Source organism: Conger conger, chromosome 4 (genome assembly GCF_963514075.1).
Source record: "Conger conger chromosome 4, fConCon1.1, whole genome shotgun sequence".
NCBI lineage: Eukaryota > Metazoa > Chordata > Actinopteri > Anguilliformes > Congridae > Conger > Conger conger.
The window spans coordinates 33,250,208-33,394,386 of record NC_083763.1 but is presented as its reverse complement, the minus strand read 5'-3'; the positions used below and the strand labels follow the sequence as shown (position 1 = coordinate 33,394,386).

The following is a 144,179-nucleotide window of genomic DNA, read 5'->3' as shown; positions in this document are numbered from 1 at the left end:
ATGCAGAGAGAGAGAGAGGGAGAGAGGCAGAGGCAGAGGCAGAGGCAGCCCTGCATCGAATAGACAACAGACCGTCTACACCCTGCCGTACAGACCCTAGGAGCCGGTCCTGAAGGCGACCCCACCTTCCAAGACGGCAACCGCAAAAACCCGGAAGCAGACACCGGACACGTGAGCCCAACTTGAACTTACCCTGGAAGGAGGGAGGAGGCCCTGGAGCATACTTTTGTTGATTTTGCCAGAACGGCCCCTTTTCTTTCTCCTGTTTTACCCTATCCTTGCCCTGAGGGGGGGCGCTATCACAAATACCCCATGACAAAAAAAGAAGAAAGAACAGAAAAAAAAAAGATTAATTTTTTCTGCTAATTGCTGACTCACGTGACTGGTTTTCAGCTGTGCCTGCCCGCTGCACCTCAGAACTCACCCCTAGGTGATACAGTATATATAGGCAGTTTTATTTTTGGCCCAAAAAAAGTTTACATCTTTGTTGCACATCTTTTTGAATGTATCCATATGACCTTGACCTCTAACCTATATAGTTGTAATTTGAGAAATATGTGACCAGTGTCCAGCTTCAGCTACTTTGTTTGTTGCGGCTCTCACCCGTTGACTTATGCCTGATTAGGCTGATTTTAGAATGAAGACACACTGCAGGTTGTCTGGTAAGAGACTGTTAAATGTTTACTTTAATGAGACATCTTCATCACCATATGTTCACACACGCAAACTGTTATTTCCCAAAGTGGAATTATATGTGGTTCGTTTTTATGTACGCACAACATTTTGGATGTCTACAGCAGAACAGTTCCGTAGGAGAAAGCGCTTAAAGTTCAATTAACTTAGTTTTGCTTCTCCATGATCTGAATGGTGTTGAACCAGGTGATGAAAGGTGGGTCTTCTGTGCATCCCAGAAGTCTCTGCAAGGGCTGATTGATGGCTCAGTCAACGTGCTGGAAAACAATTTAAACTTTGAACACTGACGAATACGCTTGGCCTTTTTAACACCGCTCTATCGGACAAAAAGTAGGTTAAGGTCACAAAACAAATAGATGTTGCACAATTTCAGTAAATATACATATCTCTGGTGTACAGTTGTGTTCAAGAAAATAGCAGTACAACATCAGTAACCTGATGAACCATTGTTATTAGTAGTAGTGATATTTCTGCATGGCAAATACTTTACTTGTACAGATGTAGTAGTGTAATAGAAAAACAACAGACCCAACTGTCATGACAAGCACGCTGCTGGTTCTGAGTAATTGACTCATTCATTGAAAGGGGCGTGTTCAATAGCAGTGTGGAGTTTAATTAGAGAATTGTGAATGTGGTGTCATTAATTTTCCTTTATTAAGGAAAAAGGGAAGCAAATGTTTCACACATTGTTATAAAATATATTTCCTTCTGAATTGCTAAGTAAAATGGGCCAATCCAAACATTGTTTGGAGGAATAATGTAATTTGATGAAAAAATTGATTGGAGAGGGGAAAACATATAAAGAAGTGCAGCAAAATTATCTCAAATGCTTTAAAATGGCAACAAAAACCCGAAACAAGCGGAAGAAAACGAGCAACTTGAGACGGGTGCGTGGGGGTTGGACCCAAAATGCACGACTCAGAAACAATAGTTATATAAAGACCCCTCAGGGCTTTATTCGGGACGAATCCCAGGAGCGTAGTCAAAACAAGCAAAGTCCATACACGTAGATCCAGCCAAACAAATAGTAAACAAACAAAAAGCACGGTGCCGAGGGAAGAGGCAAACTCGTAGTCGGTAGACATGCAGGGAGGTCCGGTAGCAGGAGAGCTGTCAGCGGGGCAGATGAACAGGCGGACGGCAGGCAGAGGCGTAGTCGTGGGCGAAGCGGGAGTCGAAACCATGAAACAATCAGCGAAGCAAAAGTACAAAACGGTAGGCGAGGACGTGGTCAAAAACAAACAGTGGTCAACAAAACAGAAATCAATAGACAATGGTCGGTAACAGGCTTGGATCATAACGTGTAATCAAACAGTAAATAATGCTCAAGAGTTGCGTGGTAAACAGAGGCAGACAATTTCGTGAAGAACAGTTGCGCGACTGGGCTATAAATGCGGGTGTAGACAGGTGTAGACGATTAGTTAGAGTGTAGCAAGGAAATGAACAACAGGTTCGATGGATGACAAGTTTAACAAGGTGATTAGTAATCGTTAGTAATAAACCTATCCTGCCCTAGCATTAGTAAATTAGTAAATGACATGCACGAGAAACGTAAGGTAACATGAACACATGATTAGTTTGTTAGTTTTAGTAAATAGACAAATGGAAACAATCAGGGAGTGAATGACAGAAAGAGAGAGAGAGAAAAGGCGGAACGCAAGGTTTGCGGAAAGACATGTAAAAGTGTATGCATAAACAACGACCAGTTAACGTAACAATAAACATAAATCAAAACATAACACAAAGCGAAACTAAGACGATAACCACTCAACATAACAAGGTAATATAATCGTACGAAACATAACTAGACATGACACGAAAATAAATCGTAACGAAACATAACTAAACAACATGACGAACCTAGACTAACATAATACATGATAAGACACTACGTGACTAAGACAACATGAATAAACATAAAACATGGCAAGACAGACCTGAAACGTGACACAACTACTGTTAAAGCAGATCGAAGAATAGTCAGACTGGCAAAGATTCAGCCATTCATCAGCTCCAGAAAGATCAAAGATGATCTACAATTACCTGTAAGTGCTGTTACAGTCAGAAGACGTTTGATCAAAGCTAAGCTATCAGCAAGAATCCCCCGTAAAGCACCATGTGCAGAATCGCTTCAAATCTTAACATTCTGTGGACTGATGAGAGTAAAATTGTTCTTTTCGGGTCCAGTGGTCATCGACAGTACGTCAGACAACCCCCGGGTACTGAATTCAAGCCACAGTACACTGTGAAGACAGTGAAGCATGGTGGTGCAAAAATCATGGTATGGGGATGTTTTTCATACTACAGTGTAGGGTTCGTATGCCAGGGATCATGGATCAGTTTGAATACATCAAAATACTTGAAGAGATTATGCCATATGCCGAAAAGGAAATGCCTCTGAAATGGGAGTTTCAATAAGACAACGACCGCAAAAACACACAAATAAGCGAGCAACATCTTGGTTTGAGACAAAAAGGATTGAGGTAATGGAGTGGCCAGCTCAATCCCCTGACCTCAACCCCATTGAAAACCTGTGGGGTGACATTAAATATGCAGTTTCTGAAGCAAAACTAAAAATTCACAGGAACTGTGGAATGTAGTTTGTTCATCCTGGGCTGAAATACCTGTTTCTAGGTGCCAGAAGTTGGTTGACCCGATGCTACTCAGATGCACAGCTGTTATCAAAAACAATGGTTATGCAACTAAATATTATTTAAGTAATTTAAAGTGAAGTTAAATCTTGAAAATTTTCTTCAGTTTATACAGTTTGAAGAGAGTTTGATGAGAAAAATGTCGATACTGCCATTTTTTTAACAGATTAATATTCCTTTTCTTTGCTTCCTGTAAAAGAATAATGCAGACTTGATAAAATTTGCTAATGCTTTGATTTGGAATTGAATGTGTAATGTTTCCACTACATTTGAAATATTGAGCTAAAAAAATATTTTCTTTTTTTAATGCACTGCTATTCATTTGAACACAACTGTATGAGGACTAGTTCCAGGGCCTTGCTGTTTCTGAGACTCTGCCTCGACAAAATTTGAGTGCCAATTTGTTGCAATTTGTTCAATTGGCCGTATGACCTTGACCTTCATCTCTCCTGTATATATTTGAGAAAGATGTAATTTCAGTCAAGCTTGCTTTGTCCCGATCTGATATATAGTTCTCGACTTATCAGCAAAAATGTGTTTTTGTCCAAACAGTTCACAAAACAAATAGATGTTGCACAACTTTAGTAAACATACATCTCTGATGTACAAGGACGAGCTCCAGTGCCTTGCGGTTTCTGAGATTTTGGTGCAACAAAATTAACCGGCCAGAAGAAAAGAAATAGATATTTTGAGAGTGGTTTTGGACTAGTGGGTGGACATTAAGTCTGATGACATATAAGTCCTGTGGCAAAACAATGTAGAAAGAAACTCAACAACTGGGGGAAGTTTAATTAATGTAGTTAATTACACAGTTAACTAACCTCACCTGGATTGGGTCTTATACTGAGGCAAAAACAAAAACCAGCGTCGAAGACCAGGCGTGAGGGCCATTGCTGTAATGTAATCAAGCATAATAGAATGCAGTGGTGTGTATTGTCATGTATTTAGTGTTGGGCATAATATCAGTCAAAACTAAAGAATTTCATAAGTTCATTAAAAATTCAAATGTTTACAGTTGAATGTGTCCGTCTTAAAAGGGACCTTCAGAAATACATAGACGTCAGCCATTATAATTCCCTGACTTCAACTGGTAAATCCTTCAAATGTGAGTTAATACAGACAAGTTGCTGAAAATGGGTCCTTCCTCCCTATCTCCCATGTTGTTCAGTTTCAGAGCTCACCGTTCAATGATAACTGGCATTTGTTTTTTTCTGATAAATACTAAGTCAAACCTGGAAAGTTGCGAGTGTTGTTGTGTTCCTAGGCCTAAGGAATGCATTCGACCATGTGAAGCACATATGTCTTATGTCAAAGCTAACAAGCTTTCATTTCTCCTTTGATATAATTTATTGGAGTATAGCTCAATTCAACCTGGTAAATCATACATGACCCTTCTCAGCTCCTTCCCTGAAGATGGCACCCCACTGATCCTCCACGGAGACTTCAATATCCACCATGAAGCCTCCCAGGCTCCTGCCTACCACTACTCCACTCCTTCGACCTCTCCATGCAATACTCCCCCCCAACCCACAAGGCGGGCAACGTCCTAGGCCTTGCCTATGTGAGGTCACTGACTCTTCATCTGCCACACTGCTTTCTCCTCTACCTTTGTAAACCTCTGTGACGCCTCTGCGTGGTGATGGACAACAGACTGTCCCTCTCCGAGAACATTGCGATGGTGACCCAGTCATGCAGATTCCTCCTATACGATCTGCCCCTTTCTCACTCCCTACTCGACCCAGCTCCTGGTCCAAGCAATGGTGTTGACCTGCCTGGACTACTGCAACTCTCTCCTGGCTCTCTGCCATCAGACCCCTCCAACTCATCCAGAATGCAGCAGCTCGTCTGGTCTTCAACCTTCCCAAACACTCTCACGCCCTCCTACTTACTTCCTGCTGCTTGTCATAGCTTGCATCAAATTAAAAACATTGGTGCTAGCTTTCCAAACAGCTAAGGGGTCAGCCCGAGCTTACCTCCAAAAACTCATCAGATCGTACATGCCTGCCAGACCTCTTTGTTCAGCCACCACAGGATGCCTGGCAGAATCTCTTACCACCTTCAGGCGCAGACTGAAGACACACCTCTTCAAGCTGCATATCTCCCCACCCCTCCCCACCTCTGTGTAAACCTTAACTGTTGTTGTTGTCTTGTGTTATTACATTAGGATGATACCTTTGCTAGTTTTGTTTGGCTAGGTAAGCTGTTTATTGTTCAATATATTTGCATGTTGCAGTATTATTAAAAACTTTTTTAATAAAAATGAATTTAGGTGATCAAATGAGCCCTTGTCCTTATCTTTTTTGTACTGTTAGCAGTTGAAATTGTACCTCCCTCTCGGGTCTTTCAGCACACTTATCCCTGGTTATGGGTATGTACTTTACATTTTGTTGTGCGTCGCTCTGGATAAGAGCCATTAATGTAATGTAATGACCAGTGCTACTACCAAGCTCTATATGAAGCTATATTATATCTTATCGAAGTTATCCTGTCACAAGTTGGTCATAAGCAGGAACAACCACAATTAAGGCTTGTGGTTTCATGCAAAAAAATTGCCTTTGATGGTCTGTGCTACTACTATACTGTATTTGTTCCATGATATGTGATCTGTTATCTGTTTCAAACTGGTGTTACTATCCTGCAGTTATATATTATTTCTTTTACATGTTCTACTACTAATGAAAATACGCTTTTCAGCTAGGTCTGGCAATATTATATGTGTGTAACTGTTGATGTGTGAATTCTGCTGGTCACAAAAACGCAATAAAATGTCAGTTGGTATGGTCTGCGGCTTGGATGGCTGTGGTTTTTAGCTGCTGTTTCCCAACCTTTTCAAGAGGACTGAAGGGCAAGCTCTCATTGATATTCTGGTCATCCCTCCCCTTGCTGGATATATTAGACATTATGTAACTTGGGTAAAGTGCTGATAGCCCAATGCTGCGCTTTTCCTGAGACTACTGTTACATAAGCCTGCTCCGCCAACATGCAAAAAAAAAAAATCTTTTCAAATCTCTCACTGTACAAATGTACTGCTCATTTAGCTTGATATGACATGTTAACTAGAACAGCCCCTTTTTAGATACAAAAAGCAGCCCCGTGCCACATTATAATGATGATATATACAATGCAGACCCAACCCCCTCCATATAAGGCTCAAGCAGTACAGCAGGGAGCTCTCAATCTGCAACCTAAGGGTATCTGCTGCAGCGGAACACACAAACGACCAGAGGTGGTTAGATTAGTGAAAACCGGTATTCAAGTACGAGTACTGTTACTTTAAAATATGAATTACTCAAGTAAGAGTAAAAGTAGTCATCAAAAAACTACTTGAATAAGAGCAAGAAAGTGCCTACTGAAAAAAGTACTCAAGTACAATGTTACTTTAGGCTATACGATCTGATTTAATACTCAATAGAACAATAATATCACAGCCTGATATACAGTATAGTAGCGTCAAATTATGTGCTTCTGTTATGCTGATTAAATGGTGACACGAACAACATACTGAGTGAAACGCGTAATTTGTCCCATAATCATTGGCTGTGACATTATTCACTTTGATGCCATTTGGCAGACTCTTATTGTTCACAAGTCCTTAATGACGAGTCAGAGTCGAGTCTCAAGTCATTTTTGGAGGAGTCTGAGCCGAGTCTGGAGTCTGTGTGTGCGACTCGAGTCCCCATCCCTGAGTAGTGTACACACAGCAAGATCAACATAGCTAAAAAGCCAAAATATCGAGAAAATATTTAATAAAAAAATGCACGTCCAATATAATAGTAATAAACAAAATAGAGAATATGCTCATTAAAACAAGGCCTAAATCAAACATTATAATAAAACAATACACATCAATAAATTAAATCTTTATACAACATAAGCCACAAGAAACACTATCGTAGATCCCCAAACTTGTTCTTCAATAGATAACTTTGTAGTATCACTTTGGATCACTGTTTTTCCTAACATTTTCTAACTGTTTTGTAACAAATACCCAGTGGTCTTGTTTGGTACACAATTTTAGGAAAGAGCCAGCTTGAAGTGCCTGCAGCTAAAAGGTTGGTAGGTTTCATAAATGGCAGGTTTCATAAATGCTGCGATTATTCTTAGCATATTCTTTGTTCTTAATACACATCACAAAATATGTGAACTTGACTCATCAGCCATGCACAACCTATCCGTACAACTGCATGCGTTTCTCCCCAATAAATATTGTTTTTAAATCTCAAGTCAGCCATACTGATGATAATCCAGACTGTTGGTGCCAGACAGGGTGGTTTGAATATCTCAGAAACTGCTGATCTCCTGAGATTTTCACGCACAACTCTAGAGTTTGCAAAATGGTGTGAAAAACAAAAAAAGTGACCAGCAGTTCTGTGGGCAAAAATTCCTTGTTAATGAGAGAGGTCAGTGGAGAAGGGCCAAACTGTTCAAAGCTGACAGGAAGGTGACAGTGATGCAAATAATGACACATTACAACAGTGGTCTGTGGAAGAGCATCTCTGAACACACAACGCAGCATAACTCTAAGTGGATAGGCTACAGCAGTAGAGGTCTAAAAAATAAGTCTAATAGCTACCTAATAAAGTGTTCGGTAAACTCCAGAAAAGAGCTATTACAATAATAAATAGAGTTAGGAGTAAAAAAAAAGTTTGTATTCAACAATTTTTCAAATCAAGAGAAGAAAATTATAATTTAAGAGGGTTGTGCATCTTTGAAAAATTTAAAGTGAGAACCAATGTAAAATATAGATGTGTTTCAGTTTTTGGAATCAAAACTATGGAATGGTCTTAGAGACTGGTTGAAATTGTGTAGCTCTCTGTTGAGTTGAGCCTTAAAATATAAAATAATTAAGGACTACTATTTAGAGTAGGGCGGCATGGATGGTGCAGTGGGTAGCACTGCCACCTCACAGCAAGGAGGTCCTGGGTTCAAATCCCGGTTGGCCGGGGCCTCTCTGTGTGGAGTCTGCATGTTCTCCCTGTGTCTGCGTGGGTTTCCTCTGGGTACTCTGGTTTCCTCCCACAGTCCAAAGACATGCAGGTTTGGCTGATTGGAGAGTCTAAATTGCCCGTGGGTATGAGTGTGTGAGTGAATGGTGTGTGTGCTCTGTGATGGACTGGCGACCTGTCCAGGGTGTATTCCTGCCTTTCGCCTAATGTAGGATGGATGGATGGAATTTAGAGTATTTTTGTATTAGTGATATTATGGTTTATCTTATGGATTGTTTAGGATAGGCAGTAATACGCCTTTGGCTTCTATTCATTTTTCAGTCACTGATTGCATGAACTTTATTTTTGTTTATTTTATGTTTGAAATAGACTGGTGTCAGCATGTATGATGATGTTTTTGTATATCGTATGTTTGTTAAGTTTGTTCCTTATAAATTGTGACCAAAATAAACTATTCATTCATTCATTCATTCATTAACTATTCATTCATTCATTTATTCATTCATTCATATTCATTGAGATATGGCCTCACTTCCTGTAGGGCGGCTTTTTTAAGCAAACAGAGCACTCGAGGTGGAGAGATTAATCTTGGTTAAAACAATCATGGGACTGTCCCGAACAAGTGTGCCACATTTCAAAGCTTTTCCCATATGGTTCTAGGGGCTGCCATAGACATCCTAGCCAGAAGGAAAAGATGATTTTACACATTACATGTCATTTGGCTGACGCTTTTATCCAAAGCAACTTACAGTTAATGTAGACTAAGCAGGAGACAATCCTCGCCGGGAGCAATGCAGGGTTAAGGGCCTTGCTCAAGGGCCCAACGGCTGTGTGGCTCTTATTGTGGCTACAACAGGGCTTGATCTATGAACCTTCAGGGTCCCAGTTATGTTCCTTAGCCACGGGACTACAGGCCACCCCTCCATAGTTACTGTGGATAATGGGTGGATAATATTGTGTGTGTGTGTGTGTGTGTGTGTGTGTAGTTGCAGACGCTGATGATGAAGAAACGGGCCAGCCCACCGGGGATCGAACCACCGACCTTGCCGGTCCCAGTCATATACATTAGCCACTATGCTACAGGCCGCCGATGATGATGATGATGATGATGATAATGAAGAAAGCTTCGCTGCCTGGCCCTCAATAACTTCCCATGCAGTGTCATTATATGGTATTGTCAATTTGTACATGGAAATATTCTAAATGAATGAAAGTTATTGAAATGAAAATATTGCAAAACAATATAATTGACTAAGTAAACATTGCTAAAACTCATCACATACAGTGCAGTACATAACGCTACTAGGACAATGCAGCTGCACTCACAGTCTTTCAATACATCTATGGTTGTAATGGACTTCCCAAACACACACACTAGCAGCATAGCTCTGAGAATATAAACTGTGTTGTGCATAAGTATTTGGATAGTGACACATTTTTTGTTGTTTAAACAGTTAAATCAACTGCACTGTGTTTTCGTAAACTGCAACCTGGCCACTCCATTCTTGAGACTTTCCAAGGGTTTGCATGTGTTATGCTGGTGTAGTCTTCTCTTGATGGTTATATTTGACTCTTCTACACCTAGAGTAGTTTTATAATTAATATCTAAGTGAACAGAAGCGAACCTGACCTCTAAATGGTACAGTGTTAAATGTGACACATTTCTTCTCATTTTAAAGCAAGATTACATTTTATTTGAATTTTTTACAGTTTCAAAATAATACAAAAAGGAAAATGGCCCTGTGCAAAAGGTGAAAGTCTGCACTTTAACCACACAATGACTGTCTACTGCAAACTGTCCCTTTGCTGGAATACAGAGCGAAGACAACAAGAAATGTGTCACTGTCCAAATACCTATGGACTGCACTGTACTTTAGCCCTTGTTAGTTATCCCCAAGCATGCAGTATTTTTCATGCAATTTTAATTTGATGTATCGTGTTAATTACAATAATGAGTGAAATTATACATACATTTCCAAGTCAATTCATGTCATTGGAAGGTTTTATTTTGGTAATCAGACAATTAACTGAGAAGTTGAATGTACTGCAGTGGGATGCTATTTTCAAATCTTGGGAAGAAACTATTGTGACCTCATAGTACTGCGAGAAGAGAATAAAGGTTACAAAAGCATTCAGTAATAATCTTTTATATATGAATCATCACTAGCAACTATCTTTGTGCATGTACACACACACACACACAAGCCACACACAATAACAGAGAAAACCCCTCAGTGTGAAGGCTATGGATTAGGTTTCAGAGGCAGACTGAATGCAAGAATGTAATTAAGTCAAGAGGGGGAAAGAGAGAGCGAGGAGGGGGGAGAGGAGAGGTCTTGACATACTGTACACTTCTAAGCTTGAAGATGAAATGCTGTCACTCAGACTTTATCATGTTTATGATATACAGTTACTGAGCACTTTATTAGGACCTGTACACCTACTTATTCATGCTATTATCTAATTAGCCAATCGCATGGCAGCAGTGCAATGCATAAAATCTTTCAGATACAGATCAGGAGCTTCAGTTAATGTTCACATCAACCATCAGAATGGGGAGAAAATGTGATCTCAGTGATTTAGACTGTGGCATGATTGTTGTTTCCAGACAGGCTGGTTTGATTATTTCTGTAACTGCTGATCTCATGGGATTTTCACATACAACAGTCTCTAGAATGGTGCAGACATAACTTACAATTTAGCTATATGAAGGTGTTGGTGTCTGACATGAGCGTTGCCCAATACAATGCATTGTTGTATTAACTTATAGTAAATGTTATGTACAGTGGGGTGCAAATACTTGGGCCTGGTTTAAATGTCTGTTACAAATAAACATGAAACCTTTCTGCAAATTTTAAAGAAAGATTGCTTTTTATTTTCATTTTTCACTGTTTATAAATTATAAAAAAAGGAAAAGGGCCCTGTGCAAACATTTTGGAACCCTTTTGGATTATTCTTTGTTACTTTAAAAAAAAGATGATTACTAAGGCCCAGACCCAGGTGATTTACTCGTTAGAGCTTCAATGAGTCAGGTGAGTATAATTCCAGGGCTGAACTTATTCTGAAGTAACTCCATGCCTTCTAAAGTATCCAACTGTAGTGGCTGTTCTGTCTGGTGTTAACAGCCATGGGTTGCTCTAAGGGCGGCCTGTAGCGTTGTGGTTAAGGTACATGACTGGGCCCCCAAGGTGGTGGTTCTAATCCCGGTGTAGCCACAATAAGATCCGCACAGCCATTGGGCCTTTGAAGGGTTGGTTTCCTCTTGCTTAGTCTAATCAACTGTAAGTCACTCTGCCAAATACCATTAATGTAATGTAAACTGTCATCCAAGGATCTCAGAATGAAGATGGTTCATTTCCATCAAGAAGAAGAAGACTCTTTCAATGGTTTAACTTCATATTTCCACTGTCAGAAACATTATTATAAAATGGAAGGTAAATGAGCAGTTGAAGTCAAGGCAAGGTCTGAAAGACCAAGAAAGATTTCAGACAGAATGGCCTGAGAACTGGGGAGAAATGCTCAGAAGAACCCACACATTGCTGCAAAAAAGCAAACACCGGTCTAGCTGTTCACAGGACAATAATACAACATACTTTAAACAACAAAGACCTATATGGCAAAGTTGTGTTGAGTTGAAAGAACAACCTCAACCCAAAATTAAGCCTCTGTAGTATGCAAAAGAAAATATTGAGAAGCCTGAAGCCTTTTGGAACAACGTGCTTTGGACTGAAGAATCCATAATTGAACTATTTGGCCCCACCAAAGAAGGTATGTTTGGAGAAAAAGGGTAAAGCATTTGTAGAGAACACCTTGCTAACTGTGAAGCATAGAGGCCGATCCATTATGCTTTGGGGTTGTGTGGCACCTGCGGGAACAGGAAATGTGAGTGGAACGAAGAATGAATTCCACCAAATACCAAGAAATTCTAGAGGTTCAAAAGTCAATCCAGACATTGAAGTTTAGGAGAGGTTGTGTATTCCATCAAGACAATGATCCAAAGCTACCTCGAAATCAACCATGAAGTACCTCCAGGAAAGAAGGATGAAGGTTTTGGAATGGCCAGCACAGTCCCCAGATTTGAATATTGTAGAAAATCTGTGGAGAGATCTGCCTATGATTGGATATGCCGTATATGCAAACAGGGTTCCCAAACTTTTGCGTGGGACCTTTTTCCTGATTTTATTATTTTGAATCTGTAAAAATAGAATATAAAAAGTAATATTGCTATCAAATTTGAAGAAATGTGTCATGTTTAACATTGTACCATTTAGAGGTCAGGTTCACTTCTGTTCTTGTAGATATTAATTGTAAAAGGCTTTTTGATGTTGGAACCACAGGACCACATTTGCCAGGATTCCACAGCAAACCTCCGAGATGTCTACAACACTACCGTGGCATAACATCTAGTTATCGTTAAGCTAATACTGTACCCCCAGTTGGGATTTGAACTCAGGACCCTTGTTATAAAATATAACAAGTTTGGAATCTTTTATTTGGAACTGTTTCTTTCATTAATTTTCCGTAATGATGGAATTGAATTTTCCACAGAGCCACAGGGCCAGCTTGCAAGCTCCCTGATAAGCATGGTAAATGTCTTAGTTATGGTAGGCACCTAACTTGCAAATCATATCCATTTTAACATTTCAGTCTGTGCAAAGATGCTACTTAACTGGTCAAAACTGAAATATTGTGAGACACTGACATTAATATTGAGACAATCTGGTGCGTTCTGAAGCTTGTTGGATCGTATTTACCCTTCTTCTCACCCAAATTGTTCCTTCTATGTATCTCCTCATTCTCTGTTGTAATGTTTCTCTCCCCAGCCTGTCTCTCTATCCCTCCCCCTCTCTATCGCTTTCCTTTTCACTGTCTCTCCCTTATCATTGCCCTCTGTCTCAGGAGCCTGATAAGCTAAGGTATTTCAGGTATGTAGGGAAGGAAGCACAGCAAACACATCGCAGATTCACCAGTGTTTAATCCTACTCTGTGATTTTATACTAGTGACATAGTACAACCTAACATAGAAGTCTGACTTCAGCAACTATTAAACAGAGAACAGTTACACCTACTATATATGCATGCGGTGCATTGCTGTGAGGCTCATAATTATGTTTGTTGATCAGGACTAACACTGATGGAAACTATTAAATTGTTATGTTGTGAAAAAATGGGCTCCAGCCTTTCACATCAAACCTTATGGCTGGGTATTTCTTTTTGGTTGTCTTTTTTCTGCTTGGCCTACATTCATTTTGACACAGAAACAAAAATAGGAACTGGAACCCCTTTCTTTTGAAGGGAAGGCCCTGTAACAGTTTCAGACTCCCTGCTCCAGAGACCTACAATGCTCAGAAGAATGAAGCTTCCCTTGAACCCTCAGTCTCCAAACAGTTTATGGACCTTTTTGTCAGCTTTTCAGTCATTACATGTACACTGTGATACTGCCACAATGTATCCAATTTATCAAATTCTTAGTATGTTGGGGTGACCAGGGGTTTAAAGCTGTGCAGAAAGGGGTTTTGTTTTCCTTTATCCCACAATAGATTTTATGTAAGTGCATGAATTACAAATGCATTAATCTGTTTGTGATTAATCACATTCCGGTCATCTAATCATCCTCAGCATGCATTAGAATTTAGGAGATGGTGGGGGGGTATTGTTCTTCCATTTATGTCTATCTCTGGCATTTCTGGGGGGGTTTTCAAACCCCCTTGACTATGTCTGATAAAACCGCTAGGTCAGGGTGCTCCTCTCCCTGTGAGCCTCCTTGGTTATGGTTGATTGCTCTTCCCAGCTCTGGTAGCGTGTGTGTGCGATGGCTTGGGATGAAGTGCTGACCCAGTTAAAGTGTGAAGCAGGGGAATGCACATCAAAGCCAGAGAATCCCAAGCTTTGTTACTGCTGATGTGTGGGAACACATGCATGCCTGGTCACATGGCATGGTGCTCCATTCCACCAGAGGGCCCCGTCTGTGCTAGCACATTTTTTAGACTATACAATGAGCCTGCCTGCTGCTATGTAGCAATTTATCATTTATAATGTCAGAATGTGAAATAAAAAAACCAAACCAAACCTGACCACTGCTCCCCACTGCTGTTCTGACCATTACATTACATTATGTTACATTATTGGCATTTAGCAGACGCTCTCATCCAGAGTGACGTACAGTTGATTAGCAGGAGACAATCCTCCCCTGGAGCAATGCAGGGTTAAGGGCCTTGCTCAAGGGCCCAACGGCTGTGCAGAACTTATTGTAGCTACACCGGGAATCGAACCGCCGACCTTGCGTGTCCCAGTCATGTACCTTAACCACTACGCTACAGGCCGCCCAGCTGACCAGTGCCCCATACTGGTGCTCTGCCCACACTGCTGCTCTGAGCACTGCCCCATACTGCTGCTCTGCCCACAGTACTGCTCTGAGCACTGTTCCACTCTGCTGCTCTACACACACTGCTGTTCTGAGCACTGCTCCATACTGCTGCTCTGCCCACAGCACTGCTCTGAGCACTGCTCCATACTGCTGCTCTGACCACTGCTCCATACTGCTGCTCTGCCCACACTACTACTCTGAGCACTGTTCCCCTCTGCTGCTCTGATCACTGCTCCACAATGCTGCTGCTCTGCCTTCTACTCCACACACTACTGCTCTGACCACTGCACCATATTCCTGCCCTGACCATTAATTATACAAGTTATTTCCAACCTTGCCTGTGATTGGCTGAGAGACATTCCAGAGAGTGCCTTTATTTCACGATAAAGCACTCCTAACTTAGCAAAACCTGTTTTCGGTTGAGAGCCATTGTTCTGCTACCATTATACTATGTCATGTTACATAGCAAAGGTATGCTGTCAGGAACTATGTTTGTTGACCGAGCCATAATAAAAAAAAGTTTGGTTAGCCACAACACACAAAGTCGTACCGTGAGATATTGGCACTGCTGTTCTGTGTGTGCTGTATTGCAAGATTATGTGACCAACAGTGGAGGCTGGTGACTTCCAGAATTGAGGAGGCCATTTTTTTCCGCTTGCTCACTTCACTCGCGATGGAATGTTCCCTGTTCTCTTATCTGTCTTTGTGCTGGCCAAAGGCATACTATTTGGAGTGTAAGCTACAGTCAGAAAGTTCTGGCTGATGAAATTCATTGTGCAGAGCTTAGCCTTGCGCCTTCCTGAAGAAATGACATTGCTGTAAGTCTATGAGCCTGCCTGATAATTAAGCTGAGAAATGACATTTGGATGTAATATAAATGCCAAGTGAACATGTGTAAAAGGCAGGAATTTTAATTATGTAGTTAAAAACAATTTTGTTTAGCTTACATTTTTCATTCTTCTACAGCTTCAACATGTAATCACCAATTTAATCAAGTTTAGCATATAAAAAAGATAAGATAACACTTTCTTTATCATATGTAGTTTTATTCAATATATTTAATATAAAATATGTAAAAATATGGTTCCAGTTGGCTTTATCTAACGTTAACGTTATCCACTAGAGGGCAGCACTCTTCGTATTTAGAGTGAATTTCCTCACAGAGCAACAATTCAGTAATTTGATATGGAAGATTATTAAATTGACTTGTAATAAAACGAAATGGACTACATTAAAAATAAAACTGTTCAATAAATCCCAAATGGTGTCTAACATGACCTATTGAATGTCATTCTCACTCCCTAGTATCTGGAATCTGCATATCTCCAGCCCAAGATCTCAAATAGCGCCAGAATCTCGCCGACTTCCGAGGTAGTTTTAAGCAAAAGTGTTTGGCCAAATGAGCTATAAACTCCAGGGATGATAGCCAGGGGTGTTGTCTAAATTTCCTGAAAGGCACAAGTTGATGGGACACTCGTAGCCACTATGGCGAGTGTTTGTTTGACTGAAGTAACTAGCGAATTCTCAAAATGGCTTCTGTGTTGAATAGGAAAGGAAAGGACAGTTGATTCCAAATGAACCAGTAGCATGTGATTGGACGAACAAAATGTCAATCTTTCAGCCCTGGACACAATGCATGGTGAGGCCAGGCCTCCGTTGCCCACCCATTTTCAGTGATCTGGCCAATCACATATTGGCATGAAAAAAAATGCATTACATTGACTTCTATGAAAAGCGAATTTCCTAGGGGAGGCCTGGCCTCCCTTAATACAAACTGATAGGGAAATCTGGCCTGTTGCTTTACAATTGCAATATTGGGTTTTAGCCATGGGAAAATTTAGATTTATGAACAAAACTAAAATAATATGAATATAAAAAATAAAAAATATGTTTTTTGTTAAAATAAATAAAAAATATATATTTATTGTTTTTTTTAAATCTCTCTCTTCTCTCAAATTATTGGGGAGGCCAGGCCTCCTCCACCTCTATGGAGGAGCCTCCACTGGTGACCAAGTATTGTATTATTGGCTAAATATTTTGCATCAAGGTACCCTAGTTAACACTGCTAAGCACTATATAATTATAAGGGACCTTTATTATTATATTTATTATTCACTCAGTGTCAAGACCCCCTACCACTTAGTATCCCCAGTAACAACATTGAAATGCTGGATTATGGTATTTTTATGGTCTTGTGTATTTATTTTCAGTTAATGTGTCATTGATACAATCTGTATGTATTAGGTTTGCTGACTCTGATTTGAATGTCAAAAAGCTGTTGTAACCTGTTGTAACCTGTTTGCATCTATCTTGTTATGGTCAAAGATCCCCCAAATGTGTTCTCTAACCATATCTCACTTATAATTATAGGAAAAGACTCTTTGTCAGGGGTGTTTGCACAAAGTATACCAATTGTGAAGTACATTGTTTATTTGAAAAATGTAAGAATTTAGTTGATTCCATTGAATCATTAATAAAACACACTACTTTACACAAGCTTATGTCAATAACTATTATTTTTTTATTTTACAGTATATTTATCAAGGGTGCCAATAATTCAGGACTTGACTGTATGTGTTCAAATGTATTGAACCTAGGTATTGTCTGACAAACCTTGATAGACAATTGAATAATAAACAAATAAATAAATAAATAAATAAATAAATAAATAAATACATTAATTAATTAATTAATTAATTAAGAATAATTCCAGAATAATAATAATAATAATAATAATAATTTAAAAAATAATAATAACAAATTATTGGTATTGGTAGACACCGCATGTTCCATTCCTTACAGATAACGGCTGCCCCTTCAAGAATCTGGAGTTTCCATGGCAACCACCCCCTCATCCTGGGATCCCTCATCAGCTGGATTTGGGGTGCAGATGGTGCCCATCTCTATGGCAACATGGACAGGATCCTGAATGTGATGTGTGGTGGTGGCCGAGCATGTTTTTAACCCTATAAAGCATGAAGAATACTTTTTTTTCCAATGCTAGCAATTACTGCAATTTGAAATAAAATACAGACTTGCTGATCAATATGATCTGTACTGTGAGCTCTGAAATGTTTGGGACAAATAATTTATTTTTATTTGGCTGTGTATTCCACACAATTATAGATTTGTAATCAAACAATTCACATGTGGTTAAAGCTTTTATAAAAGGCAGTGGTTAAATTGGACTGGACCGATCCGAGCTGAGCTCCCCCGCCTATGATAAAAACCAGGCCGGATCTAAACTTCAGCACCTTTGATTATAGAATATTCCAAGTATTGTTAACCCCTTAAGTGTCATCCCCTTTTCTTAACACAAGCTGGAAAATGACATACCCAAAATAAAACGGTTAACCTGCCCAAATCCCTCGCAGACCGGCCAATCCATCGCGTCTCACTGGAACCGATTTGACCTCCGCACAGACCCAGCCCCAATGGGATCCTGCCCCAGGGTCTTCCCCAGGGTCGCCATCCGGTCCAGGAGCTCCCACCCCAGCTCCGCACACACCTCCTTCCACCACTCCTGTCCATGGCCAGTGCCGGGACCATAGGCGCCATAGATGGGTGCAAGTGAGAGATAAAGTTCCAGCTCCAGTTCCCGGACCTCCTGGCTCACCTTCAGGAAGGTGATGCCTCTGGTGGCGCCTCACCTGTCGCTGGAGCTCCTGTTTCATGGGCCCCCCCTGCAGGCCCAGGAGGAACTGATCTCTGCTTCCTCATCCCCCAGCTCTTGGGCCTGCTACCTCATGTGCAACCTCCCGTAGCCGCAGGAGGTATGTCTCCATGGACTCCTCTGAGCCTTGGTGACACTGGAACACTCAAACAGTTCCTCCAACAGGGCCCACACCAGGGCCACCATGTTCCGCCACCCAGCCAGCACCAGCCAAGTCTTTATTACAAGGCACAGCGCCAATTACCCCACTGTGGAGTGGGCAGCACAGGACACACTCATGCTTGCACATGGATCTGAGCATATTCTCCCTGGCTGTCCGAAGCCCCTAACTCTGCTCTTTCACCCCTACCCTCACATCAGGGGAAACCAGTGGCAGCTGTGCGAGTTCATCAACCAGGCGGAGCTGAACAGACCAATTACCCCATTCCATATTGACACTGGGTTCCCAATTCCCAATCAAGGAAAGTGCTCTCACCAAGCCGGCGGCTTGTCAGCCTCACCTCCTGTCATTAGTATTAGTCCCATGTTACTACAGAAAAGAAGTCATGATTCAATCAATGAAAATGAGATACACTTTCTCACAGGGCGGCCTGTAGTGTAGTGGTTAAGGTACATGACCAGCACACGCAAGGTTGGTGGTTCTAATCCGGTGTAGCCACAATAAGATCCACACAGCCGTTGGGCCCTTGAGCAAGGCCCTAAACCCTGCATTGCTCCAGGGGAGGATTGTCTCCTGCTTAGTCTAATCAACTGTATGTCGCTCTGGATAAGAGTGTCTGCCAAGTGCCAATAATATAATAATGTAATAATGTAATGAGAGTTGCTGCTCCAGGACGGTAGGTTTCTGAACCTTAAGGGGGCTGCACCCTGGCTCCTGTTGAGGAGCAGCCAATAGGCTTATTTTTAAGCCTCTCATTTCCTTCATTAGGAACTTGGGTCGTGTACTTCTCCTCTCTGATCCCATAGTGTCCCAGGCATCTGCTTCCTCTTTTGCTGGCCTGGTCATCTTCTGGGAATGGAATTCATTGCATCCACCATCGGTGCGGCTACTCGTGGCCTGCCATTCACCCGCCGCCACTACACTGTATATCACACCCCTGTTCCGGCTGAGGGTAGAAAAGGCCAACCAACTAACCAGTGGAAAAATACCCATTTCCAAAAATGATGGTCAGACCACAGCCATACATTGCAAACAGTGCAAAGGTGTTTATTATGTACCGTGCTGACCCACAACCAACCAAAATATATACATATATACAATAGCAATAGCAATTAGAATCATATACCCAGCAATGGCCCATCCAACCTACTTTTTGTTCCTGAGATGGTTCATCCTCAGGTGCTGAACTGGGCTCACTTGTCACCATGATCCTGTAATCCTGGGATAGCCCACGAGGGCTCTCCCGCAAATTCTGGTGGCCCTCTGTAAAAGAAAACGGAATTTTTTGCAGCTTGCATTCCCTGTGCCTGATGTAGAGCATCAAACCAGCGTCCTAGCAGTCTTCTCCGGCCCCTGGCAGTACGCCAATTTCTCTGGCCACACATTGATGTGAATGTTTTTACTGGTTTTCCGTCCTCGGAGGGGAACACAGTGGTTCTTACCATGGTCGATTGATTCTCTAAAGCCAACAAATTCAGCACGTTTCCTGCCTCCACGACCTCCTACTGGAGGTAGTATCTGATAGAGATCTGCAGGTTGACAGTATATTCTGGAAGGATTTCTGCACGCTGATTTGGAGCTACACCCTGCCTATCCTCCAGTGATGTTTGCGAACAAACAAATCTTTTCGAACGGATCTTTCAAATGAACGAACTGAGCCAAGGCTTCTCCATGAAAGATTCTTTGTTTCACTATCTCCCCAACTGCTGAGATCTGCCCGCCCCGCTTAGCCAAAGACAGTGATTTTAGTGACTTTCAGTGTCCAATGGCTACTTAACAGGACAACATTGTGTGATTAAGCTGATAGACTTACCTAAATGCCAATCAAACAACAACAAATGAACGACCGTACGTACTTACGTCAGCAAGCCATGGGGCCATACTGAGCCGGTGAACGAATGACCGAAAGGAGTGAACAAACGAAAGAGCCACTGAGTCGGTGAACTAGTTTGTGAACAAAGAGCCAAATGAGCCATTGAACGAGTGAGCCAATAGAACCACTGAACGAATAAACGAATGAGCTATGAACTGTTGAGCCGTAAGGCGTAACGTTAATGCCATCAGCAGACATTCCATGGACCAGCTGAATAGTTAGGATATATAACAGACAATATTTAGCTAAATCATGTTGTCTTTTAATTTTCTGTAATAGTCCGCTAGGCTATGCAATAAAAGTGATTAATAGTTTTTCAAAGACCACAACATACATCGTGTCATTTTATTTTTGTAGGTAGTATATTGAAACGTAGCTAGCTATGTGTGGGATGCAATAATATATTTCATGTGTTATCTTAATTGTTTAAAAGTTTTATTTAAGCGAATGTTACATACATTATATACAATGAAATTGTAGCCTATGTAATTTAACTTTAACATCAATGTCTCATAGCTTAAAATTCCTTAAGAACCCTGAAATGAAGCTTTGGAAGATAAAAACATTTATTAATGCTATTCATAGCATTTTCCTAGGATGAATAGGCTATGCTACAACAGGGCAACAAGTGGTGTCAACAAATACTGTCTAAAACTAGTCTGGGTGATATTCCAAGAGAGCCACACATGGGCAGCTTGTTTACGCTGTGAACCAATACAGTTCAATGCTGCGAATGAACCGAATAACATGAGACAAATGCTGGTACTTTCCAGAAGTACAAGTGAACTAACAAGTGAGCCGAACGAACAAATCTTTTGTACGAATGGAGCCAAAAGATCCGGCTCACCGAAATGAACAAACGTTCCCATCACTACTATCCTCTGACTTTCACCTGGAGACTGGAGTCAGAGGAGTCAGAGGACACCTTTCTCAGCTCCTTCCCTGAGGATGGCACCCCGCTGATTCTCTTTGGAGACTTCAACATCCACCTTGAAGCCACCCAGGCTGCTGCCTTCCTACCGCTACTCCACTCCTTCGGCCTCTCCCTGCAACACTCTCCTCCAACCCACAAGGCAGGCAATGTCCTAGACCTTGTCTTTGTGAGGAACTGCTCATGCTCTGATTTCACGGTTACCCCTCTGCATACATCTGATCACCACTTCATCTCATTCTCCCTCCCTCTTCCTCCCCATCCTCCTCCCCCTCCTCCCACCTACCCTTCCTCAGCCCGCCGTAACCTCCGCTCCCTCTCACCCTCTTTCTTTGCCACCACTGTCACTGCCTCACTCCCCCCTCTCGAATCCTTCTCCAAACTCCCCGCTGACTCTGCATCTGCCACCCTCCTTTCATCTCTCTCCTCCACCTTTGACTCCCTCTGTCCCCCTGTCTCAAAGCCGCCTCGCACATCCCCCCCGTCCCCTTGGATATCTGACACTCTCCGTACCTCCAGGGCCAGCCTCCGCGCAACGGAGAGGAAGTGGAGGAAATCCAGAGACGCTTCAGACCTCACGACTTACCAGTCTCTCCTGGCGGCATTCTCTTCCGCTGTCACTGCCGCCAAAGCAAAATACTATCAAACACAAATTCAGAACTCCGCTTCTAACCCCCGGAAACTTTTCTCAATTTTCTCCCCCCTCCTCAACGCACCGCCTCCTCCTCCTCAGTCCTCCTTTGCTGCTGATGACTTTGCTGATTTCTTCGATGAGAAGGTCACAGTCATCCGCAGATCCTTTAAAACCACTGCCCCCCTCACTGTGCCCTTCCCCCCCTCTAGGCCCATCCCTTCATTTTCCACTTTCTCCCCCCTTACAGGCTCTGATGTTTCTCAACTCCTGCTCTCCTACCGCCCTACAACCTGTGCCCTTGACCCTATCCCCTCTTCTCTTCTCCAAACTATCACACCTGACATTCTCCCAATTGTCACCTCCCTTGTTAACTCCTCCCTGTCTTCAGGCTGTTTTCCGGCATCCTCCAAGAGGGCCCACATCACTCCGCTGCTAAAAAAGCCTACTCTGGATCCCTCCATCATCCAGAACTACCGCCACTACTACTCAACTTTCTTCTTTCTTTTCTAACAACAACCTGGTAGACCCCCATCAGTCTGGCTTCAGATCGGGCCACTCGACAGAGACTGCGCTCCTCTCCGTCAGTGAGTCACTCCATGCCGTACGAGCAGCCTCCCTCTCCTCTGTCCTCATTCTTCTAGATCTCTCTGCTGCCTTTGACACTATGGATCACTCCATCCTCCTGTCTGCCCTGTCAGCAACGGGCATCTGTGGCACAGCCCTGGACGGGATTGAGTCCTACCTCTCTGGTCGCTCCTTCCAGGTTGCCTGGACTGGTTCGGTATCGACACCTCGGCCACAGGAGTTCCCTAGGGCTCAGTCCTAGGCCCGCTTCTTTTTTCTCTTTACACTCGCTCCCTTGGCCCTGTGATCACTGCACATGGGCTATCCTACCACTGCTACGCGGACGATACCCAACTCTTTGTCTCGTTCCCGCCGTCTGATACACAGGTTTCAGCCCGTATCTCTGCTTGCCTGAGGGACATCCAGAGCTGGATGGACAACCACCATCTAAAGCTCAACCCAGGCAAGACTGAAATCATACTCATCCCTGCTAATACCTCTCCTCATCTGGATCTCTCCATTTCCCTTGGGGATACCACACTCACGCCATCACCCAGTGCAAGAAACCTCGGCGTGGTGATGGACAACAGACTGTCCCTTTCCGATAACATTGCGGCGGTGACCCGGTCTTGCAGGTTCTTACATTTACATTTTTACATTTTAGTCATTTGGCAGACGCTTTTAATCCAAAGCGACTTACAAGTGCATAGGTTCTACCATAAGTCAGAGCATCACATCCAGAAACTAGCAAAATACACAGGAAATGCTGTTCTAAACATAGTTGTCATCAGAAGTGCCTTTTTTTTTTTTTTTTTTTTTTTTTTTTTTTTGGGGGGGGGTTAGACAAGGATAGGGATATCAGAAAGGAGGGGCAGGGGAAATCAGGAGGGAGGACTAAGGTAGAGTTTGAAAGGTGGGTTTTGAGTCTGCGTCGAAATAGGGGGAGGGATTCTGCTGTTCTGACAGTGGTAGGCAAGTCATTCCACCACTGAGGAACCAGAACGGAAAACAGGCGTGAACGTGCAGCTCGACCGCCAGGTGCACGTAGAGAGGGAACCGTAAGGCGACCAGAGCTGGCAGACCGGAGTGGTCTAGCTGGGGAGTAGGGAGTGATCAGGGATTGTATGTAAGGTGGGGCAGTCCCCTTAGCAGCCTGAAATGCCAACACTAGGGCCTTGAAACGGATGCGTGCGGCAATAGGAAGCCAGTGGAGGCCAATGAGAAGCGGGGTGACATGAGCCGACCTGGGCTGACTGGTGATCAGGCGGGCTGCAGCATTCCAGCTGGAGGGGCTTGATGGCACATGCTGGGAGACCGGCTAGGAGGGAGTTGCAGTAATCCAGGCGGGAAATGACGAGCGCCTGGACTAGGAGCTGGGTGGCTTTCTCAGTCAGGAGATGACGGATACGGCGTATATTATACAGAAAGAACCTGCAGGTTCTGGCAGTGGAGGATACTTGTGGAGCCAGGGTGAGGCAGTTATCAAGAGTCACCCCAAGATTCTTTGCCGTACGGGAGGAGGAAACTACAAAGTCCTCAACAGTCAATGAGAGGTCGATTGACGGAGAGGACTTAGCAGGGATGTAGAGAAGCTCAGTTTTGGCAAGGTTGAGCTTCAGGTGATGGGAAGTCATCCAAGCAGAGATATCAGCCAAGCAGGCAGAGATCCGTGTGGTGATTTGGGTGTTGTGGGGGAAGGAAATGAAGAGTTGGGTGTCATCAGCGTAGGAATGATAAGAAAAGCCGTGGGAAGAGATAACAGAACCAAGAGACATGGTGTATAGCGAGAAGAGGAGAGGCCCAAGAACGAGCCCTGCGGGACTCCAGTTCGTAGGGGTTGAGGGTCGGAGGGTCGGAGTTCTTCCTATACAACATACGGAGAATCCGCCCCTTTCTCACCCCCTACTCGACCCATCTCCTGGTCCAAGTGATGGTTCTATCCTGCCTGGACAACTGCAATTCCCTCTTGGCTGGTCTCCCAGCGTCCGCCATCAGACCCCTCCAACTTATCCAGAATGCAGCAGCTCGTCTGGTCTTCAACCTTCCCAAATACTCACACGTCACCCCCCTGCTTACTTCCCTCCACTGGCTGCCTGTCATGGCTCGCATCAAATTCAAAACATTGGTGCTAGCCTTCCAAGCAGTTAAGGAGTCTTCCCCAGCTTATCTACAAACAATCATCAGACCCTACACCCCTGCCAGACCTCTTCGTTCAGCCTCCACAGGCCGCTTGGCACCTCCCCCTCTCCGAACCTCCACCTCACGCTCACGACTACTGTCTGTTCTGGCTCCACGGTGGTGGAACGAACTCCCCGTTGAGGTCAGAACTGAAGAATCTCCCCCACCTTCAAGCGCAAGCTGAAGACACACCTCTTCAAGCAGCACCTCTCCCCATCCCTCCCTACCTCCCTGTGAATCTTAATTGTTGTCTCTGTGACTTGCTTTGTGTATCGGTATTTTTAGTTAGCTAGGTAAGCAGTGTTTGGATAGTGAACTTTGGTAACTTTTGCTCTGTTGTTTGTTTCTTTGTTCAAAAAAATAAAATAAAATAAAATTATGGGTATGCACTTTGTTGTACGTCGCTCTGGATAAGAGCGTCTTGTAACCCGGAGGTACCACCTTAAATATTTCTGGCTAATCTGGTGAGGCAAGGTCACATGGGTTCGGTGGCCAATTAGAGCCGCAGTATTACAAACGGGAAGTGGGTGCGCAGTTAATCAGGTGAATGGGGAGGCTTGAGCGGAGCGGCTGCAGATTACAAGTCCTACTATCCTGTGTGAAATCGTGAGAGGAACTCTGGTTGCATGAGTGCTTTTGTCGGAGGGAATAGGCCAGGTTTTTGACCACGAAGAGACTCGAGTATAAGGAATGCAGGATGGCGAGCTAATCAGAACCTAATCTTGACCAAGAAGAAAACCAGCAACCAGCCTTTCACCTACCAAGGCGGTAGGCCACGCTGCAGCCAAGCCCCATTCACCTCTTTTTCCTCCTTCACACACACACACTCTGGTATTTCCCTGGATCAGCACATTAACTCACTTTCATTGACTGACTATTGGACTAATTGACTTTTTACCCCCGTTTGGACTATGTTGAACACGGGCCAGAGTGAAAGCACCATTGTGTGAAGAGGAGAACTACTAATTCAAACATGTGATATTGAGTTGGGGTATTTTTGGTTGTGTTTTTGCATTTGGTTGGATGTTTTTTTGGTTTATTGAATTAGTGGGAAGATAGTAGTCAGAACCGGTATTTTGCATAATTTGATTTATTATAATTTTGGATGAAATCTATTTTTTTGTATGGCCACTTTTTTGTTGTTTAATTTGTTTATTTCTTTTTTCTATATTTCAATACATGGTACCTTTTTCAAAGTAGACTCATGTCTCCTGAGTCTTCCTTAATATTGGTATCATCGTAATCGCTCCTCCCTAGCCGAATCTGCAAATCTTCTGGTATCACTAGCCCACATGTTACTAGTTTACAATTGATTATTTATGACATATATACATCTATAGTAAACAAGTGCTACAGTCTGCCAAATGCCAATAATGTAATGTAATGTAATGTAATAACTAATCGCCAGACAGAGTGTCTGAATCAGGAATTGGCCAAAGGACTGCGTTTTTGGCAGAGAAGGTACCCACTACCTGGGCTCATATCCTTTCCTGGCTTGAGTATGCCCACAACTCCCTTCCTGTCTCGTCCACAGGTTTATACCAACCCCCATTATTACTTCCTGTCTCTTCACATCCATCCTGTGTGTCATGTCCCGTGTTAAACCTTATGTTGTTTACCGTATTGCATAGCTCTCCTGTCCATCCCCCACCTCCAACCCCCAACTCCAACGCATAGACGGTAGCCCTGCCTATGACGACCACTGCCTCCTGGACTTTCGGCGCTGGCGGCAATTGTTGGTTGAGGGGGGTGGGTATGGTCCCAGAGAGCGAGGTCTGTATTGACTTCTAGTTTCGTTCTGCGCACGCTTGGACATCCCCATTCCCGGCTTTGACCACTGCATGAACTTTGACTACGAGGTGCCTGCCATTGCTATTGCTGCTTTCTGTATACCAATGGTTTGCGATTGCTTCTGTTCTTCTCAGCGTGACAGACCACACTCCTAAGGGAAAAGTGACAGTGATGGAGAAGAAATTTAAGTGATTCAAGTTCAGAAAGTTTGATAAATTAACAGCAAATGTATAACATTAAGATATGCAACTCAAGACAGGCGTAGCTTGTATGTTGTTTTAACTTAGTTGAGCCGATTCATTGGCAAGTGTAACATGCAGACTGTGTCACATTAATGTTTGTTTGTTAAAGTTTCTTGGATACTTTAACATTACCATTGCATAAAACATAGTTCCATTACAAATATATTAATTTAAAGTTTCTTGTCTTTCTTTTGTGAAATTTTGAAAGATTGTACCAAACCATTGGTGAAGAACCGTTGTACCATAATGTGTCGTGCCTAACCACCCTGCTAGCTGTGCCAATATCCACAATATACCATGGGTTCTCATTCAATAACACTTAAGTACCACATTCACACAAAGCTACCAACTGTATGTTATGCACTGTGCCCTTGACCACCATTTACCACACAGAGCCTAAAAAATTAAAGGCCCACTCACTCCAGAATTTCAGAATGTTTGGTTGCTTTTCAATGAGAATCCTATGATACTAACTGAGCCTTTGCCATTCGATAATGGCTATGTGCCAATGTCAAGGACATGACGAAGCAGGGTCTATTTGGAAAAATATTAGCTAAATATTATTTTCAATATCACTGGAATTGTATAACACCGACTTAGAAAAGATATTCCAAAATTATTCATCTCTTTCTCCTACTCCTGACAAAACACCACTGCAGCACCTAGAGTCAGACTCCCTGAGCTGCACTCTGCCAATTAAGCCCCATCCAGAGAGATATAGGGACGGATGGATTAATCTCTTCTTTTTATAAATAAAGAAGAGAAATTGGTAGTCAGGCTTTAAGAAGCCTACTCATTAGTGAAATTCTCAGAGTATCTCCGCATCAGAACTTGCTTGCTCTGCTGTTTTGCTTTGTGGCTGAATGTGAACACTGTACCAACAGCAGGCAAAGAACAAAATAACATAGCAGGATTCTACTAACTCCGTGTGTCTGTACCATGGTGTCATCTCCTATCTCATATTATTTATAAAAATATCAAATTTATTTAATTTAAAAAACGTATTAAACACCCATGTGAAAATGTAATCGCCTCCTCAGTTACGCAATCAACCAACTGATAATTGACCTATTGATAATTAGATTCAGCTGATTAAACACAGCTAGGCGGGATTGCAGCCAACCCTGTTTATTCTAAACTTCACTCATATTAAACTTTACCATAGTCACCACAATATTTCTACAAGCAGACTATGCCATGATTATAGTTGTAAAGTTCCAGGAAAATTTAAATTTTTTAGGAATTTTGAGAAAATGTAAGGAATTTATAACTTTAACAATAGTTTTTCATAAATTATTTCTATACCTTTGGTTCTTCATGTACGGTATGTATTTGAAGAGTCACTAAAAATACTTTTCCCACATTGTTAGAGAGACAAGAACTGTCAAAAAAAACATTACTTTGGTTCAAAACCATGTGAACGCATTCTTGTCAATGCTTTATTTATAAAACGAAGTTCAACAAAACCATATTAAATAAGGAAACAAATGCAAAAATATACACTATTTTACAAGAACAGTAGCCTGTGTCACCTATATGTCTTTGCCGCTCTAACTACATGCAATCAGGGGAGAGACGTAGTTTATGTGAAACACCAGAAACATCCATCCATCCATCCATTATCTTAACCCACTTATCCTGAACAGGGTCGCAGGGGGGCTGGAGCCTATCCCAGCATACATTGGGCGAAAGGCAGGAATACACCCTGGACAGGTTGCCAGTCCATCACAGGGCACACACACCATTCACTCACACACTCATACCTATGGGCAATTTAGACTCTCCAATCAGCCTAACCTGCATGTCTTTGGACTGTGGTAGGAAACTGGAGTACCCAAAGGAAACCCATGCAGACACGGGGAGAACATGCACAGAGAGGCCCCGGCCGATGGGGATTTGAACCTAGGACCCCCTTGCTGTGAGGCAGCAGTGCTACCCACTGCACCATCCATGCCTTTGGAAAGTTGACAGTGTCAAACGTGACAGAGCCTGCCGTCTTTTCGTGTTCTAGTAAGAAAATGTTTGCCGAACAGGTGACTTTATGAAATGTTGACTTGGCTGCACAACACTATTTATATATTTTGTCTTTTTTAAGTTTTCACTTTAGCTAACAAACTATATTATAAGCAAGCAAGTTATTTGGCTATGTAACTAGCTGGCTATATAACTAAGATATGATAGTGGACCACAAACAATGCAACTGCAACTTATAGTTTGAGAATAAAGATGTAAGGGGGGGGAGCAGCCGGGGTGGACACGACACGACCAGGAACTAAACAAGACGAAAATCTCAAGGAAACTAAAAGAAACTCTAATGAAAATAGGTGAGAAAAGAGAGGTAGTACCAAAATAAAACAACCCAGCAACACTGGGCGAACTCGTAGTAAATGAGAAGGAGAGTATAATCTCTCCGCAGTGCCAAAATAAAGCAACCCCCTAAAACTGGGCGAATCATAGTGAATGAGGAGGAGAGAATAATCTCTCAGCAAATGCCAAAATAAAGCAACCCACTAAAACTGGCAAACTCGTAAGAAACGAGCAGAAGGAAAGTCAAAGACTTAGCTAAAGACCTCCGTTCCCACCAACTATAGTAGAAACAGAGGGAGCAGAACTATGGAACGCTTCCAGTAGCCACACTAAGGAGCTCAAAGGAAGCAAAAAATAACAAACGTAAAGGGGTACGACAATAACCTCAAGGATATTGTCAGGAGCACAATAGCGAGAGAGACCAAAAAGACACTCAAGCGCCGAGCTACAGCCATAGAGCGTATAAATAGCCCTCCAGTAATAAAACGCATGGTTCAACACATAAAGAGAATGAATGTGTAGCTGCCCAAATTACACTCTAGACAAGCGATCACTAGACAAGCAATCTTTTTATCTTGTATACCAGCAGTCCCCAAACTTTTTTGTGCTACAGACCGGTTTCATGAAAGACAATATTTTCACGGTCGGGCCTTCACGGGGTGGGGGATAAATACAACAAAATAAAATGGTACGACCGGCATAAAAACAAATATAAAGTGCATAAAAAATACAACTCACCATAACGCTAAATCAGTGGGAGCCCTGAGCTTGTTTCTTTGCAACGAGAAGGTCCCATCGAGGGGTAATGAAGGCCCGGGTTCAGTCTCTTCCAAAATCCCTGCTAATGTTTGAAACATGTCAAATAGTTTGATAGCCTGTCCCCACATATTATGCAGAGCGGGCTTGGCGTGTGAGAATCACCGGTCGCGATAAACCCGTATTTTAAGTAGGACTCCTGGTATTGTCTGTTAAATGCAGCTTTCTTTTTCTTGGTAGTCGTAGGCTCTTCTTCTGTCTCCTCGTTGGGCCTTTTCCCCTTTGCAAAGAAGCTCTCCAAAGACATTTGTTTTTTACTCATGTTAGCTAGCTTTTGGGTTTAATTTTGGGGGTATCACATGTACCGAGACAAACCTTGACAAGTCTTGACATGCGTAAAGCACGTAGGCAAAACGGATGTAATTGGAAGATAATCCGGTCGTTTTTCCAAAATAAAACATCTTTCAGACTGATCAATAAAATAAGGAAATAAAATAATAAATAAATAAAATAAAAATAACTGATAGGAAATAAAATAAGTTATTAATTCTTTCTGTGTTTATTTTTATCAGTAGCAAATGACCCGGTGGTTGGGGACCGCTGTTGTATACTATTGCTTATTATCCAAGCATTATACAATCAGAATAAGCCCCCACACCATTGGCTGTTGAAATTAGAACCATTTTTCAACCAATGAATTTGAATAATTGTACACCTGTGCAATGTTTTGGTATAGAGTGACGGCCCATCAACTGCATATTTTGAAACCAGAATGTAAGGACTATAAACACAAGCAGAGGGTGAGTCAACATGTCAGTGTGCCTTTTTCAACAATAGGAAGGGAATGGTCAACAACGTAAAAAAACAAAAATCTTACCTATTGTCCCTTTAACCTGCTCTAGTGGAACAGCCTGCTGTGATACCAACACACCTGGATGAAATAATGCCCTCACATAATGTGCTTACCAGATATACCAGCTCCCTGGCAATGCTCTTGGTGGTGGCGTTGCACAGTGCAGTCTGGGTAGCATGTGGCACAGTCCAGTATCACCAGAATATACTGGTGACCTCTCGCTGACCATGGCAGGGGCCCAACAAGATCCATACATATGCACTGAGTTATGCACAAGAGTTTTTTAATGATGGGAGCATATCTCTCCAGTGACGTCTTCTGACAGGTGCCGCAGCCCATTTCATAAAACGCTGGGCCACTTGTTTCAGGGTCTTGTGATATCCCAGGTGAGGAAGTGGGCATGTGCCAACTCCAGTACATAAGGAGACGGAATGACCAGCCACTCCTGGACCTAACCCCTCTGTCTCCCAGCATGGTAGAGTAGGCCATTTTTCACAAGAAATTGGGGGTAGAGGAGGGGGCCATCCCCCTGCTGGATGCCCTCTGCCACCTTTAACTGTCCCCTGGCATGGCAGCTGGGCTGTTCCAAAAAGGCCCTGTCACTGAATCTGGAATGAGAAATCAGATAGGGTTGAGGACTCATACCTTCAGTATCAGTCTCTACTGCCTCACCGCCCCTAGGTGCATGTCTCCCAAGAGGGCTCTGTCTGGGCTGTAACAGTTCCTGGATGCAGGACAGGGCTGCCTTCTCCATTTCTGATTTTGCAGACCCTTTGGGATTGCTGGAACTCCTGGCATTCAGCTCTTGCGGCCTGGTATATAGTATCAAACCCAGGGCAATTGCAGCCAACGAGAAGGGGCATCGGAAGTTCAGCCACGAACCCAGCTGTCACCTCCCAGCTACCCTGAGGGGTAGACACTCATAGTGCAGTGGTTGGTAACTCATCAACATCATCACCCGTGGTCATGTGACTTGTTACCTGCTGGGCAGAGTATTGCTGATTCACACTGGTGTCCAAGGCATGAAGGGGTTGCTCGCTTCAGTTGATCTTGCCTCCTTGTGGGCGCCGAGATTCCCAAGTACTGTAGTATGGTTTGGAGAGGGTCCATACTGTTGCAGGACAGCATAAGGAGGATAGAGGCAAACTGAAGTGAAAACCCCACAGGGTTGTTTTATTTCAAGTGTAGGGAAAAGGGGGTGAGGCCTGTAGGTGCAGCCCCCCCCCCCCCCCCCCCCCCAAAAAAAAAAAACTTATGATGACGACTATATGTTTAGAACAGCAGTCCAGGTGTATTTTCCTAGTTCTGGATGTGATGCTTTGACTTGTGGTAGAACCTATGCACTTGTAAGTCGCTTTGGATTAAAAGCGTCTGCCAAATGACTAAAATGTAAAATGTAAATGTAATGCTCAGGGTTTAGCTTAGTGAGGTGCAGAGAGAGTCAGAGTCCTTGTGGAGGTGCAGAGAGAGTCAGAAACATTCAGCTTTATTCTCCTTCTCACCTTTTGTCTCCTGACAGCCTCCCTACTGCAGCTCATCAGGGACAAAGGGTGGCTGCAGCTGTGAGCTGTAATTGATGTCAGGTTTGTCTTGCTGCATTCCTTCCTGGTCCTGGGGCACTGGGCTTTCCAACTTTGAGCTTTCCATGGTGCTACAGTTCCTCTGTTGGGACACTGGGGAAAAGAAAGGGGCCTTTACCAAGTGCCTCTCTGTACCACAATATATTGAAAATGTGTCTGTTATGATTTGTTTTGTTGTCTGCTCACAGCAATGCTGAAATCGGAATTGATGCATGAAGTGGGCTTACTATATTTAAAAAAAACCCCTAGTGATATTTAAAAATGCCCACCCTATCAATGCATTTTAGAACCATCCCGGTGTGATAGCTTCCCTCACCCGCCGCCTATGCAAATGGGTGTGACAGCCAAGCTCAAGCTCAGCCTAATTATTTGCCTTTGCACAAAGGACTTACAGGTATTTGTAAATCTTCACACGTACATCTGTGACTTCTAGGCCCAGGGGAAGTTGTTGCTATGCAAAAATGCTGACTTCATCAGCTCACAGGGAAATTTCCAGTGTTTGGAATGACCAGTGTGTACCACTCGGCAGAGTTATTTATTTTTTTTATTTTTTTATCCGATTTTTTCCCTTTTTCTCCCAATTTGGTAGCCAATTGGACACCGTCTGATTCAATTAGAGCTAGTATTAGATACATCGCCCACACCCCGTCCCTCGGCAGCCAACGGGAGAGCGACACGCCTTCTTCAAGCCGTCTCGCCTCCCAAGCTGTAACTGTGATTCCGAGGCGCCCGAGGTGCTTGTTTTTGTGCAGCTATCTACTAACCCTGCCAAGTCCCTCCCTCTGGAGCAGCGAGCCAATTATTGCTGCTCCACGTGAGCCGGCTTGCTTTTGCTTTTGGCAGGACCAAGAATTGAACCCCGGTCCCCGGTCCCCAGTGTGCAACTGCAGCAAACTGCAACCGCAAGTCTGCTGCGTCTTAGCCTGTTGCGCCACCGCAGCTCCCCCCACTCGGCAGAGTTAACCCAGAAGTGGTTCTGCATTAGCCCTTATTTTCAAAAGGTATCCTGGTCCTGGAGAGCCACAGGGTGTGCTGGTTTTTGTTTTTGTCTTCATATCAGCAACCAATTCAAACCCAAGTGGTGAGTTAACTGTGTAATTAACTGCTTTAATTGATCATCAATTCAGTGCTGAGTAACAACAAAAGCCAGCACACCCTGTGGCTCTCCAGGACCAGGAGTGAGGACCACAGCTCTATAGAATGACACTATAAAGTCATATGCTGTGTACTACTGTAACTCTGGTCACATGAATCATTCAATTTGCACTGTAGAAACAGTATTGTCACACAACCAAGTGCCAAAGCTTCTCTTACTCAGACAAAACACACAGACTAATTCAGACAAAACATACAGACTAACTCAGACACTCGTAATAAAATAAGCTTTAGCATGGTCAACTACAAAAAAACATATATTGTCTTTACAACAATTATCATCGTCTTGATTTCAGCCTCATAATATTGAGAAAATAGATATATTTCTGAGTACTGAAATATCAAATTCTGTGGGACTAGATAACATTTAGTTTTTCCCCTTTGTATAGCATGAAGAGGCGACACACACAGGCAGAAGGGCAGTGTGATAGTACTAAAGAGAGAAATGGAAAACCCTAAATGATATCACAAAGCCATGTACATAAGATATGTGTGACTTAGTGTAATGCAGCCTCCCGTTACCTAGCCTTTGATGGTGGATCCTGGGGTGGAGACCAGGCGCCCGCCCCAGTGTGCTTTCTATCCCTCTCATTGGCTCTCTAGCACAGAGCTTCTCTGGGCTCTATTTTCCACACTGAAACTGTTGCCTGGGTAACCCAGTTATAATTCTGTGCACGATGTCACTGCAGCCCATTAGATAGGAGGTTTCCACTATAACTAATGGTGTTCTCTGTCACTTTCTCTCTCAGCTCTGACCTGAATGTGTATTGAGTGGAGGGGGGGGGGGGGCACTCACTATACCCCACCCCAGCAGAGGAACCTCATTCATAAATACCACCATCTATAGCAGCAGCAAAAAGAAGGCTGGAGGGAGGGGAATGGCGGCAGACTGCCGCAAGGCACCAGCTCTCTGCCTCTCTCATTTCTCTCCTTCTCTCATACATACACTTTATCTCACTCTATCATGCACCACACACACAGACACAAAGACAATAAGCAACATGCCGTCTCCCTGGTTCTGGTTGCATCATTCAGTTAGTCCTTCCCTTACATCATTCATTCATGGACTTGTTCATTCATATTTCAGCTAGTGCAGTGAAACCATCGTCCCTCCCTCTCTCTTAGTCTCTCTTATCAGGCAGGTTGCCCAGTTTAAAGTCTTCATTCACACTCTGTGTGACTCAAACTATTATATAGTGGGCAACAATGATCTAAAATTGGTTCTACATTTAACCAATATTATCTAGAAAAAACATCCATGGTCAAATCCCAGGATTGTTGCCACCTCATTGACAAAAGGATCCAACTAGTTGCATCAAAATGTTTTTTATGTTTTCAGATGGCTTAGCCAATCAGTCTAGACAGAGCTGAACTATCATCAGGACTAGGTCAAGTTAATCCAAGACCAGGGTAATTCCACTTCAAGAGCTTAATAATAAAAAGTATACATATTTTAGCTGCTGTTTTTTTTTTTTTTTTTTCTGAAAACATAAATAGCTGACATTTTTTGTAAACAATTACACCCAAAGAACTACAAATATGAAAGCAAATGTTCAGATGTTCAGCACCATTGATTTACTGCATAACATTATATTTCTTTGGTCAGATACTTTGTAAATTGTTTATATGTATAATGTGTATTTGTTATATAAGAAGAATTTTGTGACCAAGAAACATTGCCATTGCATGTATGTGTGGAGATTGGCATATGCTCATGTGACGAACATAGGGATTGAATTTCACCCTTGCTCAGCTGCAATTTTCTATACATAACAAAATACTATTCCATGTATGAAAAAAAGCTTAGATTAAAAAGAGATTTCATGCCTGGCAGTATGCACATACCCTTTAGAGTGCAAATGGAGAGAGGCTGACATGTAGAGGCAGCACAATGAAGCAGGGAGCCAGATCGCTGCGGCACTACCCCATTAACAAGTAGAAAGTTCCTGTCGTTCCCCGACCCAAATCTCCAAAGCCCAAAAGTGCTGTTGTGCATGCAAAACTAACTACTGCAATGCTGTGGCTCAACACTGCCCTCTGGGGGGAACTGGGGGGAAAACTTACAGCACAACCCCCGGCTCCCTACAATCCACAGAGCAGAGAAATATATTGAGGTTTCCATCTTCCCCCTGCACTAGATTTACAAATTGCAGTGTTCATTCACAAATAACCCCAGTCCATTTTCACCATTTCTGTTCATGATTCTCTATGTTTGGAATATACTACCTTGGCATGTGTGCAGAGTGGGGACCAACAGACATAATCAACAGAATGTGTTCAGCAAAAAGGGCACTATACTTTCATGTATTTAGGGTGCATCAATATATTCAAACATATTATTTTATGTATAATAGTATTATCACACGCTGTAAAGAAAGACAGAAGAGCTAGACACAGGGAGATATGGAATTCCAGCTGCACCAGCATTTATTGAGAATTGTTTTCATGGGAAGAGATATAAAATAAATAAATAAATAAATAAATATTTGCCCTTCACCTGCACAGGATTCAGCAAAAAAATATTTAACTAAAATAAAAAAGGCAAAGAAAACAAACACCAAAGAGTTCCTCAGCTTCTTTTCCTTTGACGCTTAGTTCTCACTCGTCAGGCATGTAGTTTCCCTGTTCACACACTTTCAAGTCCTGTACTGATTGTCCTGGACTCCAGGCCATGCATTGTGTGCCTACTTGATCAGTAGGCTGGTCCTTCCTTCCTGCCACACACCTCCACCATCAGAATGCAACCAGGATGCAATTGGCTTGACTGACCCCACACCCTCCTGTGCACACCCTTTCCTCACACACCCAGCGATTACACAAACCACATACTTTAGATGCTCTGAAAAAGGGGAAGAAACGATTTATCATGATAAATGTAACATTTTCATTTACAAGGCAAGAAAAACTAAGAAAAGGGACACAAAGAGAGTATTCATGTACTGGATTACATTATTACATTACATTATTGGCATTTGGCAGGTGTTCTTATCCAGAGCGACGTACAGTTGATTAGACTAAGCAGGAGACAATCCTCCCCTGGAGCAATGCAGGGTTAAGGGCCTTGCTCAAGGGCCAAAAGGCTGTCCAGATCTTATTGTGGCTACACGGGGATTAGAACCGACCTTGCGTGTCCCAGTCATTTTCCCTAACCACTACGCTACAGGCCACCCCTACATGCTTGTATGATAGGACTATGGTACCAGGAGAACTGTTAAGTAGATGCTCCCCAAATGTAATGTCACAGTTCCCTTAGTTTTCCCATTTAAGGTTCTACCAGGCCAGCGGCCTCCCTACTGCCACCACCACAGGCCCCCCTGCTATAGGAATGGATCGGTTGCATGGAATTGACCTGGCCCCTTGTGCAGAGGTGCAGGAGAACTTGTAAGACAGCTGAGAGCAAAGAGGCTTTGTACAACTGGTGTGCTCTTCCAATTGACCTATCCCTTCTGTGTATATTGCATATTCACCTGTATCAGTCAAAGGTAATGGCCCCTCTAACTGTGATTCGACAGATAACCTTGCATTTCATAAAAGCTGAACATCCATAATGCACCAGCCACAGAATATACATGCTCGCATACCCATTTCCAAAACTCCACCCAGTACCATCCACACCAACCTTGTAATATACACTTTATTAGGTATTTATTACTTATTTTTTAGACTTCTACTGCTGTAGCCTATCCACTTTGAGTTATGATGCGTTGTGTGTTCAGATATGCTCTTCTGCATACCACTGATGTAATGTGTTGTTATTTGCGTTTCTGTCACCTTCCTGTCAGCTTTGACCAGTCTGGCCATTCTCCTTTGAGATCTAGCATTAAAGGTACACTAAGTAAAACATTTGTGTTTAAACATTGTTACAAGACCATTGTAAATACCTTCCTATTATTGAAAAATCACTGACATGTTGACTCACCAAGGCCTCTCCACCAAGGTTAAGGTGCCGATTCCTTGGAGAGGCACGTTAACATGGTGGAGGGGTTTGTGCATCCCGGTGATCCTGGGAGCTATGTTGTCGGGGGCACTAGCCTTAGCCCCAAGTAGGGTCTCCCAAGGCAAATTGGTCCCGGGGGAGGGGCCAGACTAAGAGCGATTCAAAGACTCCATGACACGGCCTGACAAGCACCAAGATACCTCACCCGGAAAAGGAAAACCGGTGCCCCCTTCTGGAGCCAGACCCGGGAGGGGAGCTCGTCGACGAGCGTCTGGTGGCCGGGCCTTATCCCATGGGGCCCGGCCGGGCACAGCCCGAATTGGTCACATGGGGTCGCCGCCCTGTAGGCTCACCACCTGCAGGGGTCCGCTTTGCCCAACGGGCAGTTGGCAAAGGCTGGGATCCGGGCACGCTGATCTCAGCATCACAGACTGGTTCTGGGGACGTGGAATGTCACTTCTCTGGTGGGGAAGGAACCGGAGCTAGTTCGGGAGGCGGAGCGATACCAACTAGATATAGTTGGGCAGGGTGAGAGGTGCCGGGCGCGTGTGGGGATACTCACAAGCCACCGGCTGAGCGCCACTGTGTTGGTGTTCCACCCGGGGAATGAGAGGGTTGCCTCTCTGCGACTACGTGTTGCTGGGGGGAAAGCTCTGACTGTCATTTGTGCTTATGCACCAAACGGCAGTTCAGAGTATCCGGCCTTCTTGGAGTCACTGGGCGGCATCCTGGAAATGGTGCTCACCACCTGGTGGTGAATTGGATCAAGTGGCCGGGGAGCCTAACCTGCATGTATTTGGACTGTGGGAGGAAACCGGAGTACCCGGAGGAAACCCACACAAACACGGGGAGAACATGCAAGCTCCGCACAGAGAGGCCCTGGCCGACGGGGATTTGATCCCAGGATCTCCTTGCTGTGAGGCAGCAGTGCTACCCACTGCACCATCCCTGCCGCCCAGGGATAAGACAACATCGCAATATTACATTACTCTTTCTGATTTATAATGGCTTAAAGATTAAAAGCAAAAATTATGCTCACTCATTTAAAAGGACATCCGGTGCAACTTCCCACCAAGCTCTACAGGTCCAAATGCCTTGCTCTGTCATTTTCAGTTGAAAGTATTGAAAACCCACTTAGTCTCTCCCATTCTGTTCCTTAAGCATTTCTTGATAAGTTTTTAGTTTTGAGAGTTTGGCTGTGGCGGCAGTCATATGGTGAAATTGAGAATTGTACACCTCGCCAATGGCAGTTGCTAGTTAAAAAAAACGGATCAACCTTTGGTAGTTTTGCTGCTTTTTCCAGTTCCTCCTTTTAACTTTTTTGTTATATAACTTGTGCTTGCTAGCTATCTTTTGCTGACATACAGTAAGGTAATTGTGACACATGATCAAGCCCAGTTCAAAGCAGGCCAATCAAAAACAAAAACAAATTGTTTCCCACAAACCTTTGCGAAGTGCAATTACAAAAATATAAATGTATAGATAATAGAAGCAACCATTTTTTTATTTTGTCCACCTCTTACAACATCAACGTGTCAGTCATTTGCTCTACTGCCAAACTAAAAAAATAGGAAAAACACTTTATGGGTTTGTAACCATGGGAGAGATATGGTATGCGAATCAAGGTATTTTTAGCTTGCATGAATATCATCTCCTGGTTCATCAATATAACTCAGCAGTCTTCTTGTCACCGATGCACAAACTCCTGACTCGTCCCCACCCAAAGAGGAACCCCAGATACCGTGCCTCAATCTGCCCAATTGCACACTTCCCAGGATTTTCAGTGAGCCCCACCCTTTGCAAATCTTCAGGACCGCGTGCATCTTCTGCATATGCCTCTGCCAATCATTACTATGGATGAAGATGTCATCCAGATAGGCAGCTGTATATGTAGCATGCAGTCTTAACAGCCTGTCCAGACTCTGTACGGTTGCCAGATCCTCATGAAATCCAAACAGGAGGGTGACAAATTGGTGTAATCCAATGGAATGGAGAGAGGTGGAATTTTTCCTTGGACACAGGAGAAAAGGGAATCTGGCAGTCAAAGAAATTGAGCAGTGCTCAATGTATGCTGACCCAGCAGCTTGTCCACCTAAGGCAGGATAGACTTAAAATTTCAAACAAACCCATCTGACTTGGGAACAAGCAGAATGGGGCTACACCAGCCACTGTGAGATTACTCCCATGGCCAGAATCTTGCCCCATTGCTCATGTACCTTTTTTCCTGTACTTATTTGTATGTTCAGGTAATCAATATGGGTCACTTCTAACTACCATGCATATTGAGGTATGTAGTATGTTGTGTTCTTTCTGGTAGGGGTGAGAACATGCCAGGAAAATCTTGCTGCAATTGAACCTCTGCCTGTTGCTTCGGAGTCAGATGACTGTCAAGTGGGGCCGCATAAGCTTTGTTCAAATTGGGAATTTCTGGTCCCAGCTGATCTGGTATAGCTAGCAAAGTCTACCACTTTCGTGCCCCTCCCCCATATCAGAACAAATTACTTCATAATCTACATCCCCTATATGCCATGTGACCTCAAAAGTACCTTGCCACTCGGCATGTCATTTGGAAGCTACTGTTGGGAGTTATAATAGGACTTAAATGTTCACAATTGTGCTCTCGTGTTGTATTGCCATCTGTGATGCTCTGGAAATGTTCACATGCAATTTGAACTTGTGAGTGCACCATCTTGTGAGCGCTCCATAAACCCATCAGTTTCATTGTGGTAAATGCTAGATTGAATTGACCTGACATCCAGAAATTTGTACAGTTCCTTTAGTGTCTGTGACATTGAACCTGAGGTGCCTTGAACTGTGAGAATTTCTTTCTGGATCCTCACACGGGAGAAAAAATGAAAGCAAATGATGCACTCCTCAATGGTTTTAGCCAATATATTGCAGACAGGCACTACCTCTATCATGTTGCATAATCCACTAGGGGTAACAGAAAGCAATAGCCATTTGAACTAATAGCCTAATAGTCCGACGAGGTCCATGGAAATTCTTTCTAAGGGGACCTTGTTTAAGGGGAGCTGATGTAAAGGCGTTCTGGAATGGCCGCAGAATTGACTTTTTGGCATTCGAGGTATTCCACCCACCTAGGAAAGCGGAAAATTCCAAAAACACCCAAATAGAGAATCACGCAGACAGGGAAGTGACTTGGGCTCAGAACTACATAAAGACACAGACATCACAGGGGAAGACGAGTGCAATGAAATATAATGTAAACAGAAAACCGGACAAGAATATGAAAAATTATGAATTCACAAAAATACAAGATAAACTAACTAAATACAAGATAGACAAAACTCAGGAACATTACAGTAAATAAAGATGTTTGTCGCACAAACTGCATTAGCTGACATTAGCTGATTGATAAACAAAATAGTGCAGGTAGCTAGCCATCACACAGTCGACCCCCCTGTGCCTGCCACATACACAGCCATTCCATTTAGTTTTAGTTGTATAATAATAATAACTCACAGAGCACTTCATTAGGAACATTACTTTCTTACACCTACTTATTCATGCGATTATCTAATCAGCCAATTGTGTGGCAGCAGTGCAATGCATACATTCATGTAGATACAGGTCAGGAGCTTCAGTTAATGTTCACATCAACCATCAGAATGTGGAAAAAATATGATCTAAGTGACTTTGACCATAGAAAGATTGTTGGTGGCAGACAGCGTGGTCTGATCTCCGGGGATTTTCATGCAAAGAGTGGTGCAAAAATTTAACAAAATTCCAGTGAGCAGCAGTTCTGAAGACAGAAACACCTTGTTAATGAGAGATGTCAGAGGAGAATGGCCAGATTGGTCAAAGCTGACAGGAAGGTGACAGCAACGCAAATAACCACACATTACTACAGTGGTATGCAGAAGAGCATCTCTGAACATACAATGCATCATAACTCTAAATGGATAGGCTACAGCAGTAGAAGTAAAAAAAATAAGTGTAATAAATACCTAATAAGTAGCTAATGTTACACGCAGTACAAAGCATTGTGTTTACCTTGTATAGGATGAAGGTGGCTGGTATCTGCTGATGTGGGGGCTGTTTGTCAGTTTTCCCACTAAAGGGTAAGTAGGTTATTATTATTATTATTTTTCATTATTATTATTATATTATTATTATTATTATTATTATTATTATTATTATTATTATTATTATGACAGCAATAGAACTATAGTATTATTACTATAATTATTATAGTCAACAACACTCATATCGAGGACAACCGTGCAAAGGCTAGTGTAATGCAACAGTCAAGTTTGAGAATGCAGAAACATGCACGCAGAAAAGAAACTCATGCTGCTTAACCATTGGAAATATTTTCTTATTCAGTGAGTGATTTGACTCAGTGTTTCATCCCGAGACTGTTCAAGGGCAAAGTCAGTCACTATAGAGAGTAGGGGAGGGCCAATAGCCTTTGCCCCCAAACCTGTTTCAGACATTTTTGCCTTACCAGGAACAGGGAAGGATCCACTAGACAGCCCTGCCATGACCACCCCACCCCAACTGTGGCAAAGGGACAATGAAAACAACTTGTTGGGCCCCTTCCTCGAGTCCCAGGCATGCTATTTGTCAAAACTGGCCAATCATCTTACATTACATTACATTAATGGCATTTCTAAGACGCTCTTATCCAGAGTGACAAATAGATGATTAGACTAAGCAGGAGACAATCCTCCCCTAGAGCAATGCAGGGTTAAGGGCCTTGCTCAAGGGCCTAACGGCTGTGCGGATCTTATTGTGCATATACCGGGGATCGAGCCACCGACCTTGCGGGTCCCAGTCATGTGCCTTAACCACTACGCTACAGGCCACCCTAATTTCCCAGAATTGTTGTGAGCCACTTGAAAATACCTTTTCTAGTGGCTTTTTGGAAATGAAAGTTGCATGCTGTCTGTGTTTGTATGGGGGTTGCAACTGATATACCTGGGTAGATCAGTGCCATCTGCTGGTTGAGTAGCCTACCATCAATTTGAATCACTTGACTCAGCATCTCATCCCGAGACTGTTCAAAGGCAAGAGTAAGGGAGGGCCAATAGCCTCTGCCCCTGAACCTGTGACAGACATTTCTACCTCACCAGGAACAAGGAAGTGTCCACTAGATGGCCCCTTCCCTGGACCGACATCATCCATGACCAACTCGCCCCCAACTGTGATAAAAGGATAATGAACACATCCCCTTGTTGGACCCCTTCCACCAGTCCCAGTATCACCATTTCTCAAAACCCCAGCCAAATCGATCAAGAATCAATGGCCTTCTTCCATGTGTCCTCTCTGATAGATAGGTGATTCTCTGCCAGCTGGATGGCCGCACACAGGGAGGTTAGTTGGTGGCACTGGAGCCAGTTGGAGGTCCCTTTCAGGAACCCCATCATAAAATCCTCCAGTGCCACCTGCTCCATGACTTCATTGGGAGTGCAGCATTTGTGTTGCAGCCAGTGTCGAGGAGTCGAGGAGCTGCTGACCATTAGCAAAGGGCTGACTGAGTGCTGCAAATAACTTGGTGGCCCTCCGGCTTCATTCCTACCCATTCCCAAATGGTAGCCTGGAGAGTTGAGTCATTAGTCAGGACACCAGTCGGTATATTATGCACAGCCAGTTGCGCCACCCCACCAAGAGAAACCCTCATCTGCCACTCCTTACCTCCCCATAATCCTTTCTGTATTGTTCCCCCATAATCCCCAGTCTCAGCAATCGCTGTGCCAGAAGACCAGAGGTCTCCTCAAACAACTAGGCAGGAGTGCTGGCATTGTGGGCAATCCAGCCACACCCATGAGGACTGCACCTTAATGGAAGTTGGGTGGCTGGTCTGCATCAATGGCTCACCAGCTCCCTCCCACCAGCCTGGAAGGGATGTACAAGATACTGATAAGGATCCAAGGGGCTTACACACCTGGCTTTGTGGGATTTGGGATGTAAACAAACCAGCTTGGTTTAGTCAGAGGCATTGGTGGAAGCATCATTGGTGTCAGTAAGGAGTGTTCAATGCCGATATACAAGATTTCCCAGTGGGAAATAACATAGAGCAAAGGCTGCAGTCAGCTTACACGTATGGTATGTCCCCTTTTATTGGGTACCTATTGACTGGGATATACTAGTGTCATGAAAGGTTATATGGGGAAACAAACTGTGTGATGTGCTCAGGGGTGCTCAGTTATGACGCAAGATTATCTCTTGCGAAAGCTCCTCTGACTTCCACCATAGAACTCCAGGAACTTTTTCCAGTCTTTTGGTGATATGCTATGCTTTGCTTTTGACCTAGTGATGGTTATTGGTGCCAGATGTGCCCCATGCTATTTTCCCCTATTTTGCTATAATAAAAGATAGGCTACACTGAGTGAGTTGTGACACTCAAAACTGAGAATAGCCCAATTGTTGGTACCAAAGAAACGCTGGGAAATGCTTTTCCCGGTGGCTTACTACAAACTGATGGCCGGTCACCGTCGGATAGATAAAACACTGAGTAGGCTAATGTCGAGGTGCAGAGACGGTGTGCATTTTGCCAATTTGTTAATCCCGACCGTGTCTAGAATATCAGCACATTCTAGAAGCAAATGTTGAGGAGTGGTTGGGTATTCCAGACAATGATCCAAATCATACCTCGAAATCAATCATGAAGTACCTCCAGGAAAGATGGATGAAGGTTTTGGAATGGCCACAACAGTCCCCAGACTTGAATATCATTGACAATTTGTGAAGAGATCTCAAACATGCCATACATGCAAGGAGGCCGAAGAATATATCTGAGCTAGAGGAAGAATGGGAAAAAGCAAGGATTGAAAGACTGGCTACAGGAAGCGTTGACAAACTGTTATGGTTGCCAGGAGGACTTACTAACTGACAGGATTTCCAAACTTTTGCACAGGGCCTTTTTCCTTTTTTTATTATTTTGAAACTGTATAAAATAAAAATAAAAAGTAATCTTGCGTTAAAATTTGAAGTCATGTTTAACGTTGTACCATTTTGAGGTCAGGGTCACTTCTGTACACTTAAATATTAATTGTAAAAGGCTTTTTGTCCAGGGAATTTTCTTTTGTACACCAAACAGGACGGGGTTAGCATGTGTGCTACTTGGGAGAAAGGTCAACATAGAGCCCTGGGGCCTCATGGATAGAATTGGCCTGGATGTCATCCTACATTTAACCATACTTGTGCATACACATGATTCATAAAATGGGCATATGGATGAAAATAATTTCGTTAAAAATACATATAGCATTTTGCCCCACCACTGTTTCAAACACGTTTCTTTCTTGGTCGCACAGTGTAGCTTTTCATATTTAGCTTTTTCCTGTTGCTTTAACACAATCAGTGTTAAGTGTTCGTAAGTGTCCAGGCAGAGGGTCAATACACCAGCAAACAGAGGTAGCAAGTATAATCCAAAACAAAGTCGTAGTCACAAATGAAGGGTCAATAACAAGCGGGCAGAACAAACAAAAACAAAAACAAAATCCAGAGACAGAAGTTGAAAAGCCAAGATGGGTCGATACACTGCAATTCAAAACAAGACAGAAGGATAAAGCGAGAGGCGGAAGTCGAAAACAAAACAAGTCATAACATCAATCAGAATATAACGCTGGAGAGTATGGTCAGGACACATAACAATCAGAGTTGAGCCAATGAGTTAGACAAACAGAGGGGTTTAAATACACTGGTAACAAGAGGTCAATCAGGTGTGGAGAAACAATCAGGAAGTGAAACACAGGTGAAATGAATGAATTAAGTGACTGAACTGACAGACAGACTACGTTGTGCACAGAAGGTTACAATACACGGAAACGCTAAGCACTTAGACAAACAGATAACAAAAAACACAGAATGCACTGAGAGAAACTACCCAAGCATGTTGGTGCGCTATTAATGAAGTCCTTTGGGAATTGTGTCCATATTATTCACATAATGCTGTCGCTTTTAAACAACCAACCTGAACTGTTTACAGTGCCCAGTTCGTAGGCTACACATTTATGCTCTTTAGATATCACGGCTGTTCACAGATGGAGAATGTCTCATGCCTGCAATACAGTCTTGCAGCCCTTTTAATTTGGAGCAAGCTAGGATCTCTTTATGTGTTTGCTGTTTCCAGGAATATAACATGGGGTAAAAATAAGATCATCATCTTGTGACACAACGCACCCACATGCATCCCTGTGTCAGATCTTCCAGGACTTTCAGCACAACTAAGCGAGTAAAGATTCAAAGAAAGGTCAGGTAAATTCAGTTCTGTTTTTTGTGGACATAAAACAAACCAATTTTACCAGAATTGTACAGCAGAAAGATATGTGTCATCCAGACTTTTATATGAACAATACACTCCTCTACCCAAGAGAGCTGAAATGATCCACCTGGCTTAATTGAGATTAATAATTGCTTTGTTTCATTACTATGCAGATATCTATTTTCTGCTCTCTGTCACCCCCTGGTGGTTCATGGTGGCACATGAAATGGCATTCTTCAAAGAGCATTTGGCACAAATTGGCTTATGCATGCAGATCCAGCAGAGCCTGGCCCTGCAGTGGGATTCATTAAACACAGCTGAGCATTAAACCGTTTGTCAGTCATTTGAACAGTGCATATTCCCGCTGTCCTCTTTTGTCTGTTGATGATGATGGTGGCGCTGTAAGCAGCATGATGTGTACAGAGCCGATTTCTGACTGACTCAGCACATCCCCATCCTCAGCCGCAGGACCAGCTCTCTCTCTCTCTCTCTCTCTCTCTCTCTCTCTCCCCCGTATCTCTCTGTTGTCTCTCTTTCTATCTCTGTCCTTTTCTGCTATAGCAAGCAAATTCCGGCCTCTGTTTGCCTTGGTCTCTCGACAATCTGGCTTCAACACTGTAGGTCCAATAGCCACAGCCCTTTCAGCCCCCTGTGGAGCTCACACATCTTGGAGGCTGTTTTAGGGTGAGCTTGAGTGGAGGTGTTGGACCTCTGTATTTGGCCTGATCAGTTGAGCCTTTTCAGCTCTGGAGCTCCAAAATAAATGGATTCTGTTCAATGCTCACTGGTAGTGTTGTTTAGGCATGCTAATTATCATATCAACTGGAGCAGTTGGAGTCAGATCTTAATCAAGGCAATTGATACCTGTTGCCTTAATTAGTGCCTTGCTTCCAGGCCAAAAAAATAGACAATATTTGTCATGCATTGCCAAGCATATATGGCTAAAGCTACAGCTAATTCTTTACTGTCCACTAAAAAGCTTGATAATTGATAAGGAATTCGTGTTTCTCCCCAACTGCAGGTGGATTTATACACACTTCCACATACTGTACAAAAACCTACTATCAGAATCATTCTTTAATTATTTTTTCAGATCCTTTGTTAAAGTAAGGATTCTTTGTCTATTTAATAAATTCTTCATAACCATATGAACATGTCTTAAAGTATACTGTATATACCAAAACATTTATAAAATTGGAATACTTGTATTTTTTTCTTTTTTCATCCACTTCCTGGAAAACAAGATTTTACGTCATCACGTACCAGTGGTGTGTATGTCAATCAAATGTCTGTCAATTTTCCATTTCCCTTTAATCTACTATATAATTTTCACACAGCGGTCTGCATCCTCATTTTATGTCTCCCTCCTCATTTACTTTCAGTGAAATTGATTCCAATGCTTCAAAAGATCTGTTTCACTCTTGTGTACTGTACGTCATATTGCACTAACGTCCGTTTTAGCTTGTCCTTAAAGGTAAAACTCACATAAATACAATACGTGTCAAAATCTATCATACTGTATATACATGTGCAAGTACTGTCTTTGTTAATTGAGCAAGTCAGTGTGTCAATACAATATTTTCATTGTATTGGAATGAACTGGATTTACAGTTTAAACAGCCTCAAGCTCTCATAGTTCATTGCAAGGTTTTGATGGGAACTGTATTACAATTCCAAATTAGAAGACCACTCTTTCCAAGCATGACAGACTTTAAAAAGATAAGTTAGGATAAAGAATCAAGCTGTATATCAGTTAGAGTATGCATAAATGTGCTCTGTGTATTGTTTTCTATTGGTTTCTGCAACTAAGTTGGTTGGTGAGACTGATATCACATGTTACATGGAACATTGCATTAAGGGTAGTTTCTCTCAGTGCATCTGTATGTTCCCAAGTGTGGTTTTTACTCAGCGGGGTCCTGGTTCTGCAATCCTGCAGGGAGGCAGTGGTGCAGCTGTTGTGTCTTTCCTCACTGTGGTATCTGTGTTCTGTGAAGGTGCAGCTGTACTGTTCTCATCAGTGTCATTAGAAGCAAGACTGCTTGCTACACACTTCTGCCTCGACATAAGCAGAAGAGGGATGATAGTCCTGTAGGACTGATGTAAAATAGCTTCAGAAAGTATTCAGACCCCTTTTTGCATACTTTATTGTGTTCTAGATGTAATTTAAAAAAATATTGTCATTGTCAACATAAGGACCAGAGTTGTGACAGTCAAAGAAGCCTTTATGAGGCTGAGAAATAATAATAAATTAAAAAAAACAATAGAGAGAGAAAAACAATAAGCTTATCAAAATAAACTGTAAACAGCATTAAGAAGAAAGACAGCACAGGTGACTCAATGGAGATAGGACTAACACCCAAAACACCGACCACCTGCCCAATAGATGAGAAATACTTTTCAGGATGCGGATGTGAATGTGACTAAACTCTGCAGAAGACTTCACAAACATATCTACAGAGGCTACACTTCAAGATGCAGACCACTAGTTAGCTGCAAAAACAGGATGGCCAGTTTGCTAAGAAGTACCTAAAAGAGCGTGCAGAGTTATGGAAAAAAGGTCAAAGTGTGGAGGCTAAAAATCCAAGAGCAGAATATAGAATGAAGTGTACAGAAGCATCTTATTTGCTCAAGTTCAATCAAATACCTCCAGCACATAGCGACGGTGCTTCATTCCATGTCAAGGCAATTATCCCAAACATATAACAGTGCTCTCTTTCGTCTTAATGATGTTCCAAACAGGATGTTTTGGTAAGCCTATTGTTTAGCCTATGTCGCTGACTGTTTTTTTTATCTTATTTCACAGTCACATAATGGCTTCCTTCACTTTCATTGGGACAACTCTGGTCCTCAAGCTGACAAATGCTAACAACAGAATCAAAAGGCAATCAAAAGCTAAGAATACACATTAGATACTGAAAGCTTTCTTATCCCTACATTAAGGAAGCAACTGAATACACCTGACTAATCTGAGACATCTGAGAACCAAACTGCTCAATTACCTTTGGTCCCCTAAAATGGGGGCGTAGGTGAATAACCTCAAATTTAAGTTTATCTGCACTTTAACCTCACATTCATTGTGTCAGTTCAAATCCAATATTCTGGATTACAGAGCCAAAAGAACAGAAATTGAAATTGAAAGCAATTTAAAAAGACCATACCCACATTAGTGGTGGAAGTTGACTTTAGATTGTTTAAACTCAGGCTTTCTTTTCTTAAATTACTCGTATCAGACGTGGGACCCCTGTGCCCATTCAAATGGTGAACTGAAAGGTATTAAAGTTATTGCAGCTGCATGCGTCACTTGGCCAATGTTGGGAAAGGTATTGTGGTTTATCACCATGACTAAGGAATGGCCACACCTGAGGCCAAATTTGCCATATTCGCGCAAAACATCAATATGACCAGAAGGGGGCAGCATTAAACTTTTTAAGTTTTAATCTTCCCATGCTCGACCTTCCGGCGTGCAGCTTGCGCGCAACATGCATATTTCGCATGGTAACTGAAACGTGAGTATTTTTTCTCGACCTTAAAGTGGATGTTTAGGCATGTCTGCAATTATTATGCAATAATTGAATAATTAAAATTGTTTGCAGAAAATCGGATTGCTCTGACCACTTGTAGGCTACACTATATAGCTAAAACAAACGTATTTGTATATGCATAGTCTGCCCGTACCTGAAATCGTCTGAGCACGAACTTTAACGTTAGTTAAAGTTTCGTTATTACACCAAGATTATTGAATACCAAATAAGTGAGATCGTGAGATCGCCGCCTGTGTAAAGTGCTTGGGCAGGCTTTCTCGCGAGACTTTTTGGTTGAACAGAGCGAAACAGCAAGAGGGAGGGGAGGAGAAGGAGAAAGGAGGCTGTTAGAATAACGCGCACAGCGGTGTAAGGTATACGCACAACGGTTTTGCCTCGCTTTTTCTTCACCCCTGTGAAAAAAAAGATTCTGACACAGGAACATGGCACTCTGAACGTGCCCTCTATTCCACAAGGGGATTGCAACTGTATCAGTCTCGTGTGACCAAGAGGGGCTGGGGTATTGGATTCGCGTACCAAAAAGTAGCGGATTTCAGTTTATAATTTACATTTACACATTGACAGTGTTATAAACGGAGAGAACAGCCCATCGACATCACAATCGGAAAGACATAACCAACATAAATGGGTAAGTTTACGCATTTTGTGAAGTGTCAAGCTTTAGAATGTTCCATCTTAAAGTAACACAGGATTTGCAGATCAGTATTCCTAGAAATGCCAACGTTGGGAAATTTGGCATTAGCAATGAGCCGCATTTTTTGCATTAGTGGGTAGTGTGCCATCCAGCCTTTTGTAAAGTTCCATCTGAATAACATATCGTATCGTAAAGAAATCACAGTAGACCATGGGAGCTGTCAGCAGAGCCCTTGCTAATTAGTTTAAAGTTAGAGAAGCATTGATTAATTCAAGATGTTGACACGTTTACATTTTTCTTTCGCTACCGAGCGAGTTTAGCTTTCTGCGTGATATTTAGCTACACACTGTCGACCTCGTTTTGGACGGAACCGCTGCTGTGTGTATAACTAATTAGCAACACAATTTTTCACAAAGGTAGCACATACAAAAAGTCCATCGTTCTAAAATTGTGTCGACTTTAGATGAACAAGCAGATGATCGTATCGCGCTTGAGCTTGTTTCGCTCTGTACGGACGTTTTACTGTGTCGGTGCGTGCATGAAAACCGGGGTGCTTTCCATTCTCTACTGTTTACACTCAAGTGGGTCCCGTTTAACGTGGGCGGGGGGTGTCCAGAAAGAACCATTTTTACTTCGCCTGTATTATCAGCGACACATTCCGACTTAAACGTTGTTGTTGTGCGCCTGGTTAATAATTACGTAACTGAATTACTATACCTAAATCGGCTTCCTCTGTTAGTAGCCTTGGTAATTACGCCCTGGGTAGGAATAACACGGTCGATTACTTGGTAAGCCTTAGGGTGCTCCCGAATCATCGGGCAAGCGACAACCACCATCGAGGAAAGGCTGATTCATTGCTCTCTTTTAAGTGAAGTGTCCAAGCGCATCAGTTGACTCCCTCGCCTAGCCATATTCACCTCTTTCTACAGTAGGCTACATTTCGATTCGGTTAGTAGATTAGCATAATGCATCCGTCAGATGACAAGCAATATGTTTTTGGCTACTTTCAGTTGAAACCAAATATTGTGTATTTCGAACTAAAATGTAGTGTTTTTTTGTGTTTAGTCTTTCAGTGCTAAAGACTTACTGGAAGAGTCTAGTGACATCATTCCATCGGAGTCTCCTAAACGAGCAGTCAGCCTCAAGAATCTGCTAGCGTCAATCTAGACCTATCCAAACTGGTGGAAAAACACGGATGATCGGAAGACTAAATCAGGGTTCCATTTTCTAGGCTAAATGACATTTATCTAATTTGTATTCAATAGGCCTTATTCGGTGTGCACAAAATACATGACGAATGGCCTGTTAATGGTACAGCGTGACATTTCTAAAGGAAACATTAAATTCCTTTATTCTGATTTGCTGGGTAGTGTATACAGCAGGCTACCCATTATCAGAGTAGATGGCGAAGGAAATGTGCGTCATTCGGTGCTTCCGAGTGACCGGTGACGATGGGTGGCACTGATATCTTCAGTGAGGAACTAAGGAACTAACGCTCACATTTGAGCATCTTTACTCTGACCTGACATTTAGAGGCCAGCTGTGGACTGGGGTAACCTGGGTGAGTCATATAGTCATGGGGCAGCCAAAAAAGTAAAGCAAAGCACTTCAACTGAGTCACTTTTGTAAATTTTCAGCTGTAGGCAAAACTTGGATTATTTTTGTCCAGCTAAATAATAATAAAGTGTGTGCCAAGCAAATACATGTGCAATAAATGTTAAATGTACTGTAGGGTTTACATAAAAAAGGAGACTTTTACAAGTGTAAAGGGGGCACCTCTCCTGGTCTGCTGATTGTACACTGAGGAGCTGGTTTCTGCAGGATCACTCAGATCATCATTGTGGGGTTTAACTGCATGCACATCTCTGCCTCTTACTGTAACAGAATAAGGAAACCAGGCAGAGAGTTTTTTTTTTCTGTGGTGGGGGTGGGGTGGGGGGGTTAGTTGCAAACTTTAGTTCCCCTTTCTGCAGCTCCTCGTCTCCCTTTCATACCAAGACCTGCCACCACCTTTCTCACGATGGCATCCAAACTGTGTAGCTGAGAGCAAGCTATACTCTGTACTGACAAGCCTTCAGAAGACTATTAAACATACAATCACACTTGCAAGCACATTTTGGTCTTGTAATAATAACTTTGAATAAAAAAAATAACCTTTCCAACAACAGTGTTTTGTGTCTGTCAGAACACCCGATGAATAAGACTTTTATCAGATTTGCTGTGATGGAATGACTGAGAATCCTTTGTATCTGGGCACAGGTGCTTGCGGTTGAATGATGACTCAACAAAAATGAGTAAACAAAATGATGAGGAAACCAAAATAATATGAATTACATTGGCAGTAGTAGGCCTTCATGGTGGTTGGTATCAATGGCTCCAAATTCCCAGATTTTTAAGGAAGCACAGTAAACTGAATTTAGCATTTTTCTCCTCCTTTGAAATATTTTTTTGAATTAAAATCTATTATGAGTTGGTTCTCTAGACCATTGCCATTGTTGGTAAATGAGGATATGCAGCTTTAATAGTGGGAATCTGGTGATTGGTCCATGTGTGTATGTGAGGCCACTGGGAATGGTGAGAGAGTGAGTGCATTTTTGCACCCTTTGTGTGTGTGTGTTTTGAAAGAGAGCATGGTCGTGGAGAAAAGATGGTAGTACAAGGGAGTTCATGTCCTTCTTCATTTTTGCAGCAGAAACCAGCTAGGTCATTAAGTTGGGTGTTACTCACGTTACCAAGTATGCTGACGAGTGAACAGTGCAACTACGGCTAACTAGCTATAATTAGCAGCTTCGGCCCTGGAATCGAAAAGGAACAGTGGTTTGGTTCGCTGGGTGTCCAAACTATGGGAGGAAAAAATAACACAGTCAAAAGAGTACCAATTTTAACCTGATTCATGTTATCTGTGAAGTTCTAAAATGCATAGAAATTGAAGCCCCCCCATGCTTGTTTTGTCACCTCACATAAAATAAGGAACCATTGTTGCTAAAACAGTGGTATTGTAAAATAATTAATACAAATAGAACCGTTAGTTTGATTACTTCACTGTTAGAAATAATTGAATGCAAATAAAACGCACTCTAGTTGTGCGGTTTAAGAGATTAAACGGGATTCCTTAGTATTTTGTATTAGAATGTCATTATTACGGCAATGTTAGGCCTATGTCTTGTATATGTCACTGCAAACGTGATTAGTTGAAATAGCAGGCGCAACGTATCCAATCTCCTGGAATGCGCACTATCATTGTTCCATTCACAAAGCCTATGGTTTAAAACTAAAATAAAACATTTATCCCAAAAATGTTCATTATTATAATCCGATTTTCACCTGTTTTTTTTAAATGTCACATTTTTCATCCGATTTTCACCAGTTTTAAAACATGAAAAATAAAACCCGACTTACCTAGACTATATGTTCTGTGGTGTAAAACAACTTGCTTAACTATATGTCACCATATTCAATACCCATAATATTTACTCATAATATTCAGACACTTAGTTATCGGACCGATACAAATATGGTTAACCTGAGACTTTGATTTCAATAATGCACTCTTAATGAGTGCGTTACTGTAATTTGTATTAAAAACATGCTGTTCATTCTCAAGACAACAGCATAGTGAGCATTCAGATCATGTGCCAGGATTCATTCTTTTAGTGCTGGTTTCCAGGTTCTGATTGTGCAGGAAATCAGAATGATTTGATGGGGTTATTAGCACTGGTATAGGTATAGCAACTCTTATGTCCCGCCTGTTGTTACAAAGCATAATGAAAATGCACCTTTCCCCCTCTCTTTGAGTGTGAACCCTAAATGCGGACACTGTCACTGGATCCATGAAGAAGTTCTGTGATGTATGTGGGAAGTATTATCGATTTGGTAGTGGTTGTAATAGAAAACATTCTCTCCACTTTGCTATCTCATTTCACAAATGTTTTCAAGCCAAGAAACCGGGTCATTTGAAAGTTTTTTGAATGACTCAGCTCTCTACAAATATGGTGAAATGAAGTGCTTGTTAAGTTTGGAAAGTGACTTCCAGTAGTTCTGTTGTAAGTAGTTCCCACCGCTATAGAGGCAGTATGTGTTTGTTCACTGTACGGCACAGCAAGTAGGTGGATATAGTCTCATAATGTAGGCACAGGGTCAGGCAAAGAAATACATGAATGTGTCTGCAAAGTCGCATTATCAAAAGGGGGCATTGTGTGTTCTGGTAATGAAGTGTTCTGGAGATGTGAGTGTTAAGCACACCCTTCCCCCGCTCCACAGACCCAAAGAGATGTGCCACACACACAATTCTAAGACATGCATTTGTACACATGGGCCTTAATAGAAAGATATAAAGATATAGCATGAGACTTTATATGCATCAGATTACTTTGTGACCACTTTTACCAGAGCGTGGTGTTCAAGTTGGCTGCCAGTGTTTTACCTTTCATTTATGAGCTGTGCATTCCATGTTTCATGTACACCCCTATTAATTTATTTTCATAGCAGACACACACTCCCACGATGTATTTTACATGCTGAGCTTGTATACAGCTGGTTATACACTTAGTGAGCACTTTATTAGGAACATATACTAATACTAATACTGGGTACTTTGTTCTCAAAACAGCGTCAATTCTTTGTGGGATTGATTCCACACAATGTTGAAAACATTCCACTGAGATTCTGTTCCATGTTAACATGATTGCATCATGTCATTTCTCCAGATTTGTCAGCTGCACATTCTTGCTGCAAATTTCCCACTCTACCACATCCCAAAGGTGTTCTAATGGATTCAGATCCAGTGACTCAGAAGGCCACTGAAGAACTTGTGTCATGTTCATGAAACCAGTTTGAGATGACTTTTGCTTTGTGACATGGTGCATGGTCCGCAGAACTGCTGCTCACTGGATATTTTTTGTTTTCGTACCATTCTGAGTAAATTCTAGAGACTGTTGTGTGTGAAAATCCCAGGAGATCAGCAGTTAAATAAATACTAAACTAGAAGTCTGGCACCAATAATCATGCCACAGTTGAAATCACTGAGATCACATTTTTTCCCATTCTTCACTGAAGCTTCTGACCTGTATCTGCAGGATATTATGCATTGCATTGCTGCCACACGATTGGCTGATTAGGAAATCGCATGAATAAGCAGGTGTACAGGTGTTCCCAATAAAGTGCTCAGTGAGTGTATATGGGTAAAGCTGAAGGCTTTGCATTTTATTCAAATGCGTGTATTTGAAGATTTGGTCTTTTATACATGTGCTTACTGTAAATCCTCAAATTGTGTCCGGGGTCTTTTATTTACTTAGGCTGCACAAAGCACAGGCCTTTATTTGGGGCAGGCTTGTATTCGAGGCAGGCCTTTATTTATTATTAGGCTTCTGTTGTAGAATTTTATTCTTAGAAATAAAGTAAAAGGCTACACTTAAAGTGGGCCAACACTGTTCAACACTTCCTGTAACTGTTCAGAAATCAATTAGTGTAGGCTAATCAGGAAACACCGTTTGGTAAGTCATAGTGTCAGTCTTAACAGAATATTGCAAATATTCTCACAATAAATCACATACAAGTCCAGAATCCATAAAATAACCATTTGCCAGACATGCCTTCATGAACAATAACAAATTAGCGTAGATAACAGCAAGTTAAGGATCTTTTTTTTCCTAAAGTGCGTTTTATAGTGAGCAGGCTTCTGATTCTGATTCTATTGCTAAATGTTGGGACTGATGGGCACTGAAATCTGGGGGTTCACAGTGTCGGGATTTCAACCCGTCTGTTTATTGCGAGCCAAGGCAGCCGCTTTCATTCATTCATTGAACTAAATACATGGAAACCTTATTGCGTAGCCAAGTAGGCTAAATTGAGTAAATTTTTTAATTTTGCCTGATTTACTTTTTTATTAAATTCGTAGGCTGGAATGCCTCGCGGCAACAATTGTGTTTAAATGTATACTGCTTCAGCTTTTGGCAAGCTACTCAGAAGGGGGCGGCAAGCGACTGGTAGCTTGAGAGCAACGTGTTTGAGACCCATGGTGTAGGACAACGACTTCATTGGCAACAGTATTAAACCAACCAACAATATAAAATATTAAGAAGAGCTCTTTTATTTCATTGAGTTAAATCGAAACAATGTCTTCTAGTGCTCATGGACTGATAGCCCTACTGGTAGTTAATATTACCCCGGCTTGTATTTGGGGGCCGGCCTTTATTTGTCCGAATCGACCACGGCCCCGGCTATTATCCGATGCCCGGCTTCAAATAGAATCCCGGACACAATTTGAGGATTTACTGTATATTATGTACAAAAGGGTGAATATACAGGTGATAAATTGGATAACTTTTTTTACTTTTATTTTTTTTTTTTTACTCATTTAGAAATGATCACATACATATGTATTGGGCCAGTGGTACAATTCCTGTTCTTTTGGCTTTGTACTCCAGCACATTGGATATGAAATGAAACAATTAATGTGCAGACCGTCACCTTTAATTTCAGAGTATTTACATCCATATTGGGTGATCCGTCTTTTAAACATAGTCCCCCCATTTTAGTGGACTAAAAGTAATTCAGCAGTTGGATTCTCAGCTGTTTCTGAACAGTCTGTGGTATTAAATGCTTTCAGTATCTAGTCTTGATTCTAGGCTTTTGATTCCCTTTGGAGTCTTATTACCATTTGTCAACGTGAGGACCAGTGTCAGTCATCCCTTATGAGGCTGAGAAATAAGAAAAAAATATAGGCCAAAGAATAGGCTTACCGAAACAAACATTTTTATAGCATCACTAAGAAGGGCAGTGATCCTAAACATACACCAGTGCTCTCTTTCTTTTTAGTTTGTTTGGTTCATTCAGTAAAGAAATGGTTAAACAGAGCAAGGGTCTGTTTAAGTAAAGGGGGGACTGATGTGGCATATTGGGACTGTTGCTACGGGAGGATTGTGACCTACCAGTACAGGGCAGGGTGGTTTGTATGGTAAAGCAGTTGTGCAGTTGTGGGTCTAGGCCCTGGGAAATATGCTGTATAGGGATTCTAAGTGGTTAAACGGGTACACATACAGTGGTGTGAAAGTGGATTTCTTATTTTTTTGCATGTTCGTCACACTTAAATGTTTCAGATCATCAAACAAATTTAAATATTATTCAAAGACAACACATGCAGTTTTTAAATGAAGGTTTTTATTATTAAGGGAGAAAAAAAATCCAAACCTACATGTGTGAAAAAGTGATTGCCCCCCCCCTGTTAAAACATAACTTAACTGTGGTTTATCAAACCTGAGTTCAATTTCTCTAGCAACACCCAGGCCTGATTACTGCCACACCTGTTCTCAATCAAGAAATCACTTAAATAGGACCTGCCTGACAAAGTGAAGTAGACCAAATGATCCTCAAAAGCTAGACATCATGCCGAGATCTAAAGAAATTCAGGAACAAATGAGAAAGAAAGTAATTGAGATCTATCAGTCTGGAAAAGGTTATAAAGCCATTTCTAAAGCTTTGGGACTCCAGCGAACCACAGTGAGAGCCATTATCCACAAATGGCGAAAAAGTGGTGAACCTTCCCAGGAGTGGCCGGCTGACCAAAATTACCCCAAGAGCGCAGCGACGAATCATCCAAGAGGTCACAAAAGACCCCACAAGAACAACCAAAGAACTGCAGGCCTCACTTGCCTCAGTTAAGGTCAGTATTCATGACTCCACCATAAGAAAGAGACTGGGCAAAAATGTTCCAAGACGAAAACCACTGCTGAGCAAAAAGAACATTAAGGCTCGTCTCAATTTTGCCAGAAAACATCTTGATGATCCCCAAGACTCTGTGGTCTGACGAGACAAAAGTTGAACTTTTTGGAAGGTGTGTGTCCCATTTCATCTGGCGTAAAGGTAACACCGCATTTCAGAAAAAGAACATCATACCAATAGTAAAATATGGTGGTGGTAGTGTGATGGTCTGGGGCTGTTTTGCTGCTTCAGGACCTGGAAGACTTGCTGTGATAAATGGAACCATGAATTCTGCTGTCTACCAAAAAATCCTGAAGGAGAATGTCCGGCCATCTTCGTGACCTCAAGCTGAAACGAACTTGGGTTCTGCAGCAGGACAATGATCCAAAACACACCAGCAAGTCCACCTCTGAATGGCTGAAGAAAAACAAAATGAAGACTTTGGAGTAGCCTAGTCAAAGTCCAGACCAGAATCCTATTGAGATGCTGTGGCATGACCTTAAAAAGGCGGTTCATGCTCAAACCCTCCAATGTGGCTGAATTACAACAATTCTGCAAAGATGAGTGGGCCAAAATTCCTCCACAGCGCTAAGAGACTCATTGCAAGTTATCGCAAACACTTGATTGCAGTTGTTGCTGCTATGGGTGGCCCAACCAGTCATTAGGTTTAGGGGGCAATCACTTTTTCACGCAGGTTTGGATTTTTTTTTCTCCCTTAATAATAAAAACCTTCATTTAAAAACTGCATTTTGTGTTTACTTGTGTTGTCTTTGACTAATAATTACATTTGTTTGATGATCTGAAACATTTAAGTGTGACAAACATGCAAAAAAAAAAAAAAAAAAAAAAAAATCAGGAAGGGGGCAAACACTTTTTCACACCACTGTATATGCTCACTCCTTTGTAGCCTTAGATTAGAGTCTCTGTCCATCTGATCAGACGGGCCCTTTTCTGTCACTCTTACTAAATCTACTGGTCAGAATCTGTCTTTTGCTTGTAATCAGTAATAAAATGTACAGATGGGACATTGCTGGGACATAATAGGCATAATATTTATTATATAAATATAATATTTTCTGGTGTACTGTGGTGTGTACAGTGACCTAGATATATACACTGGTGATTTAACACTGCAGTTATCTCCTTCGGCCCTCCAACAGGAAGGAGTTTGGTTTTGAGAGTTTAGTTTTAACCTGTGTTTGAAAATAGTCTTTAACTGGTGACTTATGAAAAAAAGTTCACCCACCCATTCAAACACCCATATAAGAAAGTAATTCCCCCTTAAATGTAATAACTTATTGCACCTTCTTTAGCAGCAATAACTGCAATCAAACACTTTCGTTTGATAACTGTCATGTGTGCATTGCTTCAGTTTCAACTTGTGATCACCTTGCACAGGGAATCATGTTGTGGGGAAATTTCCCTCACTCTCCTTCAGCTTCTCCCTATCCTGCACTTTTGTGGCTTTATCCTTGCTACTCTCCCATGAATCCTATGGTCTCTTCTTGTGGAGTCGTGATCACTGACCTTAGCTGAGGCTAGAGAGACCTGCAGTTCTTCTGGGATGTTTTGTGATTTCCTGGATGAGTTTGGAGAAAGTTTGGCAGGCTGGCCACTCCTGGGAAGATTCACCACCGTTCCAGATGGTTTCCATTTGAAGATAATGGTTCTCACCATGGAAGGGTTACAAAGGCTTCAGACTGATGTATTTCAACAGCTTTTTGTTTTCTGGAATTTCCTAGTGTGCTTGTAGATTTGTGGTGACTACTTTACTCTGATGGCAAGGTTCAATTTGAGTGTGGTTTAGATTCAACAGGGCTGGGTGCAATCAAGCTTGGCGGTGTTCAGCTGAATGTGATTATCAATTAAATTAATTAGTATTATTATTTTTAGTTACTACTATTATAAGTTACAAGGGGCAGGATTACTTTTTCACATGGGTGATATGGGTTTTTGATAACTTTTATTCATTTGATTTATTTTTCTTTATTCCAACACCCTTTCACATTAGTAAACTGAAAAGAGCACCAGGGATCATCAGTTTCCCACTCTGCACACTGACAGACCAGCCACACTCAGCTGTTTGGCATTTACAGTCACCCAGAGAGGAAGTTTGTCTCGCCACACAAAGGTTTGAGCCAGTGGGGTGCTAATGGTGTTTTAAGTGGAAAAGTACTAAATAACAAAGTATTCTCTCTTGTGCAAGTGCATATGCACATCCACATGCAAACACGTGTGCTGATATATTTGAGGGCAGCCTGTAGCCTTGTGGCTAAGGTAAAAAAACTCGGAAGGTTTCTGGTTCAAGCCCAGTTGAAGATTAAAATATATGTATATAATCACAATAAAATGAATTTGATCAGCCCTAACGCTAACGCACAATGCAATAGAAACAGCCTGTTCCCCATCAAGGTATCAGTACAGATCTCTGACAACATAGCTACATGTCCGCACTGCTGGGCAGATTGTTTAAGATTGAGACCTCTCAAAAGATTCATAATCTTATCGTAGTGCACTGTAAAATATATTGGCAATTTTGCATATTAAAGTGAGAGGTAATATACATATTTTGCAATTATGTAAAGCTTGCTTTATTTCCAGTGTCCAATGTGTCCTATTTGGGACTAGCGTTAATTAAACTAGTGTGATTAATTAATTAGATCCCGCATTAAAGTGTATAAGAGTATAGAGTGTATACTACTATGATCCCGTTCATATAGGCCTACTGTATGTCGTTCTAGATAAAAGCGCAGAAGCAGATATGTAGCCTCCAGTATGTACGTATATGGGCTTATACATAATTATTAATATTTGTGCAAAAGTAATTGACCAAGTAAACAAAATCATGGCTAACTATTGGGTAAGGGTGCAACGTAGCAATAGCAAAATCAGTAGTTGGCGAGCCCATTGCCATTGTACTAGACCTGTGAAATGGCATTGAGATGGGTGATATATTGAGGTTCAAAATGTGCTATTTTGAATGGAAGTGCCAGTCAATGCCGCACCCACTACAATATTGTATGTTATGTACCCTGGAAGGGTCAATTGCATACTATGCAGGATTTCTACCATGAAAATATTATAAAATAACAATTTTAAAACATACCGATAATGCACTGGGAATCTCTGTCTTTGGTATTCCTTTGCCAAATGTGTGCTTCTTTACCTGTAGGCCTATTTGTTATTCTAAAATGGGATGTTACATGTGATTACAGGGCCTGTGGATCAGTTTTCAGCTGAGCATTTGTAGCTACTGCAATAGCAGTGGTGAAGAAGCAAAAGTAGAGTGAACAAAAGGATGAGCAGATGGGACTCCTTCAAGAGACAACATTGGAATTGCTCTTCCTGGCTGGCTTGAAAATGGATATATAAAGAAAAAAATGGGAAACAACTGACTGATGTCCATGAGTTTCCTCATAATTACCTCTGTAGTAAACTTTGTGACTGAGTGTCATAACAACTGGGTTTTAGAGTACACTATTTTGTTGGTTGAATTGCAGTATAATTTCAACTGGATACTTGGACCCTGGAATTCCATCTTAAGGCTACATTTTTAATCTGCCACTTCATTACTTTGGGCCAGTTTGGTTATTTCAGAGACAAAGAAAAAACAGGCGGTAGATTGATTTGGAGCTGATGGTTTTTAGCTGTCATTACCTTGGCAAAGGAGGTTTCCTGTCCTGCAGATGACGTCTTTGCTGTCGGCTGTGGGACTGTGTCTGACAGTGGAGACATAATGAGGCCTCTCTGTCTGTGTTTTTAATCAAGCATGTTTAGTTTATCCTTGTTATTTTGTCTACTTCTGCATCGATTGAGTAAATCAATCTGAAAGAATTTCCAGAGGAGAGAGCAGCACTGCTCCACTGTGTGTGTGTGCCCGCAAGCACATGTGTGTGTGTGGCATGGTATAAGGTATGAAATTCGAACTGCAAAAACATTTAAAGGTCACTTGCAAATTATGAACAATATATTTTTCATATAATTATAAAGGATTTTACAAAGCTAAACAGATTCCAAACACCAGCAGCCATGAAATGATGCTCCATCTTCCCCTTTTTAAATCAGTGAGGCCACAAACAGGCTTGCCCTCCATTCGTGCTATGAACAGTACATGTTCTTAGGGTGCATGCAATTTTTTAAAATGTTTTTGAAGTTATGATTAGGGAAAGAGTCCTAATCCATGGAGCTGTGTCTCACCATTTATGTGGTTTTCGATTTTGTAGAGATTTTTGTAGAAGCTCTCCTGTGACCTGCGTTCCTGAGTGGACACTTTCCCCACTCGTCTCATGTGACTCATGGAGCTGTTGTGTAGAAATCACCTGACACTCAAAGGGATTCAATGCATTGCTGTGTGCAATAGTGGTCAGATGCTTGAATAAGGCGCTCACAAGCCACAAGAATTTAGGAGCCGTTGGTTTATGGCTGGATTCCTGTAAATACACATTGCCCCCCCCCCCCCCTTTAGAAAAAACTGAAATGTGAACACTGAAACTGAGGCTGCAAAGGTGGTAGCGGTATCTGTATTGGCTATCTTTGGTGCCTTTATGAAATAAACACTGTTGTAATGGAATTAAGATTTTGTCATCTCAAGAGAAAGACTTTCTGTGGAATTCATGCTTAATAAGAGTGTTACATTGAGAAGTAGGATTGGGGTTGTTGCAATCACTGTATAACTCAAACCAATTAATTCAAATAAATTATAGAATGAACAAGGAGTAATTTATAGTCTTTCAGGCTATGCAAGACTAAAATGCATGGTTTTCCATATATGCCAGGGTGCATGGAGAGTGGGGAAAGAGTTACAATGCATGCTACACTGTAATGGTTTTGAAGGTGAAGATAGTATTTTTTCATGTGGATACAAAGAGGACTAATGATAATTTGAAAGACCATGCTGATTTGGTTAACAGCATTAAAAAAAATGTGGTGCTACGATAGTCAGATACTTAAGTCAACTCGTTTAGATATTCCGGTGGTCGGATAACTACTGTACCTCACCTTCCTTTATTGGAAAGGAAAGGTAGGAAATATGAATATGAATGAACAAGCACTCCATCAGAGGATGTATTCAGCAGGGTACCTTAAGAAAGTACAGTATTCCCTGTAATGCAATAAAGTAAAACATTTTATCTGCCTTGTATGGAACGTCAAAGAGGACACCTAAAATACCATGTCATTATGTTTTGCTTAATGTTCTGTCCGATAGGCCTAATCACCTTTACGCGCTTGTTGTTTATCAGTTTCTTTCATATTATACACAACCGAATGATATATACTAGCGAGGAAGATAGATAACTAATGCACTTATTGCAGCTTGCACACAGAGTATGATGGCACAAATTGGAAACAATTTGTCAGTATGCACCAATACATAATGGTCGGTGTAATGATCATTGCTTGTTTAACACAAACTGTAATTATGTCTTTTGTCATATCACATATAAGTTTTATTTTGATATTACATTCATTAGCTAAGTGAGAAATTGTTGCAAGATATTGCATTAATCGTCATACAGAGTTTACAAATGCAATCTATCTTTTTAACCGCTCATATAATTTGAAGGAAAAGATTGTAGGGACCACATTTCTCACACAGGACAATTCTGTGACGTCCACCCTGCATGGCGTGTAGTTACGGTTCGGCCAATCCTGTAAACCTTCCCACGCTCTTGGGACAATCGTCTCTCTTCTTTTCTCTCTTCTTTAAACACACCCCTTTTTTCTTTCGACCCTCGACTTCTCTTTGGCCCTTCTCTTCACCTCATCTGCTCTGAGACACGGACAGAGGCTGAATTCTGCACAGCGCACCACCAGGCCTTACGGAGCTACCGCACGGTAACTTGATGTCCTATAGTGAGCGGAAACTGGTGAACGTGGACCGCCACATCAGCTCTCCAATGAACTACAGCAACAAACCTTTCCACATGGAAAACGGACCAGCGGACATTTTTCAGAACCGAACGGACCCGACGACAACGTGCAGTACACGTCCCAGCTTTGCGCATCTGCTCAGGACAACGATTCACGGCCCCTTCTACAAGGACAGCACCTCCTTTTGGATCCAGCAATGCGGTGGACTCAGTAAGACTAAACAAACATCCCAGGCACAGGCAGTGTTTAGCTTAGTCTTAACTGATATTTTGAATCTTTGTTTTTATATTTGCTTTGTGTTATCGTTTAAATGTATTTGGTTAGTTGGTTACGTGAATAAATTTGCCGTCTTTCGTGTATGCATAGAGTAAGCTACGCAAGTAGCCTCTCTTTCTCACAGCTAACACTAACACTCCCATACTACCCAGGCTAGCCACCCAAGCTAGCTACTTTTATCTTTCCTTTGTTCAAGGGACACTTGCACACATGCACACATTCCTAACATACCTTATCCTACTAATTTCCCGTTAGTTCAACTCCATATATGTTCTGTGTTTGAACATCTGTTTAAATAAATATATTTTATTGAACCTGGTGTCTGTTTTGGTGTTACATAGACATGAGAGCCGAGTCAAATCAGTCTTTCAAAGAACTTCTAACCTTCAGGTTATCGGTTAATCATTGATATTGTTTATTTTAATTATTAATTAAAAATACTAAATTTGTGGTTAGATATTTCTGATAACAGTAATTTTATGAGACTGATTACTTTTTGCAGTTATACTGCTACATAACATTAATTGGTGCCCCGTTTACATAGAGAGTAAAATCCCTACATTATTTGCCGGCCTGTGTGCAAGGACCTTACAAATTGTTCAAGGTTTTTTATGCCATTCTTCTCATTACAGATGGGTGTAAGAAATGGAATACAGTAGCCTATCCCAGGTAGGGATGTGTACCGAGAGCCAGTATTTTTTGGTACCGGTTCCTAATTAGTTGGTACCAGAGTACCGCTAAAGATTCTGGACAAACGATACTGTTTTCGGTATTTTTTAAGAGTCTACCTAACCGTCGCGCAATTATGACACTGCCGCCGTCGACAGGTTATGACGGAGCGCCCCGTTGTTTTCTCTAGTAGTCAATATGTCGGCCGTAAGAGCTAAGCGCTCCAAGGTATGGGCTCACTTCATCAAACTCAATAAATCCTCGGCTCAATGCAATATATGCAAGAAAGTAGTTAGAAACTGTTAGGGCTAAATGCGTCAGGAGAAGCGCCTCCCCTACACTGTTCTGTTTACATGTATGTGTCATGTAGGCAAGGGCTTTGGTCATCTCCCCAGGTTTTTTTTTAATTTCATCTATTCTGAGAAGCATTTGTAATTTTAAGTTACCGTATTTTCCGGACTATAAGGCGCACTTAAAAACCTTTAATTTTCTCAAAAACCGTACAGTACGGCTGGTAAACTACAAATGCGCACCGTTTGCAGCATTACGGTAGTCAGGGGGGGTCGCCAAATACCGGTAGGTACTGTGCTTACCTACCCCCAGTCATACACCACTTGTAAATAAAGACCCCAAAATGGCACCTTTGAAGAGACACGCTTACGACGCAGAGTTCAAACTCAAGGCTATCAGTCACGCAGTAGAACATGGGAATAGAGCAGCAGCGGGAGAATTCAGCATTAATGAATCAATGGTACGGAAATGGAGGAAGCAAGAAGAAGACCTGCGCCAAGTAAAGAAGACTAAAAAGAGTTTGCGAGGGCACAAAGCGAGATGGCCACAGTTGGAGGACCAACTCGAACAGTGGGTTGTTGAACAGAGAGCAGCAAGTAGAAGCGTCTCTACAGTCACTGTTCGAATTAAGGCAGCAGCGCTAGCACAGACATGAACATCAATGACTTTCGAGGCGGTCCTTCTTGGTGCTTTCGTTTTATGAGAAGACGTAATCTCTCCATCCGCACACGAACTACCGTCTCGCAGCAACTGCCAAAAGATTACCAAGAAAAGCTGGCCACTTACATGTGAGTTGTTGTGAATGCCTTTCTTTTACGAGTTTACTGATTTAGGGAAAAGTTTACCTCCACGTTTGGGAGAACAAGTGAATAGTATGCACATTAATGTTTGAACAACATTGAGTTTTTGCACTGCTGGTTTGTATTGTATTAATAAAGTTTGACTGACTGAGTTACGGTATCTGACTGTTTTGTTGACTTAGCGCCTTATAATGTGTGCGCCTTATAGTCTGGTGCGTTTTATATATGGAAAAAATTCTAAAATAGGCCATTCATTGACGGTGCACCTTATAGTCCGGTGCGCCTTATCGTCCGGTAAATACGGTAAGCTTCTGTTCTGTTGAAGCATTTTCACATTGACAGTTACCTTTAAGGCTGTATGTTTGACATACCTCGCACTGCACATGTTGACTTGCTAAGGGCTTAAAAGGCAGGTGCTGTAAGTTGTTTAATGATGTTGCTGGTGTTACCCCCCTTGTGGTAATAAAAAAACGATTGCATTTTTTACCATCTTGTAACGTCTTTATTTTATACACTAAATTACACGCCGTGGTATCGATAAGAGTATCGATAAATACCAGCACCGATAAGGAGTATCGGTATTGGTATCGGTATCGATAAAATCGATACACATCCCTAATCCCAGGGATCACAGTCTAGTATGAAAACAGCCACAAACAATAAAAAAAAATTAAATTAAACTTATAAAGAAGAAAAAAAAACTGAACAATAAATGCAATGTAGCTGATACATTTTTCCTGCTTGTGGGATTTAGCTATATCAAAGAGAAACTGAACAGAATGATCCAAGAAAAATTAGCAATATGTCATAGACTGCGCTGCGGACCTGTCTTACCGGAGAATTGCAATAAGTTACACCAACATGGCAATGAGCTGCTCACTCTTGACTGACACACCTTGAGCAGTGGCTCTCCTCCCACTTTGGCACGCGGTGAGTCCCAAAATGACTGGATCTGTGCCTGGATCACCCAGAAAAAAATATTAAATTGACAGCACACCAGCTCGCAACACACCAGATGGTGGCCGAAAAATATGGCCCACAATCTCACAAATTGTCCTACTGTTTATTTCCGATGTGGGAACTACACATTCTAGAGCTCCTAAAAGTTCAACTTGATACATGATTAGAGTTGTTCCGATACTAGTATCGGAAATGCCTCCGATACAGACCAAAAAGCTGGATCGGGTATTGGCATGTACGAGTGTCTATGCAACGATCTGATACCACATAATTTATCATGTGATGATAGCTCATGTATGCTACTCAGGCAAACAACAACACGTGCAGTGCTAGCAGAGAGTGTTGTAAGAGCTAGCAAAATGTCAGCAATCTGGCAATATTTGATATAATCTTATAAAGCATTTGAAGGCGCATCACACGAAAGAGCACAATTGGTTCATCGAGGCAAAAGGGAACTGAGTTTTAAACGTTAGGTTCACAGAAGATCTGTGTTTATCCGTTGACACGCAAATTCAATCTACCGGAAAATGAACGTAGCTTTCCACTATGCTGTATCTACATAAAAAATAAATAAAGTAGCTGTATCAGTATTTTTAGTTTGGCTAGGTAAGCAGTGTTTGGCTAGTTAAGGGGTTTGGTCATACTTTTGCATTTGTTTGTTTAAAAAAAAATAATAATAATAATAATAATTGGCCCTGGTCCTTATCTTTGTTGTACTGCTATCAGTTGAAATTGTACTTCCCTCTAGGGTCTTTCAGCGCCCTTATCCCTGGTTATGGGTATGCACTTTGTTGTACGTCGTTCTGGATAAGAGCGTCTGCCAAATGCCATTAATGTAATGTAATGTAATGGACAAATGCTGCACGCTGTTTCCATTCTAAAGTAGAAATCTGTGGCCATTTCAGAGGGTTAAGAATGCAAATACCGCAGGGAATTGAATGCTAAAGTATGGTGGTTATCAAAGAATATCTGTGTTTTTTAAATCTGTAACTGTTGGTTCACTTATGGCTTGTTTTGTAGCATTTCTTCATCCGTATTTATTCTTTGACACGTGAATTCAAACTACCGGTAAACTGAACATCACTTTCCACTATGCGATATCTAAATAAAAATAAATGAAGCAATACATTCTCATTAGGCTATTTATCCATTGGATATTGAATGCCAAAATTCCCTGCTTTCAGCAAGAAATGGACTATGTTAATCTCACCACCACAATTGTCCCGCAAATGCATTGCAAAGTTTACTGTTACATTCAAATATATCAAATTGTACAGAGACCTGTATTGGCATAAAAGTAAAATTATTAGACTAGTTGCCTATGGTAATATAGACCCGCATATTATATTGTACTGAACAGGACCATATTTACACATTTAAACATGAAGAATTATCGTTTTAACCAATGCATTACATTACATTTACATTATTGGCATTTGGCAGACGCTCTTATCCAGAGCAACATACAGTTGATTAGACTAAGCAGGAGACAATCCTCCCCTAAATGTCCCAGTCATTTACCTTAACCACTACGCTACAGGCTGCCCTATGCATTACCTTTTTTTTTTAATCATACATAATCGACCAGCATGCCTGGACGTAAACTACAGGGATTTAACCACACTGGTCTGCAATTGTGAGGTTACACTGCATAATGTCAATGTAAATGTAAATCTTTAATTTGGCAATTTGGCTATTATCTGACTTGTTGACATTTTAAAAAATTAAATTAAATTTGTCAGTACTTACACACAAACATTTTATATATATATATATATATATATATATATATATATATATATATATATATATATATATATATATATTTTAAAGCACAGGTGTCGGATCTGTACTCTGTATCGGCCGATATGCAGGTTCAGGTATCAGAATCAGTATCGGGAAGGAAAAAATGGTGTCAGAAACGTCCCTATACATGATATTTAGAGGTGCAATAGGTAAGATTTTTTGTGTTAATACATTGTTACAAGACCATTCTTGCTGACCTGTTAACTCACCCTCTGCCTGTGTTTATAGTCCTTAAATTAAGGTTTCAAAGTGTACATTTGTTGGCCCGTCACTCAAAACATTGTACAGCTGTACAACAATTCAAGCTAATTGATTGAAAATTGGTTCTAACTGCCACAGCTAATGGCCCCCCCTCTCCGAACCTCCACATCACGCTCACGACTACTGTCTGTTCTGGCTCCACGGTGGTGGAACGAACTCCCCGTTGAGGTCAGAACTGTAGAATCTCTCCCCACCTTCAAGCGCAAGCTGAAGACACACCTCTTCAAGCAGCACCTCTCCCCATCCCTCCCTACCTCCCTGTGAACCTTAATTGTTGTCTCTGTGACTTGCTTTGTGTATCGGTATTCTTAGTTGGCTAGGTAAGCAGTGTTTGGATAGTTAACTTTGGTCACTTTTGCTGTTTCTTTGTTTCTTTGTTCTCAAAAAAAATAAAAAATAAATAAAATAAAAAAAAGGCCCTCGTCCTTATCTTTGTTGTACTGGTAGCAGTTGAAATTGTACTTCCCTGTAGGGTCTTTCAGCGAACTTATCCCTGGTTATGGGTATGCACTTTGTTGTACGTCGCTCTGGATAAGAGCGTCTGCCAAATGCCAATAATGTAATGTAATGTATTGGTGTGGGGGCTTGGTTCGTATTGCTGCCCAAATTGCAATCCAGACAAGTGATCACAGAAACTCTGCATACTATTGCTTATTATCCAAGCGAAGACTATATATATACTTATAAAACAATACCAGTTTGTTATCAGTAGCAACAAGCAAATGAACTGTAGTTAGCTTGGCAAATTTACAAATATCCACTTACGATAAAATATAGGCAATACGAACATAGTAGCCATTGCACAAGCGTTGTGCTTCAGGTGGATATTTGTAAATTCAGTAAGCTTCCTAGTAATAGCTAATTTGCTTGATAGCAAACTGGTATTGTTTTCTAACTAGGCAAGCAATAGTATACATAGTTTCAGTGATCGCTGGTCTGGAGTGCAATTTTGGCAGCTCCACGTTGCTTTTATCTCTTTACGCGTTCAATCATCCGTGTTTAGCTAAACCTTTATTTCTCTCAAAGGTTACAGTTGCATCAATTGTAGTGAATCATCCTTATCTTAGTTATATAGCCTGCTAGTTACATAGCAAAATAACTTGCTTGCTCACAATATAGTTGCTAAAGTGAACTTCAAAAGAACAAAAAATTTAAATAGTGTTGTGTAGCACACCAAAAGTCAAAATTTCATAAAGTCACCTGTTCAGCAAACATTTTCTAATGAGAGCACTATGAAAAGACGACAGGCTCTGTTGCATTTCTCACGGTCAGCTTTCCAAAACAATGCACAATCTGAACTGTATAATAATGCTTTATATCACGCATTATATTCATATACTGTGGGAAGCTTAAACAGTGTTGTGTTCTGAGGTTGTTTGTTGTTGCAATTCCTCTCTTTACCGCGAGCAGTCCGAAATTACCTATTGTACCTTTAATGTATTACCTGAAGCCAAGTTTATTCTTAAAGGCATAGTATGCAGGATTTTATACTTGAAAATATAAAACATAAAATGCTCAGTCATTACTGTTACTGTTTCTGTGTTCACTTCTGCCCAATACCTTCCCTGCTGTAGAAGTCTGCTATGCTAGCTTGACTGACTTTAAAACTGAGCTGGTCATGAGCTGGTCTAAAATTTAGTCTACTTGTGAATGACTGCTTGAATGGTATGCTGTTGCTGTGTTTTTTAAAGAGACATGTAGCTACAATGTGTTAAAAAGCTACAAACATCTAGCCAGAATAAAATATCTTTTTTTTTTTTTAGGTGGGTGAACTTCATTACTGTGACCGTGTAGACGGATTTGAGAACAGGGAGGTAGACATTTTTTTATTGTAAACACTGGAGGGAAGCAAGGAAATAAATCCTGCATAGTATACCTTTAAACTCACATCAAAGTTTATTCTTAAACTCAAGAATGATGGTATTCAGGCCATTGTCTCGTAATTAAGGGAAGAGAGAATCTAGCCTATATCTTTCATTACAGTGTAACCAGTGAGAACCAGCTGATTCATTTTCGGTCTCCACCCTGTGAAAACACCCCCAAGCTCCTGGAGAGATACCCTTTTCTAAGGAGTCGATTGGTCAGGGCAGTAGACTTCTGCTGCTGTAGCAAGTGTGGGGAGTAAATGTGGTCTGATCTGCATTGCTTTGGTAGAAAGCTCATTTGACCTCGCTCTCTTTCTTTCTCACAATGATTTATAAATGCTGCATGTTAAACTAACTTCATGTAACTTCCAGGAAAGGTTGTTGCCAGTATTTCCTGTGGCATTGCATTGTGTCAAGCTCATTTCAATGTAAAGCAATGGCAACAATGTGGAGATAGTAACAAAAGGCTTGACGTGGCTGGTGAAGAAACTGGTGGTTGGTTCAGAAGGTCTTTAGTAAGTGACTGCAGATTCAAAAGGAAGTTTGAATCTGAAGCTGAGTCAGACTTCCTGTATCCTCTGCCTGAGTTGCAGGGTGGCAGGGAGAATTGCATTTACAGACTTTTATGCATTTAACAGAAACTGTTATCCAAGGTGACTTTTGCATACATAGAGGTTTATGCAACAAAGAGAGCTGAGGCCAAGCCATCTTTGTCACAACCCATGTGAAATACAGCTTTAAGTTATACATTTTGCTTTACACAGCATATTATTTTAATTTCCTTGTGCCTATAATTAGGGGGCTATGCATAAAGGTCCTGCTCAGATGGTTCATGCCAACTAAATAACCAAGCAATGGTCAACCAATTTTACATTAGGACAGTGATTCCCAAACTTGGTCCTTGGTATGCTGGTATTTGTTCCAACCTTAATTGCATTTTAACAAGCAGTTGCTTTGGCTTAATTAGGTGCTTCGTGTTTAGAGGGGTCATGTGAGCCACATTATGTCAGATATAGCTATGCATGCCATGTAGAATAAAAGTTTGGGAACCACTGCATTAGGGGACAGTGGGGTAAGTTTTGCTTCAGTCATATGTTAAGCTGACCTTGAGAACTATAAATAGCAGACGTCAGTTTGGGGCAATTTGTCTCAATGAATTTGGGCCAAGTTGGCACATTGTGATATTGTGTTATATTGACAGCTAGGTTTCTTATCATAGTACTAATGTTATTGTAAATTAATTATTATATACACATTTAGTTTAGAGCAGCAGACGTATGCCTAGGCTATACAAGACAGGCTTTCAGCTGGGTCTGACTATGCCAAATTGATGCTTGTACCCAAGGCCAGGAAATGTATTTGTGCCAGAACTGTGAATCTGAACAGTTTGATGAGTCAGATACACAGTAACTGCCACAGGCCAATTCTGCTGTTGTTCATTTTGGGGATTATTGATAGGTGTGGGGGGTGGCACTTGTGTTTCACTGTCGTTTGTCCCAGAGATTGAGGTTTGTCACTGACATTAACCCACTGGGGTCTGAGGGCAAAATTAGGAAAACTGGTGACTGTGCCATGCTCTTGACATTTGTATCATTTTAATCAACGTTATATACAGTTAATCCAAAGTGTTTCATGTCTTTGTTTTCGGCACAAACTCAGCTACAATAATATGGCAACAGTAAGTAGGTCAGGATCATGTTGGTTAGTAATTGCTCTAGAATCACACAAATTGTAAATAGTAGTTTTGAAAACGTACATGAATGCTGTAAAAATACATACTAATCAATTGGATCACTGAAATTTGTTCATCTACATGACATTACATGACATTACATTAATGCCATTTGGCAGACGCTCTTATCCAGAGCGATGTACAACAAAGTGCAAAGTGCATACCCATTACTTGGGATAAGTGCGCTGAAAGACCCTAGAGGGAAGTACAATTTCAACTGCTACCTGCACAACAAAGATAAGGACCAGGGCCTATTTGAATTTTTTTTTTTTAAACAAATAAACAAACAAACAACAAAGCAAAAGTGACCAAACTTAACTATCCAAACACTGCTTACCGAGCCAACTAAAAATACCGAAACACAAAGTAAATGACAGAAAGACAACAATTAAGGTTCACAGGGAGGTAGGGAGGGACGGGGAGAGGTGCTGCTTGAAGAGGTGCGTCTTCAGTTTGCGCTTGAAGGTGGGGAGAGATTCTACAGTTCTGACCTCAACAGGGAGTTCATTCCACCACCGTGGAGCCAGAACAGACAGTAGTCGTGAGCGTGAGGTGGAGGTTTGGAGAGGGGGAGGTGCCAAGCGGCCTGTGGAGGCTGAACGAAGAGGTCTGGCAGGGGTGTAGGGTCTGATGATTTTTTGTAGGTAAGCTGGGGAAGACCCCTTAACTGCTTGGAAGGCTAGCACCAATGTTTTGAATTTTATGCGAGCCATGACAGTGGCAGGGAAGTAAGCAGGGGGGTGACGTGTGAGTATTTGGGAAGGTTGAAGACCAGACGAGCTGCTGCATTCTGGATAAGTTGGAGGGGTCTAATGGCAGACGCTGGGAGGCCAGCCAAGAGGGAATTGCAGTTGTCCAGGCAGGATAGAACCATCGCTTGGACCAGGAGCTGGGTCGAGTTGGGGGTGAGAACGGGGCGGATTCTCCGTATGTTGTATAGGAAGAACCTGCATGACCAGGTCACCACCGCAATGTTTTCGGAGAGGGACAGTCTGCTGTCCATCACCACGCCGAGGTTTCTTGCACTGGGTGATGGCGTGAGTGTGGTATCCCCGAGGGAAATGGAGAGATCCAGATGGGGAGAGGTAATGGCAGGGATGAATATCATTTCAGTCTTACCTGGGTTGAGCTTTAGATGGTGGTTGTCCATCCAGCTCTGGATGTCATCAGGCAAGCAGAGATACGGGCTGAAACCTGTGGATCAGATGGTGGGAACGAGATGAAGAGTTGGGTATCGTCCGCATAGCAGTGCTAGGATAGCCCACGTGCAGTGATCACAGGGCCAAGGGAACGAGTGTAAAGAGAAAAAAGAAGCGGGCCTAGGACTGAGCCCTGGGGAACTCCTGTGGCAAGGGGCCGAGGTGTCGATACCGTACCAGCCCAGGCAACCTGGAAGGAGCATTCAGAGAGGTAGGACTCAATCCAGTCCAGGGCTGTGCCACAGATGCCCGTTCCTGACAGGGCGGACAGGAGGATGGAGTGATCCACAGTGTCGAAGGCAGCAGAGAGATCTAGAAGAATGAGGACAGAGGAGAGGGAGGCTGCTCGTGCGGCATGGAGTGATTCACTGACGGAGCGGTCTTTCTCCAGTGAATATTTATGTGGTATGTGGTCCTGCCAGGTAAGTAGGTTTTTCACACCTGGCCTGACCCCTCCCTATCTCTATACTCAGCGAGCCATTTAGAAGACAGAAACAAATTTTAAAAATTTGATTCAGGAATTTATTGAAATCACCACACAAACTACATACAATGAACATGCCATTCACAAACAGCTGAATGTTTTGCGTGCCATTTTTCAAAACAGTTCCTGTTTAGTTACAAGCACAAGGGGGCATTACACTCTTTGCAGGATTGACATTGGGAAAAAACAACATGTGGAAGTGCAGAGTATGCAAGTCTTGCAAAAATGCAGAGGTATTATTTTAGTGGTAACTTACAAACGCGCATTACTGAATATTCAGACAAACACAGAGAAGTTGCAATACAGCACACGTATGTACCAATATAATTGTGAGAAATACTCTTACTCTTGGAGTTGGTCTGTTTAGCTAAGTTATTTCTGCTTTTGGCGGCACGGATGGTCCAGTGGGTAGCACTGTCGCCTCACAGCAAGGAGGTCCTGGGTTCGAATCCCCGTCAGGGCCTCTCTGTGTGGAGTTTGCATGTTCTCCCCGTGTTTGCATGGGTTTCCTCCGGGTACTCCGGTTTCCTCCCACAGTCCAAAGACATGCAGGTTAGGCTGATTGGAGAGTCTAAATTGCCCATGGGTATGAGTGTGTGAGTGAATGGTGTGTGTGCCCTGCGATGGACTGGCGACCTGTCCAGGGTGTATTCCTGCCTTTCGCCCAATGTATGCTGGGATAGGCTCCAGCCCCCCTGCGACCCTGTTCAGGATAAGCGGGTTAAGATAATGGATGGATGGATGGATTTCTGCTTTTTCCTCGAACATACAATATGCTAATATTGATTGTGCGAGGACACCCAGTTTTAGAATCCCGGCTACGCCACTACACATCACGCATGTATTATTTTGAGATGCAATGGTTTTATTGTGGTTTACAGCTGCTATTCTCGCACATGGCATCGCCCCTCCCCTGCCTGAGAATAATTATCACCTCATTTCAATTTGAATGAAAAGGGCCAAATTCAAACGGAGCGAAACTCAGATATTAATGAGTAGTGGCCTTATTAATCTAATTTAAAACGTTTTAAAACTATTCATATTATATGTCAATATAGGTGCATTGTGAAGTCAAGATTCTAAGGTTTCTTTAAATATGTTTGTTGCATCTGTATGGTAAAATCTCACAAAGTTAATCATCCAATTAGAAAGGAAAGTTGATCTGATCATGTCGGTATCACCGGCGACACCACCAACCCCAGAGGGTTAAGCCCAGGACACCTCCAGAAGGGTCCCCCACCTCCAGAAGTCTAGCATCCCAGACTGACCCACTTCCATATCGACATCAGATGCCCACTTAACACTAGTGTGCTCCATTCACAGATCCCTATTACCATACAGAGCTCCCTGTGACTAAAATTGTATCAAACCTTCCTGGCACTGCCACCTGTCACATATGGATTTCTGAATAACTACAAGCCTTACCTACCAACCATCTCCATAACTACACACCACCAGTATGCTAGTCATCCATAACATCACTGCACTGCCAACAACCATACTGCCAAACAGTAGTATACAGTACATGCACAGACTGCCAGTACTACACAGACCTCCCCAGTGACGGAGGTTGTGATAACCCCACTGGCACTGTTAATGCATGCTCAGTGCCACTGGTCCTATATGGATTTCTAAATAACCATGAGCCTTACCCATCTGCCATGAGGTACTTTAAGATGCCCCTCAACTAGACTGCCCACTCTTCATCCACAACCACTGACTGGCTCTTTCAGCTGCTTCTGATAGTTCTTTTATTGCTTTTCTTTGAGATCGACCACATATGCCAAATTTCGAGAGGAGCAATTGGCTCGCTTCCATAGCCCACAAGTCATGTAGCTGATCTACCTACTTTCTACACTCTCCCATCTTATCCATTGTCCCTGCTTTGCTTGAGAAGTAGCCATCATGCACCTCTGTTCTTTCTGTTGCCGAATGTCAGGGCTGCCTCCCTTGGGTTCCTTCCTCCCTATTTTGACGACTGGAGCAGTACCGTGTCCTTTGAGCCAGCCGTTGCCATTTTCAAACTGACTTTTGGACTCTCAAATTCTTCTACAACACGAGTTACGGGCAGCTCCAAAATTCCCTTATCATGTAATGCAACATTAAACACTCCACTCCTAGCCATTTCTTAATTGCCTTACTAATAGTCCTCTCTAATTTCTATACCTCCATGACTTTCATCTGTCAGTGTGAAGGCTGCCTCATGTCTGTCAGTGCTGTATATTTGTTTTATCACCACGGTAAGAAAAAACATCCTCAATGCTGAAACCTGTTAACAAGGAAACATCCAAACAATGGGGCTCATGAAAGAATTCATATTCGTTTCATAAAGTTCTCTTACTTTTTTGTGAATGAGGGCGCTTATGAGTGTGTGCGTTGGATTCTACAACTCACTAGATAACTGTCTTAAATGACGATGTCCGTTATAATACAGTATATACAGTACTGTAGGTGGGTTGCTTTGGTTAGATTGCCAATGGCATTAACAAGAACAAAGGATGACTGATACCTGATTGGGTTGACTGTGGTTCCTATGTTTATAATAATAATATGGAAACTTTGTCTTTTTCTTCCAAAACTGTCCATTAAAATATGTTTCTGAAAACATTTGAGGCTTAAAATAAGCAATGCAGTTGCTGAATCTTGATTCATATTTGATCTGCAATACCTAGTTTGAAAGTTTGATCCGAGTTTAGTGTGCCAGGCTAGCTGCGCGGACATGCCTGGCAAGGCTCTCGGAATTATTTGTAAATGTTGTTCAAAAAATTCTGAATAAGAGAAAATGAGTCAATGTGATTTTTGGTTTACTCACTTTAACACTATTTCCACGCTTGAGGTACTTATTTCAGACATGATAACTGATTAATTTGATTCAAACTAAAGCAAGCGAAGTGAGTGACCGACTGATAATTGGCCGCCTGAGACAGGCTGAAATGTAAATGCGATGATCCACCGTTCTGGGGAAACCATGAAAGAATGTCATTTAACAACTAGCTATACGCTATTGTACATGGTAAAAACATGGTTTTGTTCATTTTCATATAAATTGCTAAATATTTGTGGTACCGTGGGACTGGCTGCCTGCTCCCACCCGCAGTACACTAAATATCTCCCATCCCAATGCAGACCTCTACTGTGTGGTACTGTAATTAGATGCAAGTTGAAGGCGCTGGGCTAAGACAGTGATTCAGAGGCAGAAGCAGCAGCAGTGAGTGATGGAGACCTCTGTGGGATTGCCTGCAGTGTTCTCTGCTTATCTCTAAATCATGTCTCATTACTGCCTTAAAACACTGTGTCACATCCTTAAATCACAGTAACAGCTCTTAAAAACTGTATCTAATAGCCTTTAAACAGGAGCTCATGCATTTATTAATGCCATTGGAACCAGTAAACTATATATCATAGCATTTAAACACTAGTAAAGCCTTTGCAGTTTTTGTAGATTTGTGACCAGATGCAAACAAACCATCCACATCGCGGCCACGTCAATTTTACAGACCAGAAAGACATTTTATTATGGGATCACTTTTCAGTAATGGAGAAGGAGTGACATGACAAACAGCATTGCCAGATTATTATTTTTTTGTACCATAATTTCATCCTCTGTTCAACATATGATTAATGAGAGCAAAAAGATCAAAGAGCCAAAATCTTTGCCATTTCACAAATAATGATTTAAAAGTTGCCACCTGGTTGCAGATGGAGGGTCAGCTTCATGTATTATTGTACAATGTTTAAATAACTGGGTTTGGGAAACCTGATCCTAGATATGTAGGTTAAGGGCAACTTGAGCTGTGTCTCAAGGCACATCCATCGTAATTTATTTAGAGAATTCTGAACACAATGAATGACAATTTAGCGATCATAATCAATTTCGTTATTTTTATGTTGCGTGTGAGTGTACTATTACCGTACTGGTGGCATTAAAAAACACAACATGTTGTGACTTCAAGTGTGCTTGCACTGTACTCACTCCCCGCTTTCTCCATGTAGTCCTCCCTGTTAGTCCTCCAAACCTTCAATGCAAATAAGCCCCCACACCACTCCTAAGAACAATGGGAATGTTTCAGCCATCAGGTAGCATTAGTCCAACAGGCTTTTAGATGCAATTGCATCCTGGGATATCATGTTATGAGTAGGGATGTGACAAAAAATCAGTTCTAGTAACCGGTTACCATCCAATTTTTTAAACGGTTAACCGTTTAAACCGCTAGATGACGTATCTTTTTTTCTTTTTCTTTTTTTTTAAATTTAATTGTATTTTCAAACTTTATTTTGGGCCATCTCAATTGTTAAATGGCAAAATTGATGTAAGTCAGATAATAGTAAGTCAGCCTAATTGCCAAATTAAATATTTAAATTTACATTGACATTGTGCAGTGTAACCTCACAGTTGCAGAAATCTGTAGTTAAATCCCTGTAGTTTACGTCCAGGCTATGCTGGTCAATCATGTCATTTTTTTTTTTAATGCATCGGTTAAAATGATAATTCTTCATGTTTTCATCCCTCTTCTCTGTGGCTTCTGCCTGATAGACTTGATTGGCATGAAATCTGTGAATATGCTGCTGTTAACAACTTTTTGACAGACAGGGTTGTGCACTCTGTGGTCACGCAATATTTGCCTGATATAATATAACACCGGGTCTATTTTACCATAGGCGACTGGTCGAATGATTGTACTTTCATGCCAGTGCAGGTCTCTGTACAATTTGATATATTCTCACAGTAAACTTATATTTTATATGCCAATACATTTTATATGGCGTGGGACAATGGCGTGGTGGTGAGATTAACGTGAGAATTTTCGCTTTCAATATCCGATGGATAAATAGCCTCATGATAATGTATTGCTTTATTTATTTAATATTTATATATACCGCATAGTGGAAAGCGAAGTTCAGTTTGCTGGTATTGTCAACAAATTTGCGTGTCAACGAATAAACACGGATGAAGAAACCCCATAGAATAAGCCATAAGTGAACTAATAGCTACATATTTAAAACACTGTAAATGTAAACAGCGTATTGTAATATATTGTGCAACATTTGAGCAATGATGTATTGCTTTGTTCATTTTTATGTGGCTACATCATAGTGGAAATCTACCTTCAGTTTGCCGGTAGTTTCGCGTGACAATGAATAAACAAGGATCTTCTGTGAACCTTAAGAAACGACATAACGTTACAATAAGCCATGAGTTAACAGCTTCTGAAATTATTTGATAACTTTCATATTGTAGCATTCAATTCCCTATGGTGTTTGCATTTTAAACCCCTTGAAATGGCCAGATTGCTTGCTCGAACTACTGAAGCTAGTCGATTGCTAGTTTAGAACTGCAATAATACGCCTGGTGATGAACGTGCATTTATTTTAAACTGTGCTTACAATTTCACCTTCAGAAAAAAAAAATATTGGTTATCGGTTATCAATTTTTTGTAACCGGTTACAAATCAATTTTGGTTAACCATTTAACCGTTCACACCCCTAGTTATGAGTAGTTTAGAATGGGAGCAATTGTTCAAATTGCTGATGTATGGTTTTATATGATTTAACACAATAGGGAGAGCAGCTCTTAATTACATTAGTTATTTAGCTGATTATTTTATCCAAAGCGACTTACAGTACAGTTGATTTGACTAAGCAGGGAACATTCCCCCCTGGAGCAATGTGGGGTTAAGGGCCTTTGCTCAAGGCTCAAAAGCTGCATTGATCTTATTGTGGTTACACCAGGGCTTGAACCACAAAGCTTCTGGGTCCCAGTCATTTACCTTAGCCTAAGCTACAGGCTGCCCCGTAATGTACTGAAGTCACAGAATGATGAAGGGACATACAAAAATTGACAGAGAATGAGAAGAGTAAAACGTGTTTTTGTATATATTAAATATTTATTTCATATTTGTTTTACATTTCTCAAAATGATCCTACTGATGGAGTAAAGCACTATCCAAATCTATCCATGTAAAGCACCAATTCCTTTTCTAAAAGTGAATTTTGTGCTGAGAATGTAAAAGTGAAAAAAACGGATTTTTCAGAACTGCGAGTTCTATTTAATATTATGGCCAAAGTATTTGGTCAATCTTGGTAAGTTACTCATCATTCTGTAGCTTTGAATCTGTACTTTAGTTTCGTAGAAATCTCTGGATTAAAAGTCTTGTTTCTCTCCCTCTACAGTGGAAGCCATAGTGGAGTTTGACTATAAGGCCCAGCACGACGATGAGTTGACCATCTCTGTAGGCGACATCATCAGCAACATCAGAAAGGATGACGGAGGCTGGTGGGAGGGTGAGGTGGATGGGCGCAGGGGCCTCTTTCCCGACAACTTTGTCAGGGTGAGTCTGTCAATCCCCCCCCTCTGTGACACTCGTGCCACTGATCTTTCACAGTAGGCAGATTTTAACCTGGTTCAGGAGAACCACAGTGCCTTACCTATCATAGTCCTGTAGGGTCACTGTGCCTGCAGGGCTTGCCTATCCTACACCAGGACAATATAATGTCCTGGGGCATCGTGGGTTTGTCTAACTTGTAATTACATCCAGCTCTACAGTGTGTCGTTGAATGTAATTATTCCTAATTTTTCTGAACTATTTAAAGCATGAGTGAGCCCTTGTGAATTCTGAGGCTGTTAAAGAGGGCACACAGCTATATTTCCCCCATGGATTGCTCTGAGGAATTAGGCTCTCTCTCATGTGCTGTCCTGTGTCTTGATAAATATTCTGACTTTGAAGTAGACACGGCATAATCTGTGTTTTGTGTGGGGGTTTTTTTTTTTTTTTTTCCTGAACAACCTTTAAGATATTAGAGGAATGCTTCACTGAACTGATTGAGTAATTATAGAGGGTTTTAAAAGTCAAACAAGGTGGATTTACAAAGGCTAATGAGCTCTAGGGATGCAAAACTTTACGTATAATGACTGTGGAAATCAGTGATTCTGAGCTGGCGGTGCCACAGGGTCTGCGGGTTATTGTTGCTAATATTTAATCAGTCAATTTCAGCCGCTGAATATACAGATAATCTGGTTCACCTGGTTTCTTGGCTCTGGACTGCCTACTGTTTTAAACATGTTTAAACATGTTAACAAAAGCTAACATGTTTGAATTTACATACTGTATACTGTCAGGATAGGAAATGTGGATACATGAGTGGCACTCGTTTTCCTTGTTTTTGGTGTTAATTTAGAACACTGCACCACTGCACAACAGTCTCTAGAGTTTGCAGAGAATGGTGCAAAAAACAAAAACGTCCAGTGAGCAGCAGTTCTGCGGGCAAAAACCCGTTCTTAATGAGAGAGGTCAGAGGACAAGGGCCAGACTGGTTGAAGTTGACAGGAAGGTGACCGTAACGCAAATAACCACGCATTATGACAGTGGTAAGCAGAAGAGCCTCTCTGTAACCACGACATGTCAAACCTCTAATTGGATAGGCTAAAGCAGCAATAAATCTAAAAAAAGAAGTCTAATAAATACTGATATAAAGTGCTCACCGAGTGTACATTTCCTGAAGAATTCAGGGTGTTGGCAGAGGATTCCGCCTTTACTGTCACGCTCTCTCAGCTTTGAAAGTGCTACTGTGCTATTCTTGAACATGATCACAGAAGCAATGTATAATGGGAAAGCCGCGACAGAAAAAAAACTATGCATATTCTTATAAGATCGATATTACTGCTTGTTGGTCCATTTAAACATATTATAGCTATCAAATGAGAGAAGCCTATTTAAGAAATAAGGATTTCATAATGTTCCAGGCAATTCCAACAAATATTCAGATGGATAAAATCGGCACATTTTGATAGCATTTCCAAAAGTTACAAACGTTACAACGGACTTCCTTTCTGGATAAGGTATTGTTTGGTATAGTATTGTTTCCTCAGGCACAAAATCATTCAGTTTGTTGAGAGCAGTACTTCCCCTTGTAGTCATGCCCCAAGTTGCCAATGATTCCTCTACTTAATACTAACAGCTGCTGCATCAATATGCTTGAATGAAGTGTTCATCTGCTCGCTCCAAGCTTTACTTAATGGGCACTGTCAGGAAAGCCGCAATTGTTTCAAACTTTGCTAAATCTGGTGATGCTAGAGCCAGTTGTGTGTCACCATTCAGGGCTGCTAGTTGGCATTGGACCAGTGCAGATTCAATGCATCCGCACACTAGAACAGTACCTTGATGAGCCTTACCATAGACTCCCAGTGGAAGTTCTTTGAAGTGGTCAGATATTTTCCATGAACAGTTCTCACCTCATTGAAAACTATAGGCCAGATTTTCTAAGAGCTTGCCTTTGGCATGTGCAAATCCTTTTAGCACATATAAAACTAATTACGGCCAATGATTGATGTAAAATAAATACCAGTCATTGGTCATTTTATTGGTTTTGCTTGTGCTAAAGGGTTTTGCCCATGCTAACAGTCTTTGTAAATCAGCCACTATATATTTTAACAACACGATATTAACAATTCAGTTTCTCGTCTCAGCCACTGTAGATGGAACTGAACAGGGTTCTGGTGAATACAGCGGGGCCTCTGTCTGTCAGATGGTGTTATTAGGCCTATATAATCAATTTAATCAGCTACAAGAGTCTACCTGATTAGGATGTTGTGAGTATGATTCCTGGGCTGAGGTAGCATTGTAAAGGAGCTCTTCAGTTCAGGACACCCCACGCTTCCTTCCTCCTTTCCTCCTTTCTTCCTTTCACACTACCATAAGCTTGGCTCAGCTGCTGGGGCAAAGGTTATTCTCTGATTGGTGATGGATATGAGTACATGAGGCAGCATAATAATCAGCTTTATTTCATTTTGTGTCTGTGCCACACTTGACAAAGTGTAACCAATCAGGAGTTTATTTGCTCAAATTTGAAAATCTGGCCATGGTTGTGTGAAAATGAGGACTTCCTCAGGTATAAAGATGAAGACCTTAGGTGTGAATGTCAGGATCTCTCTAGGTCATGTGTGCAAATCAACATCTTGCTAGTGTTTTCGATCATGACTTTCGTTGGATACCAAATTATTGATTTCAATATGAATTTTTTATTATTTTTTTTATGCCATCTCATCAAGGCCTAATTTGACCCCTGTGTTTGACCACTAAAATGAGCGGGTTGCTACCAGTTGCTATGGCCACTTGTACTCCAACATGGCCAAGCATCTTGTCTTCAAGGAAATTGTCATGCATTGAAGAATGATCCATAAAGAGCTGTGTCATCACTGTTATGACTGTGTTCTGTACAGAGCTGTACTATCGCTGTGTTGTGACTGTTCTGTACAGAGCTGTACTATCGCTGTGTTGTGACTGTGTTCTGTACAGAGCTGTATGTACTATCGCTCTGTTAAGACTGTTTTGTACAGAGCTGTACTATCACTGTGCCATTACTGTTCTGTATAGAGCTGTACTGTCGCTGTATCATGGCTGTGTTTTGTACAGAGCTGTACTATTGTTGTGTTATCCCTGTGACCTATGTGCTGTACTATGTTCTTCTGAATCTATGACAGGTGTTCCCAAACAATCTATCTTTGAACCTCTTCAGCTTTTAACATATAGTTTTATCCTGGATTAAAGTTTGTCATCGTCAGCCTTGGTGGGTTTGGTTCATGCATGGTGAAGATTACATTTTGATAACACCATGAGAATAAGCTCCGTAATTATGAGAACAAACCATTCAGCTCATCTAGCCTAGCCATTTAAGCCCATCTAGACATAATAAAATAATTTAGAGTATGATGTTTGGTGCTGTCTTTCATGCTTTTTGCCCACTTTTGTTTTTAAGCGAATGATAACGAGGCAGGAAATCTCCTGTTGCCCTCCGACAAAACACCAAAATCACAAAAAAGATTAACCCAAGGCAGGTACTAAATGGCAGCATGACAAGAGTGAGATGTCCCACACAGGAAGAACAAGTCAGTAAGACCCTTTTACATGGCCTCTGATTGTCAAGCTGTTGGCATGGGGCATCACGAAGCTGATCGCTAGGCTATGAGCACAGCACCATTGCTTAGACTGATCGCTCGGCTAAGAGCATTGTACAATTGCTAGGCTGATCATTAGACTATGGGCATGGCACCATTGCTAGGCTGTTTGTAAAGCTGTAAGCATGATGCTATCTTTACATAGGTTGATGTTTGCACTATGCATGTAGGCTGTTGCAAAGCTTATCATTGGGCTTTGTGCATGGAGGATGTTGCTAGGTTTGTCATCAGTCTGTGAATATGGTGTTATACCTAGACTGATTATTGAAGGGTGAACTCAACACCATCACTAGTCTGATTATCACTGTTTGAGTACAGCTCCATCGCTATTCTGATTATCACTGTTTGAGTACAGCTCCATCGCTAGGCTGATTATCACTGTTTGAGTACAGCTCCATCGCTAGTCTGATTATCACTGTTTGAGTACAGCTCCATCGCTAGGCTGATTATCACTGTTTGAGTACAGCTCCATCACTAGGCTGATTATCACTGTTTGAGTACAGCTCCATCGCTAGGCTGATTATCACTGTTTGAGTACAGCTCCATCGCTAGGCTGATTATCACTGTTTGACTACAGCTCCATCGCTAGTCTGATTATCACTGTTTGAGTACAGCTCCATCGCTAGGCTGATTATCACTGTTTGAGTACAGCTCCATCGCTAGGCTGATTATCACTGTTTGAGTACAGCTCCATCGCTAGGCTGATTATCACTGTTTGAGTACAGCTCCATCGCTAGGCTGATTATCACTGTTTGAGTACAGCTCCATCGCTAGGCTGATTATCACTGTTTGACTACAGCTCCATCGCTAGTCTGATTATCACTGTTTGAGTACAGCTCCATCGCTAGGCTGATTATCACTGTTTGAGTACAGCTCCATCGCTAGGCTGATTATCACTGTTTGAGTACAGCTCCATCGCTAGGCTGATTATCACTGTTTGGGTACAGCTCCATCGCTAGTCTGATTATCACTGTTTGAGTACAGCTCCATCGCTAGGCTGATTATCACTGTTTGAGTACAGCTCCATCGCTAGGCTGATTATCACTGTTTGACTACAGCTTCATCGCTAGTCTGATTATCACTGTTTGAGTACAGCTCCATCGCTAGGCTGATTATTACTGTTGGAGTACAGCTCCATCGCTAGGCTGATTATCACTGTTTGAGTACAGCTCCATCGCTAGTCTGTTATCACTGTTTGAGTACAGCTCCATCGCTAGTCTGATTATCCTGTTTGAGTACAGCTCCATTGCTAGTGAGGTTGTCAAGTTGTGCACATGGTGGTACAGTACCATTGCTAGTCTGATTATGAATGTGTGAACAGTTGCTGCATGCCTGTCACATCTGAGACATAAAATTCTGCAGGTGAAAAAGGTGCAGTTCTGTACTGGCAGGGCCAATTAAACGTGGCACGAGCAGTCAAGGGGTCATAGAGGGGGTCAAGTCATATTGCTCAGCGTCAAACTTGGCATGTCTGAGACTTATCATCCTGTGTGCTATGTGTTCAATCTCTGTTAAAACTAATCCCACTGTGAACCTGCAACATGCCAAATCACTGCCAGTTTATAATGAGACATAGCAGATTTATACTGAGTAAATTTCTGTTTAATTCACCGAAACAACTTTACAGATAGAGACTTCAACCATAAAATAGTGATTCCTCACAATTTCTACAGAAAGCTGTTTAAGCAGAAAAAGTACAAAATAGAAAAGAGTCACAGGGATTGCTGGTATGTTTTAGCACAGTACTTACATCTGACATATGTGAAACATATTTCTGACATTTATATCAACAGACAGCAGGAGAGGAAGTAAACAGCCACTTCCCCATCTGCACAGGAAGTGATACACAGAGAGTGACAGTGCTAGATAAGGAACGGGAAGTGAACAAAAGAGAGAAAATAGATCAGCTACAGATCAAAGGTTACACACAAATACACACACACACACAGACTCATGCACTCACTGTACTTCTTTTTCCTCAAGTAGTATTCATTCACGTATTTTATTGTTGCCTGAGCTGAAGTGACAGAAAACAACAACATTTAATCACACTGTTGAGCGCTGACAGCTTTCTAACTCAAAGCTGGGTAATGATCCTTATGGTAGTGAGTTACCTGAGCGCCAGAGCGGGAAGGATTATTCTCTTCTCTAAATCTTCTCTTTCTTTTCTCTCCTCTTTCACATCATTGCCAGACCTTGCCCTGAGATTAATAGAGGCCTGCAGGAACAAATCTAAAGGCACGCAAGTTTATGTGTATGCGCGCACATGTGTTTGTGTGTTTGTGTGTGTTTGTGTGTCTGCGATATTAAGTGTTTGTACATGTATACTCTGTGGTGACAAACACCTTTTGCTCATGGTCTGTAGGCATTATATCTGTGATGGCTGTAAATATAATGAGTTTTGAGAAACATGAATGTGTGTGTGTGTTTGTGCATGCACGCGTGTATGTATTTGCCTGTGTGTCTGTGTGTGTCTCTGTGTATGTGTGTGACCCTGTGAGATGCCACTGCTGAATTGAAAAGTCATTATAGTCTGAAATATTCAGCATGACCGCAGTGAAAACACCAGATACAAGTTCTCTCTTTTTGCTGTTGGAGAGGGAAATGCCACTCTTCTCCCCTGTGAGAGAGAGTCAGATTTTTAGATTAGATTAACTAAAAGAACGATATTACCTACAGTAATAAGGGGGTGTAATCATAACTGTCGCAAAACTCCATCAATAAGCATTCAACTGCTTATTTCCTTTGCCTTTTGCCCAGATTTGCTTCATTTAGATTACTATGATAGAATATGCAAACTCAAGACCTGATTTATTGGCTTGTTGAAAAGCTTGATTTAAAAAATCGCACCACTTCCTGTTTGGACTGCCTGGAATGAACTCGTGGCAGCCACTCTGTTGGATCCAAATCCAGGCAGATGGGTGTCATCTGCACCTCTGTCTAAACGCAGCACAGAGAGACCAGCTTGTCCTTCTGGGACAAGAGGCCACGTAGCACAGGACTGGAAGCTGTACTGTGCTTTGGGTCTTGTAGAACACCGCATCATACACTGTTTGCACACTTGGTGCCGATCACTTAACTCTTTTATACTCTTTTAACGCTTGTATATTTGGGGTCAAATTGTCAAAATTATTGTAATAGAAAAAGTTTGACACAATGTATGTCCCCTTTACATAACATGAAGTAAGTGGAAATGTGCCACTAGGATCACCCACAGAAAGATATATTTTCATGTTATGTACAGCTACAGAACTTGGGGTCAGAATGATCACATAACAACACCTTTGTATGCAGAGTTGGTACAGGACTTTTGAAATCAGCATTATGTTTATTATGTATACCGTTTAATCCCACCAAAATAAGAAAATTAGAACAGTCATACAGAATCAACTGGTTTTTGCTGAATGCTGAACGCGGTCAAATTGAGGGTTAAGTTATTATATATATTAAATGTGGTTTACCTTTGCGTGTGTTCTCAGAGAGCGGTAGAGCTAGTGACATTTCACCCTACTGAATTATGGCTGCTCTTCTGTATGTACTGTACTCTGACAGAGCTTTCAGTTCTGAGTTTAATGTAGGTGCCTTTGCGGCTCCCATGGCCAGTCTCAAGTTTGAGGACAATAACAAAAATGTTGGCACTGAATGTTTTCACAGAACTTTACCGCTAATTATTCAGCTCAGGTAGCACTCCCCTGTCGAGATGACGCAGACAAGTGAAGATGTGAGGAAATGTATAAAAATGTCATCTCAACAGTGCCAGAACCAGTGCATCAGCTTGATAATTAGCTGTAAAATTCAAGGAAAGGGTGGCAAAGTTTTGTGGTTTACGGATGCTAATTGGCATGTAATCACAGAACAAGCAAGCTTGAAGGATTTCATCATGCTCTATAATATTATTAGTGCAGTGTTCAATTTTATTATTCTTTTTTACAAAATGTCTTTGAGAATGTATAGATTTTATAATAAATCTGTCTAAATAAATATGTATATATAAAAAAAAAAAATACTTTCAACTACACCTTTAGCGGTACAGAGGAAATTGTCATCACCTGGTTAATCTATATCATATGTAGTTTACATTAAGGGCAGCTACAGTTGTAAACCAGTAGTTTAAAATATGTTACCTTAATTTATGTTAGCTTAATTTAAGCTTATTCATTTATTTCTTGTTTTGTAGCTTTCTGTCAAACTAAAAATATGTATTCGTAAAGTGGAGCGATGCATGCATGCCTGGTGCATACTTTCTATGAGTTTATTAGCAGAAGCAGCTGCAGTGCATTCCTGAAGTGCTATCTATTTAATGAATGCCTTGTTTGTTCTATCACTCTGTTTATAGAAAAAGCATTTATCGTGCAGCCAAATGTGTGTTTGTGTGTTGTGTGCAAAGGCAACATTCTGCACAGGAAATGCAGGTGTTTCCTGTATGTCGCGTTTGCCTGCTTTATTGTCTTTTATTTTACAAGCACTGCTGTGATTTTGGGTTATGTTGGAAACCACTCTACTCTACCTCTGCTATTTCACTTTACGTATCCTCCCGTCTTCCTCCTTCCCTCCCCTCTTTCCTCTCCTCTCGTCTCCGTCAGTATGCCTATGTGACTGGGGCGCCAGGTGCTCATCACAGAGACATAGGCTGTGTCCTTCCTATTTACTAAATCGTAAACTATATTGGCCGCCAGCCATCTTATTCTAGTGTCCAAATTTTACTCACATTTTAGGGTACTAGAAATATCCCCTAGTAAACAACTGTGATCACTAGAAATGTGCGATATGAACCACAATGCTTTACAAATTATTTGTTTATTTAGTAAACTATTTTGCGCACTATATGGACATTCACTAGATAGGGATTAGTAATTAGTGAATAGTGAACCATTTCGGACACAACCATAGATCGATTCGTAGGGAGGGAGACAGAGAAAGAAGTAGGGATAGGGAGGTTTCTTTTCCAGAGGGTTTTTAACGTTTTGTGTAATTAGCTGTGTGCTCATTTGTCTTTGGTTTAACATTTCTAACATCAGTGATTAGTCTATATTCCCTATGCCCTTTTCAAGAAATGTATCATTTTATTAGCAGCAGTGTGCCTACAGGAAGTGCTGATGTGTGTGTGTGTGTGTGTGTGTGTGTGTGCACATGTATATGTGTGTGCGTGTGTGCATGCATGTGCCTGAGTGGGTAAAAAATAAATAAATACCAAAGCATTGGTATTTTTTACAAATATTCAAAACAATCAGCTTTATAGAAAATAAAATAAAAGGAACAAACTATGTACCTCACAAGGGGTGTGCGTTTGAATGCACGCATGCGGGTATGTATGTGTCTGCGGTGTCCATGTGTGCTTTTCAGCCGTGGAGCTGCACTCTGCATGCCTGAGAGGGCTGATTCAGTGCAGAGAGGTGGGTTATGAAACCCACGTTGTGAGAAATGATTTTAAGAGATGAGAAATATAGAGATGACATTCTGTACTGAGTTGGCCGGAACCCAGGCTTTTCAGTGCTTCTGAGTATTAAGCAATTCGTATAGATTGGAAACATTTGAGGGAATAAATGTATCTCACAGCTCATCATTTTCATGGATTATAGTTCTATGCTTCTATCAGTCGCAGAGAAAGTATATTGGGGAACTGGTTCAAACCAACTTCTGTGATGTAGCAGTCTACAAGGGGGGGACTGGTCCTGGGTTTTGTCAGTGGATTTGGATACATTGTAATCAGTTTGCGATTATTCCATTCGTTGAGTGGAAGTGAAAGGACATGTTATTGGCATAGACTGTCAGTGAAAATAAGCACTTATTTTTCTGGTTCTATTGTGAATCACACCTCTCCTGGACTGCAAAAAGAGCTATCACACTGCCGTACTGGGATTCTGGGTAGCTGGGTTTGAAACAGTATTCATTGTAATGCCAGAGTGGGGGAGGGGGGGTGGTGAACTGAGAGTTTGAGTGACAGACCCTTTTTGACAGTTCCATTTCAACTGTAACTGGACTTATAGAGGTGTGTGTGGGTGGAGTAGAGGTTTGAAAGGGGCTCATCTACAGAACTGCTGTGTGCATAGGGAAAGGGAGATAGATGCAGGCAGAGATTGAGGGGAAAGGAAGGGTGGGAGAATGAGAGCGTGAGAGAGAGAAGGAAAGAAGGAGCTGGGTGTGTGAATGCCCGCCTGTGTCAGGTCTTTGCGTTTAACACCCATGCGCAGAACACCTCAGATTGCGTTGCCATGGAAACTGGGTGATGGGGAGGCCACTGTGCAAACGGATAGAGGAATGTTCCACGGTGACGAGGATTACGGATAGCTAATCAGACATATTTGTTCTGTTTAAATATTTTGTTTGCCCGCTGAAGCTGATGTCAGCTTTGATCCATCGGCAGTCTAGGCAGATCGTGCTGTTGGCAGGACAGTATGTTACAGTAGTTCCTGTTGTTGGTGTGACAGTGGAGAAGTGTGTTACAGTAGTTCCTGTTGTTGGGACAGTGGAAAAGGGAGCTACAGTAGTTCCTGCTGTTGGTGGGACAGTGGGAATGGGGGCTACAGTAGTTCCTGTTGTTGGTGTGTTTTGCGGGCTTTCTTGATCTACCAGTCATTTTCCATGGCTCTGAGGATGCACTGGGTTTCGGCCCTGATTGTCTTGAAGTGAGCCTACAGCATGGTGGATTAGGGGTTTGAAAGGTAAACTGCAAGAGCCTTGTATTTTGCCTGAAGGAGGTTATGAATACCTGGTGCACTGTTGTCAAACCAGTGTCTGTCTGGTCTACCCTATATAATTTAGGGCGGCCTGTAGCGTAGTGGTTAGGGTAAACGACTGGGACACGCAAGGTCGGTGGTTCTAATCCTGGTGTAGCCACAATAAGATCTGCACAGCCATTGGGCCCTTGAGCAAGGCCCTTAACCCTGCATTGCTCCAGGGGAGGATTGTCTCCTGCTTAGTCTAATCAACTGTACGTCGCTCTGGATAAGAGCGTCTGCCAAATGCCAATAATGTAATGTAATGTAATTTATTACCACCTGGTGAAGGGCATTACGTAGGGTGCTCCCGGTAGAGGTGGTGGTGTTGCAATCTGTTTCCTGAGCTGGTTAATTCGGCACGTTGTTACACCTCTGTCGTAAGTTTTTCTGCTTGTAGTTGTGCCTCTTAGCTGGATGCATAACTATCTTTGTTTTCCTTCCAGTTTGCCGGTTCGTTCCTTTGAAAAAGGCCGCCAGTCCTACTGATCGGGGTAGACTAGCTTTGCGACCCGTTTTGCATTTGCAACTTTGGATTTGGATTTGTGACTTGACTTGTGTTTGACCTTCTTTGTGTTTGACTTACGATTCTCGCTTAGCCCTTTTTGCTTTGTTTGCTGTTTGGATATTGTGTATGACCATTGCCTCATTTGTTTTCGACTTTGACTCTTGCCTAGCCCGTTTTAAACGGTTTGCTGATTAGATTTTGACCCATGCATCCCTTATGACTCTGATTCCTGCCCAGCCTGTTTTGATCTGTTTGCCCCGTTTGCCCCAGCACCTCACTCGTGCTTGACCCTGTTTGCCCACCCTGACTGTGACATTGATTTGCTCCTCTGCTCGCCATATACTGAGCAGAGGGGCCAATCATGCAGACAGGGATGCAACTATGGGGGCCTCCACTAGGCGCATCACACCACCCTGTGGTCCACCAGCCCACCATAAAATATTGTACCATAATTTAAGGTAACACCACAGACATGAATGGTTTTTAATGGGTTTTAAAAAGCAGATTTATTTAAAGCTACAATAGGTAATTTTTGACTCCTAGTGGTCAAGAGAGGAATTTCAGCAACAAACACCCTCAAACCACAACACTGTTTAACCCACTCCTTCTCTGTGAACACACTGATCCCACGCTATTGGCTGTGGCAATTAGAACCAATTTTCAACCAATGAGCTTTAATTATTGTATAGCTATACAATGTTTTGGTATACAGTGTTGGTCCTTCAACTGTATATTTTTTACTGTATATTCTCAGCTGGTTTGCAGAAAGCTTGGTTGTCCTTCTCACCAGGAGAACTCACAAATTGGAAACTTGCCCATATGTAATCTGAGCTATTTCAGTTCAAGTCTGCTTCCTGACAGATGTTCTTCTGTGGGCGTTGATGTGGAAATGTCTCTCTCTCTCTCTCTCTCTCTCTCTCTCTCTCTCTCTCTCTCTCTCTCTCTCTCTCTTCTCTGGAAATAAAATGTGTCATGGATTATTTTATTCAGGAACCCTTTTTTGGGATAACACATATTTTATGTTTATTTGTATTATTTGTGCATGATTGTATTATTTACACCCGTGATTCCTGAGCCACAGGGTCTGCTCAGTTCTTTTTCAAGGCTCCTTTTGTCCAGAGTCTCTCACATACTGCTGCATTTACAGATAGGCCACACATTGGCCATTCCTTCTCTGGTTTTCTGATGTTTGATTGACCAGTACCCTATTTTGTCCCTAGGCTACACTTTTTGGGTACATGCCTCGTCATATGACTAGACAACACTGGGGAGGGTGGAGCATGCTGATGTTTACACACGATTATATCTCAACCATGACTTTCGAAGTTGCTATGTGTATAAAGTAAGCCCTAAACAAGTCGTTATATTGAAACTAGAAAATGTTGCATTCCACCACATCCCGTCACCACCACTGAAGTTTCATACTCGTCCGCCTGCCTGCTACATGGTAGATGGTGTAGTTCAGTAAAGTTCAGTTGTTTGATGGAACGTAGATGTTTGTGCTTAACCTGATCTGAATTTGAATTTAAGCTGGACATTAACTTCAGTGGAGAACGGGGGTACAATCATTCCTGTTGTTGGGACAGTGGACGAGGGTGCTACAGTAGTTCTTGTTGTTTGGGAATTTATGCCGGACATCTAGAGAGTGGTAGTGTAAGTGTCTATTTCTCATTTATAGATTGGGAATGTCTAAATGTCTAATTTGGTATATTTTAGTGAGCGCGGGATACAGTATGTTTGCATTTGTTGTTACTTCCATTCCAAATAGGTAATTTTGAACCTCAATATCTCGCCCTTTTCAAAACCAATTTCAATGCCATTTCAGATTCAATGGCAACGGGCTTGCCAACTTGGTGTTTTTGGTATTGCTATGTTGTGCCTTTTCCGTGTTAAAGACTTTTTTTTGCGCAAAAATGACTTAATTTAAATCCAACAGATCCTGACACAAGACCACTCATTCTGTGGGTAATTCAGAAATATACATGCTTACATTTTTGCGATGAATTGTCCATAGACCATAGTCCATTAAACAAGGTTAGACACAATGTTAACATGAATGAAGCTAATTGAAAGTTCTAAACGAACATGATACTGTTATGTTCAGCAACGTTATTGCGTGTGGGTAGTAGCAAGTGAGATGACATGACATAGCACATGGACAGTGGCAAGCACTCAATTTGTGAAAAAATGACAGATACAGCGAGTGTGGCCAAAAATAGACCAGTTAGGTCGGTGTACATAAACAGAAAACTTACAGCTACCTCGCAACTCTAATTAACTAGCTGACAGGCTGATATGTGATGTTTCTTAGTGCATGTTCTCTCATGTCATGTGTATTCCTGCAAGGAAGATAATTTGCAAATACTGTGTCAATGGCAGACAACTGGGGTCTCCTTAGGATTTGCCTGAAGAAATGTGTTTCAGGCAGCAGAATTATCATTGTAATGGAAAATAATGATGCTAACTATACTTTTAAATCATGTATCGTTAGGCATGCTAGCCATGCTATGACAACAAAATCTTTGGTAGAGAGTGAGAATCAATTCAACCCAGAATGTATCACCAATGAATGGCAAAATACCACTTTTTGCTAGTAGATGGCATCCGCGTTTAGGACATGGTGTAACATGGTGGTTGAATGTGACACTTGCCAGTTGTCTTTAGGCAACAATAAAACAAATGTGCATATCTTTTTTATTATTATTCAGTCATTTAAATGAATTTTAAAACATTTTTTTCTAAGCCTAAATTTTCCACTATAAAAGTTCCCACTACTAACTTAATATATCGATAGTTTAGGTAAGAATGCTGACTTATCCAATAATACGTTTTGCTAGCCAAGTTAACCCTCTGGGATTGGCGGTGTCGCCGGCGACACCAACACGATCAGATCAACTTTCTTTTTTATGTGGATGATTTTTTTTAAATTTTACCATAGAGATGCAACAAACGTATTTACAGAAACCTTAGAATCTTGACTTCGCAATGCACCTATTGACACATAATATGAATTGTTTAAAAATGTTTTAGATTAGATGAATAAGATCACTGCGATTTCTTAATCTTTACTCATTAATGTACAAATTGCTATATCTTTAAAATTTAAACAAGGTGATAATTATTCTCTAGCAGGGGAGGGGCGATGCCATGTGCGAGAATGCCAACTGTAAACCACGATACAATGACATACAAAAGCATAGACTATTCGCTTCTTTTGAGGTAAACATTTTACATCACGGAACACGTTTCCTTAAGGAAAATGGCACGGATGACTTGACGTCATGAGTATGGCATTTCTTCCATGTGTACTGCAATTCTGTTTAAATGTTCAGCAATATGCGCATTTGTAAATTCCCACACTCTAACCTTTGCATCTCAAAATAATACTTACGTATTGTGTAGTGGCGTAGCCAGGATTCTAAAACTGGGTGTCCTTGCACAATCAATATTAGCATATTGTATCTACTTTCGATAAAAAAGCAGAAATAACTTAGCTAAACAGCCCAACTCCAAGAGCAAGTGTATTTCTTATGATCATATTGGTAAATATGTATGCTGTATTGCAATCTCTCTCTGTGGAGGGGTCAGGCCAGGTGTGAAAAGCCTACTTACCTGGCAGGACCGCATACCACATAAATATTCAATTGATTAGTATGTGTTTTTATAGCATTCATGTACGTTTTGAAAACTACTACTTACAATTTGTGTGATTCTAGAGCAATTTACAACCAACATATGATTCTGACCTACTTACTGTTGCCATATTATTGTAGCTGGGTTTGTGCTGAAAACAAAGATATGAAACACTTCAGAATCACTGTATATAAAGTTGATTAAAAGTTGAGCATGGCACAGTCACCAAATGAGCATGGCTCATTTTGCCCTCAGAACCCAGAGGGTTAAGACAAAAGCTTAACTATAATGTCTGTATGAAAGCAACCTAGCTTAGATCAAACTTGATCTGAGTGACTTTGACCTTGGAATGATTGTTGGTGGCAGACAGGGTGGTTTGAGTATCTCAGAAATTGCTGATCTCCTGGGATTTCATGCATTCTCTAGAGTTTGAAAAGAATGGTGCAAAAAAACAAACAAAAAATCCAGCGTGCAGTAGTTCTGCAGACAGAAACGCCTTATTACTGAGAGACACCAGAGGATGTTAAAGGCCAGACTGACCAAAGCTGACAGGAAAGTGACACATATAACCACACGTTACAGCAGTGGTATGCAGAAGAGAATTTCTGAACACACAACGCATTATAACTCTAAGTGGATAGGCTAAAGTAGTAGAAGTCCATAACGCAAGTCTAATAAATACCTAATAAAGTGCTCACTCAGTGTATAGCCTGCAGTATGTACCCATATGGGCTTATACATAATTATTAATATTTGTCCAAAAGTAATTGACCAATAAAACAAAGTCATGGCTAACTATGCATTCACAGTCACTCAATGATAGTATCCCCCACAAATCACTTTTATTCTCACTGTAGGAATAAACGTTATAATGTATCTGTTGAATTTATAAAAATAATATTCTGCTGCCATGTTAATGCTATGCAAATAATTGGGTATAAATGAGAGTCTTTTTCTGCACATGTTGTCAAAGATCTGTGCAGATACCTTGATGGACAGCAGGCTGATGTTTGCATTTGGGCATTCAGCAAATGCAAACATGTCACTTAGATCAAATTTTTTCCCCAATTCTGATGGTTGATGTGAACATTACCTGAAGCGCCTTACCCGTATCTATATGATTGTATGCATTGCACTGCTGCCACAAAATTGGCTGATGAGATAATCTCATGAAAAAGTAGGTGTATAAAGTAAATATTTTCCTTAAAGTGTTCGGTGAGTATATATCTGCTTCTACTCTTTTATCCAGAATTTACAGTATACATATACAGTATGCCTGTATGAATGAGATCAAAGCAATATAGACTCTATACTCTATCACACTAGCTTAAATGTGTGCTACATACCAATAGTTTGAGGGCGAGCAATGTTAAAAAAAGTGACACAAAAGTGGTAGAAAATGGGACACATTGGACATGTTGGAAATAAAAGCATGTTTTGGAAAAGTTGTCAGAGATCTGTGCTGATACCTTGATGGAAGATGAAATTGGTCAAAGGGAGAAAGGCTGTGTGAAATGTTAGTATTTTCCCATTCTCCTCTGCAATTGTCAGATGCAGTTGAGTGCTGTGCAACAGAAAGTACTAGTCTGCTATGGAGATGAGTGGTGACCTGTTCACCCTCTTGTCCGCTCACCTGCTGTTCTGTGGTCCTCGTTGGTGACACCTGATCTGTTTCTCTGGCAACTGTGACATACAGTCAGCGGGCATGGGGGGGGGGGGGGGGGGGGGCCTTTTCAAATAAGCTTTATTTAGTCTGGAACCCCCCCTGAAATAAAAAAAGGTATCTTCAAAAGAAACCTGGTGAAAGTAGCTGCAGCACATTGGGTCAATTCATTGTTTTAAATAAAAAATAAACAATGTAACAGCACAGCAATGTTGTGTGGAGTGTTTGGATCTTTATTGTCTGGTTGTGTGAAGTTGTATGTCATGAGGTTAGAGGGTTATGAACAGGGCTGGAAATGATGGTGCTTTAGATGAATGGCGAGTAAAATAAAGAGAGAACTAGCCGTTGGCCGAGTGGCAATTATGGACTACAAAACAAAAATGTAAAATCTGAAGGCTAAATTGCGTATTAATCTCTCATGGTTCTATACGCCGATGTGTGCCTGTGGTGTCACCTATCAGTAATGACAGTCAGTCTCAGTGTCAGTCTCTCCCTGACCTGCATTCCCGTTGGGCTGGGGTTTCCCAGTCAGACAGTCAATTTGAATTTGGTATTCAACACTGTTCTGTAGTGCAAATGTTTTATCAGGAAACAAAGTGTCATCTATTATGTTCATATTCATAATAGCATGAATTGCAACAAAATGCTTTCTGCCACGCATGTAAAAATTGGGACAACACTCTAGTTAATGCCATTAATTTGTGGTAACAATGAAAATAGTTTATGCCAAGTCTCATTGGAATGAAAGCAATATTCAGATGAATTTTATTTTATTTTATTTTTGCTTTTTATGCTTTCAAATATTTTGGGCTAATGAAAATGTATCTGGGCTAGTAAAACTTTTACTGCATTAGCTCAGATGGCTAGTACCAACAATTCTGAAATTCTACCTCTGGTTATGAAGCTCACCACATAAAGGAGATATAATTTTGCTTATAGAAAGTAGCCTAAATGAGTCCAAGGTGCACATTGTATTCTCTTGCATTCTGCATCCTGCGGCTGCATCTTTGACACCCCCTGTGTCTCCATCTACTGCTGCGTGCACCACGTACTGAACACCATTCTTTTTGTGTTTTAGTGTTGAGTGTTATTTCTTATTAAAGCATTTCTAGACCCACTGTTTTGGCCTATGTCCTCTTAAAATACTTTCTCAGACCTCCTCTGCCAATATCTTCTCCCTCCCTCTCTCTTCCCTACATCACTCTCAGCATTGTGTATCTTCTTTGCTCGCATGTCTCCTTATTCTAACCAGCCGAGTTGTCTCTTTTTTCATGTGCTTTTCTTGTTTTAAATGAATAGTTCAATGACCTTTGTCTCCCAGCTTCCATCATGCCTGGTCATTCAGATTTGCCTGCGTGTATTAGCCAGTCAGGAGGGGGAAGGAGACCTTTGAGGTGAGATGCACATGCGGTGGGTTGTGGGAGAATAAGGAGCAGGTGAATTCTGATTAGAGACAGGCGGCAGGGTAAGCTCAGTGTGTTGTTGAGCAGTAGACAGAGGCCTGGACAAAGACGGGTGGATAAGGGCATTTATGTTTGCAGCAAGTGAAAATGAACCCTGGGTGGTGTCGATTTCAGCCTGACGACCGCTGATACAATGTGTCAGCGGCAGTGTAGGGAGTCAGTGTGAGTGTGTTTAAGGTAAGCCTCGGCGTGTTTGTAGCGCGTGCTGGGTTTGATTCTTGGCATTCTTTCCAGGATCAGAATCGCAGGTCCTGTGTTTAGAATCAAAGAAGTCTCCTCTGTCCTCGAACTAGATTCTATATCATCATGACAAAATCTACACATTGGCAATATACAGTATCTTAAATTGAAAGGTTCCTATAAAGGAGTCAATGGTTGTTTTATATATATATTCATATATCAGATGCCTTGGGAGAGGTGCATAAAATAGCTGTTCCCATTTAGTATATTGGCTTTCATGGTCCTGGGTTTGGGGGCCCCTGCACTAAATTACATTACATTATTGGCATTTGGCAGACGCTCTTAGCCAGATTAGACTAAGCAGGAGACAATCCTCCCCTGGAGCAATGCAGGGTTAAGGGCCTTGCTCAAGGGCCCAACGGCTGTGTGGATCTTATTGTGGCTACACCGGGATTAGAACCACCGACCTTGCGTGTCCCAGTCATTTACCTTAACCACTATGCTACAGGCCGCCCTATGGTATCCAGAACTGTGTAAAGCAGGTCTAGAACACCTGAAGATGCCCCTTTATTCATTAAAGTACTTGCAGGGATCTCTCTAAAAGCTGTGTGGGAAGGAGAGAATATTTTCCTGGGATGAGTCCTTCTGAGCTCGGGAATGTGGATTCTGCTCTTTGACAGGCAGTCACAAGGCAGTAATGATGTCCGTTGACTTTATTATTAAAGTGAGGAATTCCCACTCTGCACATTTTTAGTCTCGGAAGGACTGTCTGTCTGTGTGTGTCTGTGTTTTTCTGTGTGTGTGTGCGCATGTTTGTGTGTGCATGTGTGTTTATACTGTGTGTCTTGTTTTATTTCTTTTGCGTACCAAATTAATACTGCGTGCGCCCCTGCTTCATTTTAGTGGTCCTATGTTCATCAATTAACAACTTGTTCAGCACAGTCTTTCATTTCATCAGTTAAATATTTCATTTTATGTATTTGTTCGCAATATAGCATAGGAAGCAAAACATGAACATCCAGCATATCAGTCTGTATGATGTGAAACCTCACCAAGACAGGAAATCCAAAACCAAAAAACAAGTAGAAACCAGTATGAGTTATGGATAATCTTGCTATAAATGACTGCTCTGCCTGTTACAGGCTGAAATGCAACGCAGCTGCTCCCCTACTGTCTGAATATCTCAAGTATTATTTCCTAGCCGGCAACCTTCTTGAAACTGAAATCCGAAACCACTGTAGGCCACTCCAGCATTTAAATTTTATTTATTTTCATCCGTTCAGATGTGGACTTGCTTTTGTGTTTTGGATTGTTGTCTTGCTGCATAACCCAATTATGCTTCAGCTTCAGCTACCAATGACCAGATAGTCTTCTTAAAAATTCATAGTTCCTTCAAAAATGGCAAGTTGTCCAGGTCCCAAGGCGACAAAGCTTCCCCACACCATTATACTACCACCACCGTGTTTGTTGGTATGATGTTCTTACTGTGAAATGCTGTATTCGTTTTATGCCAGACATAATTGGCCATGTGCCCTCTAAAAGTTTCTCTTTGACTTATCTGTCCATAGAACATTATCCCTAAAAGCTTGAGGATCATCCAGATGCTTTTTTGCGAATGTGAGACAAGCATTGATGTTTCTCTAGGTTAGCAGTCTCTTTCTTATTGTGGAGTCAAGAACACTGACCTTAGCTGAGGCTTAGCTGAGGCTTGAGTCTGCAGCTCTTTGGATGTTGTTCCGAGATGTTCTGTGATTTTTGTGATCATGGCATAATGTGTTTTTAGAAACTTTGTGGTGACTATTTTACTCTGATGGTAAGGTTCAATATGAGTGATATTTAGAGTCAACAGGGCCAGTCAAACCTGGCTGTGTTCAATAAACTGAATCAAAATATCAATATAAAAAATATTTGGTTATTTTGTTGATTGAATCACTGTTTTTATTTTTTCAGTAAATACATTAATTCATTTTAAAATTCTGTTTTGTGTTCACTCAGTTTCCCTTTGTCTAATATGACATTTTATCTAAAGATCTGAACCCATTTGGTGTTACAACTATACAATAATAGAGAAAATCAGGAAGGCAGCAATTCCTTTTTCATGCACTGAATGTAACAGTGGTTGTATTTTAGTGGCCCCGGGAGAGTATAGTGCATGCAGAATGGATGAGGTTACAGCAGTCCTCTGTCTCTGATGCATGTGCAGCTAAATGGAGAAATGTTGAATATTTCATAGATATAGTATGTGGAGTGTGTGTGTGTGTGTGTGTGTGTGTGTGCAGTGTGTGTGTGTGTGTGTGTGTGTGTGTGTGTGTGTGTGTGTGTGTGTGTGTGCAAGCATGCCTGCATGCCCTAGATGTGTTTAAACACTGCTTAGGCTTGAGGTGCTTCAGTCAAAGCTCATGGAAACAGCCTCAGTCACAGGCTAGTCTGAGAAGACAGGTTCACTTAGTCTCCACTTCCACTACAGCTGTAATCACATTTATATGTACAAATATTTTCTGCAGATGGTCAGATGCTTAGGGTGTACTTCAGGGGGATACTAAATCATACTGCTCTCATTCATACTATACATTTTTATCCTGGAAGCATGTTTTAGGAATGGCCTGGTGTTTGAATACCGTGTACGTTCTTTAACAAGCCTATTCTGGAGGACCTGTGATGACCTGTTCTGGTGTCCTCTCTCCATTTCTGTCCGTCTCATAGGAAATCAAGAAAGAGGTCAAGAAAGAGGCCACCCAGACAGGCGGATCCAAAACTGAACTCTCCAATGGCAGCACCAGCCCTGGGTCTGAGTCCGGCCTCCGACCTGCTAAGAAAGGTTCTACACATACCATACTCTGTGCTTCTCCAATAAGAGTCCATAATATTGTACCAGGGTTTGCATCAATTCCATTTCAGCTAATTTCAGAAAGTTAATTCACAAAGTCAAAATGGAATTGACCTCTGTCCTGTGCTGTACCCTTTATCTCTCCAGTATGAGACTCTATTACTGTATACTCTCCATTGTTAGACGCTGAATACTATACCTGCACCTCTTCACTAAGGCAACGTACAATACAAACACTGTCAGCCATTTCACAGTGAGGGTATTTCTTCGAAGCCTGTAATATTGTTGATTTAATCAGTCCCACATGCCGATGGACAAGTACACACATAAACACACACATACAGTACTGTGCAGAAGTCTTTGGCACCCTCGACTTTATTATATATGTGTTTATTTGTGTGTGTGTGTTAGTATAAAAGAACACATTTCAGATTCCCAAATATTCATTTTCCAAAACATTTAATTTTACAGAGACATTTTTATACTTAATTAAAAAGTAACATATTACTGTAAGGAATTTTTACATTAAAACTTGATCAAGGTTGTCTGAGATCAGAAACAAGGAGCCAACCAAAGTCTGCAGAAGAACTGTGGCAAGTTCTCCGACAACCTCCCTGTTGATTGTCTCATAGAACTGCAGGACAGCATTGGCTATCTCACGAGAAGTAATGCAGTTTTAACACCGAAGGGTGGTCATAAAAAATATTGATTTGATTCAGTTTTTAACTATTCTACCAAATTACCAAAATGTAATGTAAAATGTATAGTACGTTTATTTAGGACCTTTCATTGAATTATTTTTGAAATAATCTTATCTATACAGAATGTTATACAGGTGCCCAAGACTTTTGCACAGTACTGTACTTACATAAAATTATGAGTAACAATTATTATTGTAGGTTTATTGGGTGGATGCTTTTATTGGGCTCTTGGCGAGATTATAAAACAGATTATAAATACATGTCATAGGAGCAACAGGAGCGAGGGCATTATGGGTGCAGAATGGTCACAGTCAGTAATAATGTATATTATAATATCCAAAGAGCGCTATATAGCAGACAAGTGGAACACATTGCTTACAAATGGTCATACAATATAAATCACTGTACCTTTAATTTTATAATAGTATATACGTACTGCATAGACATTTATTGAAGGATAGCCCTGTTTTCAAGGGGCTCCAAAAACACAGATACTCATACAGTAAAGTACATAGACATAGACATAGACAATAGACAAGACAAACTCATACTGTACAAGATACACAGAGGCTCACATTTACCCACTCGCCCACGCATCCCACCCAAACAACCCACATTGCCCATATAAGGTAATTAAACGGTAAATAATTAATAAGTAATTATGTATATGCTTTCCAGAAAAACAAAGACAGGTGAAGATTAAATGGATAAAGATGACTTCTTAGGGAAGAATAAAGAAAGAATGTAAATAAAATAAAAGGAGAAATGGGAAAGCATTCCAATGAAAAAAACATGATGTTTGAAGCAGATATAATGAGGTCTTAAAGAGAAAAAACTGTTCCAGTCAGAAGGAGCTTTAAAGGCACGTCGGCCAATTTATTTATAGATTTTAGGCACAAAGAAGTAAAGTTGATGGGTATGTCTAAGTGAATGTGATAATTTATTTATTTGTTTTAAATAAGAGGGGTAGCTAATGTGGACACATTTGCAAATACATTAGAGCCAATGGAAGTATTTTCTTGAAGTAGTTGATAACCCGTTTAGCTTGTCATATATGGAACAGTGATGAGTTTGGTAAGGATACTTTGAAATAAATCAATAAAGTCTATTGTAAATGCCATTAAGGGGTTGAAGGTGCAATTCTGAGGTATTCTGCTAGGCAATATCTGCATAATCAGGTAGTTGTTACGATGTAACCATTCTTTTCCTCACTTGAAATGTAAAACAGATTATGGAGCGATATAGTATACTAAGGTTACAATTAATATTATTTGTAATATACTCAATATATTGGTTTAAAAGAAAGTACTGAGTCAATCCAGAGGCCGATATCCACTTTCACGGTATCCACTTTCGCAAGGTGAGTTCCATTGTCAGAGACTGAAAAATTTTAAGTGTGGTAGTAAAGTTAGGTCTGAAATTAGTAGAACAAGCGACAATGCGAGATCAAGGCATAGATTATATAACAAAGTCTTTATTATAAAATTGGCAGGTCCGACAAGCGAAGGTCAAGAGCCAGCAAACAGATTCAGTGGAGATAAGGCAGTTCGTAATACAGAATCCAGGCAAAGGGTCTAAACTCCAGCAAACGGGTATAACAAGGATAATCCAAATCGGTAACAGACGGGCTAAGCAGACAAAAACAGAATCCAGAAACAAAAGTTGATATACTAAAACAGGTCTACACTGCAGTTCAAAATTAAACAGATGGGAGAATCTAAACACGGAAGTCTGGGACGAAACAGGTTGTAACAGAAGTCAAGACAGGTAACAAAAGTGAAACAGCAATCAGGCGTGGGAAACAATCAGGAAGTGAAACGCAGGTGAAACTAATGAATGGGTGGCTACGGTGTGCACAGAGGTAACAAAAACACGGAAACGCAACGCACTTAGAATACCATATAATGAAAACCATGAGAACTAACATGGAGTAACTTTGGCACTTTTACAAATGGACTGGAGTACACAGATATAGACAGATTGAATAGGTCGGCAAGGGGATACATTAGAACATGGGCAGCTAGTTTAATATATTTAGCCTCAAGGCCATCTGGTCCAGGAGCACAGTTTCCCTTTAAATCATTAATGACAAGAAGAACATAAGTAGGCAGTATTTCTTTTAGAGAAAAAGAACTGCTACAATTAGAGTTGTTACAAGAATTTAAAATGTTAATTGATTCAAACACCTGAGAACTACATATGCAGGAAAAATGCAGATTAATAATATTATCTATAACAGAGGGATTGTGAATGATGTTATTATTAATTCAAATCTGGGTCCTGGAATTTTTGTTAGATTATTTGAGGATATAGTTTACTCTGTTCCAAAACAGTTTTGGATTATGAAAATTTTCAGACGCAAACATTCATTAACATTGATCTAAGAGACAGTTTCTTCCCCTTACAAACACACACACACAGGTTTACATACACATACACATCCCATGATATTCTTTGCAACAAGTAGGGGGTTCCCTGATGCCCTGGCTAAATTCCCATCCTGGCTCTTTCTACCTACCACCATAATCATCCATTAGTCGGTTAGCAAAAAGCAGGTGGGTGCTACACATTGGTGGTGGTTGAGGAGAGTTTCACCCTCATCACTGTAAATCGCTTTGAGTCCTATATATTTGAGTGCAGAAGTTGTCTAGTAAGAAAGATTGTTCTCTTGAGACTCAACATTTTCCACCACCTTTCATTGCTGGTCAAACGCAGACATCACGTTTCACTGTGCAGTTCCATCAGATGTACTGTATCGCTCCGAACACAGCATGTATGGCTTGGTGAGCAATGTGTGACACCTAATGGCTGAAAAAGGTAAAACGGATAGTACCTGTGTAAGGAGAACAGACAGTGGTAGTCATTAAAGTATAAAATGACCTTGTTGCTCATCCTATTTTGGCACTGTTTGAGTGTATGGATGGGCCCCACAGTTGGATACAGAATCTGGACTATGCCAGTGCTAACTATGACTGGCATCCCTGCAGGGCAATTTAAAGTGGGTTCTTGGGACACCCAGGAATAGGTGTATGTGTTTTTTGGTACCCATTACCAGACTTTATTACCCAATACTATCTGTGTCTTCTAAATGGACAGTAACTTTTCTCATGCTGATGGATGACAAAGGGATTTTGCATGTTTGTTACCTTATTTGTGTGCTCTAGTGAAATTAGGAGTGATGGAATGACACAATATAGTTCCTTTAGACTAAATAATGTAAACTTTTATTGACAATTTCCCCTTCATTGATTGATTTTATTAACTACAGTTGTTAAGGGTACCAATACATTTGACAGTTATGGTTGAAAATGAGAAAAAATTTGATTACTTAATAAAAAATATTGAAACATGAGTGTAAATGTATTGAAATAAAAGTATGTTGTTTTCCCATATGTTTGAACATAACATTTAGATTATTAACTGTGTTTATTATATATGCAGCCTTTTTTCTTCATTTTTATTATTGGCTACCAAAAATTCTGGAGCCCACTGTATATAACAATGATATCTGACAGTCACAGGTACAATTACAAACCATGATGAATGCCACTTGCATTTTATTGCATATTGCGATATATCCACGCAGCTCAACAGATCTAATAGTGAAAAATGTTGACAGTTTGGAGGATAGGGTGTTGTAGCTGTTACTCCCAAGAGGAACCATGAACAACAAAAACTGGTGGTATTCAGGGGGAGGCAAGATGCCATTGGCTGTAAAGTATACACACACTGTGAGGAACAATAGCCTGTTATGCCACGTTGACCTACTGACTGACTTACATCAAGTTCATAGCAAGTTTTATGAAAACCCCAATAAGGTCTTTCAAGATCAGATAATTTTGCATATGCTTGACGTTAACCAGACCACATAACGTTAAACGCCAAATTCCGGTCAAAGATGAAGCAGTGAGGAAGAGCAAAAAGTGTTCACTATTGACAAAAAATCTATCCAGGAAGATGAAAGTATACAAAGCAACTTTTTTCAAGATTCTTGGTAAAATTGACTTTTTGTCCAGATTTTTTTCTTTTTTATTTAGATTTATAGCATTTTGCTATAGCGTTTTGTCAAAAAATATATTTATTACATTTTATGCAAAAATGCACATAAATCCATTTTATTTGAAACTAGCGTATTGTTTGAAATGGTTCAATAGTTTATTCAGCATTAATGAAATGTATTTTTCTGGTAGCCCACAGGTAGCTTGGTTAATAGATAATGTGGAAATATTTGCTGGCTATTGAGTTTGCTGTTGCAAACCTGAACTAGCTAGCTAGATTGGTCGCTTGCAGGTTTTATCATTTAATATAACGTTGGCTAATCATTATGTTCTATAGTTCACTACTTCGTATTCCATGTTAGCTGGGTAGCTATGGCTTTCTCAGTTAAATAAGGTAACATTAGCTTAGTTTGCAAGCTACCACCTATATTAGGCAAATAGCTACCAAGCTACCTCTGCTCATCATCTTACAACTGCAATACCGCTTCTGATTTGATCAAATCACATGCGGAAAAACATGATAATTTTCCTCATTGGTGGAAGTAAATGTAGCCTCTACATGGTAGTTGTATTTAACATCACTTCTGGTTTCATGGGTTTCACTGCTTTATCAGTCATTTAATGTTATATATTTTTATTCTTAATAAAAAAAGTGAGCAAAGTTCCAGTTACACTTCTGCGCTGATAGGCATGGGTTAACTCATAGTTTCTGATTCACATACTCCCTCTTAGCTACATCAGGGTCCAGCTAACCTGGCTCACCTGGTCTTGTTCTTAAAACACCAAAAATGATTATATCTATTGTTTTGTGAACTCTTCAAATCATCTCAACTGGGAATGGGGAACAACGATAACTCTGTTTTGTTGGGCTTAGAATGTAATATGTAATACGCCAGTAATAGAGCTTAATACAGCAGTAATAAAGTATTATTCAATGCTCTGATTACATACTACCTATTCAAGGTAATGGTGCACATGGCATAGACATTAGAACATACATAGTGATACTAGATTTGAATATTAATATATATATATATTTTTTAATTAATAATTTATTTAAAGATGGAAGTCACATTGAGACTTACATTTCATTGCATTGCATTGAGATTCTGATTTAGCTTGGGCTTGCCTGGTTTATTATATCAACATTGTTGTGTGTGCGTGTGTGTGTGTGTGTGTGTGTGTGTGTGTGTGTTTGTGTTTGTGCATGCGCATGCATGTTACTTTGATATCTGCATGAGTGTGCTTGTCATTTACAGCACTCGTAGCCATATCGTCTCACATAATTTCATAGATTTAATTGAACCAAGTTTTAAAATGCATGAGCAGTCCAGATGTGTGAATGTCAATCCATGTCATTCCATAAATGTCAATGAAAAATGAAAAACTACTCTACAATAGCAATTGTCTTCATAAGACATCATACTTTTTTTCATTGGTTACAAAATGGATATGCTCCATTTGTAAATGCATGATTGGTCCATCTAAAATCCTTGGGTTGGAAGCCATTTTGTGGCATAACAAAACTAGACTAGTTCAAGCCACCATTCCAATAAATTATTCAGCCAACCAACCAAAATCAAACAAAAAATAGATTAAACCAAAATGAAGGTTTTATAATTATTGGCACCCCTGGTTTAGTACTTGCTGCATCCACTGCTGGCAAGGATAATGGCATATACCACTGCATATAGCTTATTTATATTTAGCCTTTTAGGTCAAAGTAATTGGTGGCAACAAACATACCAGCCATCCAAGAATGGATTTGCGCACCTCCGCTGGAGCAAGTCATGTATGAAGTAGATAAACACGTTTGTGGAAAAGTAATGTATTTTACATTGTTTTTATTTTTGCTTCCGTTTGCATGCTGTGTGCTGGACAGTCTTTGTTTCATTGCCAGAAAACCAAGTAAAATATGGGGCAAAATGTGAAAGTGTTATAAATAATGTTAGTCTATAATCTTGTGACATTACGTATTTTCCGGTGCGTGCACTGTGAATAGAATTGAGCATGGCCTTGCATAGCCAATTAGCCCCAAATTGGCTCAGTTGGAGTTCTTCTACTTCTTCCTCCATCTGGAAAAGGCGTCTGTGAATTTGTGTTTGTGTGTGCATGTAATTGTATTGAGGATGTACCTGTCCCCCAGGTGAGGCCATCAGAAAACGCAGGTGCAGAGCAGCATTCAGCTATATCCCACAGAATGAGGATGAGCTGGAGCTGAAGATTGGTGACATCATCGATATCCTGGGAGAGGTGAGTGCATTGCTTTCTGGGCAGTACGGGCAGCTTATTGACAGGAGTCTACAGTTTACTGTACTGTACTGTGTTGGTATTTGTACCAAGTTGGTGGGAAGGCGTGTGCATGTACTTGCAGTATGTGACAGGTGTGTGTGTGTGTGTGTGTGTGTGTGTGTGTGTGTGTGTGTGTGTGTGTGTGTGTGTGTGCGCGTGCGTGTGTGTGTCTACAGGTGGAGGAGGGCTGGTGGGAAGGTTCTCTCAATGGGAAGACTGGGATGTTTCCTTCCAACTTCACCAAGGAAGTGCTGGCTGACTCTGAGGACCCACCTACTCCCCTGGAGGAAGTTCGCAGCACCAAGACCAGTGAGTCCCCAGCTCCCACCTGTGACAAAGCCCCTCCCACCATTCCCAGAACCCCTCCCACATGTGCCACACCTCCACCCACCCCACAGGTCTTCCTACCACCAGAACCCTTCCCATGCCTGCCAAAAATGGAGTCCCTATTTTTACACATGATCCGTATACCTTGCTTTATTTTATTGGAGACGTTCAGATTGAGTGCCTTGCTGTAGGGTGTGACAGTAGCACCGCATCTGAGATATGGTCCTCAAACTCACTATAGCAGTCAGGCATTCTATAGCAGTCAGGGCCCCCAGTCATCTTTGTGTGGCGATTACCCCCAGAAGGGTTCTTTACTGATCCGAAAAGACAGAAAAGAGTTAGTGGATCACGAGAAGTAAATGCTCAGACATGATGCACAATTAATTCTTAATGCGTGTTGCATTGCTTTTTGTTTCAGGCCACTGTTGTCCCAGGTCCTGCTGCTCTGACTAGTGAAATTGGCTCTGGGATTACCTTTAGTATTAGCATGCACAATGTGCTTGGGTCATCCACGGTTCCAGGGCTTGAGGGTAGAAGCAAACATGTTTGTTTTCCAGGGGTGCCAACTCCCGTTTTGTCAGTGCATCAGAAAAGACTGTGTTGTAGCTGCCACCTAGGCCTTGTCATTTGGTCGACTGGCCAAGCTCTCAGTATTTGTGCAGAATAATATAATGCATCATCATCATAAATATCTTTTTAGCATTACTGGATATTAAGAGGGGCAGCACGGATGGTGCAGTGGGTAGCACTGCCACCTCACAGCAAGGAGGTTCTGGGTTCGAGGCCCCGGCCGACGGGGCCTCTCTGTGTGGAGTTTGCATGTTCTCCCCGTGTTCGCGTGGGTTTCCTCCGGGTACTCCGGTTTCCTCCCACAGTCCAAAGACATGCGGGTTAGGCTGATTGGAGAGTCTAAACTGCCCATAGGTATGAGTGTGTAAGTGAATGGTATGTGTGCCCTGCGATGGACTGGCGACCTGTCCAGGGTGTATTCCTGCCTTTCGCCCAATGTATGCTGGGATAGGCTCCAGCCCCCCTGCGACCCTGTTCAGGATAAGCGGGTTCAGATAATGGATGGGATGGATGGATGGAGATTAAAATGTGCATGAATTAGGGGACGTGAACCGTTAAACGGTTAACCGGTTAACAAAAACAAAACAAAATTTTTTTTTTTGTAAACAAAAAATTTACCGATAACCAATATTTTTTTTCTGAAGGTGAAATTGCATGCTCAAAATAAATGCACGTTCATCACCAGGCATATTATTGTGGTTCTAAACTAGTCATTGACAAGCTTCAGTATTTCGAGCAAGCAATCAGGCCATTTCAGGGGGTTTAAAATGCAAGCAGGGATTTGATTGCTACAATATTAGTTATCAAAGAATTTCTGTAGCTGTTGGTTGAATTATGCTTATACCGACAAACTGAACGTAGCTTTCCACTATGCTGTATCTACATTTAAAATAATAATAATAATAATAATAATAATAATAATAATAATAATAATAATAATAATAATAATAGCGGTCATAAGCAGTATCGGTTAACCGGTTAACCATTAAAAAAATGGAATGGTAACCGTTTACCAATTTCTCACATCCCTAGCATGATTATTCAACTTGGAAGATCGTCAGTTTCAATTCATAGGGACTTCGTACCCAAGTATGCAATTTCACAGATGTGTTTGCGTTGAGGCGAAAACACTTAAAATCAATCAATCAATACTTCATTTATATAGCACTTTTCATACAATTGAATGCAGCATAAAGTGCTTCACATAATAGAACATATAAAATCAGCAAACAAATCAAGCAAAACAAACAAACCAAGCCATGTGATGAAAAACAAGGATAATGAGGAAACTCTGGAGAGACTAATGCACAGCACAAATACAGCCAGAAGCAGCACAGACAAAAGTCAAATAAAATAATATTGAATGTTTGGATAAAAAAGATTGCAATTAAGAAATAATAATACAATGGAATACAATGGATAATAAATATCTTCTCTTGTGATAGGCAAGAGGCATTCCTGTCAGTAAAGCACTAGATCCAATTTTAAGGCTCTTTGTTTCTGCTGAAAGGGCATGCCTGCTGACAAAGGAAACACCGTACTAAAACAGTATTATTTACAGCAAGCCTTTAAACCCTGCCAGTGAGACTGTCCAGCCATGTATGTGTCAGTATCAAGGCCTGGAAGAGTTGAGGATCAGATGGAAAATAGCAAGCAATGCTGAATAGGATAGAATCCATTGTTTTATATGATCAGTAAAATAAAATGTCATTATAATATTAATAAAAACATGTTAACCGTTCAGTGTCCACTAGAACCTGTGATTGGATGGGAGTTAATTAAGTGCAGGTGTCTGACTGCTAAAGTATACAGTAGTTATTCAGTATGAGAGTCTGAACACTGTATGAATAATGCTTTTTGGTTCAGGATTTGTCCTCAGTTTTGTAAACTATTTCCTACTCTGTTTGTTTTGGATGGCATTTGGGACTGTGTTATTTACTCAGTGAATCATGTTGTTTTTTTGTTGGATATTCAGGTTAGAATGAATGGCTGCCCTACACAGTGTAGGCTGCATTTGCTGCATAGATCTGGCTGGATTGTAAGTGGCTGCTGACCGTGACTAATGGATTTTTTGACACTACAGACTCACTCAAGCCCCTTCCCACACCAATTACTCAGCTCAGTCTGAAAGTTCTGCATTCCTAGTGTTGCGATCAACATATTGTCATTCAATTTGGTGCATTTCATGAATATTCATGAAGAGTAATTTCCAAGGACAGTGCTTGGCAATGCCTATTTCATCCTTGAAACTGGAAACTCCATCTATGTCTAGTTATCGACCAGAATCTCCTGTTGTTATGAAGTAGGATGATGGAAGGAATGTAGCAGGTAACTGCCTGGAACCAGAACTGGTTAAACTGTGTGAGACCCTCAGGGCTGCAAACTGCTCATGTGCAACTCCTACACGGTGCTGCCCCCTCGTGGCCAGCTTTAGTACCCTTGCCCTTTTATCCTCAGGGACATATGATCTACTTCAGACTACTGTGCCACTGGATTTCCTGTCTGTGCAAACCAAAGCATTAACCTTTTAAGGTTTACCCAAATTTGTCACAAGTTCCTCACAAGCTAAATTAGAAAATTAGAAAATATTCTCTAAATGATGTTTCACATTTGAAAATATTACAGAGAACAAGGTGTCATCTTTTTACCATCGAGCTTTGACTTGTGTGCAGGGTTAGGTATATTGAACAATCCAACTTTATGAGTAAGGTGATTCAGCCAATCAGAGTTGTGGTTATTGGCATGTGCTTGTGCATGTGAAATAGAATGGAAACAGCTGTTGCCTGCAGCTCTGTGGTTTTCTGTCACCGCCACCCCTTTTCAATGAGTTTGGGGTAATTAGCCTGAAAGTCACACTTTGCCCCCCTCCTGACAACGTCCGCTCCCCGGCGGTGTAATGAATGTTCAGAGGCACTGTCGGGGTCTGGTACCAGTCCTGGGGGGGAATTAGGGCCGCCGCTATGTTCTCTTGCACATACTTGGTGAAACAATCTCACAAATTGAGTGTGCTCTGTGTGTGCTTGCAAGTGTATGTCTGTGAATCAGACCTGGGTCAAATACATACTTATTTTAGATTTAAACACTTTTCTGTGTTCAAGTGATCTTGCCTGGTGCAATTGAGCCAACAAAGATGACCAGAAGGTGGGGTTTGCTCTTATTTGTATTTCATAGGTTCCAATACACCAGACAATCTCAGTAAAGTGTGCATTGAAAGAATCTGTATGGACCACTCGGTAGTGTCATCCTTGTGAATGGAGGGTAAACAAAATACTGAAAATAGAGGTGCCAAATAGAGTAGCACTTATTTTTAGGGAAATACAATTTATTCTGAGCTAAATGTATTTTCTCAGAACATGTATAGTATGAATGAATATAATTTCCCCATTCTCATTACCTGTTTAAGTGCTTATTTTAAGAACCATTTTGCTCGTCTTTATCAAAGGCGGCAATTATTTTGGTGGACACTGAGTGTGTGCATGTTTGCACGTGTGGGCCTGTGTGTATTTCTTTCTGGATATGGCTGTCAAGTGGGAAGGCAACAGTGAAGGAAGAAATAAAATAGAGCAAATGGTGTTGGTGTGTGCACGCGCGTGCGTGTGTATTTCTGACCTCTGATCTCTGACCCCGTCTCCAGATGTGAAGGACAGCACAGGCTCAGAGAGTGATGGCGGAGACTCCAGCAGCACGAGGTCAGACGCGGGGAGCGTGACGTCCGGCGGTGAGATCCAACCCAAGAAGGTCCGCGGCTTCGGCTTCGGGGATATCTTCAAGGACCGACCAATTAAGCTCCGCCCACGCTCCATGGATGTTGAAAATGAGATTGAGAAGGTGAGCATCATTATCCTGCTTACTGAGGTTTCTCGCATCTGTAAGCCTCTCTCTGTGATCCACCTCTCATCCTTAACACTCATTTCTCTCTCTGTGATCCACCTCTAATCCTCAAAAGTTCTTCTCAGTGATCTACCTCTCATCCTTAACACTCATTTCTCTCTATGTGATCCACCTCTCATCCTTAAAAGTTCTTCTCAGTGATCTACCTCTCATCCTTAACACTCATTTCTCTCTCTGTGATTCACCTCTAATCCTCAAAAGTTTTTCTCAGTGATCTACCTCTCATCCTTAACACTCATTTCTCTTTCTGTGATCCACCTCTCATCCTTAAAAGTTCTTCTCTGTGATCTACCGCTCATCTTTAACACTCATTTCTCTCTCTGTGATCCACCGCTCATCCTTAAAAGTTCTTCTCTGTGATCTACTACTCATCTTTAACACTGTTATTTTTCTGTGATCCATCTCTCATCCTGAACAGTTTCTCTCTGTGCTCTATCTCTCATCCTTAAAGTTTTCCTCTGTGATCTACCCTCTTGTTCTTAACACTGTCATTTCCCTCTCTCAGATCACCCTCTGATTGTAAAAACACATCATCTGCCTGCGATCTACCTATCATCCTAAATGTGGTCCTCTCTGTAGTCTCCCTCATTCTTGACACTTTCATCTCTCTCTACTGTACCTCTCATCCTTAACAGTCATTTTTCTCAAGTTAGGGCTAGTTTATTTTCCCTGAAATGTCAAACTAATTTGACTTTAAACTCACTTTCTTGGTTTTTATGAATAAATGTTTTGTATTTCATCTTTAATTTTGACTTTGAATCATGTCTGTGATTATCCTGGATCAGCTGTGCAGAGTGAATATAGATAATACAGTATAATGGAAAAGGCTTTTCCTTGAGTGTGGTACTGAGGTGTCAGTACCATCATGAAGATAAGATTCTAGAGTTCAACTTGCTATTGTCTGACATCTGTGACATAATTTCCTTTTGGATAGTGATACTGAAGAGCTCATTGGCTAGCCCTGACAAGACCTCCCCAGAGGATAATTATTTCTGTTTGTCCTTTTATTTCTAAACTGCCTTAGATAGTGGCTCAACAACTGTGTGGTGCAGTGCTGTGCGTGAGCCTGCCTGCATGATGCTTTACATCTGATGGCCAAATGCCATTAGTGTAATGTAATCTGCATTGGTAATATTGTATTTGTTATCTTAAGGTCTATGGAAGAACCCCAATGACACATACTGTAAGGCGGAGTTTGTTAGCATTTTTTGTTGTTTTTGCTCTGTACTCCAGAAAAAAAGAGTTGAAATAAAAAAATCACTATGTGGTTAAAGTGCAGACTTTTTTAATTTGAGGGTTTTACATCCATATTGGGTTTGTTTGCTGGAGTACAGAGCGACAACAACAATACTTACAGACTGCACTGTAGTTTGAGCCTGCCTTGTCTTGTTAGGTGTGTCCTGCCTTAATTAGAGCAGTTTGTGATATGCTATGGAGCTTTCAACCTGGTTTTCTCCCAGAGTACTTATCTAGCCTTTTATATTAATGGACATTCTCAGACACGGACATTCTCAGACACTGAGAAAAGGAGGAGTTTCTCCAAATGCGCACACAGCCTTTTACATCCTTTTACATGATCAGGGACAGGACAGTGAGATCACACCCATTTCCTGATAAAATGATCTACGTTGGACAAATAGTGGCGTTGTGACAGAGAGAGGAGGATGTGTTGGTGGTGCTTGCTGTTCATTAGTCACATCCCTTGTGTTGTCATGGCATTTAAATAATTGCTCCTACCCAGAACTACAGTACTACACAGCTCACATTTTTACATAGTACTCATTTATACCGGTTATACTGTTATACTGGTTGTACAACTTCATTACACCTACTTGTTCATGCAATTATCTAAGCAGCCAATTGCGTGTGTTATGCGGAAGAGCATCTCTGAACACACAACGCATCATAACTCTTAATTGGATAGGCTACAGCAGTAGCCTATCCAAAAAATAAGTCTAATAAATACCTAATAAAGTGCTTGGTGAGAGTACTCCCCTTTGACACATCACATTGCTTATTTGCATACATATTTTCTGTTTACAATATTCAATTTCATGATCATGTAAGACAACAAAGTGTTAGTTTTGACTCATTTCCACATTAGGAAGAGAATGCACATCTGAATTCAAGATTCTCAATCATCACTTTGAAATGTAATTAGTGATAATATATCATTTATGCAACAAGAGTAATGATAAATAACTTGTAATTGAGAAATGTATAGATATATACAGTAGTGTGCAATAATTTGGGCCCCCCTGGTCTGGTCAAAGAGCCTTTTACAATGAATATCTAAGTGAATAGAAGCAAACCTGACCTCTAAAGGGCACAGCATTAAAAATGACACATTTCTTCACATTTTAAAGCAAGCTTACTTTTTATTTCAATTTTTTACAGTTTCAAAATATTCTTCCTGGCAGAACCCCTCTAGCTCAGAAATAATCTTTGGCCTCCTTGCTTGTACAGCATGTTTGAGATTAATATTCAAGTCTGGGGTCTGTAGTGGCCATTCCAAAATGTTCATCTGTCTTTCCAGGAGGTATTTCATGGGTAATTTTGAGGTATGCTTTGGATCATTGTCTTGCTGGAAATTTCAACCCCTCTTCAACTTCAATGTCAGACTAACCTTTGAACATTAGCCTCTAGAATTTCTTATTTTGGTAGAATCCATTCTTCCTTTCACCCGCACAATTTCCTGTGCCACCTGCTGCCACACAACCTCAAAGCACAATGGATCCACCTTCATGCTTCACATTTGGCGAGGTGTTCTTCTCTACAAAGGCTTCACCTTCATACCTTCTTTGGTGGTGGCCAAAAAGTTCAGTTCAGCCTTCTCCAAACGGCTTCAGGCTTCTCATTGTTTTCTTTTGCATATTTCAGACACTTAATTTTTTGTTCAGGTCGTTCTTTCTGGCAAATCTGCCATGTAGGTCTTTGTTGTTTAAAGTACATGGTAAACAGCTTGACCTGTGTCTGTTACTCTTTTTTGCAGCTCTTTTGTAGTGATGTGTTTTTGAGCATTTCTCACCAGGTCTTGGGCCATTCTATCTGAAATCTTTCTTGGTCTTCCAGACCTTGCCTTGAGATCAACTCTTCCATTTATTTTCCATTTTCTAATAATGTTTCTGACAGTCGAAATAGGTAGTTAGAAACATTGAGAGAGTTTTTGTAGCCTTCTCCTTCTTGGCGGAAATGAACCATCTTCATTCTGCAATCATTTGACAACTGTTTTGAGGAACCCATGGTTGTTAGCACCAGACAGAACAGCAACTGCATTTGGATACTTTAGAAGACATGGAGTTACTTCAGACTAAAAAGTTCAGCCCTGGAATTATACTCACCTGAATCATTGAAGCCCTAATGAGAAAATCACCTGGGGCTGGGCCTTAGTAAACATATTTTTTAAAAAGTAACTAAGAATAATCCAAAAGGGTTCTCAAACTTTTACACAGGGCCATTTTCTTTTTAAAATAATTTATAAACAGTAAAAAATGTAAACAAAAAGCAATCTTGCTTTAAAATGTGCAGAGAGGTCTCCTGTTTAACTCCATTTAGAGTTCAGGTTTGCTTTCGATCACTTATAGATTCATTGTAACTTACATTTAAACCAGGGGTACACAACATTTTCATCCCACTGTGTGTTAATTCGTTCAGAAAGTAGACATATTAAACTTTCTGCTGTATCAGCAGATGACAGGTATGTCTACATGATTAGGTCCTTGTTGTTAATTAATACTTGTACATTAATATCCCTAGTGATGGTGAGCTGTCCTTCTCCATCTTTGTTTGCCTTCCTCTGTATGTCTGAAGAGAGGCTTGTTTCATTTACAATGTAAATGGCTGGTAGTGGCACAGAGATCACGCCTTAGTGCAGGCCTGACTGAAAATCTCTGGGTCTTTCTCTCTCTCTCTGCCCCACTTCTTGACAGTGTTTAGATCTGAAAACCGTGAGCGTTAATGTGTCCTGAAGATAAACCAGTGGCAGACAGGGAGATATCTGTTTTTGAACATTTGTCATTGTTATAAAAAGATAAAACATTTTCATTGACATATTGGTGTTTCTACTTAACATCAGAAACAGTAGTAGTGTCTGTGTATGTTTGTGCATGTGTGCATGCGTGCATGCATATGTGTGTGTCTGCTTTAAAGTAAATTTGTGATTTAGGGTGTCTGCTTTAGGGTAAATCTGCCTAAGTCTATATGCTTATATCGGTCCTTGTTTAAGCAAAATCTGTCTTTTATGTGAGTCTTTTCTTTAGGGCATGCCTGCTTTGTCGTGATTATCTGCTTTAGGATGCAGTGGGATGTAGTCTCCCATTTAGGGACAGGATGTGATGTAATTGGGGCAGTGTGGTGTGGAGCTGTGTAGGTGGTATAACCGGGGTGGGAAAGGAAAAAGGGCTGTAACCTCCACCACATTGTTTCAGTTTTACCAACACAGGAAATGACATTTCTGCTTCCCTCTTGCCACACATAAAATGGCATGGCCTACAGGGTGACTAAGACACCACACTATCCTTTATACACAAACTGCGCACAAGCACACACACACACACACACACACTTGCACCATATCATGTGCCCTCTATCCACCTGTTGTTCACACATAGACTCACACACACACACACACACATATGAATGCGCTCGCACACACAAACACACACACAAAAACACAATTTACCCTACCCTCTGCACACTCTCTGTCATACACACTCCATATGTCATGTCCTGTCTGCACACTCTGGCCCACAGAGGCACTACCCTCTCTATGCAAACATATTTATGCAAATGTTCCAAACACAACCCTCACTACAAACCATGTCCACCGCCTACAAATCTCTCTCTCTCTCTCTCTCTCTCTCTCTCTTGCTGTCTCACGCTCTCTCTCCCTCGTTGTCTCGCACTCTCTCTCGCTCTGATTTCCTGAGGAGGTGATGTAGACAGGAGGGAGGAAGCTGTGCTTTGCAGATTAGACAGACTTGTGAAGGCTCGTAGGTTAAAAGAGAGGAAGTCAGAGGGAAAGAGAAAAGGAGGTTTGTGCCTCAGAACAGTTGGAGGAGGTATATGAAGGCGACAAAGTTCAGAAGAAGGAGACACAGGTAACTGGGGTTTCTTTCTTATTCTCATGCTCTCTTTTTTTCTTCGGTCTCATTTCCTGAAGCAGATGGACAGGGGGAGAAACAGAGCTAATTAAGATGGGAAATGTGATGTTGAAGTCTGTACTGTGAGACCCCTGTGTAGAGAGAGGAAGAGATGCCAGTGGAAAAATTAGTAGAACACCAGTGTAAACTCACCGGTAGCATATTTTCATTTGTCATCACTTGTTTCTTTCCAAAGATGTAGGCATTGATGTAATATCTGATGTGTTAGCTCAGAAATCATTTAGATTGTGTAGGTGTACATGAAAAACTTGCTGTAGATGTTGGGGGATTTATCTTGCTTTTACAAATCTTTCTCAATACAGCCAACATGTCACACCCATATACCAGTTTGATTTGTGAGTTCAGGGAGGGAAAATGAATGAAAGATAGAGGGAGAGATGCAAAGAAAGAGTAGGATAGGGAAAGAGAGAGTTAAAGAAATCGGAGTTATAGACTGAGAGAGGGAGAGGGAGGTGTGTGGAGTTTGTGTTTCCTACTGGAACAGAAGCTGGAGTGTGTTTGTGCTGCTGGCTGTCTGGTCTGGTGTGAGAGAGCGCTGTTGTGTGCTAGCCTGCGCCTCTGTTTATGGAAGGAGTGTGGTTCCACCGCAGGAAGGGGCTGAAACAGGGCTTTCTCTCACAGAAAACACACCCTCTTTTCCAGGACTCCCAGCTCCCAGAGTTCTGTCCATTTATGTGTGCGTGCGTGCGTGCGTGCGTGCGTGCACGTGTATGTCCAAGTGAATTAGAGAAACAGGAAGCAGACTACATTAACAAGTAAGCATCATCCTCACATGTTTCAGATGGAAACACTGCATGTTGGTGAGGACGAGGGCAGAGGAATTCTCCATTTGACAGCAAAGCAAACCCTGAGAGCTACTTTATGCAAGTGTTTATATATTTGCTATGTCCGCAGGGAAACTTTGTACTGTGCGTATTGGGTGAAGTCTAGGATTATCCGTATTTCAAATTGCACATTTGTGTCTTGGCATCAGTCTCTCTGCACTCGTGTTGTTATGTCTGATGCCATACCCTCAACTCAAAAACAACTCAAGCTGGTAGCTGGTCATAGCTGGATTTTACACCAGGGTATTGTTCCATGACAGTCTGGGATTTTGAGTTTGTGTAGTCCTGTTCATCACTCTCTGTGCTCATAGCAGTGAGTCTGTCTGTGGTCATGTAGTCCTTTGTTTGACTTCTTGTCTCTGCTCTCAATTGCAGCAGCAGCAGTCCCAGCAGCCACAGCAGCCTGCGAAGAAAGGAGCCGGCGCACTCTCCGCCACACCAGAAGCCATGAAGGCGGAGCCTGACAGCAAGGTCAAAGGTGAGCGACTCTAGGGCCCTCCCACAGGTGGGGCCGGGAAGATGACTTGCAGTAGAGCAGTTTGAGCTGTGCTTCTAATTCTGAACAAGTTCCAGGGATAAAATATATTAAGACTTATTTAGTCTTCTGCTGCTGTAGCCTATCTACTTTGGACGCGTTGTGTGTTCAGAGATTCTCTTTTGCATACCACTGTTGTAATGCCTGGGTATTTGTGGTACTGTCACCTTCCTTTGACCAGTCTGGCCCTTCTCCTATGATTTCCTATGGACCATTCTCTGCAAAGTCTAGAGACTGTTGTGCATAACAATCCCAGGCGATCAGCAGTTTCTGAGATACTCAAACCACCCTGTCTGGCACCAACAATCATTCTACTGTGATAGTCACTTAGATCACATTTATGTCCCATTCTGACATTTGGTCTGAAAAACAGCTTAACATCGTGACCACATCTGCATGCTTTTATGCATTTTTCTGCTGCCACATGATTGGCTGATTAACTATTTGCATTAATAAGCTGGTATACAGGTCCACCTAATAAATTGCTCATAGAGTGTATATATAGTATAATATATTTTTTATACTTTAATAAAATTAAGCTTAAATGCTTTATTATTGCTATTGTTAGAATTTTGTTCATATTCTAAATAGCTGCATGTCATATAGATCGATTATATTACGACATCATGATTTAGACTCACTCCTGTGTAATATTGTGTTGAACAGCCACTGCACCAAGTAAAGGTGCATTTAATTCAGGCTGGGATTCAGAGCCACTGAGGTGTTGAGATGTAGGTCTGGGACCCCTGGACATTAGGTCATTGATTCAAGTGCCAGGCTGAGCAGCAGGACAAAGCTGTTCTCAGTCACATGGGAAATTCTCTCTCTGTGTGTGAGCATGCCCACGTATGTGTATGTGTATGTGTGCAACTTAATTTGGTTAATCTCTTACCATACATGCTCCAGTTTTAGCCAGCTGGCTATTCCAACTGTAGTCCCTTGGCAAGGTGTTAAATGCAATTCAAGTGCTAACTAGCGATGCTGTATATCCTGCGCTCTGTCTGTCCCACAGCAAAGGAATATTGCAAGGTCCTATTTCCTTATGAAGGGCAAAATGAAGATGAACTGTCCATCAAGGAAGGGGAGATTGTGGCAATCATCAGCAAGGTGAGGGCGACCGTTAAATCCATCCCGGGGAGCTGTTATGTCACTCAGGGTGGTCCTGTAACCAAGCTTGCTAACAGAAGCTTGTGGACTGCTGTAACCTGTACTTTGTTTCAATTTTCTTCAGGTTAAGCATCCAGCTGTTTATATGTGCAACATTGGACAACATGCATAGTGCTGATATATACAAAGGAACTGAATAACCATAACTAGTAAAAGGAAATTAAGATGGCAGTCAAGTCAAGTTTCCTTAACTCATAGCACTGTGAGTTCACTCAGTAGAAAGGGTTTCAAAAGGCTCCTCTGTGTCTGAGTAATAGAGGAACTATGTCTAGTTCAAGGGTTTTTAGACTTTTCGTACCTACCATAGAAGGCTCCATAAAGCACAGAAAAGGTTGTAATTTTGCAATGGTGGTATCATGTCTGATAACAGAACTGTCTGTATAGACATCACTTGGTGTAAAATACAATATGGTGGACATGGGTTCATAAGGAGGCCAATGTACTGTAGCTTTCCATCAAATAATGTGCAGGGGTTGGGCTTGTGAAGTAAATTGTGCATAGTAGTACCAGCAGGAGCCTAATCTGCATTATATTTTTTCAGTCATCCTACCAAGTCTACCAAGTTTGGTAAACCTAACCCACAGTGCAAAGGAGAGAATAATAAAATTTAATAATTTAACAGAATCCTAACAAAAGCAATTGTGTGTCAGCGTCGGGGGTGCTCTTACCCCTTACAATCAATTTAAGTGATTAATAATTCTGCTTATTAAGGCGCACACAACCAAACATTGATCATTTCCTGTGGCATGAAATCCCATGGACAGCTCATTTTGCTAGTGGAGACATTTGTTTGCATTACTGTATTTACAGAGCAGGCTGCAGGCATAGACACTCTATGCAGTTATTTAGGGCTGCGACCCTCCCTGAGCCACACAATTCAAGTTTAAGTGGTGGGTGTGATTTATGCTGGAGCACTTTGGGACAACAACAACATATTGTTGGGGCTGCCAAAACCTGAAAACCTGATTTTGCATGTGCCCATTTATAAGTTATTTAAAGTTGCTGAGCTATATCAGTATGTGGTAGTGCTAGTGGTTAATAGTTGTACTTAAAATATAAGTATGTGAAAACTTTACACCATGTGACCTTGGAGTTGCCTTCATGTGAATAATGATTGGTTGGAAATAAAGGCCAAGACTCTGCAGTCAGAGGCAGTTTTTGCTTATTTACCTAAGCTAAATGCAAGGTTGGCACCACATGTAAATAATGGTGGCTGAACAGGGAAGGATAAACCCCCCAGGTAGTAGTCAATCCTAAAGCAGCTAATTGCAGCTCCAGCTCTTCTCTGTCCTTGACTGCCAATGGTGTAACAACCTTCCCCAATCAGTCAGGAAGGCAGATATGCTGTCAATTTTATGCAAGCCTCTAAAAACAGACTACACCTCAGAGTTTCTATTTTAGAAACTAAATAAATAGCCCTTATCTTCCTTATTTTGCAGGCCTTTTGGCAGTGGCACGCATTTAATTGTAACTTTGTTATCTCTGGCTCTAATTGTGTGTGCTTATCATGTTCAGTGCATTTCCATAAGTAACTTTGGCTAACAGCTTCTGCCAAATGCCTAAGTTGTAAATTTAGGCATTCAAGTGAGTTTCATGGTTTCTCTTGATCTTTGCTTTGCACATAAGTGCTATGAATAGGGTTAAGTATGAGAAGGTTGACAGTGTGAACTACAGTGCTATGGCATCAGCTTTTGGTAAAACATTACAGAAGTCATTGCATCACTCACTTCATACTTATTTTCAAGTCAGAATTATGAATGCAAGGGTTAAGAATGCAAATATCAAAGGGAATTGAATGCTGGGGTACTATAGTTATCAAATACTATATGTTTTGAATTTGTGGCTACCGTTCAGTTATGGCTTTACTGTATGACATTTATTATTGTTCAGTGGTTCTCAAACTCAGGCGGCATGGATGGTGCAGTGGGTAGCACTGCCGCCTCACAGCAAGTAGGTCCTGGGTTCGAATCCCCATCGGCCGGGGCCTCTCTGTGCGGAGTTTGCATGTTCTCCCCGTGTCTGCGTGGGTTTCCTCCGGGTACTCCGGTTTCATCCCACAGTCCAAAGACATGCACGTTAGGCTGATTGGAGAGTCTAAATTTCCCGTAGGTGTGAATGGTGTGTGTGCCCTGCGATAGACTGGCGACCTGTCCTGGGTGTATTCCTGCCTTTCGCCCAATGTATGCTGGGATAGGCTCCAGCCCCCCTGCGACCCTGATCAGGATAAGCGGGTTCAGATAATGGATGGATGGATGGATGGTTCCCAAACTCGGTCCTGGAGTATCCCTGCGTATGCTGATTTTTGTTCCAACCCCAATTGCCATTGAATAATTTTAAGAAGCTGATAATCTTTCTTAATTAGGTACTTTTCATTTGAAAATTGATTATTTAGCTTAAACCACATCATGCCTACAATAACCTTTCAATGGCATGAAGAATAAAATGACCACGTTCATATTGTGCTTATTGCACCATTTTGCTAACAGTTACATAAGACTACAGTTACATAACTAATAGGCACATAATCGGGGCGACATGGCTCAGGCAGTAAGAGCAGTCGTCTGGCAGTCGGAGGGTTGCCGGTTCGATCCCCCGCCCGGGCTGTGTCGAAGTGTCCTTGAGCAAGACACCGAACCCCCAAATGCTCCTGACGAGCTGGTTGATGTCTTGCATGGCTGCCAATTGCCGTCGGTGTTTCAGTGTGTGTATGAATGGGTGAATGAGAAGCATCAATTGTACAGCGCTTTGGATAAAGGCGCTATATAAATGCCAACCATTTACCATTTAGTTGGACACACGTTTAATTTGATTTGTAATTCTTTCCTTAAACGTATCAACACAACACAGGTTTGCCTTGTTATAATTTGCATTGCCTCTGAATTCTTTGTTATCTTCCAAATGATTAGTTTTGGTGGCCAGGTGTCAACACTTTCACCTATTATTAGCCTACTGATTCACTTTAGTATTTCATTTAAAAATTATTGATGATTGAATATAGCCAGTATGAACATGGGAATGTTATTATTTGATATGCAGAGCTATAACAAAATGTGGTTTGAGAGGGTAAGTAATCCTTCTAAATATGAGAGAATTAAGAAAAATGAACAGTTTGTAAAGATTCTTGGATTGTGGTTGGAATGAAAACCAGTATACACAAGGGTACTCCAGAATGCAGTTTTGGAACCACTGTTATAGTTCACGGGCAACTCCATGTTTTGTTTGACCATGTTGGCTAGAGCAAGTACATCTCAGCCAATTCGTGTCACGTCTAGAATCCCAATTTCCCCGACTTGATGGCCGAGTCAGAGACCTACAACAGACCCAACAGATTCTACAACACCCAACTAACCACATGCATAATCTAACAAAAGACATGGGCTAACCGCAAACAAAAAATATGTTGCTCATAACCAGTGTTAGGGAAACTACTCGGTAACTAAGCTAACAATAATTGGTTAATCTACAGGAGAGCTGCCTTTGAGAGAAAAGTATTTTGCTACACAAAAGCTAATTTGAAAAAGTTCACTTGAATTTCACTACATTGAAAGTACTTCATGAGAAAACATGAAATCGCTAATAAACTTTAGCTGAAATGTCATGATTGTTATAAAAACAATTAATGCGACTGTTCGTATTTCTGCCTGTGTTTGTGCTGTGGCTACTGTAAATTGAGTGTACTGTGTGTCTCTCTTTGGATACAGTATGTTTCTGTTCCTGTATTTGGATACAGTATGTTTCTGTTCCTGTGTTTGGATACAGTATGTCTTATGCTGGAAAACGTATGTGTCTGTGCCTTTACTTTAGCTGAAATGTCATGATTGTTATAAAAACAATTAATGTGACTGTTTGTATTTCTGCCTGTGTTTGTGCTGTGGCTACTGTAAATTGAGTGTACTGTGTGTCTCTCTTTGGATACAGTATTTGCATACAGTATGTTTCTGTGCCTGTCTTCATGTACATTTCTGTGTTTGGCTGCAGTATATTTTGACCTCTGACCCCACAGGACTGTGCAGATGCCGGCTGGTGGCTTGGAGAGTTGAATGGCAGACAGGGAGTTTTCCCTGACAACTTTGTGAAAATGCTCATCCCCGACACCGAGAAGGAGGTGAGATTGCAGCCAGAACCATGTTTTTCCCTCCATCGCTGTGGACCGGACCTGCTACACCTGGGCTCCCACTCACCAGTCTGGTTGGCTTCCATGCTAGGACAACCCAACGTCTCATGCATCTCATGCAGCGCATACCATAAAGGGATTGCCTCTTCATCAGAGGATACAAGGGTGTGGTCTCTTGTTGGGAAAATCTGGAGTGATCATTGGGAATGTCTGACATGGGATTTCTGCTTTTTATCATTATATCATTATTATCATTATCATGGGGAGTGGGAAGGGGGCGTTGTTAGCGTGGACTCTTTTATGACGTGTTATTGTGGGGGGAAGTTCAGGGGAAGGGAATGGGGGATGTATTGTCTAATTTAGGCTCCATGAAACAAACAGTTGAGCTGGTCCTGCCCTGCCCTGCCTATGATCAAGCCAGGGGGGGTAGTTAATTGCAGTGGCTGGCAGAGGTGGAGATTTGGAGGGATGATACAGTGGTAGAGAGGGCAGGTGGTTTCCGTGAAATCCAGTTACAGTGACTAGATTGCAGATATAATCATTAATTGTAATAAAATAAAGATTAAAAGGGTTATTTATGACACAAGGGCACAACTCGCTGAGTGATTCATGGTGCAGTATAGACACAAGGGGTCTCAGTCTCCAACAGTGTGTGTGTGAGAGGAGCAATTGCTACTCGGATTTGATACACATACACTTACGCATACACCTCTGTATACAGCAGAGAAAGGGACACTGCATCTTGAATGGTGTTGAGTATAAAACCCCCTTTTTCTGTTATGAAATTGTTATGGTTTGCACTGTACAACACTGGTCAGTCCCACACCCTGCCTCCCACCCCCAATTCACTCCTGCACCCCACCCCAGTTTTCAGCTGGTTTGTCCACTCATTCTGGGGCTCTTGTGTTTCTGCATGTGGGGGGCTGAGGTGTTAAGCAGTCTTTATTTTCACAGAGACCTAAGAAACCCCCACCCCCTGCCACACCCGCCATGAAGCAAAGTACAGGTAACACTCCTCTCCTTTCTTCTCCCTCTATTATTCTAGCTGCTTCTCTTTCTTTTCTCTCCATCTTTCCTCCGTTTCTTACTCTCCCTATTCCCCCCTGTTTCTCTCTCCCCATGTCTCTCTCTTTGACTATGTATTGTTTTCAGATGGCTTTGCTTAGTACCAGCAATTGGGGTGGTGTGTATTTGCTTGTCAGTACACAAGGATCTGATCACCTGACCACCCTCTTCTCTCATTGGCCACTTGCAATCACGTGACAACCAGGCAGCACTACAACATAATCGTGGCAGATGGCACAACTGCCCACCCCCTCCCAGAAGGAACCCTCATTTTATCATATGGGCTAATATCTATTCCATAGACTGGTGGGCTTTGACAGGCATACCACTGCCCCTACTGGCCAACAGAAGAATTTCTGTGTGGAGCTTACCTCCAATAATTGACTCATCAAAATGCTGAACCTCTCTGAATGCACCACACATTCAAATGAGTTACCAGATCCTCCCAGGCAGCTTTGGGAGCCTGTCACTGCCCAACCTTCCCGTGTGTACCAGCACTCCAGAGAGCTGGGGCCAACAGTACACTACTTCAGATGAAATGCTGTACCTGTTCTTTACGAAGAAAGATGAGTTACATATTTCATATTTTTCGCTTTGCATGCTACCTATGTGGTTAGTGTAGTGCTGCTCCAGTTGTCCTGTGAATAAAGCTTGTGCTGAATCGAGGAATCGGAGTGTGTCTTGAGGAGACCCTTGTGTTAGTGTCATGCTTTGGCAATATTGTAATTCTCATTCATGCCAATAAAGCATTATTGAATTGAATTGAGAGGAAGAGACAGGGCGAGGACGTTCTATTGATATCAATTCAACCTCCTGAGAAACCTTGAGGAAAGTATTTTATACTTTTTGTGTCTTGGATGAAAAAACATGTTGCAGTGAAAATATTTAATATAATAATTTTCTCTTATGTTAAGAGAACTGGTGTATAGAGCTCAGGAAAGTGAAAATGTAATTTAATTTGAGGACAAAGGGTCTCGGGAGGTTAACCATATGACAAACGGCTTTCATTTGTTGAAATGATTTTTTTTTTAAACCTATCAATATTGTTATTTACACTGTAATGTTCAGAGCAGGTGGTTAAAATCTAATCATTTTACTTTTTTTTAGGCATTTTACTGCCTTGTTCTGGCAGTCTCTTATTTTAACAAATTATTTTCTTTGGTAAAATGATACTATGTCATACCAATGAAGCTGGATATGAAGGTTAGAGAAAGGGAGAGAAATGGACGGTGAAGAGAAAGACATGCTTGGCTCTGAATACTGCTGTGCTCCTGCAGTCTTGTGCTATCACTCAACATCACTCTTCCTCTTCCCCTTATTGGATCGAGTAGCGACCCCTCTCTATTAATTCCATTCTTTTTTTGGTTTTACTTACAATAATTTGTAGCTGTCACTAGAGAGAGTTGAACAGAACAGTGTCTGGAACCCAAAAATGAATGGAATTCAAATTAACCAAAAACTCACCATAAAGTTATATGATATTATCATTGATATTATGTCTGTGATCCTTAAATGAAGAATATTTTATGGTAGTAAATAGAAAGACAGTGCCTTAAACCAAGTCCTGATCCAGTGGCGGCAGCTAGTTAGGATGGGCCCCAGTGCAAGATTTTTTTTATGGGCCCTTCCTCTAAGACGCAGGCAGGCACATGCAAATGCATATAACCTAAGCACACACACAAACACACAAACACACACACATACACACACAGCACCATTAAACAGGTATTTTACAGACAATATTTTGGATTTTATTTGGCTCATGAGTAACACTTTGGGACACAGGCTATATCGTTTGCGATACTTTAGAACATTTGTATTAATCAAGTCAGAGCCATGGACCAACATGGATGGTCATATAATCAAATTAAGTCAACAAATCAATGAAAGATAGTTGGGAGGTTTACATAATTAAAGCTTAGGCCTATAGGCTACTCATGTGTCAGTATAAGAAGAAAAGCACAACACAATACATTCACTGTGTTCTTATGCCTAATTCACTGAATGCATTTTTAAAATCAGTTAACTTATTTTGTTTTATCTTTCAACTTATTATTGAAAAAATTAACAGTATATTTCTATTTATCACAGGTACTTATTCTTATTATGGACGTAACTCCTCCTGCAGTTGATAAAACTAAACAGACAAAACTTTCCAAGCAAAGGTCCACACACCTATGTGGTTGCTTCCTTTATGTTAAGCGATATAATTCATCATTTCTATATCATAAGGTTTTTAAAAACATCCCCCTGACTAAACGCTGAGTTTACAGCAGAAAACCAGTCCAGCAATTGAACAAACAAATCTAATTCACGGTAACTGCTGGGAGAATTAGCCACTTCCTTGGCTAATTTGAATGCAATGCGAGTGGAGTACATTTACAGACTTTGACTAATGTTAATTACTCATAGCAAGATTGAGCAATGTAAGAAGGAAGTTAGCTCACATTAACATTAATGCATTGGCCCTGGTGCCGCTGCACCTGCTGCACCACCTATATCACCGCCACTGTCCTGATCTAACACTATATGAACTATATCCAACGGATGGAGCTTCATTGAGTCTCATTTGTTCATTCCTCCTCTGCCCTCAAGTGGCAAAACAAAACAGTGATGTGGTGTGTGTGTGTGTGTGCGTGCGTGCGTGTGTGATTATATGTGTGTGTACACGTATTTGTTGATGACACTGCCTGTTGTTGTTCTGGTGGTCTGGCCAGTGATATTGTTGACTAATGATGTTAACATCACACATCAGGGCAGGCATCTGCATGGTTTATGTGCCCTCCTCAATTGTCCTATTTGGTGAGCATTAGTAACTCTACGGCACAGTAGCGGTTGACACACTGACTGAGTGATGTGCTACTAATATCTCACAGTACAAGCGTGACATCATGTCTACCTGAATCTGGTGACCTTTGACTTCCTCAGACAAAAAGCCAGATGCTAAAAAGGTCCCTCCAGAGCGTCCCGAGTCACTGCCCCAGAGAGGAGAAGAGAAAGGTATAACCTGTTCTGCCCTGCTTTGGCCTGCATCAGTCTGTTCTGGCCACTCTCTGCTTGCTATGCCCCACTTTACTCAGGGTGTATGTTTGCGTGTGAGTGTGTGAGAGTGACTGTGTGTGTACCTTTGTACAAATAGAAGTGTAGTGCATTTCTGCCCTCTACAGATTTGTACTATGTCTAAGATGTTGTGTAAGTTCAGTCTTCTGAATAGAGGCTTGTGCATTTGTGCGTGTGTGCGTGTAACAGGCGAGGACATGAAGACTGGGGACATTCCAAAGCCAGCACTTCCTGCCATTCCCCCAAAAAAGCCTCTGCCCCCCAAAACAACCAACTCCTTGGGCCGGCCCACCTCCTTTGCCCCAAAACGGCCAGAGAGACCAGAGAGGCCTGCTGTCCCTAATATCCCGTGAGTCCTACTACATACATTTACCCTCTGACAGTGTGTGCTACTCACACCCTTCTATTACTTACAGGCATACTAGCACTCATACAGACTTGTGCTGTCCACTGGATAAAACAATTGCATTTGAATATGTATTCTAAAAACATAAGACAAAAAAATAAAAATATTCTGTTTGACTATTCAGATACATTCGAAATACATTGTTCATTCCCTTTGTCTTTGTCTTGTGACCTCCTTGTGACGCCTGTTGTCAGTTCTTTGCTTTAGTAAAGTAATCCAAATGTAAATTTAAATTGCAACAACTACATTAACCCTTTCGGTCCCAATATAGACCTTATACCGTTTCAACCAATCAATAATGACTGCTATACTATTGTTTTGAGCCCATATTAAAACCTTACTAAATGTTCACAACTTTCTCAACCAAAGCCAAAACCCCTTGGCATTTGGGTGAAGCTAGTTCATATTAGGCTTGGGACTGAACAGGTTAATGATCCAAAAGGACCATGTTCAAATGTATGAACAAAATACCATGTAGTAACAAAAATAAGTAAATATACAAATAATTTTAACTTAAGCAGTAAAGTTGAGTAGCTGATGATGTATGCAGAACAGGTGCACATTATAGAACAATAAATCACCAGTAAATTAATACATTCAGTGAGCACCATAATTCATTGGACATTGACACATTTTTGTGTTATTTTGGTTCTGTACTCTAGCACTTTGAGTTTGAAAGGATACAATGACAATGGGGTTGAAGTGCAGACTGTCAGCTTTAATTTGAGGTTATTTTCATCCATATCAGATCAGTTTGGATTTTAAGGTACTACAAGTATTTCTTGTATTAGCTTCACAGTGTATTAATTTGTGAATTTGTTAGTGAATGCAGAACAGCTGATGCCTAGTCTTCATTCTATACTTTGCAATTGCCTTTGGAGATTGTTGTTGGGATGTAACAACATGAAGAGGATCACTGTGTCAAATTAAGCTGGCCATCATAAGGCTCAGTCAATCAGGAACATTGCAAAAACCCTGGGCAGGCCCAAGTCAACAGTTTGGTTCATTATTTACAAGAAAGAAAACAACTAAATTTTGTCAAAAGACCCTGTTGACCAAGGAAGACCACTGTAGTGGATGACCAGAGAATGCTCTCTATGGTGAAGAAAACCCCCCTGACAACGGCCTAACAGATCAAAAAGACTCTTCTGGATGCAGGTGTAGATGTTTCATAGGTAGAAGACTACACCGGCAGGACTACAGAGGGTACACTACAAGATGCAAACCACTGATAATCCTGAAGAACAGAGTGGCAAGATTACAGTTTGCTAAAAAGCATCTAAAGGAGCCCCAGGAGTTGTGGAACAAAGTCTTGTGGACAGATGGGACAAATATTAACATGTACCAGAGTGATGGAGAGAGCAGAGTATGGAGAAAAAAAATCCAAATCCAAAGCCTTATCCATGAAACATGGTGGAGGGGGTGTTATGGCTTGGGCCTATATGGCTGCCAGTGGAACGGGCTCACTAGTCTTGATGTGACTGCAGACCGAAATAGAACGATTAATCCTGAAGTCAACAGAAATATGTTATCTGCTCAGATTAAATTAAATGCCTCCAAACTTATTGTACGGCACTTCATCATGCAACATGACAATGACCAGAAACATACTGCTAGAGCTTGGGTTTTTGATGACCAACAAGTGGAAAATCCTTGAAAATGAAGGCAAATAATTCCCAAAACAAGCAGCAACTGAAGATTGCTGCAGTAGAGGCCTGGCAGAACATCACCAGGGAAGATACCCAATGTCTGGTGATATCTATGCATCACAGACTTCAAGCAGTCATTGCATGCAAAGGATATGCAAACTAATATTACAAATGATTACTTTATTCTACATTGATGGCTGAAAATGGGGAGGGGGGACTATGTACTATAATTTCTAAACGGTTCATCCGATAGGGATCAAAATACCCTCAAATTAAAACTGTTGGTCTGCACTTCAATCTCATTGTATTGTATCCTTTCAAACTCAAACTGCTGGAGTACAGAACAAAAATAACATTAAATATGTCACTGTTCAGTTAAGTATGGTGCTCACTGTATAACAAAGTCTGAAATGCTCTAAGCATTATAATGTACTTTAATTCAATGCCACATTGCATTTAGTTGATTCCAATCACATATTTTAACTATATTCTTTCAGAATGCGTGACGTATAAACAATTCACCTGTGGATCCACTTCTCCACATCTGCCATGTCTGTAATTGACTTTGCTTCAAACTTACGCTTGATTGAGCAAGGACATTCCATTTACCTAATAAATGTTGCCTCGGTTCCGCCATCCTCATATCTCATGGCTTACATCTCTTTGTTTGCGTGGAGCTAAGGAGGACGTGAGGAAGAGATGCATGAGAATAAGCGATTGAGTCAGACATTGATTTTGATTTGATTGATTTGTATTGAAATGTCCTGCACCTCATTTCAAGGTGCCCATCCCATATAGACCTATAAAACACTCCTGAACATTTCAAAAAGTAGTCATTTCATAACATAAATTGATCTGAAATAGTCTCAAACAGAATCACATAGAATCATGTCAGAATGTGTCAATGAGTATAAACATTGCCTTCTCATTCTCATGTCCCTCTTAATTAACAATGATGATTGCAATGATTATTGTTTTGACATTTTCAAAAAGAGGACCCTTGGTGGAGTACTGAAATTCATGCAACCCTGGGCCATACTCATGAAAACTGGAACCAATGAGGATGTCGAAATCCTCCTTCTTGCTTTCCTTGTTTCTGTCTTTTCCTCTAGAAGGAATCAAAAAGAAGGAAGCAAGATGAAGAAACTCAAGAAACCTTTTCAAAAATTTGAACAAGTGACTGAGAGTGGGATGTAGGGGGAAGGGTTGTCCATCTCACTGCTTCAGCTGTCTTCCCAGCCGCTGGGTGACTGGCTGCAGGATACATCCATATAAGGCATGGGGAGGGTCTATGTTCTGCTGGGATTGGTCAGAGGAAAGTGAAGTGTGACTAGAGACGGAAGCATTCTTGGCTGTTCGATCCTGCCCTATCTCTCTGTCTGTCTTTCTTTCTCTCTCCTTCTCCCTCCATCTGTTTTCTTTCTGTGTATCTCATTCCTTGTCTCTCTTCCTCCTCCCTTTCTGCTTTCTCTCTCCCACGCATTCTCCTGACTGTTTTTGTGGTTGTACGTGGCAGTTGATCATCTCTTTAAACTGACCTCCCCCCGAAACCACCTGTGCCCACAGGTGTGAGATCCCCAGGTGGGAAGGCGGGGTTTCTTCGCTGGAAAAGGGGTCCTCGGACAGGCCCAATGATATCGGTGAGTCTGACCGACCGTCTGCCTGCACTGAGCTAAACATAGTCCTGACAATACCTCTCGCCACCCACCACACACTGGTGTAGAGTTACCATAGAGCCCGTCCCACAAACCCTGTTCCTTTTTTCCCCTCTAGGGGGAGTGTAGATTCAAGGGCCATGTTATAGGTTGTAATTTAAGAATGGTATGAAGAAAATGAGGGGTGAAGAGCCAGTTAGGGGAGGTCTAGAGTCTCAGGGGCGTGGAATTAGAAGGAGTCCAGGGACGGTAGAAAAAGGGGGCATGAATTTTAGGGGAATGGGGTCAGGGTGTGCAGGGATTGGAGTTGGTGTGGGATCACATTGGTGTATAATTTGGAAGAGTGTATGGTCAGGATGATGTATAGTATGGAAGGGTGCATGAGCAGAGTGGTGTGTAGTTTAGGTGGGTGTAGTAGCAGGGTGGTATGTAGTATGGGAGGGTGTAGGGCAGAATGATGTATAGTATGGAAGGATGCATGAGCAGAGTGGTGTATAGTTTAGGTTTGGTGTAGGGGGAAATGTGAGTGTAGTCAGGGAGGGAGTAGGCGCAGTCGGAAGGTTGCCAATTCCATCCCTCGCCCTGGGTGTGTTGAAGTGTCCCTGAGCAAGACACCTAACCCCCAATAGCTCCTGATGAGCTGGTTGGGGCCTTGCATGGCACCCTATCACCGTTAGTGTGTGAGTGTGTGTGTGAATGGGGGACTAAGAGGCACCTTGCAGCACTGTAAAGCACCTTGGATAAAAACACTATATGAATGCAGTCCATTTACCATTTTCCAGGGTACAGGAGCAGGGTGGTGTGTAGTATGGGACTGTGCATGAGCAGAGTGATGTGTAGAGCGGGTAGGAACAAGGTAAAAGCTGTAGATGAGGTTACAGCACTATGCTAGGATTGGGTCGCAGCATGGTGTAATGGCAAGGGAACTGAGCTGACAATGTTTTAGGTTTGATACTGATACTCAGCTCTAAGGATTATATGTAAAACTAAACTAAAGCTGTGTAAGTTGCTCTGGGTACGTAACGTATACAGTTAGGTCAATGATTTTTGGCACCATTGATAAAAAATGAGGGGAAAAAAGCTTAAGAAGATAAACAGAAGGACAATTAGCTGTGGATTTATGATCAAATATCGAACATTTTGTATTTTTATTATCATACAATTATTCTTTCAAATGCTGTTATGTTTCTCAGAAACATAGGTGTGGCCTAAATTATTGTCACCACCCCTAAAGATTATTTTAAATAAAATCAAGCAAAGTTAAATCTAATACAAAATTCTGCTTAACTTCCTCTCAGTGTTGAACTTTATTGTAGCTGTTCATTACTTTCTGTGTCACTAAGGTATAAAAATGAGGTAACACACATGTAAAATGCCTTTGTCACCCATCAACATGGGGAAAGCTAAAGACTTGTCAAATCAGGAGACAGATGGTTGTTGGACGGATGGCCTACACAGATCTGGTAATGGGTGCAAAAACATAAAAGTTAAACATACCACTATGCACTGTCTGTGCAATAATCAGAGCTTCGATTTGCGTATCCCTGGTGTATCAGAGGATGAATCCCAGTTGTTTGAGAATTGAATGTGCATGCTTGAATGTTGATTTGCCTAAACAAAATCCTAAGCAATCCCCCCCTAAAAAATGCTGCCTTCAGGTTACAGCGCAAGTGCATACATAACCACGCATTATAACAGTCGTATGCAGAAGACAATGCAACATGTTGAACCTTGAAGTGGACAAAGCAGCAGAAGACCACACCAGGTTCCACTCCTGTCAGCTAAGAACAGGAAACTGAAGCTACAGTGGGCACAGGCTCACCAAAACTGAACAGTTAAAAATGGAAGTCACAACATTGCCTGGTCTGACAAATCTTAATTTCTGCTGTGACATGCAGATTGTGGTGCAAAATGTGGTGTAAATGACATGAATCCACGGCTGGTGGTGGTGGTGTATTGCTGTAGGTAATGTTTTTTCTTGGCATGGATTAGACCTGTTAATGCAAATTGAGCATTGTTTAAATGGCACGTCATCTCAAGCAGGTTCCACAAACATGACAATGAGTGCAGTACACTCCAGTGTCTTCCACAGTCACCAGATCTCAATCCAATGGAGCATATTTGGAATGTGGTGGAATGGGATATTTGCAGCATGAATGCGCTGATATCAAATCATCTGCAACTGCATGATGCTGTCATGTCAGCATGGGCCAGAATATCTAAAGGAATGTTTCCAGCACCTTGCTGAATCCATCCCACAAAGAATTCCGGCTGTTCTGGGAGCAAAGGGAGGTCCTACCCAGTACTAGAAAGGTGTATCTTTTAAAGTGGTCACTGAGTGTAGTGTAGAAGTACTGTTGTGGAGTAAAATCTTCGAGATAGTTTAACAAAAGTTTTTGAGGGTAACATCAGCATTGAGGGGTCGTCTCACCAGACCAGGTCAGAAGTCACAGTGTTTTGAATTGAAGATCCACTTACTGGCCATTGCTTGTTCCAGTCAAATAAGTTGGTGTTCAAGAGGGGTTGAGTTAATTTGTGTCGTGTATGGATACATCCAGTCAGGTTTATGTTCAGCGTAGGTCAATCAGGTAAATTCTTGGAAAGGTACATGCTCTATTTGGGCTTCTGCTGTACTGCACCAGTCAAAAGTCAGTTGCTGTCTCTAGAGTTCAAGAGTTGAGAACCATTATTGTGTAGGAAGTACTGTTATTTCCTTGTTTCCATTTTGTTTCAATTTGGCAGTTTCGATTAAAGGGAAAGTACAGGTGTGTATAACTGGCACAGTTAGACTTGTTTTCTGCCTCCCCTGGGAGCAGATGACTGACTTCTTCTTCTCTATCATTGCTTTCAGACTATCCTTTCTTGTTGCAGTTTTCTTTTCGTTTCACCCCATCTGTCACCCAGCTCCTAGCTCTCTGTCACTCTCTCGCTCTGTTGCTATGGGCAACTTCAGCTCTGCGCTCACCGCTGGTAAGACCCTCTCCCAACCCTACCTCCCACTCTTCCCCTCTCTCTCCTTCTCCATCTCCATCTCAGCATGCTTGCCTGCATGAAGACCAATGCTCATTACTGCCATCCTCCTCTTTGGCCCCGTATTATTAGGCCAGGTGCTGTATGGCATGATAACATGACCCTTTATTTTTTGGGGCGAAAGACAGGCAACACCGTCTCATATTGTGCCATTTGTATAAGATGAACTATGACATCATTAATAAGTCTGAGCAGTTGGGGATGGGACCACTGGTAGTGAAGGCTTTGATGGATAGAGGTTCCTGTGGGTTGGGGAAGGGCATGACATACAGTATACTGTACACCTCAGGACAAATTCTGACCGAATCCAGGCTTCGGTGATATATACGGTGTGTTTTTTGTCAGGAGCCAAATCAACTTTTAGCCTAGAGGTTGATGTTAACAGACTAACACCTGCTCAAGATATTATTTTACATCGATTACAACCATTTGTTTGTGTTTTTAGTGAATTTTTAAGCTAACATTTTATACTTATCTCATGCATAAATACATATATGTTTTCTCACAAACTGGCATACCCATAGTGCAGTGTTATAACCCCAAGACAGGAGTCATTGAAGGCAGACCTTTCTTCTCAGAATATTTAAATCTCTCTTTCACCGACTACAATCTCAGAACTACAGGATCTGAGGAAGGTAAAATAGATTAAATCTATTATACGAGTCAGGGAAAGATGATAGCCGACCATCCCTGGGTGTTACTTAGCCAACCATGTTTCCAAGTGAGGCTACTGGCCACAGCTGAAAATAAAATGAAAGATTCCTCTTAAAAGAACCACATTCACAAATCACAAAAAAACTTACATATATTCAAAGCAAGGAAGATAACAGTCAAGTTAATTTAAATAATTAAAAATGGCTGCATGTGTAATGGTATTGAATATTACATTTGGTACCTTTTCCATTAAAGTGCATTGTTTGAAGTGGACTCAAAGAACATGGACATATTTTAACTATACAACTGGAATTTTCAATATTAGAACATAGGAGTGGATTCTGTAACTATCTTGAACCTATGGTCCAGTCTTTGTCAACTGAGGTGAGAGTTCATTATTATGTTGATTTGTTGAGCTAAAGGTCAAAGTTCAAGCTATGCTTTAAACTCCATCTGAGAGCCCAGCTGTTTCAATGAATGGGTTATGTAATATTTGTTGATGTCATTTTGTGATGTCTCATTTTTTTAAGAAGTCGAGGACTTTGACTCCATTGTATCATCCACGGAGAAGCTGAACCACCCCACAGCATCTCGTCCCCGTGTCACAGACAGACGGCCGCGGTCACAGGTCTTCACGTCTGTGAGTAGGCCAGCGGGGAACTATGCTGCAGTACTGGTGTGATGGCATCACTGTACGCGGCTGGTGTCACTCGCCTTGTTCACTGCTTCTGGAGTGGCGCTGCTTCTGCACCCAGCTTGACCTTGAGATAAATTTAAACCTCCTCTATGTGAGGAGAGCTTGAGAATGTGACACTCGTGTACACACACACACACACACACACACACACACACCGCACCTACAAGCCCACGTATACATCTACATAACACCATAAGAATGACAGCATAGCAAGCAAACACACATATATCCATAATTAACACCAATGTACACACCCCAGTACACCTACATAACACACACTCTCAATGCAGTGCAGTTTGTAAGTATTTGGACAGTGGTACCAGGGCTGGAATTAAGATTGCGCACGATTGCCCGAGGCAAGTGGTTTAGAGGAATGGCGAGTAGAGAAAAAAAAAGCACATGGAATGACGGTGTATTACATTATAACAAACATGAGGGGCGGCCTGTAGCGTAGTGGTTAAGGTAAACGACTGGGACACGCAAGGTCAGTGGTTCTAATCCCGGTCAGTGTAGCCACAATAAGATCCGCACAGCCATTGGGCCCTTGAGCAAGGCCCTTAACCCCACATTGCTCCAGGAGAGGATTGTCTCCTGCTTAGTCTAATCAACTGTACGTCGCTCTGGATAAGAGCGTCTGCCAAATGCCAATAATGAAATAATGAAAAAACATGATGATGTGACACACATGATGTCTCATTGATCACTTGACTTTTTTTAGTCACATTACATGCCATTAATAAGAACATTGTCATTTAACCCTTTAAGTATCACCCCTTTTTTGGACATAAGCTTAAAAATGACATACCCAAAATAAAATGGTTACTATTCTTGAACCCTTGATACAGGCACAATCCTGGTCTCTTCTGAAGGGTAACCCTTTGAGGCTTGTTTTCCAAGAGTCAGAATTACTCCAAGGATTACTGAAGCAAAGTTAGTTTTCTCACTGAAAAGATTTTCAGTTTTTGACTGGATACAGATTATTGTAGTTGTGGCTTGTGCGCTTAAAAACCCAATGGAGCAATACTGGACAAATCTTTCAAATTTGAGGACAATATCACCAAAAATGAGCATTCTGTATTGTATTTCTGTATTGTATCTAATCTATGTCTGTAAATTATTCTGAGAATGTATTTAGATGCTCACCGATATAAAATGGGGTCAGTGAAAATACCCTCAGATTTTATCCTCAGATCCTATTCACTCAGACGAGAGATTCCTTGGAACTCCTCCAAAGAAAGTCCTCTATATAGATGTAGGCATCACAAAATGCATTATTTGTTGTAAAATGTCAACCTTTCAACCATAAAATCTCAAGAAGTGTTTTTGCCAAAGTGCAATAGACTCTGCACACGTATTGAAAATGGTAATTTTGCAGGCGAAAAAAATGCTGTTTTGTTCTATGCAAGGCTAACAAATTATACACCTTTGGAAACTTAATGTCATTAGCTAAAATGCTTCTTAATCGTCGCTTCAATGACATGCATGTAGTTGTGAAAACAACACTGACATTACCTTATTTCTTGTAGGATGGGGATTTCCAAAATGCAGAGAAGGTGAGGTGCCCCCACACTTGTTTTACCACCCACACATTACAAAATAAGGAACTGTTTTCTGCAAAGCAATGGCATGTTAAAATAGGTTTTACAGATACAAACGTGGGTTTTAATGCTTTCAAAGGTATATCTTGTTACCATAGTGATTGCAGGCTGAGAAAATAAATGAATACTTTAAATAAGGTGAAAACACTGCCTCCACTGCAATGTGGAAAACAGACTAAATTGTCATGGCTGAAGCCTACTTCAGAAAATCCAGTGCCTGAACATGCATAAGAATACATAGAGGACCCTGTTACATCTCTCTGCTAGAATTGCTAATCATAGTACATTCTAAACCGCTAGGCCACTTCAGAGATTACCTTTAGGGTGGATAATGTTCGGGAAATTTTCCGTAATTATTTTTGGGGAATGTTTTAATATTCATTTTTATTTAGTAGCTTTTGTATTTAGTTCAGAAAGACTGAAAATTATAATAGTTTAAACATGATATGTTGTCACGTTTGAACTTATTAACATTTTTTAGTGTTGATTGGCTTAGAAACGTGACGTGAAACTCCACATAGATTGATCAACTATTCATGCCTTTAGCATGCATGACAAAGAAGTTTGTTGTTAAGTTCCTCTTAAGAGTCAGTCTCACGAGTGTGTTCAGGAAGCCCACATAATTAGTTAATCCATTAATCTTGTTAATGTGTTCGGGAAACCCACTCCAGTTACCTTGGAACCATAGGCAGATTTTAAGCAGCTGAAAGTTGCAAGAATACATGCTCAAATTAAACTATTATGTCAAATACTGCCATTGACCCAAACACTGAGTCAGCACATCAATTGTTTCATTTCAAATACAATGTGCTGGACTACAGAGCCAAAGGAACAAGTTGTACCGCAGTCCAAATACTTATGGACTTCTCTGTTCTTACTAATCCCATCCTTCTGCGTGTTGTCCCTTCTGTCTCCCCCACCCCATATCTCTGTGCAACACTAACACCACCCCATTCTCCTTTGTTCCCCTCTATCTCTCTCTTTCTCCTATAGCCCTCTCTCTCCAGCCCAGATCTCCTGGACTCCCCCAGCCCAGAGGAGGAGAGACAAGAGAAGGACAAGGGAAAGGAGGAGCTGGACTACCCTTCTCCCAAAGCTTTCGAGGGCAACAAGAAGGTACCCCCCTCACCCACCTCACCCCCTCACTGCATGCACAGCCATACCCTGCCTGTTGGGGGTGTCCTAGTCCATGAAGATTGACACATGGAGACTGAGGCCCTTTTAATGGGGTATGATGGGGTTAGGGCCAGATGAATCTATTAAGGAACTGCTGAAATATCAGCTCCTGAAAAAGTACTGATGGGAGGAATTACGGTTTCACTTAAGCAGAAATGCCATGTAGCTTCTTTTTTGGGTGAGCAGGTGAGTGGAGACCATCAGGGTATTCAATGTGTGTATGTAGAAATGTGCTTGTACAGTATGTATTTGCATGTGGTTACATGTGTGTAAGTGTTGAAATTCCCTGTGTGTGTGTGCTCTGGCTATGTGCTCAGAATATGCTTATTTTTCCAGCTGAATGGAATTGTTCAGTAGGGGTATATTATATACGCTAATGAATTCAACTAATAAGTGTGGTGATTTGCTTGTGTACTGGGCCTCCTTCACAAAAGATTTCAGAAATTCTTCGTACTTTTGTTCTTAATAAAAGACCTTTGATTTTATGTGTATCCCAGGTGTATCAGAGGAAGAATGTCTATTTTTCATAAATTGAATGTGGTGGTGATTTGCATAAGGAAACCCAAGCAATCCCATAAAAAGCATGCTACCTGCAGGGTTGTGTGCAAACGTCTGCCATTCATATTCCTTATAAACAAATCTGTGCCTCATATGTCATGATTAGCAATGTCATCCAAATGTCATCCAAAGAAGCCATTGTTTCAACCTGCCTAAATTTACTCATGCAACACTACATTTGAACACCCTTTACTGGCTTCTGGTGGCTGCCCATTGTCAGTTCAATTCTCTGGCGTTGGCATACCAAGTGGCACTGCCCCTTCCTATGTTCAGACAATGACTACACCTTCTACATTATACCTTTTCTACCTTCTACACTACACCGACTCTTTGAGCTCCAGCTGCTCCTCACAACTTTGGTCGGCTCTTCTCTGCCCTCATCCCCCGATGGAGGAACGACCCTCCCAATCAGTCAGGAAGGCAGACCCACTGTCTAATTTGTAAAAAAAAAACGCACCTTCCCAGACTACACCTCAACAAATGTGTTTAAAATGAATCCTTCTTTCCCTTTTTTTTCCCCCACAGGTCTTCTTGAGGCACTTTGATGGTGGTGCATATTTGACTAATTTTGCCTGTCTCTAGCTTGAGTGGTGTTTCCTTACAGTGTTGAGTGTGGTCATTTGGGAGCTGTTGAATGTGATGATTTGGAGGTGTGTTGAGCAGTGATTTGAGCAGTCTTGTTGTTTGGGGCGTGTTGAATGCTATGGTGATGTAGTATGTCTTTACCTGTTGGGGTGTCTCCACAGGCTCCAGACAATAAGACACCACTGCCGCCCAAGCCTGCGGTGCCTCCCTCGTCTTCCAGCAGTTGTGTCCCCTCCTCACTGCTCCCCGTCCCCATCGCCAGTGCCCTGCGCCCCCCCTCACCCTCCGCCCCAGACACCAAGCCAAAGAGTGAGCTGGGTCCCCAGGGGCCCCCAACCATGGAGGAGCTGAGGACCCAACTGAAGGACCTGAGAGGAAGCATTGAGATGATGAAGGCCCAGCACAAGTACGGAGAGGGGAGGGAAGGGAGGGGGGTGACTGTCAGTGATGACTGTGATACTGCAAATGTGGGGCAGAACATACTGGTGGGCTGTGGGGCAGAAGGGAATGTGTGTGTGTGTGTGTGTGTGTGTGTGTGTGTGTGTGTGTGTGTGTGTGTGTGTGTGTGTGTGTGTGTGTGTGTGTGTGCATAATAGGTAGTCACCATATTTGGAGGTGGCGCTGTTTATGTCCTTTCATGTTACTTTCGTATGTGGACATGAATAAAAGTATTAATATGTTTGTGTGCGTGTATGTGTTTGAATGTATCTAACTGATGTTCTTTTGCCTCATAGAAAAGAAATTAAACAGCTTATGAGTGAGCTTGATGAAGAGAAGAGGATCCGTCTGTCACTACAGGTGTGCTTTTTGTGATACTTCAGTTACACACGTGATATCATCAGATGTAAACCAGCATTGCACTGGTAGACTTGTGGTATGTACCAGCCCTGCACAGGTTAGAAATATTGCCAAAAGTCTTAGGCACCTGTATAACATTTTGTACAGATAAGATTCTTTCAAAAAATAATTCAATGAAAGATCCTAAATAAACGTACTATACATTTTACATTACATTTGAGTAATTTGGCAGAATAGTTGTGAATCAAATCAATATTTTTTGTGACCACCCTTCAGCGTTAAAACTGCATCAACTCTGCATAACAGAGTTTTTCTGCATGAGATGGCCTGCGCTGTCCTGCAGTTCTATAAGACAGTCAGCAGGGAGGTTGTTCCAAACATGTTGGAGAACTTGCCACAGTTCTTTTGCAAACTTTGGTTGACCCCTTGCTTCTGAGCTCAGACAGTCTTGATCAAGTTTTTATGGAAAAAGTAGTCAATTGCTTCCAGTAATATGTTACTTTTTTATTTAAATACAAAAATGTTCTTTTATAGTAACACACACAAAAAAATAAACATATATATATATATATATATATATATATATATATATATATATATATATATAAAGTCTAGGGTGCCTAAGACTTCTGCACAGTACTGTATATCCGGATGAGTGTGTGGTTTCCTAAGGTAGATGTTATGTTGTGTCCTCAATGTAGTCACTCTACTGTGTTCTGATGTAGACACTGTGCTGTATTCTAAAGTGTGTTAAAGGATCATTTCAGTTTTGTTCAATCTTGGTTGGTAGTATTTTCATAGTATTTTCCACCATTCCTATTAGTTCTCATTGTATTTTATGTACAGTACCTGCTTCTTTATGGAGTTTTTGTTTTCTTAGAGGTTTTTTTTTCCTCTATACCAGTAACTGCACAATGGCGTCTATGTGGCATATCAAAATACAGGTTAAATTTATCTGAAACAAGTCCAGTTTTATTTAACTCCTTATTTGGCCGTGAGAACAAAATTAAAAGTTGTTTTAATTTCAAAATAATTCAATTTCAACCTGCATCATTTATCTACCATACTTACTATACTTGTTTTAGGTAAATTGAACCTGTTTCTTGATGTGCCGCAAGGGCGTTGTGAAGCTAGTTGCATGGAAAAACAAAACCTCTAATTAAACCCACAAAAAACTCAACTTCGAAAATACTATCAGAACCAACAGGAGTTATGTAAAATACTATAAAACTATTTATGGAATTAAGAAAATGGGATTATTCTTTATTGTAGGTACTCTGTTGTGCTCAAATATAGACTCTATGCCATGTTCTTGTGTTGCAGATGGAGGTGGAGCATATAAAGAAGGTCTTGTCCAAATGAACAGGCTTGTACTGGATGGGTCACACAGACAGAAACTTGGAGGAGTCCACGCCACAGCCAAAATATTTTGTGCCAAATACAAAAATACCCCAAACAAAACACAAAATTAACAGTATCACCGAAATGGTGAACCTCGCTACCCCCATTTTGAATCTTGTTTTGTTTCTTTGTATGTTTAGTTTTTAAAGAGCCTATTTTTTGTGTAATGCATGAGTCACAAACCGGCCTAATGAGGCATGCCCGTGTGACACAGGAGTGACTGGCTGCAGTCATTGGTATTGACTGTTGCCATAGCAATTAGCTCCTTCTGCAGAACAGTTACAAATGCGTAATTGTGGTTACCATGACACCACACTGGTACTATTTTTCATTATACAAAAAATAAAAATAAAAGCAGAAACTTGCATTTCACAAAAAAAAAGTTCACAAGTCACATATTTTTCTTTGCCACATGTGTGGTGTTAGTTATTTTTATTTTTTGAGATGTGTGTATGTGTGTGTGCGTGTGTATGCAAACTGTTTATAATAGACACCTGGACGCAACCATTTAGTGTGCTACAAGTCTCCATGGCAACTTAACACTGAGGCCTTTTTCACTTGGTGAAAACTATTTTTCTTTTCTGTCTTTTTCTGACTTGGTTATTTCTTTTGCAGAAATCTCCTATATACACTTTTATATTATAATGCAATTATGTGTGAAGAAAATGTTATTAAAAATGAAAACACAACCAACATTTTGGAAGATGCGCAATGTTCCAATTTCTGCCATAGTATATTTATATCAGAAGGGTTGTCTGCCTGTCCAAAGACCTCTCCGTTGGGTTCTCCTTTCAGTTCTTGTGTTTCTTTTTTTGCTTTGGCCACTAGGTGCCACCATAGAGCAGTCCTGGAGCTACATCTTGCCAAATAGCAATGAAAGAACCCCCAAACATCCACACAAATGCTGACCTGGGATCAGGTAACCAAGAATCAAATCTTGGTTACAGCCTTTTATATATTTATCTGAAACTGATCTAAGGCCAGTAGGCAGTCCATTTCTTTAACAGCCTGAGGCAGCTGTGTTATCCTCTGAAAGGTCAGATGTCACGGGATATTTTATCTGTGCTAAAGGTTTCACCTCAGGCTCAGCTGCTCATGGTGGAATACATCTATCAGTATTTTCCCATCAGTCACAACACATGCATACTCCCCATCACAATGCATTACATGTCATTTGGCAGACGCTTTTATCCAAAGCAACTTCTAGTAGACCAACGATGAATCATGTACCTTAAGCACTACGATACAGGCCACCTGCATACATACATACCTGCACACATAGATCTCCATACACGTACTTGCAGACATGTGCACACACCACTAATACAGTGCAGTGCATAAGTATTTGAAGTCATTGACACAATTTGTCATGGCACATGAGATTTGAATACATGCATATCTGGTTATCTGTGTAGGAATTATAGCTGTTTTAATACATAGTCCTCCCCATTTAAGAGGAGCAAAAGTAATAGGTAAATTGGCTGCTCAGCTGTTTGCTGGCTATGAGTCACAGCATCATTAGTTTATGCACAAGAAAGTAAGAATGCACATACTACATGTAGACGTGTACAAGAGAGGTCAATGCCACCATAACCTCAGTGTTCACTGTAATCCACTGATCAGCCTCAAGAACAGCACAGCCAGGTAAGAGTTTGCTAAAAAAGTACATTTAAAAAGTTGAGTTCTTGTGGACTTATGTCTTATGGACAGGTGAG

At 41.3% G+C, this 144,179-nt stretch overlaps 1 protein-coding gene across 5 annotated transcripts; it reads left to right on the top strand.

Moving 5' to 3' along the window:
• The first annotated feature begins 49,359 nt into the window (after positions 1–49,359).
• Positions 49,360–143,157, top strand: sh3kbp1 (SH3-domain kinase binding protein 1). Of its 5 annotated transcripts, none has more exons than XM_061238273.1 (19): positions 49,360–49,691; positions 79,781–79,938; positions 100,428–100,542; positions 107,397–107,503; positions 107,719–107,851; positions 112,074–112,267; positions 118,692–118,794; positions 119,864–119,958; positions 124,022–124,123; positions 125,087–125,138; positions 128,126–128,197; positions 128,447–128,606; positions 131,879–131,952; positions 136,185–136,291; positions 137,875–137,901; positions 138,940–139,062; positions 140,427–140,671; positions 141,000–141,063; positions 142,387–143,157. In XM_061238273.1, the coding sequence occupies exons 1-19, from the start codon at positions 49,688–49,690 to the stop codon at positions 142,423–142,425; spliced, it is 1,974 nt and encodes a 657-aa protein (XP_061094257.1). In that variant the 5' UTR covers positions 49,360–49,687; the 3' UTR covers positions 142,426–143,157. The 5 variants fall into 5 exon arrangements, with proteins under 5 accessions (XP_061094257.1, XP_061094256.1, XP_061094260.1 ...); XM_061238272.1 differs by having other exon boundaries at positions 136,182–136,291; XM_061238276.1 differs by lacking the exon at positions 128,126–128,197 and having other exon boundaries at positions 136,182–136,291.
• The last annotated feature ends 1,022 nt before the right edge of the window (positions 143,158–144,179 follow it).

Coding starts and splice junctions, on each gene's coding strand:
- sh3kbp1 (XM_061238272.1), top strand. Junction 128,607..131,878: donor CCTGCTGTCCCTAATATCCC/GTGAGTCCTACT, acceptor CTGTGCCCACAG/GTGTGAGATCCCCAGGTGGG. Junction 139,063..140,426: donor CTTTCGAGGGCAACAAGAAG/GTACCCCCCTCA, acceptor GTGTCTCCACAG/GCTCCAGACAATAAGACACC.